This window comes from Rattus norvegicus, chromosome 8 (genome assembly GCF_021556685.1).
Source record: "Rattus norvegicus strain SHRSP/BbbUtx chromosome 8, alternate assembly SHRSP_T2T, whole genome shotgun sequence".
Classification (NCBI taxonomy): domain Eukaryota; kingdom Metazoa; phylum Chordata; class Mammalia; order Rodentia; family Muridae; genus Rattus; species Rattus norvegicus.
Genome location: NC_141541.1, coordinates 36,316,367 through 36,460,545, shown reverse-complemented (window position 1 = coordinate 36,460,545; position 144,179 = coordinate 36,316,367). Strand labels below are relative to the sequence as shown.

General features: G+C 44.4%; 3 long non-coding RNA genes across 6 annotated transcripts; 1 reads left to right on the top strand and 2 right to left on the bottom strand.

Annotated features, from left to right (window-relative positions):
- Positions 1 to 76,081: 76,081 nt before the first annotated feature.
- On the bottom strand, positions 76,082 to 92,598 carry LOC148004014 (uncharacterized). 2 transcript variants are annotated; one of them, XR_015627125.1, is made up of 4 exons: positions 92,516 to 92,598; positions 86,044 to 86,123; positions 85,165 to 85,401; positions 76,082 to 77,580 (listed from the first exon to the last, which is right to left on the bottom strand). It is a non-coding gene; the product is annotated as an uncharacterized LOC148004014 (long non-coding RNA). The 2 variants fall into 2 exon arrangements; XR_015627126.1 differs by lacking the exons at positions 76,082 to 77,580; positions 85,165 to 85,401; positions 86,044 to 86,123 and adding an exon at positions 86,556 to 88,786.
- On the top strand, positions 85,570 to 89,553 carry LOC148004015 (uncharacterized). The gene is made up of 2 exons (XR_015627124.1): positions 85,570 to 85,991; positions 88,598 to 89,553. It is a non-coding gene; the product is annotated as an uncharacterized LOC148004015 (long non-coding RNA).
- Positions 92,599 to 118,271: 25,673 nt separating the features above from the next.
- On the bottom strand, positions 118,272 to 135,969 carry LOC148004013 (uncharacterized). Of its 3 annotated transcripts, XR_015627122.1 has the most exons (4): positions 135,885 to 135,969; positions 127,140 to 127,224; positions 120,950 to 121,027; positions 118,272 to 118,455 (listed from the first exon to the last, which is right to left on the bottom strand). It is a non-coding gene; the product is annotated as an uncharacterized LOC148004013 (long non-coding RNA). The 3 variants fall into 3 exon arrangements; XR_015627121.1 differs by lacking the exon at positions 120,950 to 121,027 and having other exon boundaries at positions 135,885 to 135,965; XR_015627123.1 differs by lacking the exons at positions 120,950 to 121,027; positions 135,885 to 135,969 and adding an exon at positions 130,423 to 130,494 and having other exon boundaries at positions 118,288 to 118,455.
- Between the last annotated feature and the right edge of the window lie 8,210 nt (positions 135,970 to 144,179).

Below are 144,179 nucleotides of genomic sequence, written 5' to 3'. Positions count from 1 at the left end.
TGGTTTTTCTGGCAAAGGAAATTTCAAAGCAGCATGGCATTCAGGCAGTGGTGTGGATGTTGCTTGATACATTTCACTATGTTTGCATTGAGAATAGGAGGCAGAAGCAAGGCAGAAAGAGCTGAAAAGCTTGAAATTCAGCAGAAAGGAAACATATGCAGTCGTGAAAGAGATGTATATAGCCTTATGCCCAGACACACACAGACAGCACTAACAGGAGCCAGTAAGTTATGAAAAGAGGACATGGGGGACATGGTATAGAGATACTGGGAGAAGTTGGGGGGGTGGGTTGGGTCTGACTGGAATACATGGTATACATGTATGAAATTCTAAATGAGTAAGAGAAGGCAACCGCTTTGCATAGAATAATAGGAAATAATTCTAGGACATCTGAGGAATTCCAAGATAGCGATCGCTCAAGACTCAGGGCCTTTTGTTTGCAACCTGAGCATGGTGATTGCACAGGGTTGCCTGGGAAGTTGTTCCTCTGAGATTTGCTTCCCCAATGTTTAGCCATCCAGGCACTGAGAGACTATACCACAGCCATGGCCTAAGCAGTCTTGGTTACTGTTTGAGCCAGTGGTAGACCTAAGCGATGTCCAGATGATGTTGGCTTTATACACATGCACAATACAAGGATGCACAATACAAGACACAAGAGTGGCTTCCAAGATCCTGGAAGGTTGGACAGATAGGTTCAGGGTTAGAGTTCTTGCAAACAACTTCTGAGAGGACAAAGTGTGCTCCTGTGAGACTGAAGCCGAAGCCATGGTGGAAACCCAGCTGGAGACCAGGAATGTGCAATGTCTGCTGAGGGAAGCTGCTGACCATGAGCAGAGCCAGCCTATGAGAAAGGCCATGTGATCCAAAGCCGGTTAAACTGTAGTGGCAGACCTTGAGATACCTTTGTGAGTTCACATCCAGACACCTTGTGCTTAGGATCCCAGACCCAGAGCTGCAGGACTTATACAGGTTTGCCCTGTGTAAGTTCTAGCCTTGTTTTAGTCCAAGCCTTCTTTTTCTCTCTCCCTATTTCTCCCATTTGGAATGGAAACATCCCATTTGCCAATGTGTGTGGGAAGCATGTGATTCTTTTGGTTTCTAAAAAGCTGAATTTACCTTGTGTTACGTGACTTTTCCTAGGGAGACATGGAAAAAATATCTATTCACCCAAACAGGACACAGTTGACAGACTGAAGAAGTGATTTTGCCCAAGTCTAGCTTAATGTTTGGCTGAATTTTTTTAGGATTTCTTACAGGAGTATGGGTGAGGAGCATGAGTGAACCAAAGCAGCTAACTCACTGAAAAGCCCGATCCAGCATGAGTTGCTGGGTCCCTGGCTTCCTTTGGATGACTTGCAGGCACCTCTACTTGTCCAACAGTCTTCTCTTCCCAGGAATTGTTACTGTTTATATAACTTGGGGAAGGGCTTTTGATGAATCTTTTAAGTCTCAGGAGGTTCCTGAGCCTTGTAAGTTTCCCCCTTCCCTCTAGGAAGGGATGTTAAATTCAGAGGAAAGAGGTACATAGATCCTTGAGTTCCAGAACAGGCTAGAGACATTGAAGCAACGCTGGAACTATTAAGACTTTGAGGATTCTTGGAAATGTACTAAATATATTTTATATTATGGGATGGCCATGAGCTTTTGTGAACCAGGTGAATAATGTTATGGCATAGATCTTAAATATCTCCCACAAGCCATGTGCTGAAGGATAAGCCACCAGTCTACTGTATTATGACTGGACCATGAGGATAGGATTGGTGCCATTATGAAAGAGTGAAGTTAGCTCCTTCCTGCTGTCTTATCCTACTCAATGCCCTTTAATCCTTGAACCGACTAGGCTCCAGAACAATGAACTTCCAACCCCTCTTTATTCTAAGTTACTCAGTGCTAGAGAAGTACAAAATGGACCAGAATAGGACTCGTAAAGCCAGAGAATAAATTAATATAAAAAATGCTGAAAAACTGAAGCAATGCTTTCACTGACCGTAAGTGGTCTGATCCCTATGGCTCTGCTGCCTGCAGCCCAGTTGGTCCCAACCTGCATTTCATGTGTGGGATGTATCTCATGAGTACTCCTGACCTCACTAGGACCACTAGAAGTCTGCATACCAGGAATGGGAGTAAACCAGCAGCAGCGTTGCATACAGATTGCCAACATGCCTCAGCTCAATTCTTCTTGGATGACCTCAATGTCTTTGTCTATCAGAGAATAGGATGAATGTTCTCCTGTGTGAGAAAACATCATTCAGAGATTCTATGACCTCATATACCATTATTCACCAGCCAATAAACATCAGCCAGACACAAGAAGAAACAGAACACGAGGAAAAAGCAGACAATGAAAGTATACACCTAAGTGATAGACATGGCGTCTTAGTTTGCCTTTACTGCTGTGACAGAAATAATGGCAAAAAGGAACATGAGGGAGGAGAGGGTTTTCTCACCACATAGGTTATAGTTCATCATTCTGGGAAGTGACGTAGAAACTCAAGGCTGGGAGACAGAAACTGAAACCGCAACCACGGAGAAATATAGGTTACTGGCCTGCTTTTCTGTACAACTTGAGACTACCTTCCAGGAGTGATACTGTTCCCAGTGAGCTGGGATCTCAAGAAAATATCCCTAGAGGCTTGCCTATGGGTAAACTGATAGAGGCATTTTGTCATGTGAACTTCCTTCTTCCCAGAATAACTCTATTTTATTTATTCAAGGGGGGAACACACACACACACACACACACACACACACACACACACACATGTAACCAGCACATGTAGAAATTATCTGTTGTAGGCTTAGGCATTAATGATAGAAGTTGTGTCCAAGGTAAGACACATGCAAGTAAAATTCATATTTTCAAAATGTATTCAATAAAATTTAAGACTTCCTGAACATAATATGAAAGGGGAAAAAAAGGCAGAATAGGCAGAGTCAATATTTTAAGATATAATGGTCAAGAATAATCTTTAATTGTCCAAAGCATTAGAATATAGAAGCCAAATTTTAAAAGGAAAAGGAAACCCAAGAAGCACAAACACAAAACTAATCATCCACACACCAGTGTATATAGAATCTCAGAAAAGTAAAGATGAGAAAATCCCTTCCAAGGAGCCATGAGCACGGCCGAACTGGAGTAGAGAAAGTCTGAGACAGCAGTGCAACATGGGAAATATAAGAAAATACCGATTGGTCTGAAGTTGACGCGTTGAGGGTCCTGTTAGGGTCAGGAAGCAGGTTCTCGTGTGGGCTGTTAAACACTCGGCTTGCTTTGGCTTCAGTCTCTTTACCTGTGAAATGCCCAGGCTAGTGTCAGTTCTGGCTTATGATTTTATCACAAATATTTGGGCGAAAAGTAGGAACATTGTGGTCTCTATATGCACATGTTTGTTATTAGTTTTTGTAATATTGCCCTCCAAAAAGAACTTTGCCGTCTACTGGTACCTCACTTTCCACCTATCCTCGGATTGCAGGATATCGTGAACTCCTTGGAAGCCCTCTTGTGTGTTTCCCAAGTCTTCTTCTCACTTTAAGGCCACCCTGACTCTTTATCATGGTCATTCAGCTTTGCTTCCCCATCGGCTTACTTGTGTGTGTGTGTGTGTGTGTGTGTGTGTGTGTGTGTGTGTGTGTGTGTGTGTGTGAGAGAGAGAGAGAGAGACAGAGACAGAGACAGAGAGAGACAGAGACAGAGACAGAGAGAGACAGAGAGACAGAGAGACAGAGACAGAGACAGAGACACAGACAGACAGACAAAGAGAGACATTGACATTCTCCCCCTAAGAGTACTATACATTCTCTTTCCTTTCTTGTTGGAGACAGGTACCCATGTTGGGGGGGGGGCGTCTCACCTGCATTGGATACAGGACATGAGTAGGGTTGATGGGCATATGCATGGGAGAGAAGGCAACTGGAAGCAGCTGACACTCGGAGGGACTGCCCAAGCAAGCATATCAGGAATGGTAACAGGAGACTAGTCTTATACTATTGAAGAAAGCACCTACAAATACGGTAAAGAGGAAAATCAGAAGGTACCCCGCGGTGTTGGCTTGAAGATGTATGGTGTCAATTCATGGTTCTCAGTATGTTGAAATAACTGTGTATGCAGGTGTGTGCATGTGCTTCTGTGCGAGCTCACATTTACCTGTGTGTCATGGCTCTGCCTACTGAAAGGGTAATAAATGGTGACACCTAAAATCAATGTTGTGTACATTTAGGGTCCAGATCTTGATTCCAAATACAGTCATCAGTAAAACAAACCAGAGCTCCCAAGAGAAGTGCATGACTCCTGGTGTAGGGCCAGAAAGGTAGAAAGAAAACTAGGGTACAAAATAGGGAGGAACTCAGGACACAGCCAGGATGTAGGGGCTCCTACTAGTCAAATCTGAGATAACCAGAGCACAGAATAAATAGCAGCAGCCTCAGATTTTAACCTGGTGGGGAAAAATAGGACATGGCATATTCAAAGTGAATGCATTTGTAATTAATTGCCATCCACGTAGCATTTAAATTACTTGTTAACTGAATAAATTTGTAGTTTGGCGAAAATGAGAAATTTACAGCCTCACCACCACCCCTGGATACCTATCCTACCCTCTCACTGCAGAGCAGAGCAAAGGGGCTGACCTTAAGCAAATGATTGAACAGGGTGTGGTCAGTGATGAGACATTGTTACCATCTGAGAGGGCACAGTGGGGGGAATCCAACATCCTTCTGAGGCATTCCTGCCACAGGTGCACAAAGAAGTCAGACAAGCCCAGGAGTTATTCTACACAAGAAATGGTTTGTAATCTTCCTAGTCCTTCATAGGGCTCAAAAGTCAAGGACCAGCCAAGGACTTGATCTAGAATAAAGAGAAGTGGAGACACAGATAGGCACTGTGGAACCTTGACTGGTTCCTTATAAAGGACATTTTCAGGATGGTTGTTGAGCCTGGCTTGGCATCTGAAGAATAGATGTTTTCTCTTATAACATGGTACTGTTAACTTCCTGATGTTGATTTTGTGGTTTTGTGGGAAACACTAAGGAATTTGAGAGCAGTGGGGTCTCAGGTTCATATAGTCTTAGGTGAGTTAGGACAAAAGAGTTCTTTGTATCACACTTGGACTCTGCTGTAAGTCTGAACAAGTAGGCTGCTTCTCATGCTCCTTGTGTTCGGATACGCTTGTTGAACACTTGCTAAGTACTGGGCATCAGGGATGGAGGGACCTGTTTGTTTTAACGGATTCTGGGAGTCTGAACAGAAGCTTGTTCAATCATGGATTCACCTTTAGCTGATGGGGTAGCTCTACAAGTTCAAGGTCAGATCAGGACATAGCACACAACAGTGCTGGGCCAACCAACCCTCCTATCTTTCTTCAAACTGACCAACTCTAAAGTAGGGGAGAAAAACTCTGCAGAGGCTTTAAAAGCCCAGCCCTGAAGAAGAGACTGGATGTTCAACTTTCCTAGTGCCCCGACCCGCTGCTTTGTATCGGTCTTTTGTTCTGTGTCCTGCTGCATGTGTGTGTTTCTTTGCCTTCAATAAACATTGATTCTGTCTGTGCTTGAGATTTCTCTATTGCTATGTTGTGATCCAGATTTTTCCTGCCTTTTAATTCTCTAACTGGCAGAGAAAATGAACCTGATCAAGAGCCCTAGGCACTATCATTTCAACATATCAAGTCTGTATCAGGACCTTGGGATTCTTCACCTGCCTGAGTCCCCCTCACATAAAGTCGGGAGTACCTATTTCACTGAATTATGGGGAGGATGGACTGATTAAATTGCACATGGAGGCTTTCCTCTTGGTACAAACTTGGTGTTTAACTGCATCTCCTTGGTTGAGGTTAAGAGAGCAGAAGATCTATTTCAATCATATTTTCTCTCTTCTAAACTTCCCAGATCCACTCTATTCCTCAATCACTCAACTTCATGCTTTCTCGCTCTCTCTTTCTGTCTTTCTCTCAAAAAAGAAAAGAGAATCAAGACAAATTAACCTAAAAAGAAGCAAACAAAAAAAATAAACCAATAAGACAAAAACTACAAAAACAAAACAAATAGCACCAAACCAAAGCAAGCCAAACAAAACGAACCAACCATGGAGCCTATTTTGTAATCCTGGGCATGGGGCTTGCCTGGAAGAGTGGTTGGTATATAGGAATTAACAGAGACCCACAACTGGACAGTGTGCAGAGAATGAAAGACTTTGAAGCACTCTGCCCTAAATGGGATTTCTTTACCAAACCCTGCCCCAAGGCTCAGACCTCTATGCTGAGGTTGAGGCACGGTGACTATGGGAGGTATTTTAGTCAACACACCACAGCTTTGTCTGCCTTTCAGAAGTTAAGCTGGGAAATGGGAAATCAGAACTGAAGGACACATGCTCTTCCCTCAGAGAGCTGGCTGGAAACAAGCAGTAGTAAATGAAGGTATCAGTTGGAAATAGCTCCTTTAGAATTGGGACTTTGTGTTACTCCCCCTTACCAGTGCTGGGTGTTTGTCTGGTTAGAACCCGTCGGGTCTGGAAGGTGCAGCTTCCTTGGAGTTATCTGCCACTACTGGCTCTTATTTTTTTTTTCTACCTCCTCTTAAGCATAGAGACCTGAGCATTGGCAGGGGTGGGGGTGGGGTTGATAAAGACACTCATTTGAGGCAGAGCATTCCAAAGTCTCTCACTCTGTGCACATTGTCCAGCGGCAGGTCTCCATGAATTCCTATGTACTGCAAGAAGAAACTTCTCTAATGAAGGCTGAGTGATGCCTTGATCTATGGGTTTAGCAATATGTCCATTAGGTGTCATTTTGTCGCCATGTTTCTTCAGCAGAACAAGAGTGCTAGGCTTTCCCCTAGGGTCCATGACCTACCTCATCTCAGGTTCTCGATTACTTCGGCAGTGTTAATAGGTATAGGTTTCATCTCTCGGCGTGGGCCTTAAGTCCGATTGAGAAGTGGTTGTTTACTCCTGTTAACAATAACGTTTGTGCCGTTATTGTGCAAGTCTCTTTCAGGAGAGTCTCTGTAGTCCTGGGGTTTGTCCTGAAATTCAGAAGTCTGAAATGGGTCTCCTTGGACTGAAGTCACAGTATCAGCAGAACAGTATTCTCTCTGGAAGTTCTAGGAAGAACTGCTCTCCTCTCCTGGGTTCTCTGCCCCTTTCTCCACCTTCAGAGCTGGCAGCAAAGCAGCTTCTATTCCCTTGTAACTGTGGCTGTTTTCCTTCCATGTTCATCTGTGATGATCTCCAGGTGATCTTCGGCCCCATCAAGACAATCCAAGGCTATCAGTGCTCCACTGCTGGCTTCATCGGTGGATCTTATCTTTAAAGTCCCCAGTGGCAAACTCACAAGTTGTGGGGATCGTGTGGTATCTACTCTGGGAGTAGGGGGAGCGCTATCCTGATCACTCGACATTGCTCTTATGAGATCTCTGCTATGCAAGTTCACACACTCCTTTGGAGTCAGGAAGTTCTGCATCTTCCATGCCCTGCCTGGGCTTGATAGTCTTTGTAGAGACTATCACACTCTCTGTTCTGTCATCAATACGCGACCCAACACTGAGCAGCAATGGACATGGTGCATCCTGGATGGTTGAATGGAATCTCATAAGAGCAATGTTTCCCTGGTGTAACTCCAAACCATTGGAGTTGATTTCCTATGGTATAACCCTGGCCCTATTGCATTCCCATGGAGAATTAAGGCTTGGGAGCAGAACATTATTGTCCTGTGAATAAATAAAAACTCTCCGCTCTGATTCAGAAATCTTACGTCAAACTAGAAGAATAAATGCCTTTGAGTTACCAACTTCAGACCTCTTTACTGTCTGCCTTTACAGTTAGGTGCACAAATGGTTTGATGATGATGGTGGTGGTGATGATGATGATGATGATGAGTTACTAATTTTATCATATTTGCTGAGTATTAGCTCAGTTCCAGGCACAGGAATAAAGGCTGCTGTGTCCTAGGTGGCACACCTGGGTGGTGATGGGACAGGGATTATAGATGCCTCTGCCTGAGTGGTAATATGTTCTCTCAGCTACTTTGCCATGGAACAAGCTATAGGGCTGCTTCAGACAGAGGGCAGAAGGGAACAGGCTACTCAGTCATGGACAAGAGTGCTAGTTGGAGAAAGTCTTTCTGTGAGGCACAAGTCCCCACTATCTAAGCGAAGGGTCTTGTTCTTTTTCTTGGAGTCTCCTGTAATAGACTAAGGACTCCATCAGTTCATTTCCAGTCGTGTGGCAATTACCAGCCTGTCAAATGGTCACTGTGCCTGCTGCTCCAGGCTTGTCCAAGTCTAAAGTCCCATTAGCCCACATTCTAAACTGGACTCCAGATCCTGGGCCACAGTGGTCCTCAGACTGGCCTAGAGGTGGGCTAGTGTCATGTGACAGAAGACAAGACTGTTGAAACCCCCCTACACACACACACACACACACACACACACACACACACGCTTTCTCCTTCTTGCCCTTCATCCTTCCACAGCATCATGGGTGCCTCTTGGGAGTGAACTCTACACATGCATTCACCCTACAGCCCTGTGCCAGGAAGTTTCTGTTCTCAGTCACTGCTCTCTCTACTGTCAGGTCCTCAGTCCCATGCTCTCTCCTCTCTACCATTCCATATTGTACAGAACCCTCCCAAGTCTCAGTCACTCTGGGAAGACCTGCCCTGGATTCTCAAGCCAAGAGCTTGTGGCACAAAGTCCAAGAGAGGTTCAAGTTCACGAGCTAGATGCCATTCAACCACCCAGGATGCGCCATGTCCACTAGCTGTTCAGTGTTAGGTTGGGTATTGATGACAGAGCAAAGAGTGCCAGTCCCAGCTCAAGGAGCTTGTGATCTAGAAATGACACTCGGCTGTCATTGTATCAAATGCTGAAGACAGCCAACTTCCAGTGAGGAAATGGTTATTTTTGGCTCATTATTTGGAGGTTTCCATCCGTGATCAAACAAGACCTATTGTTTTTATTCCTCCAGTGGCAGGACTGGGGCCCTGAAGCTTCTCATGACAGCAATATGTGATGAAACAAACCATTCATTTTATGGGTAGAAAGCAACAAGGAGTAGAATAGGGGTCTCAGGTTCCATTATACCCTATGAAGACAGAACACACAGACCTTTAGAGTTCAATCCATTTTTAACTATAGCATCAGGGAAAACGAGGCATTGACAGTGTGGTACTTACAAGGATGAGGAGTACAGATGACCTTGGTGCAGAGAGCATAGGAAAGTTAATTCTTTCACAAGGACTCCAGGTTATGAATAGTCTTCCCTTCAATTTATGCTCACGAGTACAGCATCTTGCCTTTTCTACAAACTACATCTATAAGACCAAGACCAAGACCAAGACTCACTTAGCTGTGGTGGCCTTCATGATTCCCAACCATTGAACATGTATTAGAAACCTCTTACGTTTTAGCAGGAGGAATAGGGTATTGTGACCACCACTCCCTAGCCAGTATGTCTTTCCCCAAATACTCCTTGCTGATTGTTTTAAAAACGGGACTTAGGGATCTCCTGAGGCTTGACAAGAACCCACATTCTTAATGAATTTGTTCTGCTCCAATTCTTTTGCTGTGGGCGCTATATACACATTCCCTTGCTGAGCTGCCCAGGATATGCCTGGTCAGGGATCCTAACCCCAAATAAAAACAGGTGGGGATTTAATTCCTGTACAACCCTAAGTTGAGGTCACCTAGCAGAGAAGTATCAGGACCCCCAACTGACCTACCTGAGCAGAAGGTTAATGGTGCCTTCTTCCTGATAAAATATCCATCATTAATTCACCTTAATAAGACAAATCTGGGGCTAGAGATAGATGGCTCACCAGTTCAAAGCACTGGTTGCTTTTGCAAAGGACTGGGGTTCAGTTTGTAGCACTCGCAGGGCTGCTAATAGTCATCTCTAGTTTCAATCATAGAGGATACAATGTCCTCTTCTGATATGTATTTGTACTGCATGCATCTGGTACACAGACACATATGCGCGCACACACACACACACACACACACACACACACACACACACACACAATGGATCTCAATATACACTTAGTAAATCAAGTTCTGGGTAGAGTGTGGGTGCTGGGTGATGTGCTGGTGGCTGGCATATGGTAAGGCCTTGAGAGTTGATAGGAAAGTAAGGAAGCAATCTGACTTGGATAAGGCATCCATCTTCCACACAGAGGATGAGAAAATGGATACTGAAATTTCCACTTGTCCAAAGTTGTAGCAGTTCTGATAGGCTTGATGGTAAGACCCTCCCACAGTTCATTGGAAGAAATCCAAGCTCAACCTGATGGTAGGAGATTGAATCTTTAGGATGTGTTTGATTTGAAATAGCAGATTCCTAGTGAATGGGGTCAGTGTGTGTATAGAAAGGAGATTTGAAAGGCAGATTCTTGCCCCTTCTATCATGTGAGGACACAGGGAGAAGTCGCCATCCATGAATCAAGAAGCAAACATTCATCACTGGAACTGTGAAAAATTAAGTTTCTATTGTTTGTAAGCCACCTGGACTTTCACATTTTGTTGCAGCAGCCTGAACTGACTGAGACATCGGGCTAGGGGCAGACCCAGGGGATGAATCCACAGGTGTTGTTTAGTTCTCCACCTGGATTGCTTTCGCCTCTGTTTGTTTCTTCCTTCCCAGGACATCACACTGGAGTGACATCAGTGTACTAGGGGACATGGATAAACTGTCATAGGCCTGCAGAAGGGATTAGGATGGTCTAAGAGCCAAGACACTAGGAAGACTATCTATGAAGGCAGAAAATTTAAACAATAATGTTTTTAAAATTGTATTGGATCCGTAAAGATCCTTAAAGATTAATAATTCCAGCATAGTGTGTGTGTGTGTGTGTGTGTGTGTGTGTGTGTGTGTGTAAATGCCCTAGAAAGGTTGTGTATCGTTTTAAAGGCTCTGAGAAGTACCATGGTGAGGAAACCTATTTAATTCAATGTTTTACTTCATTTCTACTAAACCTATTTTAATTCAATTTTACTTCATTGTGTCCCCTCAGTTTGAAAACATCTCCAGGAACCCTGAACATCTTTTGATTGAATTGATTTGATTTTGATTGATTGAATTGTTTCTCAGATTGTGCTGGAAACTGTCATTTTCAAGAAAAAGAAGCAAAGACCAGAAACTGTCGGCACTGGGTCCATGGTCTTACACAGACAGGAGCTGGCACTGGTCTGTGATATCGGCTGGATGAGCAGGGTCATTAAGGACAGATAGCTTGGGAAAGCCATGGGGCTGAGGGTTAGACAGGTGGATAAAATAGCCATAGGTCTATCATCTGGGGAGAAAATCACTGGGCTATGGATAGATGTAGGGACAGAACAGCTGGATAGGTCCATGGGAAGACAGTCAATGGGCTGGGTGTGTAGACGCATGGGAGCGCAGTCATGAGGCTGTGGATAGAATCATGATCAGAGAGGTAGTTCTTACTTGGAGATAGAAAAATGGTCCAACCCAGTGGAGAGATGGCATTGGGGGTTAAAATACAGTGACAAGAAAAGGACCCTAAGACAGAGAGCCGAAGTCACGCACCCAGAGTCGCAGTCAGCTTCAACCAAGCCCAAAACTATTTCATTAATAACAATCTAGCTTTATGTCTGTGTAATAATTTGACATTGCGGGGCTTTAGTTGACTTATGGATGAGAGTCACATAGCATAAAATTCACCTACTTCAAATTTTCAGTTCAGTGGATAGATTATATTTACATATCTGTGTATAATTACCTCAGGGAAAAAACACTGTGTGCTTGGCTATCAACCTTTCTGTCTCTCTTACCCATTGTCCCTGAGAAACCACATATCTCTCTTCTATGTCTGTAGATTTTTCCGTACTGAGCATTTGATATGCTATATTTACATATCTGTGTATAATCACCTCAGGAATAAACACTGTGTACTTGGCTATCATTTATCCTGTCTCTCTACCCATTGTCCCTGAGACACCTCCGTGCTGTGTCTGCAGACGTTTCTGTATTGAGCGTTTCATAGGACTGCACTTGCGGAATGCATTGTCCTCTGGGGCTGGCTTCTTTCACTCAGCACAGTGTGCTCAAATTCTCCCATCTTGTGTCATCCTTCCAGTTAGCCCCTTATAATCTTCCATGGTACAGATACACCACATTTCATTTACCTATTCACAGATCGTCTGAATTATTTTTACCTTTTAGATATTATAAATAACGTTCCTGCGAACATGCATCTCTAAGTTGTAGTGTGAACAGGCATCCTCATTTCCCAGGGCCATATACCTAAGGTTGGAGATGCTGGGGCAGGATAGTATTCAGAACAGCTAAAAATGCTGGAGACTTGGGAATGACAGGCTCTATCATCTACATCCCAGCGGGAGTACTCTCTTAATTGAGACTGTATTTATTTTTATTCTACGTGTTTATGTGTCAGAGTGTGCCTATGTCTATGCACCATGATTGTGCGATGCCTATGAGGCCAGCAGAAGGCATCAGGTTCCCTGGGATCGGAGTTAGAATCAGTGTAAACCACTAGTGTGGGTACTAGGAATCCAACCTGGGCCCTGCGGAAGAGCAGCCAGTGCTCTTAACCTCCGTGCCATCTCTCTAGCCCTGATTCTGACCTTTGAAGAGTGCTTCCAAGTGATTTCTACGATCACTTCCTGCTGGGAAGTAGGTATCTGAGAAATGTGACTTGCTGTATTGAAGGGATCTGGTGCCACAAAATTATCCCGGGAAGAATGGTTCTCAGAATCCGGACCAACAGAGAAGCCATTTCAACCCAGAGCATACATTTCCCCAAGCACGGAAAGCTTGACTACAGCACACCTGTGCTCACAGGCTAAGGGCAATTAATTAGCAGGGTGCCCCGGGCACTCCAGCTTCTCATGCCAATAGAAGGAGTTGGTGGGAAGGACAGAGTGAGAGGCAGCAGGGGAGATAAGAGCTTACTCTCCTGCAGTGTCAATGCAGAGTCAACATCCATGGTTCCTATGAGTCACTCACAGTTGGAACTGGCAGACCCAGTGGGAAGAGCTCACACAGTAGTCTGTAACTTGCACTTACCACCTCCCTATCATTGCCCTGTTCCTCTCTTCCTGGACCTTAGTGCACACACCTATTGGTCCCAGTTATCTTCATCCTTCTATGTCAAATGCCCACAGTTCACCTCCCCTTAACCTGAGTTAGCCATACCACTGAAAAACCACCTCCTTCCCTTGTTGCTGAATGACGTTCAGAACCTATGGCTAGGGGCCACACGAAAATATCACTGAAACTTTAAAGCCAAGTTGAATACCAACAGATCCACGGCTACCTCGTAACTCTGCCCACAGAAACTCACTAGACCTGCTGAGAAGTACAAATCAACAGAGATTAGCAGACTTCTACCAGTGGACAACCTGGCTGAAGAAGCCCAGAGGAGGCGAGGGCAGGGGGGCGGGGAGTCAGTTCTTTCTTTATTGTGGTGAAGTGCACAAGGCATCAAATGCGCTACTTAAAATCGTCCAATTCTCAGCATTCAGCACCATCACAGGTGACCATTGCATCTCCAGAATACCTTTACTTTCTAGCTGAAGCTTTGAGTAGGTCCTCTCATCATCTCCCCAACATGGGAACTCCCCTTCTATATTCTCTATGAATTTGATGCCTTGAGTACCCCATGGGAATGATATCTAGTAATGTTTGTCCCTTGTGACCTGCTTAAGTACTTAGCATGTCTTCAAGATTCACCTCCATGGAAGCATGGGTTCCACCTCCCTTCTGGTTTCTGCTCACTTCTTGACACGCTGACAGACAACAAAGACTCCTTTACATAGACATAGGCGCTCTACCCGGTGGGGGAAGCCTACAGGGAGGCGCATGCCCTGCTTCTGCCTCATTGACAATAGCACTCATCACCAATAAAGGATCATGGAGGAGAACATTGGTCCATGAGTGGAAATCCAACATGTCGGAAGGAAAAACAGAAAGATGATAGAATCAAAGACCAGAAGTGTGTGGACACAAAGTGTGTGTTAATTCTTCTAACGCTAGCTGACCTTTCTGCATCCTCTCCCAAACATCTTAAAATCTGAGGAATACTCAAGGCCTTCTGGTGTGTTTTCACTCTCTTGGGACTGGATTAGCCAGATTATTATAAAGAAAGCCCACCCCTTGTGTTTTGTACAACCCTTACCTGAAGTGGAACAGATGCTAACCTTATATTTTTGAACTTCTCCTTATAAATTATTCATCATTGGGTATTCTGTTATAACGATGGAAAACAGGGATGCTTTCTGAAATTAGTCATGCTGCATATGAGGCCTGTAGGGTGTGGTCTTGAGTAGCACTGTTTGTTCTAGAAGTTTGTAGAATGTCTCCTATCACTCCATGCTGTTCTGGGCTTTCCCATGGGCTCTTGTAGACGTGTTTGCAGCTAGGTCATTGCCCACTCTAGCTATCTAAAGTGCAGCTCAGCTCCAGCTCCAGCCCGAGTTTCACGGAGTTCTTACAGCAGGACAAGATCATCACATCACACATCTTAGAAAAGGGTTTGAAGCCTGAAGGAGCCCGAGGAGGGTCACACTCATTTTTTTCTGAGGAAACAGGCTCAAAGGTTGGGAGACTGGCCCAGGGCACTAGGGGTAAGCATCTGAGTTGCTGCCCTTTCTGCAAGCATTGTTTTGTAGGTGAAAGGTCACTTTGTAGCCGGCCTTTGATTGGCCATCAGGGGACCGATACCCATTGATCCCCCCTTGAAGTCTCCTCTGACATCACTTCCTATTGGTCCTGCTTTCTACATGAAATTCCCAGTTATCCACTCTCTCCTGCTTCTAGAGGCTTTTGTATCTCGTTTTGTTTTATCTGTTTTCTTTTATTTATCTGTATGTGCTGTGCGTATGCCTATCTTGCCTCGTGCCTGCTTCAGGCAGAGGAGGGCATTGGATCCTCTGGAGTTACAGGAAGGTATGATCTGCCTGATATGGGTGCTGAGAGCTGAGTCCTCTGCAAGCAGAACAAACCTCTAAGCCTTCGGACATCTCTCCAGTCCTGCATTTCATTACAAGTCCTCCCCTTCCTACCCAAGACTTTTGTGAGATTCCAAACAAGCCATCTGTGAAAGAAAATTCTAACTAAAAGAAGAAACCATTCACAGGAATGAATGTTACCCCACAGGACCTGAGTAACCTTTGTACCTCGGAAACGAGCCTTGTCAGGCCTACCCTAGACACTTCCTTATATATCTTTTGGGACCACTCAAATGCCCTCTTGTTTCCATAATGTCACTAAAATGCCCCGAACTCCAAGATTTGAAGTTACTAGCTTATCAATTCAGGTGGGTCTTATGGTAAGAATTTTGGACAGATCTATGAAAAAAAAAGAAAAGAAAGTTCCAACTTTAATCTCATTAGAGCAGATTCTGCTGACAGGCTATGAGCAACCCTGGGGGTGAGGGCCTGAGATGTGCAGACACTTACACAGGGCAATTTCCTCCGCACCTGGAGATGAGAAATCACAGTTGTCAGCCCTGGCTTTGAAAGACAGGAGATCAGTGATAAGCCCTGAACAGGCCTAGGAGGGAGGAAGGACGCATTCCAGTGCTCCCTGGGAGGGAGGGGCAGCCATGGAAGCTTCTGGAAGAGGAGAGAAACACAAAGAAGAGGGTGGGCATACCTGGGGTAGCTTAGAACTCTCACTGGAGAGAATAGAGGGTGGAAACCATCAAATCAAATCACTGCCTCCCTCAGGGTATCCCTGATGGCTCTGGCCAAATCTGCTGCCCCCAGCCATAGATGGGGTCACAATTACAATTGCAGTTACTTAGTCATTCTGTCCCCAGAAGAGTGGCTCCAGTAGATCCCTTTATCCACAGGGATGCATTCTGAGACTCTCAGCGGGTGTGTGACCCGTCTTATAGTTCAGAACCTTACAGATACAAGGTCTGTTCCCATCCTTACAAACCTACAATGGATATTGATGTAAATTAGCACAGTGAGATGCCAGGGCAAAGGTGATGATGAAATGGAAAAACTTGAGCCATGTCCTACAGGGGACATTAAGACTTACTAATTGTGCATTTCCAGAATTTTCTACTTAATGCTCTTAGACACCAGTTGACCATGGGTAGGGTGGGACCACAAGTAATGAGGGAGGGGGAAATGCTCAATATCAGTAGAGAGCTAACACTACCTCTGAGAATCTGGGCCTTCACGTCGAGCTGGATCTTCATTTTATTAAGTAAAGATGTTTAAAAAAAAAACATAATCAAATGAACTTAAAAGAGCACACAAACCAATTACACTTTTTAAAAATTACATTTTAACAAAGAAGGCTCTGTTTTACTTCAGTTCCTCATTTCCACATGGGATAAAGGCCTGTTGCCACTCCACCCCACCCTCTTCCCACCCTCACTGCCAGGACATTTCCTTCCCCTAAGACATCAGCGAGTGAGTGTGTCTTCAGAGAACTTGTCCGTCAGTCCACACTGCCTCTTCTTGCCCTGCCCCCGCCCACTCTGTTCCATGCTGGCACCCTTGAACTCCCTGAAGCAGTGTTCCCCATTTTCCAGGCAGGAGACCCTACCTCAGTGCCTCTGAGACAGAACTCACTTCACGCAGAAATGCCCAGGTCATTTTACATAACTGGCTCTCTCTTTCCCCTGAGAAAACCATGGGAGCTGACTTGATGAAGAACCCCGTTCCCTAGTCCTGAGAATCCTATGGAGAGGATCTTGTATAAGGGAGCTCAACCATCAGAATGGAGGGAATGACCAAGTGTGTATGAAGGACCTGGCTGGCATCCCTGCCGCTACCTAGGAACGAGAAACAAGGTCCTCGCCCTTGATGAGTAAACTTTTAGGGAAGTGAGTGAGTCAAAGAGACTTCCAGGAGATGGTGGAAGCCATTTGGAGGCTCTGGGACACAAGGTGGGCTTAATTCCTGGGGGAAATTATACGAAGGAGAGTTAGCCCCGGGCGAGGCTGCCAGTGTGGTTTAATGGAAGATCTGAGGTTCCACCTGCTCTCGAGAGAAGTGCCAAGTTCAAACTGGCAGAGGGAAGCGAAGGAAGGATTGATTATATAGTGCAGAGACAAACCTGGGCCCAGGGTACAGCCATGGTGTTACAAAGTAGGGAACCCACGGAGGAGCCCCAGCTAGGGTCAGGAGGACAAACTTGAACTAAATGTCAGCAGACCAGGCATCATGCTGGAAAGATTAGGTATCGTGCAGTTCAATACTCATTTCACGGGTGAAGAAACTGCGGCACAAGACGGGACGGTAGGGAAAAGCGAAGGTTTCTTCCTTTTTTCAGAACTTAGACAATGGGTTCCGTATGTACACTTTACTAAAGCCATAGGCACCCTATCTCCGACACTATATCTCCATATGCACCCTAGGACTCTGAAAAGTTGAGCAGTTACTCAGCCTCACCAGGCGACCCGCACAAGAGACAGAGCCCGCACTTCGGAGTTGATCTCATAGGCTACTAGTGCTCACAGAAAAGACCGTAGGTTTAGGACTCAAAAGACAAGCATTTCAATTCTGGCCCCATCTCAGGAGTCACATGACCCCGGGGAAGTTACCTAACCTTGCTGACCCTCGGTTTCCTCATAGGCACAAAAGGGATAATAATTCCTACCTCATAGGATTTCTGTGAGGATTAAATAAGATTACAGCTGTCAAGTTCTTGGCAGATAGTATGTGCTCAGTAAACACTAATTCCCTCCCTCACCATTATCTCCTCACTTCCATTAGCCTGGACACCAACTCCGTGGGCCTGTGGCTGCTCCCCCCAGCCTCTCACCTCCGTCACTGCAGACGCCCCCTGTCACTGGACACCGGTGCTCCAGGCTAAGGGGCGGATATGGAAGTGGGAAAGAAAGACTGGTGTTTCCGGATTGTCAGGGTCCACACTTGGCTCGATCCCCCTGCTTAGAGTGAGGGTGGGAAGCCCCGCAGTGAACCAGCAGGACAGGCGCGAGCTGCCATTCCCACAGAGGAAATTCATCCCGGCCCAAGTCCATGGCTTCCGGGCTTCTTGGGTTCCTTATTCCCTTTCTACCTTTCCGACTCCAACTCCCCCCTGTAGTGAGTCCTGTTGCTTAACAGGTGGGTTGTAGGTCTCTCGATAGATACAGGGAGACCAGTGGGTTGGGGCAAGCAGCCATCACACAGAACTGTGGTTGCCCAGAATGGTGACAGAATGTAGAATCTTAATAATCGGCTATGAGGGGGGGAAAAAACGGGGCCAATATTCCTCCCTGTTCAGTTCGGTGTGCTCAGAAGGTCTCACAGCTCCTGGGCATCTTGAGTGACGTGAGCATCTTGAGTGACGATCTGCTTGGCAAGTATGAGGACATCCAGAAGTAAATGTTTGAGGGGTCTACTGGTGTGAGTGAAGCTGATGTTCAAATCCCTGTCAAATAAAAGTAGTTTGGGGTAATTGAAAATACAACAAACCGGCGCGGAGTAAGATCTGGGCCATGGGATTTAGGGCAGTGGATGGAGCACTCGGGGTAGACATCAGGGGTTAGGACCTGGCTTTACAAAGCACCCCGTGTGGGCAAAGGAACTTCCTGTGTACTCTCTGTCTCTCCAATAGCCCACGAAGTTGATGATACCAAACCTCCCACTCAGCAGGGCCTAGGCTTAATCTCAGTCTCCCTTCCAGCTGTGTAATTGGGGCACATTATTTGACTTAATTTCCACATCAAATAGCAGAGATAATAACACCTACCTCATTAGGGGGTTTGAGAGGTTCCAAGAAGCTATGTTAGAAAGCATACTAGTCCCACCAGTGCAGAGTTGGTGGCCCTAATGGATTGTCTAATACAAGGAGCTGAAAGGCTAGAGGGGACTTCAGGAGGCAGGACTCAAGACCTGGTTGACTGTGGTGCCAAAGCATTTGGTTCTTTGGAGTAGAATGTACGTTTTAGTGTCTGAAAGTGGGGGCGGGGGGGATGGATTATTTGCCTAGAGTGTTTGGGGAAGTGACAGGGAGCCTAGTCTGCCTCTAGCTGGACTGTCACTGTCCTGTGTAGGTCACCAACTTCAGATCCCGCAGCTACAAGATGTCACCTGTCAACACGGTGGATCTGTAAACTTCCTCCTTTTCTGAATCTACGGCACTCAGACCTGCTGTTCCAAAGCACACATCCATTTGTGTAATCTTAATAGTTCCATTCCGTCTTCCCAAGTGTGACAGGTGGCTTAGGAGGTACAAGGAAAATAACTCTTAAATAATTTCAAAGCAAAACAAAGCAAGCTACGCTCGCTGGGTTGGGTACTCGTTCCATTGCTTGCCCATCCACCCACACAGGGAGCAAAAGTGAGCTTTGTCTTCCCTCTCATTTAGTCAAATGGCATACACATTGTCTGTGCGCCTACCTGTTTTTTTTTTTTCCTCGTGGGCCTACTGCCAGCAATGTGGATACGATCTCTCAGGAACGTTTACAATGTCACATACTTATGCAAATGGATGTGTTTATAGCAACAGGCACCACAACAGGATTCCATTAGTGAGAAGCCAGGCAACCAAAACAGCTTTGAGCACCAAGAACGCAAGGCTCTGGAGCTGGCAGAGGGGTAAATTCATTGCAAGAGCAACTCCTGGCCTGTTCCAAACTTCTCAGGGCTGCTTCCTGGCGGAGCCATGGTGGTTCGGGTCTCTCCGTCTCTTACATAGTCTGTGCAGAAAGAAACGGTATAGCTAGACTATTTTATGGGCTGCTGTTAGCCACATTCTGGATGGCTGCCCACCAACCCAATTATTAACCCTCCCATACAGAGATGAACCGCTCCAGTCTGAGCCTCTGAGTGATGTCACGATACAGGCTCATATGTGCAGAGATTAGGAAAGACCCTTTAAAGTGAGATTATATGCACAATCCTGTTTTACAGACCAGTTCCGCACATACTAACTATGGCACTTTGGGTGAAATACTCTTTGGTCAATCTCATTGTTGGGCTCTGCCATCTATCTCATCGGATTGCTTGGGAATTAAATGTCTATGCCTGACACGAAAAGAGGATTTAATTAATAGACATCATCACCATGTCCTCTCCCTCCTCTTCCTCCTCCTCCTCACCATCATCCTCTACGACATTTTCTAAGCTGCATTTGAGGTTATTAATAAGTAATATCTGAAAAGAAAAGGCTTGTGCAATCAAGCTAGTTATGGAAATCCAAAGGGACAGAGGATCACAGTACCATCAGCTTCGCTACCTCAAGGCTTCCCCACTCCAAGGACACCCATGACTTTCTGGAAGGGAACTTGGTGCTCATTTCTCCCCTGATTTGCTCTCAGAACTTCTTTCTGCCGTTGGCCTTTCTGGATATTGGTGAGCCAAGATCGTCTTTGGGAAGTCTTCATAAAGGTCTAGAATCAGAGCATGTAATTTCAAAAGAAACTACAAGCCAACCCCAGTGCCCAGGCATACAATCCAAGGGAGTCTGTCTGAGGTGCTGGTCAAGAAGATCCCAAGTTCAAGGCCACTCACGACGGGTTAACTTAATGAAACGGGGTCCCGTTTGTTTAAAACAGAAAAAGCAAAAAGAGACTGAGGTGAGAGAGCACTTGCCTGGTCTAAGTGAGGCCCTGGGTTTGATTGCCAGCCCTGCAAAACAATCAACCAAATGAACAAAGCAACCCAAGACGACAAGATTGGTAAAGAGCAAGACATTCAGTCCTGAGCTGAGTGAGGAGAACAGAGGGTGGGTATGGACAGCCATGTGCTGGGAAGTCCCACGGACACCTACCCTCCTCAGCACCCGACACAGCTAGACTATGTAACTCTTGTTTTTCAGACAGCTGTGCACATCAAGTCTCCAAACGAGTCTGTGGATGGCCAGGGCTGGCCTCGCTCTCCCCGGGTGACAGTGGCCCATACTTAGAGTGGTGGACTTAGATGGTGTTCTACCGAAGACAGAATTCACTGCCTTTTTTTGGCGAGTGAGAAGGTTGATTCACATTTGCCCTTACAAAGCATTCAGACTTCCCTTAGCCTGAGGTACTTAAATAATTAAGATCATTTTGAGCTTATTTTAGGCTTTAGGTATCACTAGACTGTTTTCATTTGGTTTCTCTTTCCAACTTTTACATTTAGAGCATTGTAAAAAAAAAAAAAGTCCTTTTGAGAAGCATAATTGGAGCCTTACCAAAATATATTTTAAATGAGGTTTAGACTTAGATGAACTGAATTTCCATTTCCTGTTCCTCCTTCCCTTGAACCCCATCCTCCTCCTTGAGGCCCAGTAGCTTTTGGGAGGGGCTAGTCTTCTCAGGATTCACTCTTGCAAATGCTCTATGACCACAACACAGAAATGGCTGAGATCAGCCTGTTCCTTTCATGGTCCTCTGAGATGAGGAGAAATCCACAGACCTGTGAACAGTGCAAAGAGTGGCACCCCATCCGCTCTGTTTAGCTTGGGTGAAGACTTTTTGCAGGAAGACTACAAAGTACCTTGGGCAGGTTAGACCTGTGGTGATTCCTGGACCTCATCAGTGATGGGGATGCAAGGAAAGCAGCATCATCCTGGGATTGGCTACTGTCATAGCACTGTAGGGGCTGTTGTTCTTTCTCTCACTCCTGATGTTTACACTGTACTCCTAGGGACCCCTTCCTGCCAAGAGGAGTCATGAAAAAAGCAGTAAATACTCAGACTAAGTGACTGTGAACCATTAGAGACAAGAATAGGTGCTTCTCTCACTGGAGCACCTCAAAAGCACCTGGAACAACATGCAGAAAAGGCCTTTCTCCCTTCTCCACTTTGAAGTCTGACTTTTGGTCTTTGATTTCGTTTTACTAGAGGTACAAACGCAAAGTCGATTGAAGGCTTGCATTTAAGTCCCTTAAGAAGAGACTTCTTCCCTAACCTGGTGAAAAGTCACTGAATCTCACATACAGAGCACTGCATGAGAAAAATTCCTGGAAGAGGCTGAGGAAACCAGGAGGGGCTAATAGGCCAGCTGGAGAGGCAAGGCCGTCAAACCACACTCAAGAGAAAAGGCTGTAATGTTCTAGGAAGGCTGTGTTGGACATCTGACTTCTATTCAGCTCTTTGGAGAAGCTGCCCTCCAACAGCTCAGAGGTCCCGGTAGGATCAGTTACCACACTCTTCAGTTGTCTCTCTTCTGTGAGCACACAGCCTTCATGCTTCTGTTTACCTTCCAGGCTATTCTTATGCGTGAAGAAACCAATATTGATACTTTAACAGTATTAAGCAAAGAGCTAAGGGCTTGGAGCTGGAAGTCCTGATGCTTTATTAAAACCCCAGCCCTGTCACATGCCAGCAGTGTGACCTCAACTAGGACAAGCCATTCTTTGAGCCCAAGCGACAGAGCGTGGAATAAAAATTCTGGAGCGGGCTGGAGAGATGGCTCAGCGGTTAAGAGCACCCGACTACTCTTCCAGAGGTCCTGAGTTCAATTCCCAGCAACCACATGGTGGCTCACAACCATCTGTAAAGAGATCTGATGCCCTCTTCTGGTGTATCTGAAGACAGCTACAGTGTACTTATATTTAATAAATGAATAAATCTTTAAAAAAAAAGAAAAAAAATTCTGGAGCATCTCCTTCAAGATGCTAGGATATAATGGATCGGAAAGTGCCTGGTGCGAGTACAAACTGTGATTCTTAGTGACATATATGCAAGGTGTGAAAACAAGGAATAGATGTGTGTGCGAATCAGAAATCAAATGAGAAGCAAATCCCTCGAGAAGCAAAATGGAGGTTGAGTAGCTGGAGAAATCTCTAGGGACACATGGAGCTTCTTAATTAAGCGCATCAGAGTGGCCCTGCCTATTGTCTGGGTTTAGGGGAAAAGGAGGAAGGGCCACTCAACAAAGAACTCACAAAATTACGAGGTTCAGGCTACACGTTCTGTCTTCAGTGACAGGTCTGGTGGCACCTCATATTGAAGCTCGGGGGATAAAACTGCTGCGTTCATCTGAAACAGTTACTGCTGAGCACTGGTGTGCTAAACCAATTTGGGAGATCAAGAAGGGCTGTGGCGAGACAGTCTAAACTAGCCAGAAACAGAAATAAAACAGCAGGCAGAGAGGAGTGGGAGACAGTGGCATGTGCAGTCTAACTTGGACATTTGCTGATGAGGGACGGCGTCAGGACAGACAAATGTGCCGTCTGTTTGTCTGTTTGCTTGTTTGTCTTCATTGGTCTTAGCTTTCTATCGCTGTGATAAAACACCAAAAGCAACCTGGGAAGGAAAGAGTCGTCTCATTTCCACATCAGAGCTCATCACTGAAGGAAGTCAGGGTAGGAACTCAAGGCAGAAACGTGGGGGCAGGAGCTTAGGTAGGAGCTGGGGAAGGGTGCTGCTTACTGGCTTTCTCTTCCTGCCTTGCTCAGTTTGCTTTCATATACCATTCCAGGGTCTTCTCACCAGGAGTGGCACCATTCACAATGGGCTGGGCCCTCTCTTATCAATTACTAATTAAGAACATTGCCTCCACAGACTTGCCCATAGGTCAGTCTAGTGAGGACATTTTCTCAATTGAGGTTCCCTTTCCCCAAATGACCCTAGCATATGACAACTTGACATAAAAACTGACCAGGAAGAGTGGCTCATTGTCAACTTGGCAGATAAACAAAGACTGTTAAACTATAACTTTTCCTTGTTGTAATTCCCAAATATCTCACGTTAATATCAGTATCACAATATAAGATATTCAACTTTCAAAGGTCCCATAGTCCTTAAAATGTTAAGCTATTTAAAAGTTTATTCTCTTAAAATATTCAAAGTCTCTCTAAAACTCCAAAGTCTATTCAGAAGTTCAAAGTCTCTCAACGCCAGGCTCCTGTAAAAATAAAAATTAAGTTATAAAAATTAAGTTACATACTTCCTTATTCCAAAATGAAAGAACCAGGGCACAATCATAATGAAAGAAAAGCAAAACTCAAATCCAACATCCCAAAGTTCAGTGTCAGATTTCTGGACTGTTGTTCCAGGACTTGCCACACATAGCTTGTCTCTCAGGCTCAGATTAGCTCTGTTCCACAGGAGCTGCTGGCTTTGAAGTCATCCCATGGTACTAGCATCTTCAAAATACTGATGTCTGCACTGCAACTGACTGCACCTTCACCAACAGTCTCCCTTGGGTTCTGTGCAAGAACTCTAATCCTGTCACGTGGCCCCAAGCCTTCTCTCTATGATTCCCTCAATCCTGGAACTTGTATTTCAAACTGAGGCTGGGCATTCATCAATGGATTTCCCCAGCCTCTCATAGGGCCAAGCACCAACTACTCTTGCTGTCCCCTTCATGCCCTCTAAACCAGGGCATCTTTCATATACACCAAGTCTGACTGCCAGCATGAGATGCAACTTTAGCCCCCTCTGGATCAAAGCTTGTATGTGCTGATCCAGAGGAAACACTTCCCAAACGATCTCACTTCAGTGGTGCTGGTCTTTTCTTATTCATCACCGATTTCTCACCAGCTGACCAATACCAATCATCCTTGCAAAACAATTGTTTTACTTTCATGGTCTTCTTGGTCTCTTGCGAATCACAGCAATTATTCTGCTCCAGAAAACCGGAGCCACAGTTTCTCAACTCAAAACATCAACCAGCCTTGATGAGGAACACTCATCTGAGGGACTCTCAAACTTCCTTCTGTAACATCACAAGCTGTGCTATACAGTACTGTTCTAAGGGTTATCTTCTCAGTTCCCGGGGTTGGCTAGCTTTATGTCAACATAACATAAGCGTGGGAAGAAGAAGCTACAATTGAGAAAAGTCTCCCACCAGACTGGCCTATAGTACATTTTATTGCTTGATGATTGATGTGGGAGAGCGCTTCCCCCTCACTGTGGTAGGTACCCCCTCTGGGATGGTTGTCCTGGTGCTATAAGAAAGCAGTCAGCCAGTAAACAGCATCCCTCCATGGCCTCTGCATCACTTCCTGACTCTAGGTTCCTACCTTGAATTCACATTCCAACTTCCAACAGTAATGGATTGTTACCTGAAAGTGTAAAGTGAAATAAACTCTTTCTCTCCTAAAGTTACTTTGGGTCTTGGTGTTTTATCACAGCAACAGAAGTCCTATGACAGAAATTGGTTCCAGGAGTAGGGTGTTGCTGTGGCAGGACTGGCCATGTATTTAGGGGGTGGCGGGGGAGGGGGGATTTGTGGTAGCTTTTAAACTTTGGGCTGGAAAAGGCGTTGAATTCTCAGAGCTCATTGGTGTGTTCTGTGGGAGCTTGAAAGGATAGTGAATTAAGAATTCGTAGTACAGATCAGCTGGCATTTAAGAACCAGTTGTGATTAAGAAGAGACCTGCATTACTGAGGATCATAAGTGCGGAAGTATTTCTTCAGAAGCTGTGTCCACTGGGGACAAAGACTGCATCCCATGCTGGCATTTGCATTTGGTAATGTAAGAGCCATCCAGGTGGTGCTGGGTTTGAAGACAGGAAAGAGACCATAGAGAGCACCCAAGGCTTGGCACTGTGTGGGCGGATTGGAGTCCCTGGAGGGAAGTCAGTGAAGGTCAAAGGTGAATTGTGGCCTCAGTTGTGGTAAAAGGCCTGGGATTGAAGGGGTCATGGAGAGAATGGGAGGCTTGGTACCATGTGGCAAATCCCTACACAGAGCCCAGCTGCAATGGAGACCTTAATATTTTTGAGATCCCAGTACCATGGGATGACCACCAAGAAGAGCAGCAGCGGCAGAGTGCCAGCAGTTGGAGTTCGGTTTAGTTTGAGCTGATTGAAACTGCTTTGGATCATCTTTTTTGAAACAATAAAGTATGTGATTTAGGGCTGGAGAGATGGCTCAGCCGTTAAAGGCTAGGCTCACAACCAAAAAATAAGAGTATGTGATTTAATTTTTATTTTATAGAAGCTCACAGCCAAGGAACTTCAGGATTATAGAGAGACTTTGGGATTTTAGGGGAAATTAGGAGTTTGAGAGAGAAATTGAAGTTTTAAAGAGACTTCAGAGATTTATTTTAAAGATTTATTTATTTTATGTATATGAGTACACTGTAGCTGTCTTCAGACACACCAGAAGAGGGCATTGGATCCCATTACAGATGGTTGTGAGCCACCATGTGGGTGCTGGGAATTGAACTCAGGACCTCTGGAAGAGCAGTCAGTGCTCTTAACCGCTGAGCCATTTCTCCAGCTCAACTTTGGAGATTTTTAAAGAGACTAAACTTTTAAGATATTTGAATTCTAAAGACTGTATTCACTTTTAAAAGGTGGGAATTTTCCTAGTAAGAGCACCAGTGGAAGGGGAAGCCCTGGGTCCTGCTAAGACTGAACCCCCAGTGAACTAGACTGTTGGGGGGAGGGCGGCAATGGGGGGAGGGTTGGGAGGGGAACACCCATAAGGAAGGAGATGGGGGAGGGGGATGTTTGCCCGGAAACCAGGAAAGGGAATAACACTCGAAATGTATATAAGAAATACTCAAGTTAATAAAAAAAAAAAGGTGGGGATTTTTATATTGTGGAATTGATATTAACATACCATTCTGGGGACAAATAAGAAAGGAAATGTTCTAGTTCAGTAGTGATATGTTTGTGTATCAAGTTGACAAAGGGTCCATTGTGATGGCTAGGTTTTTGTCAGCTTAACACAAGCTAGGGCCATTTGGAAAGAATGAACTTTAACTGAGAAAATGATCCTGTTGCATTAGGCTGTGGCAAGCCTGTGGTGTGTTTCCTTTATTGATGACTGATGGGGGAGGGCCAAGGCTGAGTAGTGCCATCCTTGGCTGGTTGTCCTGTGTGCTCTAAGAAAGCAGGCTGAGCAAGCCAAGGAAGCAAGCCAAGAGAAGCAAGCCAACAAGCAACACTCCACCATAGCCTCTGATCAGGTCCTGCCTCCAGGTTCCTGCCCTGAGTTCATGTCCAGATGTCCATCCGTGATGGACTGTTTCCTAGAAGTATACGATGAAATAAAGCCTTTCTCTCCTCAAGTTGCTTTCAGTCATGCCGCTGCTTTTTTTCGTGGCACCAGAAACTCTCACTAAGGCAATTCCTACAAGCTCTGAAAACTCACTGGCTTTTATAGCCCAAATCTCCAAAGTCCCTTCTACACCCCTCCTCCCAAATGGCCAGGTCTGTCCCAGCAATTGTCACCTCTCTGGTACCAATTTACATTTTAGTTTGCTTTCCATTGCTGTTATAAAACGCCAGGACCAAAAGTAACTTGGGGAGGAAGAGATTTATTTTGCTTAAACTTGGAGGTAATAACTGAAGCACTGGCCATGGTGGAGTGCTCCTTTCTGCAGTGAGCGTCCATGGTGGAGTGCTCCGTACTGGATTGTTCCTCCTGAGTTTGGTTTCTTATACCACCCCAGGAACATCTGCCCAGGGGTGGGCTCTCCTCAGGCAATTACTAATGAAGAATGTGACCCCACGGGCCGATCTGGTGGAAACATTTTCTCATCTGAGGTTCCTTCTTTTCCAAATGACTCTAGCCTGTCTCAGGTTGACATAAAACCTATCCATCACCTTACCTTTATTTCCTTTACACGTTTTAATTAAATTTTTTTCTGTGCGGTGTATTTTAGTTGTATTCTTTCCCCTCCCACAACTCCCTAACCTGCCACATTGTCATAGTCTTTTTCTCTTGAAAGAATAAACCAAGAGAGAGAGAGAGAGAGAGAGAGAGAGAGAGAGAGAGGCATCAAAAATAAGAAGGAACCAAGAGCCAACCAGACAAACCACACCATTTTGCTTTCTGTCATTCCTTAGTGTGAAGCCTGCCCTAGGGTGGGTTTGATATACCCACTGTCTTTGATTTCCTCTCTCTTAGCAGTTATCAAATGCAAATAGCTTCTGCATTACAGGATAGAAGTTTGTGCCCACTTTCCGTTCTCTGTGCTGGAATTTGGTTTGGTTTGAACTTGCGTAGGTCTTGTTCATGCTGTTAGTTTCTGCAAGTTGACATGCCCATCAGTCCTGTTGTGTCTAGAAAGTGCTGTTTCCTTGGAGTCACATGGACCTCACAATCTTTCTGTCTCCTCTTTCAACATAAATCCCGAGGCCCTGAGGGGAGGGGTTTGTCTTTATTTTTTTGACATGGAATTCTGTCACTTAGACTGGCTTAGAACTCACTGTGAGGTCTATGCTTGCTTTAATCCCATACTAATCCTTCTGCCTCAGTCTCCCAAGTGCTGAGATTATAGATGTGAGCTATTACACCTCACTGAGGGTAATGTATTTTATGATTATCTCCTCTGTCTCCCCTTATGTGTAATCCCAACCCCCAACCCCCAGCAACTCTGTAAAGTAAACATCATTAGCACCATCTTAAAATGACCTAAAATTCAGAAAGGATTGAGTTTCACTGAGAGGATGCTGTGTGGTAGATCTGAGACTTTGAGCCAGTCCATCTGGTACCTCCAGATTGTCTTAGGAACTCCTCTGTGAAGCTGTCAGTGTTAAAGGATAACCCAGCCCGTACTTTCATGAAATTTTGAATGAGGGATCCAATCTGGCCCTTGGCTCCTGCTAACGGACAATGGCTATATACGGAAAACATGCCTTCCTTTCTGTCTGCTCCATGATGCTTGATAGGATTGGAATAGGGATCGGGGGAAGGAAAGACAGATAAATATATCCCAAGTGTGCAAGTGCCCACAGAGGCCAGAGCCGTTATCTAAGCCTCTGGAGTTGCAGGTGGTTGTGGATGCCTGACTTGAGTGCTAGGAACTAAACGAAAGTCCCATGGAAAAGCAGGACAAGCTCTTAGAATCAGGTCCACCTCTCTGACCTGTTGTTAAAGTTTTAACAATTTAATCCCATGCCATAATTTCTCCAAATTAGCATGGAAATTATGCATATGAAATCTCATGTTGGATAGCTCTTGATTCCAGTCCTGCCTTCCTTATAAAACTTAACTTTTTGTACAGAAAACAAATTCCTATCTCACATCATTAAATTCAATTCAAAATGGATAGAGTATTCAAAGGTCAGGAAAACATTGAAACCCTCAGACAATGGTGTTGGCAGCATCAGACTGGGATCTGTACCTGTGGAGAAGGGAAGGGCAGGCCTCAGTGATGGGTAGAGTTTGCAGTGGGAGTCTAGAATTACATAACTTTGGGCTAGGGATAGACATTTGCTTCTTTGGCGTATGTGTGCATGCACGTGTGTATTCATGGTTGCACATGTGTGGGTATATGTTCCTGTGTGTACCTGTGTGTGGAGGCCAAAGGTTGACATCAGGTATCCTCCTCCCATTACTGTCTTCATCATATACTGAGGCAGAGTCTCTCATTAGAACCTAGACTAGCCATCCAGCTCAGGGAGCCCTGTCTCTGGTGTCCACGTGTTATAATTACACCTGGCCACCCATCTACCCAGTATTCACATATGTATGGAGCACTTCTAGGATGGGTGGCTTTCACCTGCTGAGCCATCTCCACCACCCTAGAAATAGGCCTTTTAGTCAAGTACAACAATTTAGTATAAATTGTTGTCAAAGAAAAGATACATAAGTTGGCTATTAAAACTCAATTTTCTTCATAAAAGAAAACAGACACATAAGCTACAAACTTTTGGAACTATTTCAAATAAATATAGCTATACAATATTATATATATATATACATATGTGTGTGTATATATATATATATATATATATATATATAATATGGGGGCTGGAGAGATGGCTCTGCAGTTAAGAGCACTTACAGCTCTTACAGAGGACATGGCTTCAATTCCCAGGACTCACATAGTGGCTCATAACCACCTGTAAGTCAAATTTTAGGAGATCCAAATGGACCCCAGGACATCAATAACACATGTGGTACACATACATACATGTAAAATGTGCATGAACATAAAATATATATTAAAAACAACTTAGACACATAAAATAAAAATTGTGTGTGTATGTGTTTTTGTGCATAAGAAAACCAATCACCTTGCTAGAAAACGGGAAAAACTATAAAGAAACATCCATAGAACAAGAAACACTTTGGCCATTAAATATAAAGCAATGTGCACCTCACTAGTTATCAGAAAGGTCCCCTTTCACCACGCAGTGCCAGTGTATGCACACTAATGGACAAGCCTTAGAAGTCTGATAATACCAAATGTTGGAAACTGACAGGATCTTGTTCCTAAGTTGGCAAGAAAATGAGAAGCAGGCTGTCATTGTCTTGTAAGACTGATTACGTTCATGCTCAGTGAATCTAACGGGTACCCTCAAAATACACACTCCAGGAAAAGGTAAGCCCCCATACAAGGAGACTGATAAACACCATCATAAATGAGTTTTCCTAGATAGAAAGCAAGCCCTTCTGGAACTGGAGAAAGGAGGATGCACCGAGAAATCCAGGTACAGGCAGCAGAAGGAGTAGGCTGCCCTCTGGAAACAAAAGGCTGCAGTCACACTCCTTCATGGATGAAGCCAAACTGCATCTAAATCAAATTCGACGAAGGGAGGCGTGTTCCCGAAGACTTTGTGAAAAGCACAGTACACTTTTCTTAAAACTTCAAAACAGTGCAAAATTAAAATTGAACTAAGTAAAGCTAAATAATATTCAATTTAGGCACATGTACTGTGTAAAATAAAACTCTGTTCAGCATGGTATTAGAGAAGTGGCTGTCTCTGGGAGAATATGACATAATGCAAAGGAAAGCACGTGGGGTGGTGTTAGTTATTGTAATACTCTAGTTTCAGTCTTGACAATGGGATAGAAGTGTTATGGTATTTGGTATATACATAATATAATGTAAAATATGGTGGATTACTTTCACAGTGCTAAAACAAAATGCCCGACAAAAGCAGCTTAAGTAGAGAAAGGTTTCTTTTGTCCCAGAGTCTGAGGGTGCAGTGGGTCCGCCGTGGTGAGAACATGATGGTAACAGGAACTTGAGGCAGTCGCTTACACTGTATCGGCAGCAGGAAGCAGAGGGCTGGATGCTGGTCCCCTGGTTGCTTTCTCCTTCTGTTCAGTCCAATAATGCTGGCCATGTTTGGGGCTGGTCTTTCCACTTCTGTCAACCTAATTTAGAGACTTTCAACAGGCGTGCCCAGTGGTTTATCTTCTAGATGATAAGGAGTAGTCCTATCAAGTTGTGTCAATATTAACTATCACAGATGGCTTCCAATGGGTCAGTAAGGATAGTATGTCATGTCGCAGTGGTTACTAGTTCAGTTCCTAAGATCCAACTAGTCAATTCAAGAAATAAGGAACCTGGCTGCCTCACGTACTAAGCTTTATGAGTTGTGATTAGTTGTAAAATGTATCTTTAGTTTTCTTGACTATGGAAAAACAAAAACCGTGGGCTATTATAAAAGTCAACTGGGAAATGAATGAAGGTGAACTACTGAATGATGCACTGTAGTGAATGAGCTGTGTGGGGTAAAAAAATGAACTACAATAACTTTATTGAGATACGACTGGTGTCCCCGATGATTTACCCATTTGAAGTGAATAACTCAGTATGTCATTGGATACTCAACATTAAACAGTTACCACTGAAATCCATTGTAAAATATTTCCATTACTCCTGTTCCCACGCCCAGCCATTTCTATTCCCTTCTTCCTCTCACTATGATCTACTTTCTGCCTCTATGGATTTGCCCAATCTGGACATGTCAGTGGAATCCTACAATACTTTCATCTTTCCTAGATCACAAATTCTTAACAGTAAGCATAGCAGTGTGAGTCTGCACTGGTGTTAATGTTCTGCAGCTTAGCAGCCCTGGTTAACATTTGCAAAGATGACCGAGGGGCGATAGGAACTAGTTAAAGAGGCAGCCAGCTAGGAAAAGATGTCCTGGATTGGGACGGGCTGATCTGGAATCACTTTCACTTTTATCCAAGCTGACCTGCTTCTCCATTCTGGTCCAAAAAGAAATGTTCTTTTGGTGGGCCTATTCCAGTCAACCAGCTTTTCTCCATGAGAATTTCAGATTCCCTTCACTTGCCTCATCTGTCAAGTCCAACCAGAAAAGTGCATCTTGCAGGTCCAATCCAAGAAGGAAAAAACAGACCTAATCCTGTCACTTCCTCTACATAAGATAAAAGCTCAGACAGTTTGTACTCTAGCTCTCGCTACTACGAGAGTCTATCTGTGTGTCCGGCACAACTGCATGGTTTTCAAAAGAGGAATTGTGAGTGGACAATAATTTTTTGGGGGGAGTGGAGCTTCAACATCCTTGCCTATTGGGGAAAAGCAAATGGAAAACCATTGAGATTTCACCTCGCCCCAATCATAATAGCCATCATCAAATTCAAAAACAACGCCACATGCTGTTAAGCATGCGGAGAGAACCAGTTAAGAATCCACTATAAAAATCAGTGTGGAGGGTCCTCCAATAAAATCTAAAACACAACACTGTGTAAGCCATCTGTAATCCTCCAGGAGTACAGCTGTGTGAGCCATCCATGGTCCTCCCAGAGGTACAGATGTGTGAGGTATCTATGGTCCTCCTAGGGATGCAGCTGTGTGAGCTATCTATAGTCATCCCAGGGGGACAGGTTTAAGAGCCACTCATGGTCCTCCCAGGGGTACAACTGTGTGAGCCATCCATGGTTCGCTCAGGGGTGCAGCTGAAGTAATCTTAAGGCAGGGTCCCGTAGGGTTTTTTCATGTTCATATTTACCACTACAGTATTCATAATGGCTTGGATATGAATCCAGCCTTGGTGTTCATAGTTGGATGATTTGATAAGCAAAATGTGATATATAAATACAACTGAGTTTTATTCAGGCAGAAAGAAAAATAAAATCATTCTATTTGCTGGGAAAATAGATTGAACTGAAGATCATAATATTAAAGAAAATAAGTCAGGCACAAAAATCAAATATCATTTTCTCTCATATGTGTAACACATACATGACATACATGTATATATATACATATGTGTAATATATGTATATATATTCCATATATGTATATATATGACATGAAAGTAGAAAGGGAAGGAAGACAAAATATGTTTTCTCTCATATATGGAGTCTAGATATAAATGTGTCTAGGTTATCTGTCTGTCTGTCTGTCTGTCTTTGACTCTAAAGTAGAAAGGACTATTTAGAGGGAGGGAGCAGGCTTCCTAGTTGGATAAGCAAAATACAGTGATATGTATGTGTGAAAATTTTATAATAAAACTAGTTGTTTTAGAGTCAGACTAAATAAATTTTAAAACAAGAAAGAAAGAAAAAATCAACGTAACAAGCTAAACTATAATAACGAACGGAACACACATCCAGGGTCTGTCTGATTCGGAGCCCGGCATCTTAGTCATTACTCAGTAATGCCTCCAAGCATAAGAAAATGCTACTACCCCCCCAACCAATTACCTTAATTTTGTATAGTATCTTTTTTGTTATTCTAAGGAGGTTAATTTGCTATTTCCTTGAGAATCAAGTGGGGTTAAAGGCTTGATGAATTCTTTGACTGGCTAAAGCTGTTCAATATTGAATCATTTATTTCTTCTTTTTTTTTTTTTTTTTGGTTCTTTTTTTCGGAGCTGGGGACCGAACCCAGGGCCTTGCGCTTCCTAGGTAAGCGCTCTACCACTGAGCTAAATCCCCAGCCCCGAATCATTTATTTCTTAAAAAAAAAAAAAAAAAAAAAACTTACCTGTGGGGAGAGTAGCAATTACCCGTTCAGAGACGATGTGCCAGGGAATGAGTAGCAAACTGTTGACTTAAGAGTTAGTAAAACATAAAGAACTCACTAAGTCTCTAATTATTAGTGTTCAGCTAAAGGCACGCCTGCCTGCTCCAACAGCTGTGGGTGTCGGGAGACAGAAATGAGGCTGCTCCTTCGTGGCCGGTGGGACAGACTTATTCTGAACATCAAGGCAGATCCCGACGCATACTGGGAATAAATGTCAGATAGCGAAGAAGTGGTTTGACTTAGTTTAACACATGCATGCAAATCTACCAGATCTTCTTTGGTGGTGGCTGAATGTCTAAATTGGTGGGATTAATGTTTGACAAAGCAGAGAAACTTTTACCCTTGATTGTACATTTACTTAGAGGATGGGCTGTTGCTCTGGGAAATTCATCTGTTGCCACAGAGAGACATAAATGACCGGCCCTTTCTTCCTCAGTTAGCCTCAAGGGAGCTTACTGGGGCCTGATTGAGCAAGGGAAGCATCGAGCTTTCTTCGACAGCTCAGAAATCCCTGGGGTTGAGTTGAGTTTTAGGTGAAGGGTTCACATTAGTGCCAAACTGGTTTGCGCCATCCCATCACTGTCCGTACATGACAAGACCAGCGTTTGTAGCCTGCTCACACTGACAGCCCGGGAACGAACACTCAGAGACCTGAAGGAGGAAACACCTGGCTGGAGCTGGCTGCAAGCACAGGGCTTGTTATTCAATAGCTCCATGACCTAGTTCCAGGAGCAGGAGCTTCAAAAGGGAGCCCACATTCCAAGTTTACGTCTTTATCTTTGTCCCCTGGCTGCCTTACACCAATTTCAGGAGCCTGAGATCTTAGGCTTCCTGTACCCATCTAGGTAGAAAGGCAAAGCTAGGCACGGAGTCCAGTGGTACTTTTGCTCCAAGATTGCACAATGACTACAAAGGAATGCAGTGGTTTCCAGTCCTCTCAGAATTAAAGCACAGAGAAGAGAGGTAGTTCTTCTTAACGTACTTAATAAAGAAACATCCCCTTCCAGAGAAAAAGCTTCATAGGCTTGGGGAAGGAAGACTCATGCACACTGCAAAAGAGCTGTGCTACATCTGCCAAAACCCGGGTTGTTTCTACAACTCAACTGAACACAGGCACCATAGAACAGGACTCTTGTAGCTTGAAACTTCTGAGCCTTCCTGTAAAGTATTAATTGAATGTCATCAGTCCGATATAGCTAAGAGACAAGGGTCTCTGATGTCCTGTTTCCAATTGCAGATACCACAGCTGTCCCATCATGCCCCTCATGTCCCATCCCTCGAAACAGAAGCCCGTCACTACCAGCACCAACACTCTTTCCGTCACTATAGTCCCGCTCATCATTCTCATTGCTGTCATTAGTTGTTTTCTGGTACATCACTAACACTCATGTCTAAATAGAATTCCCCGCTGACTTCAATAACCCTTTGAAGCTAGGGGCTACCACTCCCATTTTATACACTAGAACACTACAGCATCTAGCAGAAGTAACTTGCTCAGAGCCTTAAAAAAAAGCAAAGCAGGAGTTGTAATGTAGATCTGACTGATCTCTGAGCCCACTGTCCTTTTTTAATAGCACTCCTAAAATATAAAAGGGAGCATGAGGTCTACCCACGGGGAAGGATCCAAAGGGAAACAAAATGCATCGTATTTCCCTGGAGAACACCATCCCTCACCAGCCTCACCCTGAGCCAAGCTTCGCATTTTAATGATGTCACTTCTTGCACTGAGGCTGTTGGTTACTACCGTGCTTGATTAGAACTCATCTGAAGTTAATAACCCATGACCACCTTTGATTAGGTTCTCGCTCCTTATGTGTCAGATGCGAAACTCTTTATTTTCCCCGTAGTAGGATCTAAGTTTTCCTCGATAGGTTGAGTCATACTTAAGTGTGTTAAAAGAGAAATTACTGAAATATTTAAGGGAACCCAATAACTTAGAATTAGTCTCCAGAAACTTAAAGACTGTACAGAGTTCCTGATGCTGCGTCCTTATTGGTTTATTATTATAAATATAGGAACTTGATTGTGCCTGTGGTGAACGTGATGACACTTCACCATATAATGGTTACAAGTCCACATTATGACCCATGAATCAGGCTTTCCTGATGATTTATAATAGTCAAATGCCTTCTAGAAAAGACGGTCATAGCACGCTAGATGGGCATATGGTATGAAGCCTCCTTGGTCTTTTAAGTACTGGAAGGATGGGTGGTGTGCAGCAGATAACAAAACAAGCAAAACAGTAACCATAATCTTTTACAACTGAGTGAACAAATAGTTCCACTGGGATGTGTGGGACAAGGCATGATGGGAAAAGAGGAAAACAACCTTCTCCCAACAAATTATTAACTACATTGATTATTTAATTACATTTCTCCCTTCCCCTTCCTCCCTCTAAACTCTCCCATATATCCACCCCCAATCTCCTTCAAATTCAGGCCTCTTAGATGTTTTTTATTAAATTTATCTAGTGCATTTGTATGTGTGTGGCATGTGTGCACCATGGCTTTGAGTATGGAGATCAGAGGACAACATGCAGAAGTTGATTATTTCTTCCCTCTGTGAGTCTCGGGCACTTTATTCACAGAACCATCTCACCTCCCCATCATGAACCACACGTGATGTCTGTTGTGCTCTTAGAGGGTCTTCAGTTGCCTCCCAAAGCACCCCCACATCTCATTTGCTGATTCCTCTGTCTCTCCTCAGCCGTAGCCCAGTGCCCTTAATCTCTAAGTGCTCAAGATCTTCTTTGGAACGATCGATCTTGTTCTCTAAGTTGTCTTGTCCACTCCTTATTACTTAAAGACACCCTGTGGGAGGATTTCATTACGCAGGTGAAGGCAGGTACGAGTTAGAACGAGACCTGTCATTGGATGAGAAGGAAGGATGAGCAGGAGAAAAGTTTGATGGAAGAGGAGGAGGCTAGAATGAGAAGGCAGAGAAGCTGCAGAGAGAACATGGAGGCTGACATTAAGATTCTACTCTGTGTATTCACAGGTTGTTATGAATATTCTTAAGGGATGGATGTGTATAGGGCTTTGTATGTTTAAGTGGGAAATTATATCTTATCAATTGGGTCAGAGGTTATTGTGTTGTATGTTCTTTCGTGTATCGATTTAAGTTTAAGAGAATGTGTGGTGGCTGGAGACTCTGGGCCGCCACAGAATTGGGATGTATGTTTCCGGCAAGTTATCTACCAGATATCTTGGGACACTGTGGTGCCGGACATAGCTGGGGATAAAAGGAAGCATTATATAATTTTACAACAACAACACCCTGCCTACCAACAGCCCCATATCTGCTCTCCAGGTCTGACCCTGAGGGCCAGCCAGCCTGGCTTTCTTACTGCCCCACTCTAGAGATTCACCTAGCCTGTCCAAACCACAATTCATGGTCTTTCCAAGCCCAGAATCCATTTCACTTCAATTTCTTTATCTCTGGTAACTCAGACCTTTGTTGTCTCCATTTCTCCTGTAGCTCATAGGAGGTCCTGTTAGCTCTAATTTCAAATATTGTGAAAAATTTAAAAATAATATTTTATTTATTCCTTGAAGACTCCATACATATTTTGATCATATCCATCCCCTACTACCTCCAGCTCTCCCAAGGAATCTCAAATATACCTTCTTCCCAACTTCATCTCCTTAAAAAAACCCACTAAGTCCAATTAATGTTCTCCATATGTGCAGGAGTGTGAAGCCATTCACTGTAGCATAGGCAAGCTATCAACAGCCATACTCATAAGAAAAGTGACTTCCCTTCAGCAGCCATCAACTGCTATTCCCTTTAGGAGTAGGGCCTCAGGATTCCTCCCCCCATCCCTGATGAGATTTCGAATGGCTCCATTCTGTGCAAGTCTTATTTGTGTAGAAAACTGGAAATGTTCATGAGTTCATGTGTACCATGGCCATGTCATGTGCAGAAGATAGCACTTCTGGCCATCTTCTCTAGCCTCTGAGTTTTCCATTCTTTCCATGCCCAAAATGTTCCCAGAGCCTTGAGCTGGGGAAGAAATATGCTATGCAGGCATTTGGGGAGAAAAGATTTAATCTAGACATGGCCCCTGCATGCTACAATACTTACCTGCTGGACAGGATATGCCTGCCGATGCAATAGTGGCAAGATAACCACCTGCTTTCTGACTGAATCTTAAGCTTCTTCCACAGGAGGTAGTTCATATCTGATACAATAAACCTGGTCAAAAGCCCACATCTGGAGAAGTGGGACATAGAATACTGTTGTTTGTTAAATGGTCATGTCAGATGGCTTCTAAATATTTATGTTTATATTCACATATTTATGGCCCTCTCAATCATGGCCAAAGAAGCTTTTTTTAGGATCGGGTAATGGTTAGTGCAGAGATCAATACATGGCTAAAGAACTGAGAATAAGTGACTGGGGGGCTTAGCCATATATAGGTCATCACTACTTACACATAGGCCAACTCTTCACTTCTAAGCTCCTGCCCTAGTTCAAGACATCATGTTCTTCAGTCTGACTAACGGACTGGCTAAGTGATGACTGGCTGGCTGGCAGACTAAAGAAAGGAAGCTGCCTCCTCACCAACCTCTTGCCTCCACTCTTATATCCTACAGTCTCTTCTTTGTACAGCAACAGTAGTGATGCCATTGAAACTCGAGTGTAGTTAGGTTACTCCTCTGTTTGAAAATACTCAGTGGCTTCCCAGGGAAAGTCCCACTCTTTACAGGGGCCCATGAAGCCCTGTGTGATCTTGACGCTGTCACTTCCAGTACTTTTTTCTTTTACTTGTTCACCTCCATTTCTGGTCATCTCCTTGATTGTCCTAAATACATCAAATCCATTTCTAGAGCTTAGCTATCCAGGAGACTTACTCTCTGACTTTATTCAGGCCTCTGCATGGGCCTTGCTATCGGATCTTCCTTGACCCAAACTCTTACCTTTCACTCTCTGTTCTCTCATTGGATTTATTTTTGTCATTCATGTATGGCTGTGTAACTTCAGACACATTTAGGTATTTTTGTATTCTGTCTACCCAGCTTTATAATCTCTTTGGAAGCTGTGACTTCGGGTTCTTTTGTTTTGTACTAACAAGAATTGTGCCCATTGTGAAGTAGATGTTTCCTTAATACTCACTGGATAAATGCCTCATTTCCTGAAAGAAGGTGTCTTTGCTGTCATGTGGACTAGATTAGAATCACCAAGGAAACACACTTCTGTCTAGAAAGGAAAGCTGACTGTGAATGTGGGTGGTGACATTCCATGGGGGTCCTGGATTTTAAAGAGAGAGAGAGAGAGAGAGAGAGAGAGAGAGAGAGAGAGAGAGAGAGATCAAAGTGAACAATACTATTCATCTCTCTCTAAGCTCTGATGGCTATGCAAGGTGACCAACTGCTTCAGATTCCCACTGCATGACTTCTCTTCCACAATAGACCGTGCCCTCAGACTGAATCAAAACGAACCCTCCCCTCCCCTATGATATTTTATCACAGTAATGAGAAAAGTAACCAAGAAAGAGATGATTCTTAAAAAAGAGATAAAATCTAACCAGTCACGTTGTCTTACTTAGGGTTTCTATTCCTGCACAAACATCATGACCAAGAAGCAAGTTGGGGAGGAAAGGTTTATTCAGCTTACACTGTCCATGTTGCTGTTCATCACCAAAGGAAATCAAGACTGGAACTCAAGCAGGTCAGGAAGCAGGAGCTGATGCAGAGGCCATGGAGGGATGTTACTTACTGGCTTGCTTCCCCTGGCTTGCTCAGCTTGCTCTCTTATAGAACTTAAGACCACAAGCCCAGGGACGGCACCACCCACAATGGGCTGGGTCCTCCCACCTTGATCACTAGTTGAGAAAATGCCTTAGAGCTGGGTCTCATGAAGGCATTTCCACAACCAAGGCTCTTTTTCTATGATAACTCCAGCTTGTGTCAAATTGACACACAAAATCAGCCAGTACAATTGACCCCTTGTTAACTTGACACACAAACACATCACTATTAAGCCTCAACCCTTACTTTCTTATTCATCCCCAAGATCTAAATAACTTTGAGAGTTCCACAGTCTCTACATATTAAAAGTTCAATCCCTTTAAAATAGCCAATATCTTTTAAAATTCAAAGTCGTTTTAAAACTCAAAGTCTCTTAACTATGGACTCCACTAAAATACTTTCTTCCCTCAAGAGGGAAAAATATCAGGGCAGTCACAATCAAAAGTGAAATCGAACTCCAATTGTCCAATATCTGGGATCCACTCATGATCTTCTAGGCTCCTCCAAGAGCTTGGATCACTTCTCCAGCTCTGCCCTCTGTAGCACTCTAAGCTCAAGTTGATCCATTATCGTTATAGTTCTTGGTGACTATACCATGATACTGGCATTTCCAGTATACTGCAGTCTTCCACTGCAACTAGGCTTCACCAATAGCCTCTCACAGGCTCTCTTCATGGTGCCAAGCCTCAACTCCTTTGCATGACCCCTTCAGTCCTGGGCCATCAATTGCAGCTGAGGGTGCACCTTCACCAATGGCCTTGGGCTGGTGGTACTGGATTCTATAAGAAAGCAAACTGAGCAAGCTAGGGGAAGCAAGCCAGTAAGAAACATCCCTCCATGGCCTCTGCATCAGCTCCTGCTTCCTGACCTGCTTGAGTTCCAGTCTTGACTTCCTTTGGTGATGAACAGCAATGTGGACAGTGTAAGCTGAATAAACCCTTTCCTCCCCAACTTGCTCCTTGGTCATGATGTTTGTGCAGGGATAGAAACCCTGACTAAGACACATGTGAAGATGGAAGATTATTTTCTTTAAGTTTTTTATTTACTCTTTGAAAGCATAATACAAATATTTCTTTATCCTAGTTTTTCTCTCTCCCAACTCCTCCCAGATCCTTTGCCCTCCCTAATTACCCAACTTTGTTATTTTTTTCTCTCTCTTAAAGAGAGAGGGGGAAGGAGAAAAGAAAAATAAAAATGCCACTAAAAGTCTATGGAGTCCACTTTGTGTTGACCATCTACTCACTCCTGGGCCTGGGGCCTTCACTGGAGTGTGGTTGATAGACTCAATGTCAGCCCACTGAAGAAAACTGATTGCCCCTCTCCTGGAAGCTATCATTTGCAAAGAATTTGTTGGCTTTGGGTAGGACTTGCTGCCCACTTTCCTTCTCCATGCTGGGAGTTTTGACTAGCTTGAGTTTGTGCAAGTCTTAGGCTTATGTGGGCTGTTACGGCCTCTGAGAATTCCTATGTGTGCCTTCCCTGTTGTCTTTGGAAAATACCACTTCCTTAAACTTGTATACCACCTCTTGTTCTCATAAGATTTCTACTCCCTCTTCTGCCTAGATCCCTGAGTCTTGAAAGAAAGCATCAGATGAAGTCATGTCATTCAGTAATGAACACTCCAAAGTCTCTCGCCCTCTGCGTGTGGCTGAGTTGTGGGTCGCTGTGTTAATTACCATCTACTACAAGAAGGTTTTCTGCCGATGGTTAAGTGATACTTGAATCAGTCTGTACAGAAGTGGGTCATTGGGAGCTGTTTTATCCATATGTCTCTTTAGAAGAGTACTAGTAGTAAGATTTCCCCTAGGCCCATGACTTATCTAGTCTCAGACTACTGACCTCATTAACAGTATCCCGTATGGGTTTCATTTCATAGAGTGAGCCTTCAATATAGTTTTTAAACAATCATGCTGCTACTTCATCAGTGGGCACGACTTGTAGTCAGATAGTTATTACAGGATTGGGAGTTAGGTAAGGTTGATTCTGACCAGAGGAAACAGGACCTCCGAGCCATAAAAGCCTAAGAGAGTATGGTAGATTCGGGAGTGTACAAGAAGCTCTTACAGTTCTCCACGATCCTCTCTATTGATTCCCATGCCCCTTTGCATATGTTTTGTATTTGTTTTAGGGCAGCGGTTGGAGACCCCTGGGTCATGACCCCTTTGGGGTCACATATCAGATATCCTGCATGTCAGATATTTAGATTACAATTCATAACAGCAGCAGCACAATTACAGTTATGAAGTAGGTATGAGATAATTTTATGGTTGGGGATCACCACAACAAGAAAAACTGTATTAAAGGGTCATAGTATTGGGAAGATTGAGAACACCGTTCTTGGGGAAAAGGCTTGGAAGCTAAAAAGTCTAATGCCAGGTCCTTCCCTTTAGCTCAAGAGCTCCTATCTAAAGAGGAAATTTTCCAGGTGAGGGAAACATAGAGGAAAGACAGTGTATGTGAATGGAGGATGAAGGAGGGGTGCTCAGATTAATCCTATGGGGTTTATCACACCGGAAAGGCAGGGCCAGGAAAGCCTTGTTTGGCAGCTAACGGGCTTCTACCTTTGTGACTCAGCAGCCTGCAACTCAGTATCCTAGCAGAGTCCCCAAGGCCTGATGAGTGAGGTTGTAAAAACCTCTCTGAAGCGCATTGCAAAACAAGTCTCCGTCCCAGCCAGCTGCTTTAAAACCGGGCTCAGAACTAATCCAAAAAGAAGAGCGTCTTGATCCAAGGTCACAATGCGTGTGAGTAAGTCACCAGCATCTGCCAGAAGGCCCTGCCTCTATGTAAACTGGAAAACCACCGCAATTCCGTTGGGTGCAGCCCATTAGTAAAGGGCCACTGACTTCCAAAGACCCAGGGATTTAGACACACAACCTCCACCGTGAAACTGCTTCGTGCTTTTCTTCGTCTCATTTATTCACTGAAGCATCTCGAGATGCATTCCCAGGGTGGAATATTTACCCTATTGGGTGTATGAGGCTGAGAGAAGTTAAGTCTTCATTGCATCCACCCGGCAAGTCAATTCCTGAGACCGGAATGGAGACCCAGATCTCCCAGCCCTATTATGGCCATTGGACAACACCTTCTGTGTGACTCTGAGAAGAGTTTGTACAGAAACCGTAACGGGCAGAGACGAGCAGACAAAGAGGCGGAGCATTTAGAATCTCTCGACCCAACAAAAAAAGGCAAAACAACTCAAAGTATTAGTTCTCCACAAGGCGTGTTGGTACTTCAGTTTTTTCTTCTCTCTCCTTTTGTAAGTAAAGGAGAGAAGTATTGAGGTTAGTCCGGAGTGATCGGGGAGATTAGATACATATAAGAAATTGCAGAGCGTAAGTAATTTCTAAGAACCATTGGATTTCCCCCCTTTTCGGATGAGGAAGCAGAGATCTAGAAAGACAAAACCAAGCTCCTAGGTCAAACCGTTGTCTCACGGCAAAGCAAGATGGAGCGCCCCTATCTTAAGAACCGACCCTCGGTTCCCTGCTTTGCCACAGTCTCGAAGTAGAGTTATCACCCCTTTAAACACAAGGTCACTCCTCCTCTCAGCTTTCCTGCCCTCAGCCCTGACATAGCCTCTAGATGCCATGGAGAGACGGTGAGAAGTGTCCCATACAGACCTGTCACCAAAGGTCTTAAAATTGGAATCTTTTTAACATGGTCATAAAAAGAAATGCTGGGAAAACCAAGGGATTCTTCAAGAGGCATTTGCTGGGAGCAAGGAATCTGACTGAGCTGTTACGGCCCAGCCTACTTGGGGCAAGTGTCTGAGGAAAACATGTTGGGAACTGCGCTCTCAGGCTTTTGGCCTTCTATCCTATTGAGTGATGGTCATGGCTCTCGGCAGAGGAGCCGCTGCCAATGGGAGGCTCTCCCAGCCCTCACCCACCAGGTGTTCTTCCCATCAGCCACATCGGCTGGGCAGGGAGTGGCTCAGCCAGGGCATTGGGATGGGCAAGGAGGCGCAGCTCTCTTCCCTGCGGTCCAGGTGTCAACAGACGGGATATGGATCTGCCCCTCCCTTAGCAAATAAATAGAACTTTTATAGTCTGAGTAATCCCACATGGGATAAGCCAGACTACTAGTTACATCAGGTCGTCCGGCCAGGGTCAGACTTAGTTGGTCCTGTCACAGATTCTGACATAATTCTTGTGAGAGGTGACATTTCCCAGATTCTGTCTCCCCACCAGGCAGCAGCCAGTCTGGTTCCCCCTGCCCGTGGGTGTCTTGGGAAGCTCTGTGTTTCTGAAGTCTTCTTTGGCAAATGTCCCACCTCCAGGTCCTAGAGCATTTAAGCTCGTGGGTCTGTGCAGGTGTAACTGTGTGCATTTGATCCGTCTCATTCGTCCCCAGGACACAGCGGAAGTGCTGCTGAGGTGGCCTTTTGAAGGAGTTTGCTTCAAATTAAAATTGAATCTGCCCAGGACCTTCTCATCTCCTAAATTCCTCTTGACCTCAGTCTGATGTAGAGAGAGAAAGTCTTGGTCAGCTTCAACTTTCACTTATCTTCCTTCACTATCAGGTCTCTGGGAAGAGGTGTCCTGGCAAGAGTAAAGGGTGGGTTGATCAGGTAGACCAGTTGTAGCCTCATCTTCGACAGCTGCCTATGACAGCGTACAGGACCAGTCTAAGAAGAGTGACAGACAGAAAGCAAACATGCTGGCTTCGAAATGCTATTTAGGTGCCATCGGACCCTTCCAAAGCTCAATTCTCCATCGTAAAGTAGGGGATGAAAAGACCCTCTCAGTTTGCCCCGTTGTTAAAAGTTGGCATAAACAAAAATTGTCACAGGCTCATGGGTACTGGTCAAAAAAAAAGTGGTCACTTTGCTCTGATGAGCAATCACGCTGTTTAGACAACTGGACTGGCTCAGTCACTCGTGCTTGGATGCTATCTGCTGAAGTGGGCTCACTTATCATTGAGCATTGTTGGAAAAAGAATGGAATAGAGTCCCGCCAAGGCCAGCCGGTGCTGGCCCCACTCTAAGATGGTGGTCATACGATCTAGGAAGAAAAAACTCTGGGACAACACAAATTCTCATTTCAGGCATGTACCTGGTTGATAAACCCTGGGTTAAGATCCTTCTGGGCCCTTCAGCATGAGTAGACTGAACACCCCCGCTGAGAAGCCTTGGATCTGACAATCTACCCCCTGTCTGACTACACACCTTCCCTGAGATCTTCCTGTATCAGGAGGGCTGAAGTGTTTGATTTACACAAAAGCTGTTTCTCTACACAAGGTCACCAAGGGGTCAGTCTCAACTCGTAAGCTGCAGAAATTTACCTCTGATTTCAGTTTCCAGGTGTTTTATCTACCACACAATGAATTGGCACTTTTCGCTGAGCAACGACTCCCGGGCCCTTTAGAGCTTGCATTAAGCTCCCTGACTTAATGACGCTCCCGTCTAATGGAAGCAAAAGCCGTTTAAGTGGCCACAGCTGCCAGGAACTTCAGCTCAAAGAGCGAAACTTTCCGAGCTGGTCCGGCAGTAGCAGCACTAATCTTTGGCCCCGCCACCTCCCCCGCGTGAGTCTCAGGCTTGTTTTGACAGCGCCGGAGCTGGGTCCCATGAGAATAGCTGCAAGTACCTTTCCCTTTCCACGCCTGCGCAGCTCCAGCCCGTGGCTCGCCGCAGGGGGAAGGAAGAAACAATCAAGCATTGTCTTGTTCTGAGCTGGTGTGTCAGAGCCTCTTGGAATAAATATTATTTGCCTGGGAGGGGAATTGGCTGCAAAGACAGTGAAATAAGTGAGGGCTAGGGGGAGGTAAGGGAGGGCCATGATGTTTGGGTTTGGTTTTATTATCAGTTTACTCTTTTTCTCCCTCAGCTCTCCTGGTTGTTTTCCTTCCCAACAGGCCATTAGGCACAAAGTCTATGCTGTGCAGGGCCTCTGCCAAGGAGAAACACAAAGAGATTTTCTGAAGTATGTGCCCTTGGGTTCTTGAAGGCCCTTGGTCACTCCTTGGCCAACTCTGGGCTCTGAGAAGAGGGTGAGCAGCAATCTAGTGAGTTACCCAAGATGGAAAAAGATATTCTGGAATCTTCCACTTACCACACAGCCCTGCCTCAGCAACACAAGCACATCACCTGACGTGACCAACAGTTCTGTCCTTTTATTCCTCTCGTGAATTTTGGAAGGACAGCAGTTATGACAGCCTCTGGTGTGGTCTGGGGAACCAGAGTGGAAGGGACCCCAAGCAGCCAGACTTACTTCATCCTACTGCTCTGCTATATAGGCTGTTCCCCCCCCCCCCAGCCCCTTTTCTGAAGAGAGGGCCGAATCTCTCTAGATTCTAGAGTCTAGAATGAAGAATTAAGGATAAATAGTCAATCGGCAGACACTCGGTGTTATGCTGCACCAACGCCAAGCCCTTGATGTCTTGGGCACAGTAACAGGTTATAAGCACAGATGTCTGATTCTTCATACAGCACAGCATGGGCTGGGCGTGGGTGTCAAGGAAACACCTCTGCTGTGTGCAATTCAAAGTCCTCTTCCCAATATGACTCAAGCAAAATCCCTACATTCATCTATGAAGCGGGTGTGCAGGGGGAAACAGGCTTCCTAATTACCAGCTGTAGTAGCCATTAATAATAGAGACCTTATCACCTGCTGGTCACTGTGCTAAGCATAGTGCCTGCGTCCGTTTACCAAACAAATTTGATTAGCCCCTGAGAACTGCGACCCTATTGGTCCATTCTGTACACAGGAAGCTAAAGGCTGACAGCTAAACTACTGTGAAGATCACACAGGTCCTATGAGAAGCCTTCCAGTGCGTTATCTGCATGTGGACTGACCTCCTTTGAAGCCTTCCTAGAAGTGGGAATAGACTTGAAAGACACTAGCACTCCAGCACACACAGGCCATGTCATTGGTAATAAAGGGACCCCAGTCTGTGGTTGTGACAGCCTTGGTAAAATGGCACCGAGACTCTGGCTTTGTGGTTGTACTGCTTGGGTCAACCTTCGATGTTCCAGGGATATCATGTTCCCAGAGGTCAGAGACCCTGTCTATGTACTTAGCTTAATTATTTCTGTATACAAAATAATTCCATGCCATGCTCAACGCCATGCACAATTAGGGATTTAATACACGCTTTTCTGAGGAAGATAAAGATCTCATCATCTGAGCCAGCAAAATAAACATTGCCTCCCTTCTCCCAAAGAGGAACAAAAAGCCATGGGAGGCCATGACACCCCAGGCAGCTGGCACAGTTGTGCAGACAGCATGTGTAGGTGAGTCCTTCACACCTGGCTTTGAATCCTGGCTCAGCTACATACTAGTTGGCCCCTGGGGAGAGTCCACTGACTCAGGTACCCCTGAATGTGGGGCAAGGTCACACAGCATCCACCTTATATAGGTTATTATAAGAATGAGATGAGAAACTTCAGGGAAGCATCTCATGGAGGGCAAGCATTTCACAACAGTTTCCTTCTTAGTACCCTCCTTAACCCAAGATCACCTCCTCAACTCAAGAACACCTTTGATAGATCATGGGACACAATGATTTGCTGTCGCCAGAGTCTGAGCAAGAAGTAAGGACCTCCACATGTGTCTGTTGCCTTTGTCCGTTCTTCTCTGCACTGGGGACATTCCCACCAGCATATGTTCCTGACAGCCCATCACGTTGACTGACATGCCATTGCTACTCTTGCTTCCAGTCATGGGTCCCCAGTGGCTTGGGCTGAAAGAAGTCTGCAGCTTTTAAGATGTAGGGATAACACAAGTGTGGTGGTGTAATGGTACCAGAGAAAATAATATGGTGTCTCATAGAGTTGCTTCTTTATTATGTGGTGAACATCAAGAGAGCTCTCTGTCCAGCCCTATCTGTTCCAAAAAGGATCTGTGCAGGGTCCTCGAGGTTCAGGCCAGAGGGGAAGAGGTCAGGAGGCTAAAGTTTCTCCTCGTCCCCTGAAACATCTATTTTCTGAGTTCCTATATACAACCAAGCCTTTGCCCAGACAGTCAATGCTTCCTGCACACAAGAACAGTAGAAGAGAGACAGAAGGAAGAGAGCTTTGCCGTAAGTGTTTCTTATCTATACTGGCTCGCTGGGTCCCCATGATCGCCATCACGTAGGACTACCATTTCCTAGTCCGCAGATGAAATATTGTCTTGGAGGAGGTAACTTCAGTGGCTGTCCAGCAAGCAGCAGAGGAAGTAGCCATGGTGTAAGGACAGTTCTCTGTCTCCCTGCCTTTGAGTCCAGGGACTGACTTCTATTCCCAGTCCTTCTCAGGAGCCAATAGGGCTTCCTGCAGGCAGCAGGAGGGAGGTTTGGCCAAAGCACCTGGTTAAGGGAGTACTGGTAGAGTCACAGGCATGAGGCAATGGCAAGGTTATAGGGGGTGGGGAGGCCTGCATTCAAATCCAGATGCTGTCATCTGGATTACTGTATTGTCTGAAATTAATGCTCTCATTACCTCAGTTTCCAGTTCTGTGGAATGGAAAAAGAATAAGCCATTTAGCGTGTACACATTTTTCTAGCACAGTGCGTGCAGGCTCTGCGTGAGAAACAGGCGCTGCAAAGGGCTTTGTCCATTGTTCTGTGGGAGACAGAAGAGACGGCATGGGTGCAAACAGGCTGCAGCTTGCAAAGGTGAGGGTGGGCATTCACGTGCTGAGAAGGTGACTTGAAAAACACTTGGCTCGGCTGGTTTTGTTTTTCATTTCTTTTAAAAAAATACTTGTTTTTTGTTTTTTAGAATTTCATTCACATATGAGGTAGTTATGCCTCCCCAACTCTTCTTGAATCCCCATTCTGCTGCCTCTTGGAAACGCGCCATCACAGCTGGTGCTGCCTGTGCACACACGGGTGTGGGGCCACGCACAGAAGCGTGGTAACCTGTCTGGTGGTACATACCTGAAGAAAACTGACTGTCAAAGCTTTGGTAGAGAGCTCGGAAATGCTTCCCCCAGAGGAACCGTTTGTCATTTGTTTTATTTCGCTTTACAGCCAACCTTTTATGTAGGTAGCTGTTTGCATTCGCTTGTGTGTCCTCATTTACCACCTACCACTGTCTCACCCGAGTAGCTCCCGAGTGTCTTAGAACACGGAGCACAATTAAGCTCTGTCTCCCCTTCCAGGCTAACCCCGGTGCAAGCCTCCTCTCAGGCCTGGAAGAAGCAGGCCAGCAAACAACCCACTGCAAGGAGGTGCTGAGAGCCCATTAGTGCCTGCTAGTCAGGCATGTCACCGCTCCAAACCTGCCTTCTGACGGACCACCTCTCACTGAGTTTAGGATGGGGCCTGGCCAGATTGTCAGATATGAAGGACCAAGCGCCACTCGGTGTTGTGTCACGCTGGACACAGTCTGTAAGGGGAAAGATCTTAGCACAACCCGGCCTTATTAAGCCCACGGCTGATGGGACAAAATGGACGAAGGAGGAACAAGGAGGGACCCTTGAAAGGTTGTAATATAGTCAAGGGTGGGTGTAGATGCTAACACAGAGTAGCGAAGGCGGGTGACAGTTAGCAGAGTGAGGCAGGCAGAGGTTGACTAGTAGGGCCTTGGCAGCTGTGAAGGGAATGCACTGAGAGAAGGGAGACAGGCAGAGACTCTGAGAGCATCCAGGAGACACAAAATCACTAGGGCAGTTTATAGGGTCAGACAGAAAGACCCTGGCTGTGAGAGGAAGAGGCTTCCTGCCTGTTCTCTGCTCTGCAAGAGCTTTGTCAGGGCCCAGGCAAAGAACTCCTAGCACTGACCTAGATCATTTGAAGATTGTGGCCTCATCTTACTCTCTGCCTCTCACACGCATAGCTTTATGGGAACTCGGGTGACTCCCCCAACTCATTCTCCTCAGCAGTAAAGAGGGGTGGGGGTGGTAACTCCTGACCAGCAGACTGGACTAGAGGAGATCATCTGTCAGACTCCTCCTGGAGCAACCGCTGGCAGACGGAGGAGGGGTGATGTTCCTTTCCAAGCAGCCCAGGTTCTAGTGTAGGCTCACACAGAGGATCCCTGTCTCCCATCCCTTCTTCCAAAACGTTGCTTTATCCACCACTCCTCCGGCTGCATTTTGGACAGAGGATAAGCAGAGGGCCTTGTGTCAGTCTCCTGCTCTTGGCATTGACCTACATAACAGCTGGTGCCTTCAGGCCCACCTTCCCAGAAAGCTCCAAGCTCCCCAATCATGGCTGAACCTAGTAAGTACCTCTGACACTCAGGGGATCTGGACAGGGCTTTCTGAATGGAGTAACTCTCCAGTGTGGGAGGGTGAGGTGGGGGTGGGGTCTTTGATCCTGCTGTGCCCCTATTGTGCTCTCCTGAGAGGACAAAAGGGAGGGTGTGGTCAAGGGAACCTTGAAAGTGCTGGATGACCCAGAAGATAAGGGTGGCCTGCTAGGGAGATGCCCAAAATTGATGTGCAAGAAGTTAAACCAAGAAAGAAATGAGCCTGCTGACCTCTGCAGCCTAGCATTAGGGAACGCATTTGTAAGCAGAACAGCGGTAGGCGGTTGCTAGGATCGGAGATAAACAAACAACCCACTGAAAATGATTTGGGAGGAAGGAACATCTAATCAATCAGCCCCGAGGGACAGCAGCACTGTCTTACAGTGCTCCTTTGCCTGGTTTCAGGCCACTGAGTCCAAGTTTCTGCCACAGACTCGGGTTTCCAAAGAGCTCAGTAATTGTTTTCCACCCGTGCCTTGCCCAAACCACTGCCAGGAGCACAGGGCGCTTCTCTCTTCAGACCCAGCCCAGAAATAGAGAAGGCAGAGAGGGGAGGACCGGCAGGGAGCATGGGAGGGTCGCATGCATTGTCAGCAGGTATGCAGAGAGCTCTTCCTGGAGCAAGAGCGAAGGAGTGTAGCCACCCGGGGCTCTGCAGCCTCTACATTCGCTGGGGTGGGGAGTTAGGCGAGGGACATCCAGGCAGCTGCAGGGCCTGGTCACCTCGTGGGGCTCTGGGCTTGAGATGAGTGTGACACAGTGGGGCAGTGCATGCGCTTGCATGCCTTGAGCTAGGTGTGAGTAGGCCTCAACGACCTTGGAGTGTACAGCACCAGGAGGGGCAGAGTTTACGTGAAGGTGCATTCAGAGGAACAGAGGCACCCTACTAGAGAATTCTAAGCAGCAGACACAGGACTCCCTGAAGCTGTTGGATAGAAGCTCCCCTAAGATGAGAATTCCTGGAGTTTTATTTGATACGTGGTGCCCAGGGAGAGCCTAATAAATAGTTGTTGAGTAACAGTGAGGCGAGAGACAATGTGGGGAGAAGCCTGATCGCCCCCCAGTGTCAAACCTTTGCCTGGCTCACATTGGTCCGCTGCCCAGTCCTCCCTGCATTGAGAGTAGAAGACAGGAAACTCCCGGCAAAAGCAAGTGAAGATGGAGGGCTAGCCAGGTGACCCCACCATGCCTGGAAGCGTGAGAGGATGCAGCCTGGCACCCTTCCTCCACTTTAAGACAGTAGCGCTGCCCTCCCTGACCCCCACCCCGTGACCCTGCCCCTGCCGCGCCCCAGGTTTGTTGTGAAGGTTAAGAAAGGAGGAGAAAAAAATGATCTGAAACTCACAGACAGGCCCTACAGTCTGAATGCCCCCTGTGTGGGAGGGATGGGTAGGATTTAAGAATCTATCAAAACACCTTCACACCCCCACCACCTCCCTAACAAATACCTAGAAGGGAATTTAAAGGTTGCCAAAAGTGCAGGCAAACTTCATTTGAAAATATTCAGAAGGTCTGCCAGGACTTCTCTACACTCTGGTCAGGATTCTCCCAAGTGATTAGTAGAAGGCTGTGACCAAGCTCAGCTCAACAGGCCTTGCCCTGTCCCTGGGAGACAAGCTTCAAGGCCTCTGTGGGGATCAGATAGACCCTCCTCAGCTGCAGAGGGAGATGTTGAAAACCTACACTGTTGCCAATGTTCCCCAGTCCGGTCTTCCCCTCAACCCCCACCACACCCCCTGTCATGAAAGAAAAAACATCAGATTTCACCTTCCCAAATCTGGCCGAAGGACCCACTAGGAAGAACGGGCATCACGGGGCAATTAAGAAATTATTCCCGGACAAATGAGAAGATGTCTCCTTTCTTTTCTTTGGAGGTGATTGAAAGGACTTTTTTTTTTTTTTTTTACTGAAGCCCACAAAGCTGCTGAAGGTGACCGCATGCACCAGAGCCATTGTTCGAAGTGGGTAAGCTGATAGCTTGCTGTTCTAGGCCGGTTCTCTCCAGATTCCGGCTCCCTCCAGATTCCCGCACTACAGCCCTGCAGCTGAAGCCAAATCCCAACCCTAAGAAGTGAAAGCAGCTCTCTGGTTTTGGTCTATCAATCTCTCTGAGGTGGAGAGCTACGCCGGCTTAGGAAAAGGTTCCCAGGAGTAGCTAGACGTAGGCTTGTTTAAAGGAAGGAGATGTGTTCTGTCCGAGCCTGGTCAACACTGTCTGTTTATGTACTTACAGAAAATAACACAAATACAGACAACTCAGAAAAACAAAATCCCTCAGAACCTGGAGAACATTTTTACCTTGATAGCAAGGGGAAGTTTCTGAAATTTAGAAGCCTGGATCTGTTCTAACAAAAATCTTTCGAAAAGTTATTGAGAATAAGACCAAAAGCCCAACCCCCACATTGGGATCAGCGCAGGCATTGTTCATCCACCCTGATATGTTTCTTCTCCTACTCACTAAGTTCCACCCCTAGGTAGCAGCATCCTCACGGGGCGGACAAACTTTTGGATCCATTCGGAATCTTCTGGAGTTTTCGCTATGCTAAGTGGAGTTCTAGAAGGTGAGCATGTTTGTATCTAGTAATATGTTTTGGCTCTTCTGCTTAGCCCTTGATAGACATCCACATTCTCTTGCACAGCGCAATCCTTAAAATAACACATGGTGACAGAGGGTGTTATTATCCCCAGTTTCACCAAAGAGGAAACTAAGCTGGAGAAGGTGAAGAAACTTGGGTAACATCATGCCATCAGGGTGTGGAGCCCGAGGATTGAGTCTACCCTCCCAGGTCATTAAAAAATGACTGTCGTCTCCTGGGGCTCTTTATGAAAATGATCTCATAATTACATTAACACCCTACTATAAAACACCGAGAGCACAGTATCGGCAGGCTACCCCTTCCAGGTCCATTCGCTTTTCAACAGGAAACAATCCATAATCCAGACAAAGAAATCTCAAATGGTAAGAAGACAGGCACCGGTATCAAGGAAAAAGAAGCAAACGTAACGGCTGAAGGTGGACTGACGTCTTAAGTCACGAGAGCATTGGCAGGAGTTTCCTCTCTGGTCACTTCTACAGGCTGTGTGGATGCCTCTGTGCCTCTAGCCAGTCTCCCCTCCAATCTGCTCTGGGTGCTGCTGACTGTTGGCCTCAGAAAGAACACTTTAGTCCAGGGGTTCCCTAAACAGATCCAGCACCGGCAGCAGAGATGAGAATCCAAAGGCCCTGTTAAGTCAGAATGCCCGGAAAAGCACCCGATGGTCACCTGTGCCCTACCAATGTTTTCCCGTTTGGATCTCACGTTCGCCCCTAAAGGTCTTTGTGTGTCTAAGACTTAGTTGTTGTCAAACCGTGGTGCTATTTAGAAGTTGTGGAGTTTTTGGGAGGTGAAACCTAATGGAAGTTAAATCACTGGGAATGTGTCCTGGGAGGGATATCGGGAGCCTGGTCTTCTCCGTTCTCCATCATTGCATCCTGGGCACCCTGGCACGAACAGGCCTGCTCTTCTCTGTCCTCCCACCATGATATATGGTCTCACTACAGCCTTTAAAGCAGTCAGGAGGCCAAGTAGCCGTGGACTGAAAGTTTTAAAACATTAACAAAGGTAGACTTTTTATCCTTTGTGTGGGGAGAAGTAGGGGTGTGTAAGTGTGCACCATTTACACCTCAAGGCCAGCAGTTAATATTTGGGTATCTCGTTCAGTCATTTTCCAGACTACTTCTTTCAGACAGAGTCTCTCACCAATCTGAAGCATGTTGATTCAGCTGGACTGACTGCTGAGCAGGTCCCAGGATCCTCCTAGCCCTACCTCCCCAGCACTGGGGTTACAGATGCAAGCTTCTTTTCTGCCCAGAAAATTACTATTTATCATTTAACCCCATAAGAAGAGCACAGTATCAACCAACCAGGATCCCCAGAGCTCCCAGGGATGAAACCATGGTCTCAAAAGAACACAGGGCTCCAACCACATATGTAGCAGAGAATGACCTTGTCGGGCATCAGTGGGAGGAGAGGCCCTTGGTCCTATCAAGGCTCAATGTCCCAGTGTAGGGGAGTGTCAGGGAGGAGAGGTAGGAGGGAGTGGGTGGGTGGGTGAGGGACCACCCTCATAGAAGCAGGGGGTGGGAGTGTGATAGAGGGTTTCTGGAGGGGAAACCAGGAGATGGGATAACATTTAAGATGTAAATTTTTAAAAAACGCCATTAAATAAAAATAATCGAAAAAATAAATAAAATAAAGCCCTTTCAGAGATTCCCTCTTCTAGAGTGTTCACCTGATTCTTCCCAGCTGAGTTCTGGCTACCGTTCCTCTCCTCTACTGTACCTAGATAAGTCTTAGCAGCTTTGCCTCAGGAAACTCTTCTGCCTGACCCTGACAGTTGACTCCAGTGAGCTGTCCTACTCCTCTTGAAGTGCATACATGGTGTCAGGAGAATGGTAGCTGCCTAATACATATGGATTAGGTGAATGGATAAGTAGGCGCGAGAGCCCAAATATTATATCATCCTTCCCTGAGTAACAGACGCAGACGGCTTAGCTTCCCTGTGGGCATGGAGCTGGCTGCTCTGGGGCCAGGTCTTGCTCCCAGCACCTTGATTCTTGCTCAGGGTATTCAGGAATCGTAGGGTTTGTTTCGCCCAGAGTCCTTCTCTTTCGGTGATAGAATTGTTAAACTGGAGTCTCTTTTTTTGGCTACTCTCTGACAGATAATGGCGCCAAACACACAGACATGTAAAACTCTCCCCTTTGGGCCATGAAGCTGTGACTTGGTGAGGTCACAGCCTGGTCTCAGTTATCTCTGCATCTCCAAGTTCTCATTTATATATGGCACCAACCTATCGCAACAGTATCTAGACCAACTATTAAACCATTTATAATACCCAGGAACCAATTTGTGGCAGCCGGCAATTAGCTCTAGTCATGTTTTTAATTTTTCTCCCTTTGAAGTTTTAATAGACGGTTATTATGAAGTAGTCTGCACAGCCTCCAAGGCTGCAGGCTGCTTGCAGTCTGGCAGCACCTAGAGAAAATTTCGACTCCAGAGGGAACCTGTAAGTAACCTAACGTGACTTCTGATTCCCTTTCTGAGTCTTCTGGGCCATCTTTCTCCAGGCAGGGCTGGCATGAAAGTCATCTAGAATACATCCACTGCTCCCTCCTGCCCACACAGTCTAGGAGCATTGCTATGGCTGAGGTACAGGGGGCATACAGGGGAAACATGGCGTCTCCCACCTCAGAGCTTTTAGACTCTTGGGGGATGGGAAGGTTGTAGCTGGGGTAGTGAGCCTGTGACAGAGGGGGATAGGGGATGTATGGATGTCTACAGAACACTCAAGGCAAGGGGTGCTTGGCCAGCCAGAGGAGGGAAGACTGGCATAGACAAGGCATACCGATGAGACAAGGCATACTTCTGTAGACTCCTATTGCTGGATCCACGGGGTTGTCCTTGTGACTGTGTCTGGGAGAGTGCCTTAGAGTCTCACTGTCCTAGCAAGCTCATGATTTATCCCCTGACTTCCTTTGATGGCCCAGGAGTTCCTCAGAAAAAGAGTCTCCCTTAGCTTTCCATTCACTCTTTCTCCATACACCGCTGTCAGGCTTGTGTGTGCAGCCACCATGATGGAGGCTCCCAGTGCCCTCGGTCACCATATTCAATGGGCCCATCCATGCAACAAGTCTTAGTACGTCTCCTCACTGAACCGGCAGTTTCTAAGAACAGGGATTTAATGGGGTGGGAGTGTGTGTGTGTGTGTGGGGGGTCTCAGAACCCACATTTGCGTGGACTTCTTTTAGTTTTTAAACCTCCACCACATTCGCTAGCATGGATCTTCATGTTCTAGAAATGCTATGCACCCCGCGATACCATGTGCCATGATCCTTTCTATGTTTCAAGATTCTTCCTTTACTGTCTTCTTTGTAGACTTGTCTTCCTTTATTATTTCTCTAAAACCTGATAGTACACACACACACACACACACACACACACACACACACACACACGCCGCTTAGTATCCATGTAAGCAGCTACTTCTTGTCTTTGCTCATGTGCATCTCTAAACATGGGCAGAGCCAAAGGGGAGCTTCATGCGTTGTACCCCTACGTGGTGTGTTAGCCTAATGCTGCTTATATTCTAATGCTACTTTGGGTCCCCCAGAACTGCCCCAAAGATGAGAGAGTCCACATGTAAGACCATGGGGAACCTTGCCCTCAACTAATTCTGATTGGTAAATAAAGATGCCAGCAGTCAATACCCGGGGACAAAAGATATAGGAGGGGTTTAGGTTTCCCAGGCTTGGGACCACAAGGAGAAGAGAGAGAGAGAGAGAGAGAGAGAGAGAGAGAGAGAGAGAGAGAGAGAGAGAGAGAGAGAGAGAGAAAGGAACTTGTTGGGAATTGGTTCCAATGCTTTGTCTTATTTCAGGCTCCAAAAAGCCATGCTTCCAGACCTGAGGGTCCCTTGTCCCCAGCTGGCTTCGATTGATAATAAAGAACGGCCATACAGCCAATGACTGGGCAGAAAGACAGAGGCAGGACTTTTAGACTGCGCAGGCTAGGGGCCGGGAGAGACAGGAGAGACAGGAGAGACAGGAAAGACAGGAGAGACAGGAGAGACAGAATGGTCATATCGGAGAAGGAAAAGGATGGAGCTTAAAGGCCTGCCGGCACGTAAGAATCCAGGAAAGTGGCCCTGGAGGGTCTGACGTAGCAGAGGTACCAGAGGGGGGGTGTTTGTTAGCCAGGGGCGGGGGAGGGGGTAATAGAAAAGTCCAGCCATTGAGCTAGTCAAGGTATATCAAAATTAGCTGGTGTGTGTGCGCCTTCCATTCCCGAATCCAGAGGGCTCTGGCAGGTGGCTGGAAGAACAGCCCGACAAGAGCCAAAATGGTTTAATTCACTGCTACAAGGAGTGGCCATGGAAGAGGAAGAATTGTAGGGGGGAGAAGGAGGGCCACAATGGGATAACTGAGCCCTGAAAACGTGGCCATGTGGGCTAGCCAACAAGAGTTAAGAACAGCCCAGATGAAACGTAGACAGAAGTAAACAGTGACTCAGAGTTATCAGTAAGAAAGTGGATTCTAACAACATGGAGGGTAGGCAATTACCCAGCTATTGTGCTGCTTAAGGCATATTTAAAAATATAAAGGTTGTGTGTGTGTGTGTGTGTGTGTGTGTGTGTGTGTGTGTGTGTGTGCATGTGCGAGCTCGTGTGTGTGTGTGTGTGTGTGTTCATCCCAGAACATAAAACGGTCTAAGATGGGATGAAACACCACGCCAGGATTTTTTAAATATTTTTTACTATACTCCTAGGCTGTTCATTCTGAGTTCTCCGTCTTCCTGAATTCTGTCACGTGGTGGTTGGTAGAAGCTGGGAGTCATCTTGTCCTCATCCTTTTCTACACACACACACACACACACACACACACACACACACACAAACACACACACATGAGCGCACACATGCACACACACACACACACACACAGAACCTTTATATTTTTAAATATGCCTTAAGCAGTACAATAGCTGGGTAATTGCCTACCCTCCATGATTGATTTGGGGAAGACTAAACTGTACATCTGTACAAATGACCTATCGGGTATGTTTTAATGCCACAGACTCTGAAGTCTTCAGGAGCGTGGTATTAGGTTCACATTGCAGCTAACCTTGAAGAAAATACCACTGAGGACAGACTGACATGTGTAATCACGGCATTCCTGGGTAATCTCCAGGCCTCACCTGGACACATCTTGAATGATGGATAAATGGATTATACCTGGCTTATTGCTGTCACCAACACGTTCACCTTGCACAGGCACGCACAGGTAGCGCACTTGTGCACACAGTTGTGAAGGGAAAATTCCTTGAAGGAATATTAGGTCACAGGGTTTAGTACCTTCATTGTTACTAAGTGTTGCTGTGTTACCTTTTAAAGTGATGGCCAGGATGTATCTATAAAGAGCAACAAGTCAGACCTGGTCTCCTCTCATTCATGCCAGCACTAATATCACACTGATTACTTGCACTAAATTGATAGATAGCCTTTAAGTTTTAATTATTATTTTCCTAATAATAAAGGTAAACCTCTTTCAACCACTTATTGATGTTTCCTTTCCTTGGCTTGTCCTTTGTGAATTCTTCTTTACTGTTTTTACTTGCCCTCTCTTTCCCCACTTTAGCCTCTAATTCCCTCTAAGTTCTGTATGTTAAGCCTGACCCTCTTCTGCATTTTCGCAAATATCTTTCTGCATCTTTAAATACAATCTATGGTCTTTTTCCTTGTATGGGGTCATAAACTTTAATGCAGTTGAATCTAACAGTCCTTTTGTGTAAGCTTTTTACACATTATTTAACAAATCTTGGTTCATTTTTTTTCAGCCCTTTACTTTGACAACTGTGTACACAAATTTCCAAGGAGATCCATTCATGAGCTGCTGCATATAGTTTTATCTAAAACAGTGAGTTTTAATTTCTAAAACTTCAATTCTGCTGAATGCAATTTAGATGTAATATATATAAAGCATATATAATATACTTTGTAGCAAGATATAAAGAAGACCTACCTTTCTCTCTTCCCATTTGTGGCACAAATATACTAAGTATTCCATCCTTGATTTGACGTGTCATTTCTGGGAGTATAGTCTTTGACATTTTTCTGATCCTTTATTTCATTGATTTATGTTAAGGGTTGACAAACATTATTTATATTGGGAGCTGGATAGTCATTTTATATTCCATGAACCCTAGAATCTGAGACAGCCACTTCATTTATTACAATGCAAAACAAACCAAAACAAAAATAAAAACAACACACACAGGAAGAGAGAAGCTGTGTGCAGATAAAACTTTACTTCTAAAACAGGTATGATATGACATATATGGAGAAAGAGAAATCAGAAAAAAGTACCTCTCACAATAGTCTCAAAAAAGTCTTAGTATAACCCAACCAACCAAGTGAAATTCTTATGTAATAAAAAAATTGAAGACATTGAAGAAATCAGGGAGGACAGCAAAATCTCCCATGCTCATGAATCTGTATGATTAATATTGAGAAAATGTGCATCCTACAAAAAAAAAACCCTACAGATTCAGTGCAGTCCTATCAAAATTCCAACACAGTTCTTCATAGAAATTGAAAAAGCAACAGCCTTCCTTCGACTTCATCTGGAGACACAGGATAGTTAAGACAATCCTGAATAATAAAAGAACTGCTGAAAATATCACTAGCTGATATTTCAATTGTACTACAGAGTATAATAACAAGAACAGCATGGAATTGACATAAAAACAGATATGTTGGTCCATGGAATCAATTTGAAGACCCAGATGTAACTCCATACACCTGTGGTCACCTGAGTGCTTGTTTGTTTGTTTGTTCGTTTTTGTTTTTACAAGGGAACCAAAAATCCACACTGGAAAAAAGACAGTGCTGTCAAAAATGGAAAATGGTAGTACTCACTCTGGGCAACTTTATGTAGAAGGATATAAATAGATCCATATTTATCACCCTGCACAAAACTGACCTACAAAGGAATCAAGGACCTCAACCTAAGAACAGATACCATGAGTCTGTTAGAAGAGAAGTTGGGGCATAGCCCTTGAGCTCCCTGGCACCAGAAAGGACCCCAATAGCACAGGCACTAAGTCCAGCAATTGATAAATGGGACCTCACAAAACTGAAAAGCTTCTGCACAACAAAGGGCACATCGTTCAACAAAGAGGCAGCCTCCAGGGTGGCGAGAGATACTTACCTATTATACATCTAATAAAGGGTAACATCTCAAATATATGAAAAATCTTAAAGCCTGAACATCAGTAAGAGAAACCTGATTGAAAATGTGGTACAGAACTAAGCAGAGAGTTGTCGATAAATGAAGCCCAAGCTGCTCCCAACACTTTAAAATTGTTCAACATCCTTAGCCAGTAGGGAGGTGCAAATTAAAACCTTTAGTCTTGCCAACCTCCCCGCCCCCCGCCTCTGGGTCCCTCTCTTTCCATCCATCCTCCCTTTCCTCTCTCCTCCATCCCTTATTTTCCTCCCCACCTCTTCATTGCTTGCACACATGCTGCTCCCTGCCTCCTTTGAGACATGGTCTCTCTCTGTAGCCCTGGCTGTCCTAGAACTTGCTATGTAACCACTCCGGCCTCACAATCACAGCGATCTGTCTCCCTCTCTGCCTCCCTAGGGCTGGGATTAGGGGTCTATACCACCAGGCCCGGCTCACACTTCACTACCCTTTTGGAACCTCCTCTGAAAATTGTCTACACAAGCTGGAAAGAACCCAGATGCCCTTCAACAGAGGAATGGATACAGAAAATGTGGTACATCTACACAATGGAATATTACTCAGCTATCAAAAACAATGACTTTATGAAATTCATAGGCAAATGGTCGGAACTGGAAAATATCATCCTGAGTGAGGTTACCCAATCACAGAAAAACACACATGGTATGCACTCATTGATAAGTGGCTATTAGCCCAAATGCTTGAATTACCCTAGATGCCGAGAACAAATGAAACTCAAGATGGATGATCAAAATGTGAATGCTTCACTCCTTCTTTAAAAGGGGAACAAGAATACCCTTGGCAGGGAAGAGAGAGGCAAAGATTAAAACAGACACAGAAGGAACACCCATTCAGAGCCTGCCCCAGATGTGGCCCATACATATATAGCCACCAAACTAGATAAGATGGATGAAGCAAAGAAGTACAGGCCGACAGGAACCGGATGTAGATCTCTCCTGAGAGACACAGCCAGAATACAGCAAACACAGAGGCGAATGCCAGCAGCAAACCACTGAACTGAGAATAGGAAGGAATCAGAGAAAGAACTGGAAGAGCTTGAAGGGGCTCGAGACCCCATATGTACAACAATGCCAAGCAACCAGAGCTTCCAGGGACTAAGCCACTACCTAAAGACTATACATGGACTGACCCTGGACTCTGACCTCATAGATAGCAATGAATATCCTAGTAAGAGCACCAGTGGAAGGGGAAGCCCTGGGTCCTGCTAAGACTGAACCCCCAGTGAACTAGATTGTTGGGGGGAGGGCGGCAAGAGGGGGAGGATGGGGAGGGGAACACCCATAAAGAAGGGGAGGGGGGAGGGGGATGTTTGCCTGGAAGCCGGGAAAGGGAATAACACTCGAAATGTATATAAGAAATACTCAAGTTAATTAAAAAAAAAAAAAGAAAATTGTCTACACACTTTGCCCTTGAATGTCTCAACACACATCTCGAGAAAACAGCAACACCTTCTGTATATCCCTATCCCTATCACCGTGCCTTGGAAGGGCAGCATTATCCACTTTCTTGTGACATCCTATGTGCATTCACATTTTCCAGACACATGTGTTCCATGTTTTCCTCTTCCCTGTAGGACCCATGCACAGCCTAAGCATTCCAGATGGACACTGTGTCCTTGATCCCCTACCCTAGAGATGTTCTTTGGTTCTCCTCCATTTCACGGAATGCTCTACAGAGAAGAGACCTGCTCTCCTGCAGCACAGCGCACTTTCTGGATGTGTTTGATTCACCTGGTGGTGAGCATTGGGCTTGTTTTTTGGTTTGAGGCGATTAGACGTTATGAGTATTCTTGTATGAGCCATTGTCTTCATGGATGCTTTTTGTGTTTTTCTTGGGATGAAGCCACGGGGTGGGATGACTGGGTCATACCCTTGGTATGTTTATTTTTAAGAATCTCCACACTTTCCTAATGTGCATGTATCATTTTACATCACTTAATTGCCTCCTGTGCATGCCAATACTTGGTGTGGTCGGTCGGCCTTGTTAAGGGTAGACATGTTAATGGGTATAAGTGATATATAATTGTGGTTTTACTTTATATTTCATGATGAGTAATAGGTTTGAGAATCTTTTATGTGATTAGCCATAATATATCTTCATTGGTAATGTGTCTGCTCAAATCTTTCACCTGCTTTTTGTTAACTTGTGTCCATTATTCATTCACTTTTGAAATTTCTATCCATATTACCACATCATGTATTCAAGTAAATCCATTGTCATATATATTTATATATATATGTGTGTGTGTGTGTGTGTGTGTGTGTGTGTATATGAGAAATTATATATATATATATGAGAAACTTACCCTATATATATATATGATATATATATATATATATCATATATATATATGAGAAACTTACCCTAGCTTCTAGCTTCTATTCTTATTGGTTCAACTTTATCTTTCACAATGGGAAAGTTTATTTTTATAAAATCAATTAGTTAATCTTTTCTTTCATCGATTGTACCTTTAGTGGCGTAAGAAATAATTGAATGATCTGCAAGTACAGAGATTTTTCATCTGATTGTTTGCTTGCTTGTTATTTATTTTATTTTATTTTATTTTATTTTATTTTAGACATGATCTCACTATGTAGCCATGGCTGGCCTGAACTCACTATGGACGCAGGCTGGCCTTGAACTCTCAGAGATGTGTCTGCCTTTGCCTCCTGAGTGCTGGAGTTAAAGGCATTAACCACCACGCCCAGCTCCTGTGTTTTGTTTATGGAGACAGGCTGGTTCCTTTTTGTCAACTTGACACAAAAGCTAGATATAACTGGAAAGAGAATTTTAGTTGAAGACTTGCCTCCATCAGATTGCACGGTAGGCAGGCCTTGGGCATTTTTTATCTTAATAATTGATATGGGTGAGCCCAGATTACTGTGGGCAGTGATAACACTGGATAGATGGTCCCGGGTCATGTAAGAAAGCAGGCAGAGCAAGTAATGGTGTACAAACCATGGAGAGCAAGCTAATAAATAACATTCTTTCATGGTCTCTGCCTCAGTTCCTGACTCAAGTTTCTACCCTGACTTCCTTATTGATGGACTGACTCAGCTCTGTGCCACCATGAACCCTTTCTTCCCTAAATTGCTTTTGATCGTGGTATTAGCACAATAGAAAGCAAAGCTTAGATTCTACGTTTAGATATATGATGAATTTCAAAGTTATTTTTTGTACAATATGAGGTAAAGGTTGGCATTTATTTGGTCCACAATGGATTTCTAGTTATTATAGCACTGTGTTTTCAAAAGATATTTCTTTCCCTCACTGAAATGACTTTGTTCAAAATATTTGTTCAAGAATATTAATCAACTTGATAGCATAGATAGGTATTTCAGACATGGGCTTACAATCCTTTCCAGTAACATTGTCTCAGCATCATCATTATAAGTGTAACAAAAACATTGGTTCATGTTTGATTTCATTGACCTGTCACTGGATCGGCTGCTGTCACTGGATCATGGCACTACTCAGAGGTCCCACTGTTGGTAGGTATCATTCTGAGTAGAGATGACCATGGCACTAATAGTGACGGGAAGCACATGTTGTCCCCATTAATCTGACCCTGAATCCACAAGGTGACTGATGAAGGAGTGATGTGTCACTCAAAAGGGTGAGTGATACTGTCAGGATGGGTGGGTCACCATGGTTTGAATAGGAATGGCCCCCATAGGCTCACAGATTTGAATGTAGTCACCAGAGAGTGGCACTATTTGGGAAGGATTAGGAAGAGTGGCTTTATTGGAAGAAATATATCACTTGGGGTGGGCTTTGATATTTCAAAAGTCTAATAGTCAAAAAGTCAGATATCAAAAAATCTGATACAGACACAGAACCCCCCCCCCGTTTCTCTGTCTCTCCTCTGTCTCTCTGTCTGTCTCTATCTATTTCTATCTCTACCTCTATCTCTTTCTATCTCTCTCAGTCCAGAGATCAGGATGTAGCTCTCAGCTACAGCTCCAGTGTCATGCATGCCACCAAGCTAATGAACTTAGCCTCTTATACTATAAGCAATCCCCCAAGTAAATGTTTCTTTCCTAAGAGTTGCTGTGGTTGTCATGTCTCTTCACAGCAACAGAAGAGTGACTAAGACAGTCACCTTCTACTCTGTTACTGAATGCCCCTTCCATAGCGGGATGCCCTCTAACTCCACATTTTTGCAAGAAAAGGGAGATCCATCATCTTCATCTCTCGATTATCTCTTTGTGATCAGTCCTCTAATCCTTTCCTGTCCAAGTCTCTGGTCAGCTGGCCAACCTGTTAGTAACTGCCCCATCCCCACCCCCAATCCAGTTCTACATTCATTCCTCAAGCCCTCTCTCTTCCACACAGATAAGAAAAACATGTGCACTTCCAGACATCGTTGATTGGAGTGAGTTCTCTTCACCACAGTCTCCCAGGACATCCTGAGTGTGATTGCCATGTAGGTGCCTTAGCCTTCTACCACTGCCCAGGTACCTCACAGATAGGCTTTAATGATGGGCCCGTGAGTAGTCCTTCTTCACTAGTAAATCATAAAAATGTTCCACAAGGTCCTAGCTGTGCATTGAGAGTATGGTGTTAAAGGAACCAGCAAAGATACCGTAGGAGATAGCCCAAGTCACCTCATGTTACTCAGTTTCTTGTCTGTGCTGGCCCTATCTATGTATCATGCTCTGCATATCCAATAGAGGACCAGAGGAAAATCCTTTTTATACTATACTGGATGTTTCCAATCACAGTTATTTTTGCCAAACACTCTGCTTCCACCAGATGTGACAGCAGCCAGAACTGCCTCTTGTACTTATTAGCAGAAGATGGATGACATTGCATCACATCCCTGGGGGGCTCTTCTGTGATCTTCATTGGTTCTTCCTAAAAGACTCTTAAAACCTGTCTGTGAAAGATGTTTCCGTTACCAGTGGGACCGGAAAGTCACAAGGCCAAGTGGCAGGGTAGTTTACACTGTGAGGTGGATAAACATTAGAGTCCTTTGCTCCAAGACTCTTTAAAAACTGACACATTTATAAATTACCTGGTAGATAGATCCTGGCACATTTAAATGAAGCATATGTTGACCTTTGAAATCTCAAGTGGCTTCTCAAGTACTATGCCTTTATTTCCATGGTGAGTGGTACAAAGTATCTCCTCACTTTATACATGCTCATAGCCTTTTCAATGTATTCTTCTGTTCCATGAAGTTTCATGGCGCATATCTCCTATCTCCTGGCACGTATGTGTGTATTATTCGGGTACTTATGCTCTGTGATACTTCCTGCTTACCAGATGTAATTAGTATACTGTCATCATTGTAATGTTGCAGAATTGGGCGTTGTGGAATATCAAGTTTCTCAAGATCCCTCAGTATAAATTATGACCAACAATGAGAGATTGACATGCCTCTGAGGAATGACAGTGAAGGTGACCTGCTGACCCTGCTCTATAAAAGCAAACTGTTTCTGGTCTACATTTGAGTGTCTTTGTTGTCATTGTAAATACAGTAGAAAACGTCTGTTACAACCATTCAGTTAATACATGGACAGTTCTCAAGAGAAGACATACAAATGACTAATAGATACATGAAAGATGTTTAAAATCTTTAGGTGCAAGGAAAATGTGAATTAAAACATTTCAGCTCTCTCTTGGGCATATACCCAAAAGATGCCCCAACATATAACAAAGACACGTGCTCCACTATGTTCATAGCAGCCTTATTTATAATAGCCAGAAGCTGGAAAGAACCCAGATGCCCTTCAACAGAGGAATGGATACAGAAAATGTGGTACATCTACACAATGGAATATTACTCAGCTATCAAAAACAATGACTTTATGAAATTCGTAGGCAAATGGGTGGAACTAGAAGACATCATCCTGAGTGAGGTAACCCAATCACACAAAAACACACGTGGTATGCACTCATTGATAAGTGGCTATTAGCCCAAATGCTTGAATTACCCTAGATGCACAGAACACATGAAACTCAAGACGGATGACCAAAATGCAAATGCTTCACTCCTTCTTTAAAAGGGGAACAAGAATACCCTTTGGGGGGGGATAGGGAGGCAAAGTTTAGAACACAGGCAGAAGGAACACCCATTCAGAGCCTGCCCCAGATGTGGCCCATACATATACAGCCACCAAACTAGATAAGATGGATGAAGCAAAGAAGTACAGGCCGACAGGAACCGGATGTAGATCTCTCCTGAGAGACACAGCCAGAATACAGCAAATACAGAGGCGAATGCCAGCAGCAAACCACAACTGAGAATAGGACCCTCGTTGAAGGAATCAGAGAAAGAACTGGAAGAGCTCGAAGGGGCTTGAGACCCCATATGAACAACAATGCCAACCAACCAGAGCTTCCGGGGACTAAGCCACTACCCAAAGACTATACATGGATTGACCCTGCGCTCCAACCTCATAGGTAGCAATGAATAGCCTAGTAAGAGCACCAGTGGAAGGGGAAGCCCTTGGTCCTGCCAAGACTGAAGCCCCAGTGAATGTGATTGTTGCGGGGAGGGAGGTAATGGGGGGAGGATTGGGAGGGGAACACCCATAGAGAAGGGGAGGGGAAGGGGTTAGGGCCTGGAAAACGGGAAAGGGAATAACAATCGAAATGTAAATAAGATAACCAAGTTAATAAAGATAAAAAAATAATGCTAACCATTGGCAAAAACTAAAAAAAAAAAAAATTCAGCTCATTTCATTTAGAATGACTACTCTCAGGTTGGGGATTTAGCTCAGTGGTAGAGCACTTGCCTAGCAAGCACAAAGCCCTGGTTTGGTCCCCAGCTCCGGAAAAAAAAAAAAAAAAAAAAAAAAAGAATGGCTATGCTCAAGAAAAAACGTGGAAGAAAATGCTAACGAAGACACTGGGAGAAGATCCCAATACCTGCCCACGCACGACAGCTTTTGTGCCTCCCAGGAGGTCTGCAGTAACCAAAGACACAGGTGAGAATTTCACCCAAATACCCACACCAGTTGGGACAACCACAGAGCCAGGGTGATCAGGACTTAACCCCTCTGCCCCAGCTTCACCTCCTTCCAGTTTGCTTCCTATTTGGCCCATATGAGCAGCCTTATACCCACCTATATGCTACAGCCTATATGCCTCTCTGGGGGTCCACAGTAACTAAGGACTCAGAAAGTCTGCAGTAACCAGGGGCACAGGAGGTCTGCGGTAACCAGGGACACAGAAGACCTGTTTTAACCAGAGACACAAGAAGCCCACCCTAACCAGAGACAACACTGCCTTCCTCAAAGGCACGACCAGCTTAACCATGTCATAGAGCTCTACCTGCCTCCAAGAAGGTAGGCTCTAGACAGAGACACCCAGGCCACTTAATACCATAGATAACCGGATGAACAGAGGCAAGCTCAAGCAATTCAGCACCACCAGAACCCAGTTCTCCCACCACAGCAAGCCCTGGATACCCTAACATGCTTAAAAGCAAGATAATGACCTAAAATCCCATCTCATGTAAATGACATATGCCTTTAAGGAGGATATAAAGACTCCCTTAAAGAAACACAGGAAAACAGGTAGAAGTTCTTAAAGAGGAAACAAATAAATCCCTTAGAGAAATATAGAAAAACACAACCAAATAAGTGAATTAATTGAACAAAACAGTCCAAGAACTTAAAATGGAAATAGAAACAAAACAAAACAAAAAAAAAAAAAAAACATAAAAGGAGGCAACCCTGGAGATGGAAAACTTAGGAAAAAGATCAGGAGCAACAGATGTGAGCATCACCAACAGAATACAAAAGATAGAAGAGATAATCTCAGGCATAGAAGATACCATAGAAAATATTGGCACACCAGTCAAAGAAAGAACAAAGAGTAAAGAGATCCTAACCCAAAATATCTAAGAAATTCAAGACACAATGAAAAGATGAAACCTAAGACAAATATGAATAGAAGAGAGTGATGATTCCCAGCTCAAAGAGCAAGAAAATACTTTCGACAAAATAATAGAAGAAAATTTTCCTAACCTAAAGAAACAGATGGCTATAAATGTTCAAGAAGCCCACAGAACGGGGCTGGGGATTTAGCTCAGTGGTAGAGCGCTTACCTAGGAAGCGCAAGGCCCTGGGTTCGGTCCCCAGCTCCGAAAAAAAGAAGCCCACAGAACAACAAATAGATTGGACCAGAAGAGAAAATCCTCTCGTCACATAATAATCAAAACACTGAATGCACAGAAAAAAAAGAAAAGGAATATTAAAAGCTGTAAGGGGAAAAAACCAAGTAATATATAAAGGAAGATCTGTCAGAATTACACCAGATTTCTCAACAGAGTCTAAAAGCCAGAAGAACCTGGACAGATATAATCCAGAGCCTAGAAGAACACAAATGCCAGCCCGGGATACTATGCCCAGCAACACTATCAATCACCACAGATGGAGAAACCAAGATGTTCCATGACAAAGCAGTAAACAGTAAACAAAAAATTTAAACAGTGTCTTTCTACTAATCCAGCCCTGCAGAGGATACTGAAAGGAAATCTCTAACACAAGGTGGGGAACTACACCCAAGAAAACACAAAAAAATTTAACATTTCACAACACCCAAAAGAAGAGAATCATATACACATAATACCACTTCCAGCAACAAAAATAACAGGAACTAACAACCATCTGTCTTTAATCTCTCAACAGCAATGGGATCAATTCCCCAATAAAAAGAAACAGACTAACAGACTGGATACAGAAGATGTTCATGGGAATACAAATTGCAAAGGAAGAAGTCAAAATATCACTATTTGCAGATGATATGATAGCAACCCCCAATAATTCCACCAGAGAACCCCTACAAATGGTAAACAACTTCAGCAAAGTGGCAGGTTATAAAATTAACTCAAACAAAGCAATACCCTTCCTTTATTCAAATGATAAATGGGATGAGAAAGAATTAGGGAAATAAGACCTTTCACAATAGCCATAAATATTATAAAAAAAAAATCTTGGTGTAACTCTAACCAAGCAAGTGAAAGATTTGTTTGATAAGAACTTCAAATCCCTGGAAAAAGAAATCGAAGAAGACCTCAGAAGATTGGAAGATCTCCCACAGTCATAAATAGGTAGGACTAACATACTGAAATTGGCCACCGTATCAAAAGCAATCTACAGATTCAACGCAATCCCCATCAAAATTCTAACATAATTCTTCAGAGACATGGAAAGAGCAATTTTCAACTGCATATGGAAAAAAAACCCAGGACAGCCAAAACAATTCTCAATAATAAAAGAACTTCTAAAGGAATCACTATCCCTGACCTCCAGCTATATTACAAAGCAAGAGTGACAAAAACCACATAGTCTTGGTACAGAAACAGACATCAACCAAGAAAATAGAATTGAAGACCTAGAAATAAATTCGCACACCTACAGGCACTTGATGTTTGACAAAGAAGGCAGGCAGTAAATCAAAACGACCCTGAGATTCTACCTCACACCGGTCAGAATGACAGTAGATGCTGGTGAGGCTGTAGAGAAACACTCCTCCATTGCTGGTGGGACTGCAAGCTGGTGAAACCACTTTGGAACTCAATCTAGTGGTTCCCAAGAAAATTGGAAATAGTTCTACCTTAAGACCCAGCTATACCACTCTTGGGCATGTACCCAAAAGACACCCCGCCAACAAGGACACATACTCCACCATGTTCAGAGCAGCCTTGTTTGTAATAGAAAATGGAAACAACCCAAATGTCCTTCAATGGAAGACGGGATACAGAAACTGTGGTTCATTTATACAATGGAATACGACTCAGCTATTAAGAACGAGGATATCCTGAGTTTTGCAGGCAAATGGGTGGAATTATAAAATATCATCCCGAACGAGGTAACTCAGACCCAAAAGGACATGCATGGTATGTACTTAGCCAAAAAGTACAGAATACCTAGGATACAACACACAGACCATAAGAAGTGTAACAAGTAGAAAGGCCCAAGTGAGGATACTTCGATCCCACTTGGAAGGGAAAAGGAAATGATCACTAGAGGCAGAGGGAGGATGGGACCTGGATGGGAGAGGGGAGGGGGAGGGGAAAGGGGGAACAGAATCAGGTATGGGAGAGGGGAAAAGAGAGGAGCCCAGAGGGCCAGGAGAATGAATGGAAACAGCCAGCCTTAGGGAATGGGTGATGGGGGGGACCCTCTGGAAAGTACCAGAGATTCAGGAGGAGAGAGACTCTCAGGACTCATTGGGGGTGACCTTAGCCAAAATGCACAACACTGGGGAGAGGGAACTCGAAAAGTCCACCTCCAGTAGATAGATAGGGCCTCAAGTGGAGGGACAGGGTTACTAACTCACAGTCAAAATGTCTGACCCAGAATTGTTCCTATCGAAAAGAACTGCAGGGACAAAACTGGAGAGGAGACTGAGGGAAGGGCATTCCAATGACCAGCCCAAATTGGGATCCATTTCATGGGGTGGAAGGACCAAGGCCCGACACTATTACTGATGCTACGATGTTCTTACAGAAGGGAGCCGAGCATGGCTGTCCTCTGAGAGGCTCTACCAGCAGCTCACTGAGACAGACACAGATACTTGTAGCCAACAATTAGACTAAAGTCCGAGGACCCCTGTGATTGAATTGGGGGAAGGATTGAAGAAACTGAAAGGCAGAGCAACCCCATGGGAAGACCAGCAGTCTCAACTAACTCAGACCCCAGGGAGCTCCCAGAGACCGCCACCAACCAGGAGCAGACACAGGCTGGTCCGAGGCCCCTGGCACATACACAGCAGAGGGCTGCCTGGTCTGACCTCAATGGAAGAAGAGGTGCCTAATCCTTGAGAGACTCGAGGCCCCAGGGAAGGGGGAGGCCTGTGGGGGGGGGGGAGTACCTTCCTGGAGACAAGGAGGAGGAAGAAGGGGATGAGGAACTGTGAAAGGGGGACTGAGCAGGGGGAGGGGGGCAATGACTACATTGGAAATAAATAAAATAATCATATAAAATGTGGAGAGAAAATTGTAGCAAGAATGTAAATTATTTCAGACACTATGCAAATTAGTGTGGATGTTCCTCAAAAAACAAAACAAAACAAAACAAAAATGCTGATAATTGAACTAGCATATCTTCTACACCGGAAGGAACTAGAGATTATCACATCACAGAGATGCTGGCATATCCACGGTTATTGCTGCACACATCACAATGGCCCAGCTATGGAACCTGCCTATCACCCTTGACGATGTAGCTCAGCGGTAGAGCCACTGCCTTGCGTGGAACCTGCCTATCCACAGAATAATGGATAAAGAAACACATATGCACAAAATGGAATTTTATTCAGGAGTAAAGAAGAATTAACATGTCACGAACACGACTATAGATGGACCTAGAGACCACCATGCTAAATAGCCCGAGCCCAGAAAAGCAACTATTACCTGCTTACCTCTCACTCGCCTGAGGGATCTGGATTTTAATATTTGTATATGTATGGCATGAGAGTCGAGGGGGAGCTCTGGTGGAAACGGGAGGAGAAGGAAGCAAGAAAGGGCAGGGAGAGAAGACAGACAGTACAGTATGAAAGCATTTACACGTGGGATCCACATCGTACACACGGCGATGACATGAACACAGAGGGTGACCGTTGATAGGAGTGCATGAGAAGAATACATGCATATAAAAAATAAAATTAAAACTAAGAGAAAACACCTGCTAGGGCTATAGATGCTTCTTAGATTCCAGGCGCTTGCCAGGAAATTCACCACATTGGGGATAGCAGTTCAGACTGGAGTTTCTCCCTGATTAACTCTGAGATAACCCACAGTTCCTTCCATGGACCCACAAATCTTTTTTCTCAACTGTTGAGGTTTGGTCTGCTGCTATGGGTTGCAATGCTAAACACTGGCCTTGGTTGCCCCCCATGGACGGGGAGATTCTCATGTAGACCCAAGTGATGCTATGTAACCTTGACCCTCCTCCCCAAGTGTATTGATTGGAGACTAAAGATATCTTCAGCCTAGAGCTGGGCAGGAAAGAGATAGGCAGAGTTTTGGTTCCTGGGCTTGGGGTCTGGGCAAAGGACCAGAGAGAGAGGATGGGGGTGGAAGAATATACCTCAGTGAGTCATGAAAGCACAGCCATGACGACTGGCCAATTAGAGCTAAGAGCAGCCCAGATGAAAGATGGCAAGTTATAACTCAGGGTTATTGATGGAGAAATAGAGTCTAACAGCTTAGAGGGTAGACATCTGCCCAGCTCTAGTGCCGATTAAAGTTGTGTGTCTTTTATCTGGGAACCGAATGATCAAGGTGGGGTAGAAACCCCAGACTGAGACTAAATATTTACTACAGCAATCAACAAAATGTGATTTAAAGTAAAACGCCCTGTGAATCACCATCCCCTGCCTTTAAAAGTTCTTGATGGAAGAAATGCATGTTAAATGTCCTTATGAAGTCAACACTAAGGACTTCTTTTTGGCCCACCCTAACCTAATAAGCTCACATCCCTTGGATCAGGGAGCCAACACCCATGTAATGGAGCATGCCTCGGTTCCACTATACATTCCTTGGAAGGGCAGTGATGACTGGTCAGTTTCTGTCACTCACAAGCCCACAGTGAGACGAGCTTGCACCATGAGTACATCCATTACCCAACACTGGTTTCCCTCCACTCAGAACTTTGGGTTCTGAAACATTTTACAACTTTAAAAATAACAAAGAGGACAATACAAAGAATTAAAAAAAAAAGAAAGAAAGAAAGAAAAGAAAAGAAACCAAAAAGCTAAAAACTGGTTCTTTGAGAGAATCAACAAGACAGATAAACCCCTAGCCAAAGTAATAAAGGACCCAGCGGCAGTATCCAAATTAACAAAATCAGAAGTAAAAAGGGAGACAAAAACAGAAACAGAGGAAATTCAAAAAACTCATCAGATCCTATTATAAAAGCCTATACTCAAGAAAATTGGAAAATCTAAATGAAATGGTTGGTTTTCTAGACAGATACCACATACCAAAATTAAATCAAGAGCAGATAGACTAACTAAACTGGCCCATATCACATAAGGAAATAGAAGAACTCATTAAAAACCTCCCAACCGAATATTATTTGTGGCTATCGTGAAGAAAGAAATCTTCATTGCAGGAATGCAAGTTTGGTTCAAAATATGAAAATCCATTAACATAATCCACTATATAAACAAACTCCAGGAAAAAAATCACACGATCAACTCCTTAGATGCAGAAAAGCATTTGACAAAATACAACACCCCTTCATGTTAAAAGTATTAGAGAGATCAGGAATTCAGGGTCCAGACCTAAACATAATAAAATCAATTTGCTCCAAACCAACAACCAATATCAAATTAAGTGGAGAGATTCTTGAAGCAACCCCACTATGATCAGAGACAAGACAAAGATGCCCACTCTCCCCATATCTATTCTATTCAATATCGTACTCAAAGTGCTAGATAAAACAATAAGACAACAAAAAAGATCAAGAGAATACCAATTAGCAAAGAAGAAATAAATGCATTACTATTTGCAGATGATATGATAGTATACATAAGCAACCTCAAAAATTCTACCACAGAACTTCTCCCGCTGATAAACAGCTTCAGCAAAGTGGCAGGATATAAAATTAACTCAAATAAATGAATAGCCTTCCTTTATACAAATGATAAACAGGCTGAGAAAAAAATATAGGGAAACAACTTCCTTCACAAAAGCCACAAATAATATATCTTGGGGTAACTCTAACCAAACAAGTGGAAGATTCATATGACAATAACTTCAAGTCTCTCAAGAAAGAAATTGGCTTTAGGAAGGGGAGAGCTTGGGGGACAACATGTAGTGAACAAGAGGCCCCCGTTCCGATTTGCCACTGGAGGATTTAACTTAGAGTGGAAAAAAGAGAGAAAGAGAGAAAGAGAGAAAGAAAGAAAGAAAGGAAGGAAGGAAGGAAGACAGAAAGGAGGAAAGAAAGGAAGGAAGGAAGAAAGAAAGAAAGAAAGAAAGAAAGAAAGAAAGAAAGAAAGAAGTTGAAATAGACTCAGAAAATGGAGAGATTCCCCCATGCTCATGGATTGGCAGAATTAGCATAGTAAAAATGGCCATCCTACCACAGGTAACCTACAGATTCAATGCAATTCCCATCAAAATCCCAACACAATTCCTCAAAGACATGGAAAAGGCAATTCTCAAATTCACCTGGAAAGGCAAAAGATCCAGAATAGCAAAAACAATTCTTATTAATAAAATAATGGCTGGTGGAATCACCATCCCTGACCTCAAGCTCTACTACAGAGCAACAATGATAAAAACTGCATGGTATTAGTATAGAGACAGACATGTTGATCAATGGAATAGAATTGAAGTCCTAGCAATAAAACTACATACTTACATACACTTGATCTTTGACAAAGTCAAAAATACACAATAGAAAAAAGAAAGCATCTTCAATAAATGGTGCTGGTATAACTGACTGTATGTAGAAAAATGAAAAATTTACCATATTTGGCACTTTGCACAAAGCTCAAGTTCAAGTGGATCAAGGACCTCAGCATAAAACTAATACACTCAATCGGATAGAAGAGAAAGTGGGGAAGAGACTTGAACTCATTGGCACAGGGGGAAATTTCCTAAACAGATCTCCAATGGCACATGCTCTAAGATCAAGAGTATATAAATGGGACCTTATGAAATGCTTCTATAAGGCAAAGGACATGGTCAATAAGACAAATCAGCAACCTACAGATTGGGAAAAAATCTTCACTAACCCCACATCTGACAGAGGGCTAATATCTAAAATATATAAAGAACCCAAGAAGCTAACCACCAAAAAAACAAACAACCCAATCAAATAATGGGGTATAGAACTAAACCGAGAATTCACAAAAGAGGACTCTCAAATGGCTGAGAAGCACCTAAAGAAATGTTCAAAGTCCTTAGATCAGAGAAATTGCAAATCAAAATGACCCTGGGATTCCACCTTACAGCAGTCAGAATGGCTAAAATCAAAACCCCAGGCCACAGCACATGCTGGTGAGGATGTGGAGAAAGAGGAACACTCATCCATTGCTGGTGGGATTGCAAACTGGTACAACCATTCTGGCAATAGTAGGTTCCTCGGAAAATTGGAAATAGATTTACCTGAAGAACCAGCAATACCACTCTTGGGCATATACCCAAAAGGTGCCCCACCATGCCACAGGGGCACATGTTCCACTATGTTCATAACGGTCTTGTTTGTGATAGCCAGAAGCTAGAAACATCCCAAATGTCCCTCAATGGAAGAATAGATACAGAAAATGTGATTCATTTACACAATGGAATACTACTCAGCTATTAAGAACAAAGACATTCTGAGTTTTGCAGGCAAATGGATGGAACTAGAAAATATCATCCTGAGTGAGGTTACTCAGATCCAAAAGGACATACACAGTATGTACTCACTAATAAATGGATATTAGCCTAAAAAAAGTACAGAATACCCAAGATATAATTCACAAAACTCAGAAAGGTCAATAAACTGAAGGACCCAAGTAAGGATGTTTCAATCCCACTTGGGAGAGAGAACAAAGCAACCACAAGGAGGGAGGGAGACACATGAGTGAAAAAGCAGATGGGAGAGGGGAACATGATCTGGTATTGTGTGGGGGGAAAGGACTGAAGCCCTGAGGGCCAGCAGAAAGAATGGAAACTGAAAACCTTGAGAGGTAGGAGGAGGTTGGGTGAATCTTCCAAAATGTTCCAGAGACCTGGGCATCTCAGGACTCAAAGGGAAGGAACTTAGATAAAATGCCCTACAGTGAGGAGAGGGAACTTGTAGAGCCCACCCCCAGAAAAAAAGACAGCGCATCAAGTGAGGAATGGGGTTGCCATCCCATAGTCAAAACTCTGACCCATACTTGCTCCTGTCTGAAAGAACTGCAGGGATGGAAATGGAGTGGAGCCCAAGGGAAAGAGGTCCAGCAACAGACCCAAAGTGGGATCCAGCTTTGAGGCTATGGAGTGCTAACAAAAAAGGACCTAACATGATTGCCCTCCGACAGACCCAACGAAAGAGTCAGATGCAGATACTTGCACCCAACCAGTGGACAGAAGCTGCTGACCCCTCTGGTTGAATTAGGGAAAAGACGAAAGACACTGAGGAGGAGGGCAACCCTGTAGGAGGACCAGCGGTCTCAATTAACCAGCTATTATCAACTGCCAACAGCTCATCAGCTGGGACGGGGACTTCGTAAGCCCTTCCCCAGTCCGTGCCATAATTTGGTGACTTGACCTTACGCAGGTCTTGTGCATGCAGTCAGGGCAGCTTGAGGTCACGTGCGCAACAACCCTGTTGAGCGCGGAAAACACTGTTTCGCTGCCGTGGTCTACTGTTTCTTACAGTCTTTCCACCTCCTCTTTCTGAGATGATCCCTGAGCCTTGGGAAGACATAGTGTAACACGATGTCCCATTTAGGGCTTCGTGCTCCACAATCTCTTGTTCTCTGCATCTTGACCAGCTAAAAAACCTTTCTGAATTGATTACAAAGTACTGTAAAAAAAGAAGGCGCTCCAGTCAGAACGGCTAAGATCAGAAACGAGCAATGTGGGCGTGGATGTGGAGAAAGGAAAACACATTCACTGCAAACTGGTGCAGGCCCTGTGCAAATCCATGGGGCTGGTTCCTTAAAAACACAGAAATGTAATCCAGTGATCCCACTCTGGGGCATGTACCCAAGCGACTCTATATCTTATTACAGAAATATTTGCTCAGCGTGTTCATCGCTGCTCTGTTCACAATGACCAGGAAATGGAAGCAACCTAGATGCCCATCATCTGACGAGTGGATAATGAAACATACACAGCAGAGCTCTTAAAATGTTTGTACTTAGTTATAATAATTTGATAGGGCTTTGTTACGTAAACAACTCAACTTACAATGCATTGCAAAATAGTTGTATACGAGTTGAAATAATTTGTTATGCGTGTAACTCTGCAGCCCATTAACATGGGAACAATATGAACTGCCTTACCCCGGCGGTTTCCCACAGCCACCATTGGTGAATGCTAGTTACACCAATGCTCACAGACTTGGCTTCATTCTTCAGGCTGTCAGTTGCTCTCCCGGAATGCATTACCACACATTATTCACGTGACCTCAAGTGCAAGTTTACCCAGGGTATCTGAGGTATGGGTTTTCTTATCATGTTAAATTTATCATTCGGAATTCAATAGCTTAAATGTACGTAAGATAGCATTTCTTTCAGTCATGCACTGAACTTGTTAGACCTTACTAACTGCAGCCGGAACTGGTGGTTTCCTGCTGTGTTGGGTACAGCCCTGCCCTTCACACAGCAGCAGTGGAAAGCGGAAGAGCGGAAAGCCTATGGGAGAGATGGTGTTCCATTTGTTGCTGGAAATCTCGCCCTCGGTGAGCCTGGTTTAAGACTTGGCCCGCTGCAACAAGAGAACATTCTAGCTAAATCCTCGACAGGATCCAGTTTTGAGCATGTAGCAGAAGCCAGAGGCCTCAAAATAGTATAGGACTAAGGCTAGACTAAGGGACGGGGAGATGAGTGGGATTGGCGTGCATGATGTGAAATTCACAAAGAAGCAATAATAAAGGGCTGAATGAATGAATGTATGAGTTAGTGAAGGAGTGAGTGAGTGAATAAAAGATTGACCGGTTGAGCACATCCTTGTGGACACCTTTTTTACCTCTTGCATGGTCACAGCAAGCTTGGCTTAACCCCTGGTCCCTCGCTGTACCAGCCCCTGGTCCCTCGCTGTACCAGCCCCTGGTCCCTCGCTGTACCCAGCCCCTAGTCCCTCGCTATATCAGCTCCCACAATGCACCGCCATCCCGGCTGCACTCAGCCGCAGTGCTGGGGCAGCAAGCTTTTGGGGATTTTGTTCCTTTGTGTTGCCTGAAGATTTCCTTATGTATTCTTCTGAGCTCAGCTCTCTTTTAAAATTTTCCTAGCAATCCGTTATCTAGAGTTTCTAGGAATTTTCACTGGGAGAGCTTGTTGTTTCAGTCTATCCAGTGTCCTGGAAGCAGAAGGAAGGCCTCATTCACTGTCTGTTTCAGGTAAAAACAACTGCATTCGTGCCTGTTTATCTCTTCAGTGTGCCTATTAGGAGCTCTCAGCGCCTGTTTGTAAGAAACACGAAGTGAAGTTGGAGAGATGGTCACTCGTAAAAGTTTGATTCAAGGGCTGCAGAGATACCTCAGAGGTTAAGAGCATCCGCTCAGAATCCAGAGATCCTGAGTTCAATTTCCAGCATCCACATGGTGGCTCGCAACCATCTATAATGTGATCTGATGCCCTCTTCTGACAAGCAGGTGTACTTGCAGGTAGAGCACTCCTAAGATAAACAAAACTTTAAATTAGGAAAAAAAAAAAAGGCGTAATTCAATTTGTCAGAGACCAGGAAAGCGATTGACTGAACTTGACTAAGACCCGTGGAGCCACTGAGTCAGGAAATGGGTTGTACTAGTACTCTCAGGAGAGATGTCCCACGTTTATAGAGAAGCGTACTTGTTTTTCTAAGCGCATCTTAAAATACAATTGAATTGTTTTAATGAGACAAGAATTAGCTTAATAATGAACACAGAGGCACTGCTTGCCCAAGAGAATTCGAAGTCACTAAGACAAAGGTAAAAGCAGGGGCTCCGAGCTGCAGAGGTGAATAAGACCAGAATGTAGGGCCAAATTGCAAAAGGAAGGAGCAGCTATGAGCTAACCAGTCTTTGCTTAGGGCTATTTCCATGGTGTGAAAGGTATTCTGTGTCCCTGTCTGCTATTAATAAGTCATTCTTGTAAATGAAATAAATATCAGCAATTCTGTATGAAGTATACATTCTACAAGTCCCAAGAGTGCTTGCCAAGAAAGAATGAGTTTTGGAAGCAAACCGAACCCCCAAATGGGCAATTTTGTCACCCATACCCAATGGGTGTCAACGACCTTGTTAGACGACCTGAACATTATGTTGCTCGAGCATTGCCCAATATTCGTTGGCATTTTCTAGTATCTAAATCTGCATTAGGCACTGGGTTTCTTTGCAAATATTTGATGGGAGGATACAACGTTCTAGTTAAAAAAAAACAGAAAATTATCTAAAATGTGAATTAATCAAAGTAGCATCTACTTCACTAGCCATATGATCATGAAGGTAAACAGACAAGATAGTTTTATTGATTAAAGAAAGGAACTTAGGCTTCCTGGTTGCTGCCACCGCAGAGAGCCCGTGGACAGCACCCTGCGAGCAAACTTGAGCCTCGGGACCACAGGTAAGACCAACTTGTCTGTTGCAAGAAGGCTGCCTGGTGAAATCGGGACACACAGAGGCAGAACTCCTCTAGGACCGGGCACGTCCTGTGTTTACCGGAAGTCCCACACCCGAGGATCCCGGCCCGCAGCAGCGCTCTGCTCCCAGACCCCGTGGGAAAGAGACCTCACCGCCTGGTCAGGTGGGCACTCCTGAGGCTGCATAAGCTCCCGGAAGGGGCGGCACAGGTCTTCCTGGTTGCTGCCGCCGCAAAGAGCCCGTGGGCAGCACCCCGCGAGCGAACTTGAGCCTCGGGACCACAGGTAAGACCAACTTTTCTGCTGCAAGAAAGCTGCCTGGTGAACTCAAGACACAGGCCCACAGGAACAGCTGAAGACCTGTAGAGAGGAAAAACTACACGCCCGAAAGCAGAAAACTCTGTCCCCATAACTGACTGAAAGAGAGGAAAACAGGTCTACAGCACTCCTGACACACAGGCTTATAGGACAGTCTAGCCACTGTCAGAAATAGCAGAACAAAGTAACAATAGAGATAATCTGATGGCGAGAGGCAAGCGCAGGAATCCAAGCAACAGAAACCAAGACTACATGGCATCATCGGAGCCCAATTCTCCCACCAAAACAAACATGGAATATCCAAACACACCAGAAAAGCAAGATCTAGTTTCAAATCATATTTGATCATGATGCTGGAGGACTTCAAGAAAGACGTGAAGAACTCCCTTAGAGAAACACAGGAAAACATTAATAAACAAGTAGAAGCCTACAGAGAGGAATCGCAAAAATCCCTGAAAGAATCGCAAAAATCCCTGAAAGAATTCCAGGAAAACACAATCAAACAGTTGAAGGAATTAAAAATGGAAATAGAAGCAATCAAGAAAGAACACATGGAAACAACCCTGGATATAGAAAACCAAAAGAAAAGACAAGGAGCTGTAGATACAAGCTTCACCAACAGAATACAAGAGATGGAAGAGAGAATCTCAGGAGCAGAAGATTCCATAGAAATCATTGACTCAACTGTCAAAGATAATGTAAGCGGAAAAAGCTACTGGTCCAAAACATACAGGAAATCCAGGACTCAATGAGAAGATCTAACCTAAGGATAATAGGTATAGAAGAGAGTGAAGACTCCCAGCTCAAAGGACCAGTAAACATCTTCAACAAAATCATAGAAGAAAACTTCCCTAACCTAAAAAAAGAGATACCCATAGACATACAAGAAGCCTACAGAACTCCAAATAGATTGGACCAGAAAAGAAACACCTCCCGTCACATAATTGTCAAAACACCAAACGCACAAAATAAAGAAAGAATATTAAAAGCAGTAAGGGAAAAAGGTCAAGTAACATATAAAGGCAGACCTATCAGAATCACACCAGACTTCTCGCCAGAAACTATGAAGGCCAGAAGATCCTGGACTGATGTCATACAGACCCTAAGAGAACACAAATGCCAGCCCAGGTTACTGTATCCTGCAAAACTCTCAATTAACATAGATGGAGAAACCAAGATATTCCATGACAAAACCAAATTTACACAATATCTTTCTACAAATCCAGCACTACAAAGGATAATAAATGGTAAAGCCCAACATAAGGAGGCAAGCTATACCCTAGAAGAAGCAAGAAACTAATCGTCTTGGCAACAAAACAAAGAGAGTGAAAGCATACAAACATAACCTCACATCCAAATATGAATATAATGGGAAGCAATAATCACTATTCCTTAATATCTCTCAATATCAATGGCCTCAACTCCCCAATAAAAAGAAATAGATTAACAAACTGGATACGCAACGAGGACCCTGCATTCTGCTGCCTACAGGAAACACACCTCAGGGACAAAGACAGACACTACCTCAGAGTGAAAGGCTGGAAAACAACTTTCCAAGCAAATGGTCAGAAGAAGCAAGCTGGAGTAGCCATTCTAATATCAAATAAAATCAATTTCCAACTAAAAGTCATCAAAAAAGATAAGGAAGGACACTTCATATTCATCAAAGGAAAAATCCACCAAGATGAACTCTCAATCCTAAATATCTATGCCCCAAATACAAGGGCACCTACATACGTAAAAGAAACCTTACTAAAGCTCAAAATACACATTGCACCTCACACAATAATAGTGGGAGATTTCAACACCCCACTCTCATCAATGGACAGATCATGGAAACAGAAATTAAACAGTGATGTTGACAGACTAAGAGAAGTCATGAGCCAAATGGACTTAACGGATATTTATAGAACATTCTATCCTAAAGCAAAAGGATATACCTTCTTCTCAGCTCCTCATGGTACTTTCTCCAAAATTGACCATATAATTGGTCAAAAAACAGGCCTCAACAGGTACAGAAAGATAGAAATAATCCCATGCGTGCTATTGGACCACCACGGCCTAAAACTGGTCTTCAATAACAATAAGGGAAGAATGCCCACATATACGTGGAAATTGAACAATGCTCTACTCAATGATAACCTGGTCAAGGAAGAAATAAAGAAAGAAATTAAAAACTTTTTAGAATTTAATGAAAATGAAGGTACAACATACCCAAACTTATGGGACACAATGAAAGCTGTGCTAAGAGGAAAACTCATAGCGCTGAGTGCCTGCAGAAAGAAACAGGAAAGAGCATATGTCAGCAGCTTGACAGCACACCTAAAAGCTCTAGAACAAAAAGAAGCAAATACACCCAGGAGGAGTAGAAGGCAGGAAATAATCAAACTCAGAGCTGAAATCAACCAAGTAGAAACAAAAAGGACCATAGAAAGAATCAACAGAACCAAAAGTTGGTTCTTTGAGAAAATCAACAAGATAGATAAACCCTTAGCCAGACTAATGAGAGGACACAGAGAGTGCATCCAAATTAACAAAATCAGAAATGAAAAGGGAGACATAACTACAGATTCAGAGGAAATTCAAAAAATCATCAGATCTTACTATAAATGCCTATATTCAACAAAACTTGAAAATCTGCAGGAAATGGACAATGTCCTAGACAGATACCAGGTACCGAAGTTAAATCAGGAACAGATAAACCAGTTAAACAACCCCATAACTCCTAAGGAAATAGAAGCAGTCATTAAAGGTCTCCCAACCAAAAAGAGCCCAGGTCCAGACGGGTTTAGTGCAGAATTCTATCAAACCTTCATAGAAGACCTCATACCAATATTATCCAAACTATTCCACAAAATTGAAACAGATGGATCACTACCGAATACCTTCTACGAAGCCACAATTACTCTTATACCTAAACCACACAAAGACCCAACAAAGAAAGATGACTTCAGACCAATTTCCCTTATGAATATCGACGCAAAAATACTCAACAAAATTCTGGCAAACCGAATTCAAGAGCACATCAAAACAATCATCCACCATGATCAAGTAGGCTTCATCCCAGGCATGCAGGGATGGTTTAATATACGGAAAACCATCAACGTGATCCATTATATAAACAAACTGAAAGAACAGAACCACATGATCATTTCATTAGATGCTGAGAAAGCATTTGACAAAATTCAACACCCCTTCATGATAAAAGTCCTGGAAAGAATAGGAATTCAAGGCCCATACCTAAACATAGTAAAAGCCATATACAGCAAACCAGTTGCTAACATTAAACTAAATGGAGAGAAACTTGAAGCAATCCCACTAAAATCAGGGACTAGACAAGGCTGCCCACTCTCTCCCTACTTATTCAATGTAGTTCTTGAAGTTCTAGCCAGAGCAATCAGACAACAAAAGGAGATCAAGGGGATACAGATCGGAAAAGAAGAGGTCAAAATATCACTATTTGCAGATGATATGATAGTATATTTACGTGATCCCAAAAGTTCCACCAGAGAACTACTAAAGCTGATAAACAACTTCAGCAAAGTGGCTGGGTATAAAATTAACTCAAATAAATCAGTTGCCTTCCTCTATACAAAAGAGAAACAAGCCGAGAAAGAAATTAGGGAAACGACACCCTTCATAATAGACCCAAATAATATAAAGTACCTCGGTGTGACTTTAACCAAGCAAGTAAAAGATCTGTACAATAAGAACTTCAAGACACTGAGGAAAGAAATTGAAGAAGACCTCAGAAGATGGAAAGATCTCCCATGCTCATGGATTGGCAGGATTAATATAGTAAAAATGGCCATTTTACCAAAAGCAATCTACAGATTCAATGCAATCCCCATCAAAATACCAATCCAATTCTTCAAAGAGTTAGACAGAACAATTTGCAAATTCATCTGGAATAACAAAAAACCCAGGATAGCTAAAGCTATCCTCAACAATAAAAGGACTTCAGGGGGAATCACTATCCCTGAACTCAAGCAGTATTCCAGAGCAATAGTGATAAAAACTGCATGGTATTGATACAGAGACAGACAGATAGACCAATGGAATAGAATTGAAGACCCAGAAATGAACCCACACACGTATGGTCACTTGATTTTTGACAAAGGAGCCAAAACCATCCAATGGAAAAAAGATAGCATTTTCAGCAAATGGTGCTGGTTCAACTGGAGGTCAACATGTAGAAGAATGCAGATCGATCCATGCTTATCACCCTGTACAAAGCTTAAGTCCAAGTGGATCAAGGACCTCCACATCAAACCAGACCCACTCAAACTAATAGAAGAAAAACTAGGGAAGCATCTGGAACACATGGGCACTGGAAAAAATTTCCTGAACAAAACACCAATGGCTTACGCTCTAAGATCAAGAATCGACAAATGGGATCTCATAAAACTGCAAAGCTTCTGTAAGGCAAAGGACACTGTGGTTAGGACAAAACGGCAACCAACAGATTGGGAAAAGATCTTTACCAATCCTACAACAGATAGAGGCCTTATATCCAAAATATACAAAGAACTCAAGAAGTTAGACCGCAGGGAAACAAATAACCCTATTAAAAAATGGGGTTCAGAGCTAAACAAAGAATTCACAGCTGAGGAATGCCGAATGGCTGAGAAACACCTAAAGAAATGTTCAACATCTTTAGTCATAAGGGAAATGCAAATCAAAACAACGCTGAGATTTCATGTCACACCAGTGAGAATGGCTAAGATCAAAAACTCAGGTGACAGCAGATGCTGGCGAGGATGTGGAGAAAGAGGAACACTCCTCCATTGTTGGTGGGATTGCAGACTGGTACAACCATTCTGGAAATCAGTCTGGAGGTTCCTCAGAAAATTGGACATTGAACTGCCTGAGGATCCAGCTATACCTCTCTTGGGCATATACCCAAAAGATGCCTCAACATATAAAAGAGACACGTGCTCCACTATGTTCATTGCAGCCTTATTTATAATAGCCAGAAGCTGGAAAGAACCCAGATGCCCTTCAACAGAGGAATGGATACCGAAAATGTGGTACATCTACACAATGGAATATTACTCAGCTATCAAAAACAACGAGTTTATGATTTTCATAGGCAAATGGTTGGAACTGGAAAACATCATCCTGAGTGAGCTAACCCAATCACAGAAAGACATACATGGTATGCACTCATTGATAAGTGGCTATTAGCCCAAATGCTTGAATTACCCTAGATGCCTAGAACAAATGAAACTCAAGACGGATGATCAAAATGTGAATGCTTCACTCCTTCTTTAAATGAGGAAAAAGAATACCCTTGGCAGGGAAGGGAGAGGCAAAGATTAAAACAGACACAGAAGGAACACCCATTCAGAGCCTGCCCCACATGTGGCCCATACATATACAGCCACCCAATTAGACAAGATGGATGAAGCAAAGAAGTGCAGACCGACAGGAGCCGGATGTAGATCGCTCCTGAGAGACACAGCCAGAATACAGCAAATACAGAGGCGAATGCCAGCAGCAAACCACTGAACTGAGAATAGGTCCCCCGTTGAAGGAATCAGAGAAAGAACTGGAAGAGCTTGAAGGGGCTCGAGACCCCATATGTACAACAATGCCAAGCAACCAGAGCTTCCAGGGACTAAGCCACTACCTAAAGACTATACATGGACTGACCCTGGACTCTGACCTCATAGGTAGCAATGAATATCCTAGTAAGAGCACCAGTGGAAGGAGAAGCCCTGGGTCCTGCTAAGACTGAACCCCCAGTGAACTAGACTGGTGGGGGGGAGGGCGGCAATGGGGGGAGGGTTGGGAGGGGATCACCCATAAGGAAGGGGAGGGGGGAGGGGGATGTTTGCCCGGAAACCGGGAAAGGGAATAACACTCGAAATGTATATAAGAAATACTCAAGTTAATAAAAAAAAAAAAAAAGAAAGGAACTTAGTTGAAGCAATACATTGCCTAAAATCCAACTCTTAAAGATGGTTTTGAACACATGTTTGCCCAACCAACTCAACCAATACCAAGACATGAAAGACACTTTTCTATAACTAAAATGTAGGCCCCTTCCAAAGATCAAGCCTCTTCAACAATGACATTCATGCATATATGCTTTTATGTATTATTTATTCCTTTACATCTCAATGTCTTTATAAATTTCATTTTGAATGCTCTTTACATAGTAAATACTTGTAATATTTTCTTTTTAAGAGAAGTCCTGAGATAAAGTCTCACAATGTTGCCCAAACTGCTCTCAAACTTATAGTCTCAAACAATGCCCCTGCCTCAGCCTCCTGAGTATCTGGAATTACAGACAACACAAGCACCTCACGTGCAGCTTACCTCTCCGTTTTAAAATTAGCTCTGTTTGCCATTTTCTGTGAGGTAGTGTCCCATTCTGATGCTTTCTTTTTATAAAATTATATTTCCGGTAACGGCCATTAAATCGTTATTGAAATATATATCGTAATGGGGATATATGGTTGAGATGTATGATTTTACCACAATATTCTGGTTTACTTCATTTGCTATCATGTCTCTTTCTTGCTCTATGGGAAAACCCCAATCTTCAGTAGAGCCCTGTTAAGAAAAATAATTATTTGCTATCTATTATTATGACCAACAATTATGATTGAGATGCACTCGAGTAAAGTGCTTTGGAAAATATTGAGTACCTACGAGTTTGGGAGTCCAGAGTTTTGCTTTTCCATCGTGAGAGTTGTAGGGATCTGTGAGGAGTTTGGAAGCGCTACTGAGCTCTGTGGTGCTGTCTGCAGTGAAAGAATGTCAAAGGAAGTCGAGCCTGGAGAGGCTTTTAGAAGGCAGTGCTGTCGGAATGGCTGATTAGATGTAAGTAACAGGAAAGAAAGAAGACGCTAGAATGCTTCTTGCATGTGGACCTGTGGGATTGATTGAGAAAGGCTGTGGTGGGGACGCTGCGTGGGCACAGGGATGAAGCAATGTGGAGCCTCACTGAGTGGAGCTGCGGAGAGCACAGAAATCACCAGGAACTGAAGTTGTGAGCTCCCCAAGTGTCTGGAGCTGGCAGAGCAGTTCTGTCTGGGGAAGGAGGGCTAAGAAGTACCAGCAACCATGAGAGTTACAACCACCGGCCGTGTCGGCGGTTCCAGCGATTTGAGACGTGTGTGATCTCAAGTACAGCAGAAGAGGTAAGTTGTGAGGAATACGGGCTTCTACAGCTTTCTCGGCCTTACATATTACCTTAGTCATGTTGGCAAACAAAATGTGACAGCTCGTTGTGGCTTTTCGCCTCAGAGGTACCAGAGTGACAGATTTATATTCTGTAAAAAGTAAAGGAGAAACGTCATTTTAAAAGTGTTTTTTTTTAAATGGGTATGGGTGTTCTGGCTACATGTATGTCTGTACACTACATGTATGCCTGGTGCCTCCGAGACACCAGAAGAGGGCATTGGATTCCCTATTATAACTGGAATAACAGATAATAACAGATAACTGCCAACAGTGCAGTAAGAACCACTGGGCCAGCTCTCCAACTCGGTCGTTTGGCTTTACTTTAAATTTAAACCAAACTTCTAGTGAAGAGTAGATACTAGTCATTTTTCTTTTCCTTCATTTTCTTCAATCACATACATAAAAGTAGTGGGAGCATCTGTGGAAATAAGTTTACCAAGCCACGAAAGACACTTTTCTTTAAGTAAAATGTAGGCCCCTTTCAAAGACCAAATTCTTCAACAATGACATTCATACACATATGCTTTTCAATTTTTTTTATTTATTCACTTTATATCTTGATGTCTCTATAAATTTTATTTTGAATGCTCTTTACATATTAAATATTTGTCGTATTTCCTTTTTAAGAAAAGTCTTGAGATAAAACTTGGGGAAATAACACGGCACTGGGGAGACAAAGGCTGACCTGTCAGTACAAAGCAGAGAAGGTCTGCGGTACAGGGACCTCATCTAGTTTACTTTTCAAGTGTTGGAAGTCAGAGGCCATATTGTGATGTGTGTATCATAGAGTCAAGGCCAAAAACTGCAGAGTCAGATACACGGACGTTTGCCTCTTGATCCCGCTCCTTTGCAGCTCTGTGACCTTGGGTGAGCCGTGAAATCCATCTAAGCTTCAGTTTCCGCAGGTAAAGGATGAGTCACCTTCGACTTCTCCCATCCCCTAACCTCCTCCAGCGACACACTAGGCATTTTCGTTTTCTGTAGCTCTTAACTCCTCTGCGTCGCGAACACAAGGGTGTGGCCATTGCTTATGCAGACCACTCTGGCAATCTCCCCTCTGTCGTCCATTAGTCCGTGGAGCGGCTTGAAGTCACGGACCAGATTATGTCTCTCTGCTGTTTAAGCCATCAGAGTTCACTGTGACGACTACCATCCCATAGAGGAGACGAATCTCTAGGCCTTCTCTGGCGCCTGGTCCGCTTCCGAGGTGACGATATCTTCCGCCTCCTCTGCTCCGTGCACTCTGGACTGCCTCTTTTGGGCTTTCATCTCCGAGCTTTCTCAAGAAGCCGCCTCATCCCTGGACCCCTGTTCCCAAATTCCTTGTAGGTGCTCATGTAACAGTACACCCCCATTATCCCGAAGTGTCTCACTCCCGGTTGTATCTGTCTGCTTCCTTGTCTGTATCTCTAACTGAACGTTTAAGCACTTTGGGAGCAGTCACCAAGTCCCCTCTGTCCACGTCTGCATCCTTCACACTAACACGGTACTGGGAAGACAGTTAAGTGCTCGCCAAATGTTCTGCGTGGACAAGTACCTGAATCAAACTTCTGCTAGCCTGGCCTTCCAAACTCGGTGTGGTGTCTCGAGCAGGCTTGGCTTCCTGCTTAACATGCCTGGTTCATGCCAGGCGCTGATCACGTGTGAGTGAATTCAAACTTAACAACAGACAACGCTAGAATATAAAGCCTGAATATTTCCTAACTATGGTTCCTAGGCAAAGTAGAATCTTATGCCAAATTATGCAATAGCATCACAGTATTTGTTTATATAAATATAATCAATACTATAACCTCGTCTATTTAATAATTATATCTATCAAGGACATATATGTGTATTTGAGAGCTTTGCCTATTTAATATCTATATACTTACATAAATAGTTATGCCCTTAATTGTTTTATAGTTAATTAAATAACTGGTGTATTTTTAAAGGGAACGAGATGTTTATTGAGTATGACCTGTACACGAATTCATTATCCCACGTTCCATGTTCTAGCCTAATAATCATTTCATAAAAGCCTTCATAGTATCCGAACAAAGAAAATCATAAATCATTACTCTTTTCAAATACATCGGTGAAAACATCAGGTAGGCTGGTTACAACAGAATGGAGAAATCTCAGCTCTAGGCCACAGCCACTATCTGATGGCATTCTTAGCCTTTTGGTTGGCGGAGGCTCATGATCTGTTTATACATTCCACAGGATTTACCCAACAGCCACGGAGACATTGGGTCACATACAGATATGAGTAATAAATGGTTATTAAAGGGTCAAGATAATTTGCAATTAGGTCCTGATCCTGCAACATTCCAACCTCCCCACAGTCAAAGTGCTAATGGCCTATGGCCAGGCAGGTATGTCCTCTCTCCAGACGTTTTCGGCCACACAGTTCCTCCTGTTGGCTGAGGATCATGTTTTGTCTCCTGGGGGAATTTATATCCTTTATTCTTCCACTTGAATATCTTATTTTTATAGCGAATGATGTTGGCAGCTGATTTTAATCAGTTATTTACATGTCGTTTCTAACGTTACATTAACGCTTTAATAATTACTGTGTCAGGTTGGATTTAAACAGGAAAATAAAAATCACTCTGTCTTCGAGGCATGAAGGATTTTAAGGCAGGACATTAAAACTTCAGCAGAAAACGGCAGCAAAGGTAGAGGAAGCCATCGCTGACAGCACGTGACTCAGGATCTCACGGGGAAATGGAAAAGTTCATGAATCCCGAAGCTGCAGCCGCCTGTCAGCCTGTAACACGGAATAGAAAAATCTCAAGGAGTTCTCCTGAAAGCCACTCTAACCCCACGTCTCTGAGGCCTTCTGCCTGTGCAGCTGCCTCTGGAGAATGCTGGTCTCGCCTCTTCTTTCCGCTCGCAGAGACCTGGACACTGACGGAGAAGAGGATTCTGGGAAAGACGGTGACTGGCTTCCCCTCTACAAACAGAGCTGCTTTTGAAGGGGTGTCGATGATGTTCAAGACTAACAGCCTGCACTCACTCACCACGAATAACAGCAATAAACTAGATCCCTCATCCACTCGCTTCTGTATAAAACCACAGAAGCTCAGGCGCCTTTAGTGCAGACCGTAAACGGAGCGTTCCCGTCACAGATGAGCGGCTCTCATTACACACTGTGACTTTTTACTGGATGCGTGAGTCACGCGCTTATGTCCTACGCATACCCATTAAAAGCAACGGGCCTCCGCAGACCTCCAAAAAAAAAAAAAAAATAGGGCTGTCTTGTACTGTTAGATCTCCTCCTACCCAGCAAAGGTGCTATAAATCAAAAGATGCCAACGGAATCCGATTTTTTCCAGGAGCAACTGAGCCATCTTCAAACAGTCCAAAGACCAACTTCCTATTTGAAATGACCGCACCCCACCAGCAGCTAAAAGCAAAATGTTGTCTCTGCACAAGTGCACGTCAAGCTTCAGAAAGCATACAGCTTCCACGCAGGCAACATGAACGCCAAAGCCAGGGCTTGATAGCTAATTAAACTAATAATATGTTTTTCGATGATTTGTTTATCTTTATTTTATGTCTATGAATGCTTTGCCTTCGTGTGAGTATGGTACCATGCGTGTGCCTGGTACCCTTGGAGGCCAGAAGGGGTTGGATTTCGTGGAATTGAAGTTACAGATGGCTGTGAACTGCTGCGTAGGGAGGGGCTGAGAGCCTGGGCCTCTACAAGAACAGGAAGTGCTCTTAGCCACTGGACCATCTCTCTATCACTAAGGGCTAATGTCTTTCGATGTGCTTTTGGTTCAGTTTACCACAATGAATGTAACGTGGGTACATTCTGACCGTAGAAACTTAGGAAGTTGTAATATGGTTTGGCTAATGTTATACTAATAACCATGTTTGTCAGTATGAGACTGCTGCTCATAGCCGGCCCATCTGGGAGGCGTCAAATAGGCGGCTACTTCAATTCTTGGTTTTACTTTATGAACTACTATCTCCAATATAATAGCCACTACCTTATGCCCAGCCCAGAGTTCTTCCTGGCGAACTGTCTTTTGAGTCAGTATGATTCAGGTAATGGATGCTGCTTGCTTTATGGTCTAAATTTTCCTTTGTCTGTTGTCTTCTCCCTCTGTCTTCCCTCTTTCCCCCTTGCCTGTTGACAGGAGTTGTCTTCCACTGAGCTGCCCTCTTTTCGGAACCAAGTGGGAAGGTCCTTGTAGGTACTGCCGGTGAGTCCCAAGGAGGAAGTCTGGTGTGGTAGCACCAGACTGAGGCTACCAGATGGAGGGAGCACAAATAGAGCATGTCGGGGAGGTGCAGAGGATGCCAAGGAGGCAAAACTCCATGTCTTGTGCTGACAGCACTATGCTGAGAAGCATGGCCTCTCTGTTCCAGGGGTTGTCGAATATGTAGGTTTTAAGCAAGTGTCTGGGAACTTTGGTGTTGCTGTCTGTGAAGTGAATTCACGGGGTTAGCTTATTTTCTCTGTCCTCTTGTTGTCTACATAGTAAGAGGAATACTCTGCTTGCGTAAGGGACACGGTTGGTGTCACTCGCTAAACTGCAAAGCTGGAACTGGGTGTGGGAGGGCAATGGGAATTTAGGTGGAGCAAACCAACTTCAGGCATCCACTTGGATTCTTATACCTCCAGAAGACAGGGAGGCGGGCACTTGGGTCTGATGAGATGTAAAGCAATTCTCATGGAGGAGGTGGAAGCTCCAGAGACAGCTGAACAACGTGAGGAAGAGGCACGACTCGGTGGGGTCTCGATACAACTGACCAAATAAATCGAGGCCCTGAAAAATACTGGCCCTGGTTACGGGAGCGCCTCCACCCTGCCTGGGACCTCCTCCCTAGTCATCCCTGTCTCTCTGTTGGCTTCTGGAACCTTTTCTAACAACTGGTGAAGAATGTGAGTTTCTTCGTGCCTGGGGTTTCACCTACAGCCAGGATTTAATTCAATTCTTCTGAAAGCTGCCCAGGATTTGATTCCCTTGGTCGAGTTTGTGCTATTCAACGTAGATTATAAGCATTTAGAAGGAGGGAATTACATAAGTGTATATTATATACAATTTTGCTCCCAACTGGTGGGTTTAACACTGGCTTAACAGCTGAAGGAACCAGACTGCCTTGGGTATACTAAAAGCTGACAACATTCCATACAGCCTCCAGCATTATGGTTGTCAAGGCGATCTCTATAAACTTTCCACGTTTAACACTGTAAGGGTAAGAGGACGGAGGAGAAGGTGTTGCAGGATCTCGCTACCCCGGGCTGTGTCAATGAAACTAATCTCCTGGTTTTCTTTATTGTCACCTTCCTGAGATAAGGCTTGTCCCCTTCGGTGGAAGGATGTCCTTTCTAGACATTGTTACACTCAGACCTCAGACCCTTCAAAGGAAGGATTGACCCACCTTTGCCAACTGTGTGGCTGACTCAGATAGAAAAGGGGCCAATGTCCCTCCCACGCAACTGGAAGTCACGAGGCCAGGGGTGTACAAAATAACTCACTGTTAGGTTATAGTAACTAGTTGGGAGAGCCAAAGGTAACTTGAAATACTAGACCCTGAGCCCTAACCTGCTGGAGATGGACAGAACAAACCAGCAGAAATGGATGGAGCACGCCACAGCCATGCAGGCTAACCCCTTCTTTACTGCAAACTGAAATTTAGAGAAAAGCGGTAACTCGCTCTGTTATGCCACAGTCACGGTTCTGGTTCAGTTTGACCCCTTATGCTTCTACCAAGCATATGGCCAGGTTAATTCTCAGCAACGGCTTTCGTTCAGGAATTCTAAAAGCCAAGGGACAGCAGGCGAGGCTCGTGTCCCCTGCTCCACACTCAGCTATACCAGCCCCATATCCAGGGTCCCAACAAGGATGCTAGCAAAGAGCATGAGGCCTGTGTTTCCCATTCGAAGGCTGATTAGTGCACAGGGCAACCTAAGAGCATTGCTGCACTGTGCAAACAGAATAATGGATTGATCGCACGGGAGGAAACCCTAGAACCCTGGATTCTGAATTCTCAGTCCTCGAAGCTCAGATAAGTATGTCCATTGATAGCAAGATACCCAAAATATGTCCCTTTTCACTAGGCATGCTCCTGTTTACTTCCCTTTTAGTCAGCTGAGGACACGTTTCACGGAAGCCCAGATTTAAGGCATGTTCTGAGTGTCTGTTTCTCACACTGGTAGCAGTAGGGTCTCTTCTATAGGAAGCCTTGAGTATCACTGTCAGAAGCATGTAGTAAGCTCCAAGGTTCTAGAAAATACCCATTGGGCAGCCCATCCAGAAGCTTAAGAGCTGGAACATCTCTCCCTCCTCGAGCCATCAAGCAGGGCAGCCCCTGGTGCTCATGGGTCTCTCTCTCTCTCTCTCTCTCTCTCTCTCTCTCTCTCTCTCTCTCTCTCTCTCTCTGAAGCCTGGTGACAGAGCAGGAAGTACACACAAGCTTTCCAGTGATCACAAGATGCCTGGCTAGGAAAAGCAGCCACTGCCGAGTTCTTCCTGTGACTCACCTCACCCCATGTGCACGCAACCCTTTTTCGTCTTGCCTCTGAGAAGGGTACACTGCCTGATGGAAAGTTACTCCCACTGGGGCAAGAGGCAAGGCCTGCTCAGATGGTTTATAAGCACTCTAGAGCCTAGGCCATCCCCTGGTGATTTACAATGTTTGATTTCTCCCTGGGACAGAGGAGTGCTCTGTAAATCAAACCTGTCTTGGTTTGTCAACCTGTGTCAGTGTTTGCTGAGTCCTCAAGTCGAAGGCAAGTTGGAACAGCGTGGAGACCTTGGCATGAGACTTGTTCCCCCCTCTGCTGCTTCCCATTTTGATGAAACAATTCTAGGGTGAGGTTGGCCCTAGGAGTTATTTCTGTGACTCACAGTCCCCTTGCTCTTTTCACACACTCTAAATGCAGCTACTCTGAGTCCCTCACAGCCCTGGGCCGAGAAAGAGGCCAGGGTTGGAGCAAAGCCTCCTAGGGTCCACTCCCAAGGCTGAGAAGACAAACAGGGAGGTGTCTCTCCCAGGTTGATTTCTTTCATCACCTCAAGCCATTTGGGGACACCATTGCCACACACTTTATGAAGCGGCCTCAAACTGGTTCTAGCACTCAGAGATGTGAACAAGCCTACATGCAAAGTTTGCAGAGAATTAAGCCAAGCATAGAGGAAAGTGGCTGGTTCTTTTCAGCGAGATGAGGCATTAGGAGGACCCTACACCTTCAGAGACTCGAGAAACAGATCTTACTTCAGGAAAAATGTTTGTCCATCCTTCACATTTCACACTTTCTTTTTGACCATCTGATCCAGCAGCCATTTACTCTGTTGGCACTGAGAATGCAAAATGGGAGCCATAGGTCTCACAACCTATGAACCTCACAACACATAAATAACAGACACATAAATAACTGATATACTCCATAGGCGCTAACGCAGAACTGCGTGTAAGGCATCATCTTTCCCTCCCCAGGACGCAGACAACTAGTAGGCACACATGCTTACTCTAGAATACAGGTTCAGTATTGTATGAGATCTCCGTGCACGGCTGGGGTCACCAAACTATTTGAAGTGAAGAAAGGAGAGCTCAAACACCTAAGTGGCAACCTTTGCAGAAGGGCTCTTTGCCCGGCCACTTTCAAGGAGGGGGCTTTCCCTCTTCAAGCTTCGCAAGCCCTGACTCATTCAGCATGAAAGAGAAAGCGAGTGTTGAAAAGCCTTTGAAAGACACAGCATTTGGCCTCCACATGGGAGCTGGTCACTGCCACATTGTCTGAGGAACAGAAAAAAATGTCAACTATTCACATCTCAGGAATCCCACGTTCTCTGTCCAGCATCTTGGCTGGCCTTCTATGACTTCGAACACGCCTCTGACTTTGTGTACCTCAGGAATTCTTTGAATGAGATATGGAAACTTGATCTATCGGAAAGTGATTTGGGGAAGTATTAGGAAGCTGCATCTGGGTGGTGTTAATTCACTAATTTATTCATTCATCCTGCCCGCATTTCACAATTACATTCGGATTTTGCTATCTATGGTTTAGATCTGGTATGGCCCCTGAAAGGTTTACGAGTTAAAGACTTGGTTCCTTGCCTGTGGCACTATTGGGAAGTAGTGAGAACATTAAGAGGTGATGCCTTCTGGTGAGTCTTAGGTGGTTTGGCTAGAATGTGGGACCACAGTTTCTCACTCTTTCTCTTTTGTGCTCCAGCCATGAGAAGAAGTTGTGTTCTGACTTAGATTGTCACGGTCATGTGCTGTCTGTGGTTACAGGAACAAGGGCACTGAGGCTGGTAACCTCCAAAGCTAGTCATTTATTTGTGCCAGCGTTTGTGACAGTAATAAAAAGTTGGCTAATCTAGGGTCCATTGTTAATAAACTGGTGCAAAAATTATGTATGTGCCAAAGACAAAGAGGAAATGCATTCAGTCTGAGGAATTTGCCTTAGTATAAGAGCCCCACGTCATGTAATTAACAAAAACCATGAAAGATGGATACTAATATTCCAATAAAGTATGGCAGGATTTTTTAATATTGGTTTTGCACCTGAGGGGACTTCAGAAGTAGTCCTTCTGTTCTAGCAACAAGCAATGAGAAAAAGAAATTTAAAAAAAAAAAAGGAAGGAAAGAAATTGGCTCTTTTAAAATTTGTAAGAGAAGTGAGTCACCACACTGAACAGACAAACCAAAACCTGTCGCACAGTACAGAGCATCACAACCTAACAGAGCCGAAAGCTCCCCTGGGAGCCAGCAGCAGGCTACCAGCTACACAGACTGTAGCTGTGAGTAGCTAGAGGCTTAGGGACATCCAAGAGTAAGAACGGGGGTTGGGGATTTAGCTCAGTGGTAGAGCGCTTGCCTAGCAAGCGCAAGGCCCTGGGTTCGGTCCCCAGCTCCGAAAAAAGAAAAAAAAAAGAAAAAAAAAGTAAGAACGGCAGGCACCTGGAGGCACGACCAGTTTCCCCTGGTAAATTTCAAAGGAAGTAGTCTTCTCCCGCTTCCATAAGGCAGGTACCAAAAAAGAACCATTTCTGAAATACAAGGTTGATCCTCAATGAGAAACAAGTTAGTAAACCTGCAGAGATGTGGTCAGAATCCACCTGACCAGCGAGGAAGCCAAACCTTGGTATTTGCTCACCTGGCTGCATCACCTAGGCAGAGAGGGATGGAGAGGTGCTTTGAGATCCCGGTACAGAAGACAGAATCATCAAACTACTGAACTAGGAAAAGAAAACATCTTAGGGGAAATGAAAAACTCTTTCAACCAAGTAAAAATGAAAATGAGACTTACCAAAGTCAGACGTGCTGGAATTAATCCATGGAGAGAAGTTTACAGCAATTCCAAAATAAGAAAGATTTAAGGTTTTTGGGACTTTTTAAAAAAAATATCTAATTGTACTCTTGGGAACTAGGGAAAAAAAAGGAATGGATGAATTCTAAACAAGTATATGACGATACACAGTAAAAGGTAGAGCATTTTAAATTTAAAAAAAAAAGAGTAGAAAATTGCAAAACAACAAGAAATAAAACCTTAGTCAAAGTACCTAAGGAAAAACAGGGGACATAAGTTATTCATTTGTAAATAAAAGAAGAGATAACAAAGGTTTGTTACAAACTACAAGAACTTGATTGCCTAATTGAAATGGATCAATTCCTAAAACAAACAAACAAAAAAGGTGCAAACTCAAAGTGGAAGAAACAAACGGGCCTAGCTGATGGGGCATGAGTACAGGTAAGTAAAACAGAGCCTGCAAAATAGAAAACACCAAGCCATGTGAGCCAGGTGAGCCAGGTGAGCCAGGTGAGCCAGGTGAGCCAGGTGAGCCAGGTGAGCCAGGTGAGCCAGGTGAGCCACTGCTGAATTCTACAAAACACCTACAGAACAGGGAGTCCAGTTCTTTTACAACCTCTTTCAGAACATGGAAGTGAGGAAAGCCTCTCTAACCCATTCTTTGAGGCCAGCATCACCCTCATGCCCACATCAGATAAAGGTTATGATGAACAGTGCAGTCTAATCCCGCTTGCTAATGAAGTTGCAAAACTTCTCAACAAAGTAAAGTATCAGGTTGAACTCAGCGATATATAACAAGATGCATACCCGATATTGAAGAGGGATTTAGCTCAAATATAAAAGTCTGGTTCAAATGAAATTACATGACCATGGCAATGGAATCCAGAAAAAAGTATTGGACAGAATTCTACACTCGTTCGTAAGGACGAGTCTCTGTGAATTAGGAACCGAAAAGAATTTCCCAACTAAAGGACTATGCATATACACACATTCACAAAGTTCCACACCTTATACATGGGAAGCTACAAAATCAGAAGATTTCGTCTGCAGATTAGGAACAAAACAAAGATATCTCAGTTCACTGTTCTTTCTCCAACCTTGCAAATGTCTTAGCTAATGCAATAAGATAAGAAAATTGCACCTAGATTTTCTCAATTCCCATGATTTACTATGGAGAAGTCCTAACCAGCTCACAAAAGCCCCTGTAACTCATAGGCAGTTACGATTGCCTATGTTACATACAGCAAAATTGAGTATAATTTAATAGTTGTCACAATAATATATGATTATCTCCATATATATTATATACATCCACATATACACACACTAATTAAAAGACACTAGTCATATCACCATACATAATAATGAAGTGCTTTGGCATGTGTCTGACAAACTTGTGCTATTTAAAGAAAGTTATAAAACCTGAACAAAAGAAATAGCAAAATTAAATAAATAGGTGCACAGTCATAGTCACAGATGGTAGGACTTGCTACTGTCAAGACATCAGTTCTTTCCAACTTAATCAACAGAGCCAATGTCATTGAGATCAAAATCCCACCAGGTTATGGTTGATATCAACAAATTAACTCTAAAGGTCATGTTGGGCCATAAAAGACCTATAAAAATCGACAAATTTGTTAATGAAACCACGAAGGTGAAGGACTGACACCATATGGCTCAAGGATCATAGAACTGTTAAAATCAAGACACTGCGATGCTGGCAGAAGATCAGACAGGTGGGGACCAAGCACAGAGCTCACAAATGGGCCAACACAAAGGCAGTCAACTGATCTCTAACAAAGGAATAAATGCTAGCCATTGAGAAGATATAGACTTTCCAACAAAATGGTGGTGAAATAACTGGACATCCAGGTACAACAAAGAATATGGATATAAATTTTATACCTCACAAAGTCAATACAAAAGAGAGTGAAGATAAAAATATGAACTATGAAACTATAAGACTCCTAGAAGATAGAACAAAAACCTAGGTGACCTTGAGTTTGGCAGTGATGTGTTAGTTTTAAACCAAATAAACAGTTACCTGGGCTTCATTAAAATTGAATTTTCATATACTGCAAAATAACTTAAGAAAATGAAAATAAAAGACAGACAAACGAAGCATAGACAGGGAGAAAATATTGTCACAATACAATATATATCTGATAAATGGAAACTATTAAAAATGTCACCTAAAAACTTGACAATAAGGAAACAAGCAACCCAACTTAAAAGTGGGACAGCCATGACAGGCGCAGCACCAAAGAAAATATACAATGGTAGATAGCGCATGAAAGCTGTCCTGCATCTTATGTCATTACTGAACTGAAAACTGGAACCACCAGGAGATGAAACCACACCTGTTAGAACAGCCCAAATCCAGAACTAACACCACAGAAGCTAGCAGAGACCCAAAGCAATGGAGACTCTCATCCACTGCTGCTGAGAGGAAATGACAGAAACACTGTGGAAGACAGCTTTGAGTTTTATTGGTTTTCCCTAAATTAAACACACTCAGACTGTACAATCCAGCAATTATGCTCTTTAGCAATTACCCGGTGGAGCTGAAAAATGTTATGTCCACACCTTAGGGGCAGATATTTGTAGCGTCTTTATATATAATTGCCCCAACTGGGAAGAAACCAAGATGTTCCTCAGTATGTGCGCAGATAAGTAAATTAGTGCCAAAATATGCAGAATCACCAGGTGGGAAAAGGGACAAACCTGTGAACTGTCTGAAGAGATATCTGTGGGGTGAAGGAGTAGGTCATGAAAGGCAAGAAGCAGACATAAACCTGGAAAACCGGAGCTGGCGATTAGAAGAACTCTGACTCAAGTGGATTAAACAAATGTACAAAGGGTTGGGAGACAAGATCACAACAGGAGTCATTTGGGGAAAGTGAAAGCAAGTTAGACACAAAACTTAGAACTCTGATAGCAAAGTCGCTGGGCATAATAAAACTAGCAGTGGTATTCTGAGAAGCTGATCCTTCCTGTAGCCTGTCTCAACATTTGTGCTTCTTGGCCCAAAACCAAGAGAAACAATGTGGCACTGATATGTTTACAGTGGCTGTCAGGAAGCAAACACTTGGAAGCGAGCCAAGTCCCCATTGACAGGCGAGTGGAGAAATCAGACAAACTGTGACCCAGTCCCGTGGTGACACAAAAGAACATTATAGTCCAGTCAAGACAAACCAGTTACCAACCCAGATCTCGATTAGAGGGAAACCTGGCATCACTGTGACTGGAACGGAAACAAGCCCAAGAGGGTAAAAGGGTAATTACACTGTTTTCACAATGCAACAAAGTGTTGCAAAGTTAAAACGCTAGAACTAAGCAAGGTTCTTTTTAGGAATCCACACATTTTAGGAACATAAACATTCTTTAAAGCTAAGATAATAAACACAAAGTTCGGAGTGCTTATCAGGAAAGTCAAGGATATGGGTAGATAGAAGTCACTCAGAATGTTCTCATTCTGACGTTTTGTGTGTTACTATTGAATGGACAAACACAGGAGGACTATGTATAAGGAAATGTAAAAGCATATTTACACGTTTAATTTTCTGTCCCTATGGCAAAATATGTAAGTTAAGCAAAAAGTGTCCCAAGGCAACTTCATTGGAGGATAGCAAAACCCTACATGTGACCAACCACATTTAGGGAATTACCCAGCTCACGGTCCTGAACGAGAGAGAAGAGTCTGTGGAAGACCTGTCGACAGGCATCCTGCATCTTGAATTGGGTGTGTAGGATGACGGCCTAAGTGAGCAGCTCCACAAAGTGAACCTTAAGTGTCTGTCATCTTCAGTGAGGTGAGAGAAAAATCGAAGATCCGAATGTTTGCTTTGATCCCTCTAGGATTAAAGTCTTTGGGAATCAATAACCATCCCTTATTGGATACTGATGAACACTGTCTTCTTACTGTACTCTCTCCCCAGTGCGTTTAGAAGTGCGTCCTTTAACGAAGCAGGGAAAGAAACATTCGCTTATGTTTGGCTCCTATGGTCCCCAAAGAGCTGTGTACAACAATGGCAATGCCATGCTGTTGGCAAGGTTTCAAGTGCTTTGGATGGATGCTGTATGAGTTACACTCAACCTGGTTGGTGATTGGATTGTACTATAGTCCTGATTTATTCAAGATGAGCTGCAGGTGCCTACCATTAAAATTAGGAGTTTCACCAAGCCAACATCTTTGCAATCTTCCAGGGCTTTGTCAGTACTGCACATATTCAAGTCATGATGTAACCATTTGTCATTTTCGTCTCCAAGATCAAATTTCTTCCTAGCTGAAAGGCCATGGGTATCTCACTGATGTAAACATCTCTATAACCTAGCTTGAGGGTCACCAATATCCTCTGCAGGAATGGGCAGACCATCTCCAGGACATGATTTGTAGCTCACATCTCGACTCAGTAGAAAATCTCTTCCCTCCTTACCTTCCCTTCTCCTATCATCTCTCTGATGTCCTCACTAACTTCATGTTCATTGTGGTGGAAGCCATCCCTACTGGGGTGTCAATACCTGGTGTCAATGACCACTTTCACAGAGGTAGAAGGCCTCTGTAGGAATAGGTTTACGATCTGAGTAGGTGTCACGCCCAATGACTAGAAAGCTGTTTCTAGCATTCTAGAGGTATTTGGTGGTTCTCGGCACTGAGGTTAATCTTGGAGAAGGGATTTGAAGCTCCCAATTTCTAGAAGTGATTCTGGCAAGGTCCTACTGAGTGTTGTTGCCGGCCAGTCATCCCCCTTTTCCTCTTCCAAAAGATGAAATCTCTAGGTTTCAAGTACTTGAAATGTTGCCTGCATGGCAGCTCAGGACAGCATTACAGTTGAAGAAAGGGCATCCCCCTCTGGCTTCCCTGTGTCCATAGTCTCATACAGAGTACTGCCTACCTCTGGGTCTCACAAAGCTCTTGGTCGTCTCGTGGGTCTCCGAGATCTGCGAGATGAATCTCAGAGGATGCCAGAAATGAACCTGCTTTCTCCTCACATTTCCAGAGAGTGCTAGCCCAATCTGCACTGAGAGCCGAGTCTTCTCTTCTGAAATATCCTGATCCCTGGAAGTCCTAGAGAACATCAGCTGCAGGTTTCTCTAGCTGAATGCATCCATCTTGTGCAGATGCCAGCCTGGAACTCTCAAGACTTAGAAAGACCCCTCTGGGCACCCTAAAACATTGCCCAGGAAACTCTAGAGCTGCATTCTCCTGCATGGCAGCCATACAGGAGTCACATGGTTCCAGAACTGTCCTCACTGAGGTGTGCCCTAAGCTGTAAGGCAAAGTGTGAGAAATACAAAGTGAAAACATTAATGATTGAATGGTTTTTATGTTGAGACATATTGAGATGATAATTTTAATGCATTTGGGTTGAACAAAATACAGAATTAAATTCGCTTTGATTTTTTTTTTTTTACTTCTTCAATGGGACTATTTATTAGACAATAGAAAGTTCTGGATGTGACTCACTGTGTGTTTCTGTTCTCTAGAGTCATATAAGTTCATACCTTTTGGTGATAGTAGCCAACCCACACACCAAGGAGCAACCCACTGTGTTCTTGTGCTCAACACCCATTATTATGTCACTTTAGACAGCCTATTGGGCCCTCTTCCCAGGAGGTTTTAAACCACTTAAGACAAAACTAGTATTTTTGTGGGTCTCTCTCTCTCTCTCTCTCTCTCTCTCTCTCTCTCTCTCTCTCTCTCTCTCTCTCTCTCTCTCCCTTTCCAAATCATCGGGAATCTTTAGGGAAAGTGATAATTGGACACAGGTTAGAGAGTGTATTTAGGTACTGGGTTTGTTTGTTTGTTTTCCATGACAGGGAAACAGCCATGAGTCAGTTGTTTATTTAGACAATGAATTGCAAGACACCTGTGCAAAGCTTTCCCACCTTTGTGTACACACACACACACACACACACACACACACACACAACTGTCTGGTATATATCATTGTTGTGCAATCTCCCTTCTGGCTGGACTTCTGTATAATTATTACCAATAATCCCCTTCACTTTCTGTCTCCTAAGGACTTTGTGAACCAGACTCTCATTTCCCTCGCACAGTAGCTGCTTCATCCATAACCAGAAATTCGTGAGCTATGTCAGCCCCATGAAGTGTTAGGAGCACTGAGTGTGTGCGTGATCGGGGCGAGGGGGTTCGCTAAGGGCGTTTGAGTAGGAAGAACAGCTTCTGGAGGGAAAGGATGAGGTCTGTGTCCACAGGGAACTTTTGCATCAGAAATGTCATCTGTCTCTCATTCATCCAGGCCCTGGCTTTGGGGTTGTGTATAACCCCAGTAGTCAGAAATGTCAGTAATGCATAGTTAGCTTACCCCGTTCCCTCCTCAGAGCCCTGCAAGATTCACTCGCTCCTCTATCGCACTTGGCAAGTGGCAAGCGTGGGCTTCCAAGTCTGGGAGAAGAAAGGAAAGAACAGGTTTCCACCTCATACCACTGAGAATCCTGTCAGGGATTTCCACAGAAACTAGGCCACGGGTGGGAGAAATCGCTGTGCGTTGGTACGAATCAGAGGGTAATGTGAGGAAATTGGTTTTCCCCCTCCACCATGTGGGTTTGGGGAACCGGACTTAGGTTGTCAGGCTTGGCCACAGTCACCTTTGCTCACTGAGCCATCTTATCAAGTGCCATAGAGGTAATTTTTAGAGATATATTTTCTTTATTGATTTACTACCTGTAGCTTATCTCACCATTACGTATTCAAATTTCCTTATCTCTTTTACTCTTTTTTATTACTTCCTTGATCTTGAGGCCCAGTGTCAATCTGCAAAGCATTTTGGACTAACACCATCAAGCACGCCGGCTAGTCTAAATGCCATTATCATTTTTTTTTTTTTAAACTAAGGCCTGTTTGATAAGAGGCAGTGTTGCTAAGACTGAGGTCAAGTTCCTTGTCCCGTAGTATATTGGTGCTGGATAAACGGTATGGAAACAAGGGAATAATTTGGTCTTGCCACACACAGACAAGCGTGCTGTAACATTTTAGCTGGGGCTTCAAAGATAACTAGCTGTTCACCAGGCACAGAGGGCAGGGACAGACAGTCTAGGATTTAAGAGTTCTTCAACTCACCAGCTTTTGACTTCATCTAGGCAGCCTCAGAACACATCAGAGGTAAGTTTAGGACTGAAATGGGAATACTGGAGATGTCACACAGTAAAGGCCAAGGTAAAAGACCCAGGTGTCTGTTCAGAGCTGCAAATGTTGGAGTGGAAAATGATGTTGGAAGAATGTGGAAGAATCAGGCGGGGAGGGCTTTGCAGGACATGCCAAGTGTTTTAAACGCCTTCCTAACATTATGAGGGAGGGGGTGTTGAAGACTTTTGAGATGGATGGATAGATAGATAGATAGATAGATAGATAGATAGATAGATAGATAGATAGATAGATAGAAAGAAAGAAAGAAGTGTAATTTTTAAAATGTTTTAGATCATCCATAGAAGTCAGAACATAATGGAAGACTAGAGAAAACAAACTTGGAAGTGGGTCAACAAGGAACCAACATCGATATCACAGACTTAAACCCAAGCAGACCAGTTAGTACACCAAATGTCAAGCAGGCTGGATGACCCACCTAGTCGACAGATGCCATCTGACTGGGTATAAAAAATAAAGATGCAGTGGTAGCCTGCCCACAAGAACCAACTTTAAACATAAAGACATAAATTAGTCAGTGGAAAGCTGGACCTGATGCCGGTAATCCCAGCACTCTCAAGAGGCTAAGACAGGAGGATTGCCATGAGTTTGGAGGCAGCCTATGCTGCATTATGAAATTCGGTCATAAATAACTGATCAAAACATAAGCTGTGCTAACCTTACCCCAAATGAACTTGAAGTAGCTATATTACTATCAGACAAGAGAGGGATATTATCAGGGATAAGAAGGGTCACTTCCCAGTGGTAAAGTGGTTTGTTCATAAGAATGACATAGAACCTATTGCCCTAAGAACAGATGTTCAGAGAAATTGCAAGACAGCTAAGTGAATCCACCACTGAACTTGAAGATTCCAGTGCCTGTCAACAGTTGATAGGGCAAGCATGCATCAAACAAGAACATCAAAACAGAGGATGTGGGAGATGTGAAGGAGTATCCGCTGATTTGAGCTGCAGAGCTCTCCTAGAATATACCCCCCACAACAATAAACATGTCTTTTAAACAATGTTTGTCATGATGTTCTTGGCCATGAATACATTTGAATATTTTAAGTTTATAAACATAGGTTCTCAGTCCTAAATGGGATGTCCTCATCAAAAACTCTCCCTTCAGGGATCAGGGAAGCTTGTGGAAGAGGAGGTGGACAGATCGTAGGAGCCCGAGGGGATGGGAGACCCTGCGGAAATAGTGGCCTCCAGACAGAGTGGACTGATACACACATGAACTCAGAGACTGTAGCAGCTGTACTGCTCCTATACGGGTCTAAGCCAGTCGAGGTCCCAGCACTGAGAAGGTAAGGGAACACATGCCCCACCCCTAACTCAGAAGTTATCTTCAGCTGATAACTGCTCAGGAAAGAAAAAAAGAGTCTCACCGGTCTCACAAACCACACTTACGGACAGGTCCCATGCCCAACAGCAGACGGCGAACACAAAATGAACTCAATGGTATTTTGGGAAATGTTTTGTCTCATAATGCTTTCTTGGGACATTTTTCTTTATTCTTTTTTATTAATATTTTTTATTTTTACACTCAAGATTTTATTGTAGGAGGGTGGACCAGGAAGGGGGTGGGGCATTTTTTAAGACCTTCATGTCTTTTGTTTATACATTATGGCTTCCAATTTTGTGTTTTTATGGGATTTCTGTGAATGTGCATGTGTGTGTCTCTGAGTCTAATTATTACTTGTGCTTTTTTAAAAAAAAATAGTTTTCTTCTGTTTGTTTGTTTTTTCCTATTTGGGTTTGTTTTTATTTTATCTTATTTTATTTTATTTAGTTGCCCATTTGTTTTATTTTTTATAATTTATTATTTATTTTTATTTTGTGTGCTTTGGTGTTTTGTCTGCATGTATACATGTGTGGGGATGTTGAATCCCCTGGAGCTGGAGTTAACAGACAGTTCTAAGCTGTCGTGTGGGTGCTGGGAATTGAACTCAGGTCCTCTGGAAGAGCAGCCAGTGCTCTTAACCGCTGAGCCACCTCTCCTGACCTTGCCCATTTGTATTCTAATGAGAAAGAGGAAAGAAATGGTTTTGATTTGAATGGAAGGGAAGGATCTTGGAGGAATTGGGAGAAGGGAAACTAATCAGTATGTATCATACGAAAAAAAAAACTATTTTCAATAACACAACGAGATGGAGTAAGAAAAGTATGTTCTCTAACCAGAATGGAACTAGTTAGAAATTAATAACAGAAAATTTCCACGACATTCCCCCAAATATCTAAAAACTAAACTTAGCTATGGACTAAGACAGACCAAAGGGCAATACAGATTATTTTTAACAGAATGGAGAGTTCTAAAAAGAACCAACATGTTTAAAGAATATGAAAAGCCAGGAGAGAAAATTGCAATTAGTAGCTTTAGCCAGAACCTTAGCAAGCCAGATGAGGAGAAGAAAATTAACCCTGACATAAGGAGAAGAAGTAAGTAATAAACATCAAAGCACAAATGAATGGAGTAAAACACAAAAGGCAAGGTGCAATGAAGCAGGAACTTGGCTCTTTGAGAAAATGAACAAGATGGATACACTTCAAACTGAAGTCATCAGGGGGGGAAATCATAGATCACCAACATCAGCAATAGAGAACTGACTGTACCATATATCCTTGAGACTGAAAAAATGTAAGAAGATAATACTAAAATAACTAAATATCAATTTGCAATTTTAACAAGTTAAGCAGATTTCGTGAAAGAAAGAAATCATCATGAAAAAATAGAGAACACAGACAGAAGACACACTCATGGAAGAAAAAATTTTGTAAAATATATTTTTAATCTACCCATAGCAATTGTGCACATCTGTGTGCAAGGTTGGCATTCTAATGTATATACATAGGTACGATAGTTAGATGAGGGTGATTAGCAAGTCTGCTACTTCAGACATACTTCAGCTCCTATAGCAGGAACATTCACAAATCCTTTCTACTAGCTATCTGAAACATCCAGTTAATTATGGTCAGGCTCAGTTATACATCCTAATGAATTGATATATACATTATAGAGTAGAGAATATGGTGTCTCAGTGGGGAGAAGGCTTACTGAACAAGCATAAAGACCGGGTTCAGATTTCCATCACAGCCGTTCCTGTAACAGCAGCACTGGGAGTGGAGATGGGAGGCTCATGGGACTCAGTAGACTGACCCTGGAGCTTACATGGTGACCTTCAGGTTCAGTTTGAGACCTTGTCTCAAACACCAAGATGGAAAGCAATCTAGGAACACAACAGCTGGTGTTGACTTCCGGTGGTCTATACATGTACACATGGGTGCACACACCCATACACACGCTACACATACCACATGGATAACTCCAGAAGCAAACGAAATAGCAAGTTGTCGTTCCCAGAAGGGCAATGCCCGAGTTGTCACAATGCTCAGTCTTCAATCATACTGCAGAACTATAGTAACACAAACAGCACGGTACTGACAGGAAAGCACACACCCATGCCAGTGAAATAGAAGAGAGGTTCGATACATGTCTGCTGAAAGAAGAAAATAAAGTATGTTATATATTTTCCCTGCTACACAGTAACTGTGCATATTCACCGTACAACCATCCCTTTGACAGCGTGCCAAAAACAAATGTAGGGGGAAAGGTGGGCTCTTGATCAAATGCCAAAGGAGAGGAGGACCACCACATGCCAAACAAAGGAGGTAGACCCTGTCTCCCATCCTCTAGAACAGTTCAAAAGGGATCTGACTTTAAGTATAAGGCCCAAAACACTGAAACTGTTGCAGGAAAACATAGGGGGATAAAAACACTCTGAGACACAGGAATAGGCAAGGGCTTTGTGATATGTTTTCTGACAGCTCAACAAGTAAAATAAAGAATTGAATGAGTGGGAATTGCATATAATTAGAAAAAGTGGGCAGAGTGAAGGGATAAGCTACAGGATGGGAGAGGCTCTTTGTTATCTATATATCAAACAAAATACTCATTTTTAAAATATATATTGAACTCAACCTGGGTCTGAAACCGTGCACCACCAACTCTAGCGCTCAGGAGACAGAGGCAGAACTCTGTGAGTTTGAAGCCAGCCTGGTCTGCATAATGAGACTTTGCCTCAAAAGTGAATACAGTTTATAAAGAACTTAAAAACAAAGACAGAAACGCCAGACAACCGAGGTAGTAAGTAAGCTAATGAAATGAATAGACCACTCTCAGAAGACGACACAAAGATGGCCAATGTGTACCTTTAAAAGCCAACTTACAGAGGACCAGGGTTTGATTCCCAGCACCCACCTGTGCCAGCTGCCAATCAGCAGCAACTACAGTCCTAGGGGATCTAGTGCCCTCTTCTGGCCTCCTCTGGTACTACACTTACACAAATTATTTAAACAAACTCTGTGCGTGCGTGCGCGTGTGCGTGCATGTGGTGTGTGTGTGATGAGAGACTAGTGAAGGGGGAGGAGTAAAGTGAAGTGGGAGCGATGATGAATGGTCAGGTACATTATATACCTGAAGGAAATTGTTTCTCTGAAGCACAATACTGTGTAACAATAAATGCACCAAGGGAAACATTCAGAAAAATGTTATTGCTCCTATCCAACTGAGTCATCTTCTGGCTTCTAGGAGTACTGCATGCAAGTGGTGCACGCACATATATACAGGCAAGGCATCCACACGCATAAAGTAAGATGAAATAAATGGAAACAATCAGCAGTCTCTATTGGGGAAAAAGAATAGTTTTGACCTTGTTTCTGATAAACAAAACACAACTCTTAAGACCTTTGTAACTGTTTTTGAGTAAATATAGGTGCTACTGAGGAATCTTTTGTTCAATGTGTGGCCTATGACTCTGATTCCCCGACACCGAGCTCTGAATCCTTTGAAATATCCTGAGTTACAGAACTATCAGGTATTCTAATGAGGTGACTTTTGATGGCATCCTTGGGGGGGGGGGTCATCAAAAAGACCAAGTCACGATTAGATGCTTGAGATTGTTGGCTGGACCCGTCTTCTGTGAGTTAGTAACTGGTCGTTCCTGTTTGATGGAATAACTCAACCAACCCTCAGAGCGCCACGTTCAGTTTCTTGGTTGGCAGACACCCACGTGCTGGGTCAGGGCTGCCATCTTCTTTTTTCTTTTTTTTTTTCGGAGCTGGGGACCAAACCCAGGGCCTTGCGCTTGCTAGGCAAGCACTCTACCACTGAGCTAAATCCCCAACCCTGCCATCTTCTATATTTAAGGTTCTTCTAGACTTTCCCTGTATCTAACTCTCCATATGTATCCTTTTCTATGTCATCTATTAGGTAACGATTAGGAATTTTGTTACCTGAGTTCTGTGAGCCACGTCTGCAAGTTACACGCCCTGAGAAGGGGCTCATGGGAACCCCAGCTTGCAGCTTGTCACTCAGAAATATAGGCAACCTTAGAACTGGTGATTGCTACCTGAAGCCGGGGTATAGAACATTCTTACAGCATTGTGTCCCTAATCTCTGTGGTCCACATCAGCACTGGTTAGTGTGGGAACTGATCTCAACCACAGGACACCTGGTGCTGCTAAAGAACTGTCTGGTGTGGCAGGAAAAAACCACATGTTTATTCCGAACCCAGAGGTGTCGTGTGTTCAGATGAGGGAAAACAGGTAGGTGTGCATGAGACAGTGTGGTGGAAAGGCAGAGTAGACAATTGGGTGACAGGAGTACAGAGGTGACATAATAACAGCAGGGCAATGGATGAGGTCACCAAAGAAGTCTGAGCGCATGTACACACACACACACACAAGTCTGAGGCCTGAGTCCCCAGGCAGCCGGCACTCCAAGTTGCAGAGTCAAGAGCGTCAGACTGGTCAGGACGTACAAGCACTTAACCCCATGGCTCACTCAGTGCTGAACCTGCGTGTGCACCGTAAGTTTAAGGGGTTTGCTAAGAGTAACATGCAGAATGCACTTGCACACACACCAACACAAAAATAATGAAAACTTAAAATATTCAAAGATACTGAGAGGAAGACAAAGTAAAATTGATTCTCGTTTACTTTTAGGCAAAACAGAAGTGGCTCCACCATGCACTAACAATTTCGTAAAGCATAAAACAAAGTCTCTCCGCACTGGGTTACAGGCCTGCAGCGGCCGCACCCAGCGTTTTATGTAGATACTAGGATCCAAGTTCAGGTCTTCATGTTTGAACAGCGGGCGTTCTCATCCACTGGGCTATATATAACCCCAGATTTATTCATTTAGTTTTGATCTACTCATCTGAGTTCCACACCCAGAATTCTTTTTATTTTAATTTAAATTTTTGAGAATTACACACATGATACTGCATTTACATAATTTCTACACATCCTGCCAGCCCCTCCCTTACCCCTCCCCATTCCCTCTCCAATCGTAATGCTTACTCCTTTAACCATGGCTGCTGTCCATACAGGAAAAGAAGCCCTACTGGGTCCACGTCGTGCTGCTCATATGTATGTGTGTTTAGGACTAATCACCTGGGGTTAGGTAGCCTAACAGGCCTTGTCCCTAGAGAAGACTGGAATTCCCCTCATCCACAGTGGCGTTATCGGGGACTGTCATTATTTAGGTCCGCAGCCACCGTCCTGTTGCAGTTCCATGGGGGCAGCTCCCCTGTCATGTCTACAAGACATTATTTTGAAGCAGGTGTCCAGATCCTCTGACTCTTCAACTATTCACTCCCTCTTCTATGATGTTTCTTGAACCTTCCATGTAGGGGTCCCATTGCTGATGTAGTGGCTGGGTTAGAAACCCAAACCTCCAGTCACTTGCTCTCTGCATTTTCATGAATTGTGGATCTCTGCAAATCTCTGATTCAAAAAAAAAAAAATTAAGGAGCGAAGGCTTCACTAATCTGTGGATATAAGGATAATCATTTAAAATGCAGGTGAAATTGTATTAGTTTAGGGAAAATAGTAGTAGTGCTGATGTAGTCTGTGGGTATTGAAATGGTACAGCCTAGGGGTCTTGATTGGGTTTGTTTTTTCTGCCAGTTAAAGAATTAAAAGGCAGGAGAATTCTGAGGTACAATACATAGTGTAGCATCAGAGAAACCTCAAACAGCACAGACAAACAACAGTTGAAGAAGGGTGCTTATTCGGGCTGGGGAAATAACACATGCAACAGACACAGAGAAAAAGACCCAAAGTGGGGGAGGAGCAGTGGGGAGTGGATGAAATCCGGTCTCTTCTTGAGGACTGAGAGCTTTAGAAACCCTGAAGCGTTTTCCTCTCCTACTTTAGGATTGGCCAGTTTGAAGACAGATATCATATTTGAATGGTTGTGTGACATGTTCTGATCAAGTCCTGAACTCTGACCCAATCAATCAGCAGAGGCTCTGTCAGGTTTTTGTCTCAAGTTAGGAGGTTCGGGAAGAAGCTGGTCATCTTGGTAATTGGCAAACTTCATTACCTAGTCATGACCTATCATCTACTCATTACCTAGTCATTACCTGGTCATTACCTAGTCATCTCCCTACCTCTCTGCCCAGCAGGCAGTCTGTCTACCTTCCACTCTCTCAGTAGGTCCTCCTCTAGTGTCTATGACCTCTCTACCCACTGGTAGTTGGATAAATTTATAGTACCAGGCATGGATTCCCACCTGCTGAGAAGGCCTAAAGGCAAGTTAGACAGTTGTTGATTACTGTTGCTCCATTGGGGACACCTCGTCAGACTTGCCTTGGTATGGCTTATAGGTTTTACCACTGGGTTGAACTATTGATCGCTTGTCTCCTGTGGCAGCTTCAGATCCTATGAGAGCTAGGCATCAGATAGGAGTCTTCTGGTCCATTCCAGATCAATTTCTCCAAGTTCTGTGTCCCGTGTGTAGTCAAGCAGCTGGAGGAATATTCATATGACATCTAGCATTTTCTCACCTCCTTTATCAAAGAGAGCACAGTTTGTAGCCTTGGCTGTTGGAAAGGAAGCTGGCAACACTATCTGACTAGTAATTAATTAATCAAATATGCTTAATGTTATTAATGGACCTTCCCTTAGGAAATACACCTTGACCAGCTTTTAGGAATAGAAATCCCATTCTCCCACCCCCACCCCTTGTAGACTTGTGCATCCTTCTCTCTCTCTCTCTCTCTCTCTCTCTCTCTCTCTCTCTCTCTCTCTCTCCCCCCCCCTCTCTCTCTCCCTCTCTCTCTGTCTCTCTCTCCCCCCTGTGTGTGAATCTACTTGCTTATTATTTATCTTTTAAAATAACTTATCTTTTGACTTGTGTTTATTTACTTTACAAAGAATGTTGTTGCAGTAAGCCTAATTAGCTCTGGTAATGATAGTGTACCGCGTGATTTGATTTAGCCATGACTGAGCCAGTCCTAACACTGCTTTTGATCTCTTACTTGAGTGATACAGGCTGAATAATTGGGTCCGTTCCAGATTCAAAATTGAAATCTTGACACCCAAGCACAGTGCTGGGAGGTGAGGCCCTTGGAAGGCGATTTGTTTGTGAAGGAAAATCCCTCACAAATAGGTTAGTGCCCTCATAAATGTCTCTAGGGATGTTCAAAGCCCCCTTGACCTTCCAGCATGTGATGTCCAGTGAGAAGAAGGAGTTGGGACCTTCCCTGACACAAAACACGCCAGAGCTCGGCCCTAAGACTCACAGCCTCCAGAACTGTGAAGGATTAGTGTCTATTGTTTCTTAGCTGCCCAGGCTGTCGTAGCTGTTATGGCTGCTCAGATGTGAGGTGGGGGAGAACAGAGGGAAGGTGAGGTTGTGAACACAGCAAATGAGAAATGATCCTTCAAGGAACAATGAAAGGAGCAGTTTTGCTCTTTCCCCTGGGCAGCCGCCGTACGAAAGGACGAACTGTGGTTCCCTGAGCCTTCTGTAAGAAGTTTCCACACACTCCATGCCTTTGAACATCAAAAATGGAGTCTCTCTCAGACCCAAAGTCAGAAGTTCAAGTCTTGAGTGTTGTCGGAGCTATGCCCTCCCTCATCTCCAAGGCCGTGTGGGATGATGCTCCCATGACTCTTTCCAGCTGCGGGTGTCCTGTGGTGTGTATGTGTGGCCTTCTGCTTCTTCCAAGGTTCTCCTGTGGTGCCATCCACTTCCTCCTAAATCTGAGCCCACTCTAACTCTAGACGATTCGTCTGAAGAGCATTGACTTTGTTTTGTCTACAGAGAAACTTCTTCCCAGTAAGGTCACACTCCTAGTTTCTACCAGGTCTGGAACCTGCTCACATCCTCCAAGGAGGCCATGCTTAACCCAGTATAAGACAAGAGGACAGGTGAACAATTAACATAGCAACTTGTCAGGATGAAATCCCCTAATCAATAAAAGTATTAAATGTATGAGTAGCAAATATGCCTTTTGAAATTATTTAGATTTCTGTAATAGGAAGTCTTGGATTTCCCCATAAATCTTATGTCAGATTATTTCTAACACATGCCCACATAGACTATTCCTTGCTTGCAAAAGTTATGCTTGTCAACTTGATGGGACTAAGAGATATTTAGGGTAGGTGAAATGCACCTCTACCCTTGGGTGTGTTTGGAGTGTGGGGAAGGTCTGTTCCAGAGAAGGCAGACATGTGACTAGTAAAGAAAGATCTGCACTAAATGTGGGTAGCACCTTCCAATGGCGGGTTGCCTGAACAAGAAATTCGAAAGAAAAATCAATGCATTCCTGTAAGCCTTTCCTCTTTCTGAGTGTATCTATCCAGATGCTAGCATCAGACTCCAGCTTTCTCAGCCTTTAAACATGGGTATCTGCTTGTAGATGACCCAGATCTTCTCGTGTGTGTGTGTGTGTGTGTGTGTGTGTGTGTGTGTGTGTGTGTGTACATACATATTATATTGGTTCTATACCTTGAGCACAGTTGTTCTCAACCTGTGAGTCATACCCCCTTTGGGAGATCACATATCAGATTTCCTGCATCTCAGATATTTATATTATAATCCCTAACAGTAGCAAAATTACATTTATGATATAGCAATGAAATAATTTTATGATTGGGAGTCACCACAACGTGAGGAACTGTATTAGAAGGGTTGCAGCATTAGGAAGACTATGAACCACTGCTCTAGAGAACCCTGCCTAATGCACAAAGCAACTTCTTGTTCATGCACACATATTCACGTACTTGCGTGTCCATTTTTACCCCAAGTGTCTAGGAGAAACTAGTCTTCTTCCTTTCAGGAAGTGCTCTCTGCAAGACTTCTGTCTGACTCCATTTTTATTCAACATTTTAAATACCTAGCTACATTATTATATTTTATCCTTCAAAATTCTAGTCAATAAATTTTCATTGTTTGTACACACACACACACACACACACACACACACACATATTCACCACTACATTTCCTAGGATAAGCTCCTAAGACACCTCCATTTCTTTGATACCACCACAGTCAACATGATAAATAAATATTCATGATGCCTTCTTGTTTGCTGTGAGAACTTTTCTGCTATGGAATTGTCTGGTCATAATGTATTTTATACAGGATACAATAAATCTAGCTTTCAAAACTATCTGTATCGACACATACTTGTAGTCAGAGGGGGCAGAGGGTAAGGGTTCCTCCCCTCATCTTCACATGACTTTTCCTAATCTTTATCTAGACACTTGGAGTCAAACAGACATACATGCTTGCATCCGCAAGTACGTAGATATGTATACATGAACGGAAAGAAGTGCACTGTGCACTAGAAAGGGTTTTCTTCTTATGTTTGGTTTTTCTGACAATTGATAGTAGTAAGTGCTTTCCCACGTACCTATTAACTGCTCCTAATTCCTCTCTATGTATTGCCTCCTCATGTGCTTTTTACCGATTTTCAATTAGGAATTCACATATTTATTGCTTATGTGCTAGATGGTATTAGATGAAGCCTCTGGGTTTTTTTCCTGCCCATTGTAAATCCATTCTATTTTCTCAGCTTTCCGTCAACATTTTATAGCACACACTATTAAACACAGGTATTTCACCTTAATGTATTCAGATAAACCAAGTTTTCCCTTTATGCACTGTTCAGTTCTTAATACACTCAAGTGTCCAAAATATATTCTTCCAAATGTCTTCATATTATCTCTTTATTTCTACTTTAGTATTTAGATGTTTATCTCACAGGAATTTTTTACTTTCCTAGGCGACATAAAATATTAACTTAATTTAATCCATCTAAAGAAACTTTGCTCTTTTTTTAGTAAAACTATTATCTACTTATAAATGGCTAAAAGATTAAAAAAAAAAAAAACAGAAACCCCCAAATCGTCCAAAGACACAAGCGACACCACCACCAAAGGAATTCCAAATGCAGAAGGACATGGACAAACTCACTGATAGAGAAGTAATAAACCTGAAGCGAAACCATTTTAATATTTCAAATTTGCAAAGATTGAAAGGTTAAAATTCGATGTTGATGAGCAGCTGGAAAAACGGGTCTTCATCGTTTATTGGTGTTTACTAAGCCAGTGAAGATGTTTTAGAAGGAAATTTGCCAATAGCTAATGCATTTGAATTACGACTACATTGTTGACTCGCTCCTCCACATAAGCATAGTTTGTCTAAATAATCATGACAAATCCATATAATCGGCACAGTGACTGCTGGAGGGAGAGGTGGCTCAGTTTTGGCCCTTAGGGAAATCCCTGTCAGGATCAGCAACGATCATGGAACAATGATCACACTCAGGAAATGAAGAGATTGCCACTGTTTAGGAAAGGCCACCACTGGAATGTACAGTGGCACCTATAAATGCAATCCCAGAGAAGGGACCAGAATTATCATACTGTTGTGTACGAAATAGTCTCAAGAAAGCATGTGGATTTTTTTTTTTTACTATAGAATTGCCTAGTCATATACAAAACATAACAAGAAGTAGAGAAATATGGCCCATTCCTAGAAAACAGTATTTGACAGAATATTTCTCTAAGGAAATCCTCACATCTGACGTGAATGATGCAGAAAAGGCATTTGACAAAACTCAATATCTCCTTATCAGGAGAAAAACAAAAACGCTCAACAAACTAAGACTAGGAAAATACTCCGACATAACTCAGGATGCATATGAAAACCCGAAGTGAAGAAGCCACTCGGGGGCTGGAGAGATGGCTCAGCAGTTAAGAGCATGGACTGTTCAATTCCAGCAACCACATGGTGGCTCTCAACCATCTGTAATGCGATCTGTAATGTGCAACGCCCTCTTCTGGTGTGTCTGAAGACAGCTACAGTGTGCTCACATACATAAATAAACTTTTATTTTAAATGCCACTCAATGCTGAAACAGAATATTTTCCTTCTAAGATCTGGATGAAGCCTGAGACAATAAATCTCGCCATCTTTATTCGATACAGTGTTCAAAGCTCTGGACAGAACCGTTAGACAAGACAAATAAACGAAGAGGCAAACAAGTTTGAAAGGACTTTCTGACAGAAAAATTTTCCATTTTTTCCTATTCATAACTGACAGGATCACGTATTTAGAAAATTGTAGCTCTCAAACAAAAGAGAATAAATCCGATAAGCCAGTAAGTGTAGCACAGTTGTAGGTTACAAATATCAAAGCACAGAAGTAAGTTTAACGGTGTCTGTTACTGTGGCAATAGGACATGGTATCAAACTGTCTTCTAAATATCTACATTTTATAGCTGTAGAATAGCACTGCTCCCAGACGTGGTCGAAGAACATTCTGTTTGAGAGCAATGGTTTACAAAGGGACTTGTAACTAACCCAAGTGTCCAGAACAAATAACTGTCGATGTCCTGCCCCGAACAGGTCAGTATATCACCATCTCTACACTCACAAACTCACAACAGCTCTTGTAACCTGAACAAGATGGGGCTCACGGATGCTCCATCATGGATAGAGAGGCCCTCCTGAGACCCTACCCCTCCCCACCATTGCCAAGGGCAGGACAGCATTGTTTTCTTTGGTGTCGTTGCCACTGATAAGTTGCCCCGGATCCAGTAAATAACCTCTCCGTCAGCCATGTCCATGCAACTACTGTTAAACTCAGTGTGTCTCAGGAAAGCAGAGCAGGGAAGACGTGTAAGTTGAAGGTGTGCTGTTGGGGAAAAAAGAAAGTTTTCAGAGGAAGGGAAAAGACGAGAGAATACTGGGGGTAAGAAAGTGACCAAAACCATTATATACAATATGAAGCTGTCAAAAAAAAAATAAAGAGCTTTAAAACAAAATCTAATTTATATACATTATAAATAATCTGAAATGAGATTAGGGGATTTTTTTTTCCATTTGCAAGAGTAAATTTCTGAGCAGTAAGCCTAGCCAAGAAAGACTTGCTGTTTCCAAACCTAAAAAGCATTGCTGAAGGATTAGACATGGCCAAATAGGAGCCATCAGAGCAGAGGTTTACCTTGTCAGGTTGATTGGATTGAGGGATGCCTGAGAGATTAGGAAAGCACAACTCTGGGTGCGTCAGGAGGGAGTTTACAGAGAAGATTAACAAAGAAGAAAGGGCAGCAGAGCCTGAATGTGGGTAACATTGTTACATAGGCTGGAGGCCTGGGGAATGAAAGAGAAAGAGAAAAGGAAATCTCTCTCTCTCTCTCTCTCTCTCTCTCTCTCTCTCTCTCTGTTTCCTGGCTGCTGTGATGCATAAAATATGCCATAACTTTCCAACCACGACGAACCAAGCTCCCTGATGCTATGATGAGCTAAACATAAATAGTTCCTCTCTTAAGTTATTCTGATAGGTACTTCATCAAGGCAGTAAAAGGTCTGAGTAATGCATGCAGTGTTCACAGAACGGAATGTTCACATGCCTGTCCTACCCAAAGTGATGTAGAGTTATCAGGATTCCTACCCTAATGGCATATTCGCAGAAATACAAAATCCAGCCCAGGCACGTGATTTGTATCCGAAACCCCAGCATTACTAAGGTGATGGAGGAAAACCATAGCTTGAGGTTCTCCTGGACTATGTAGTAAGTACGAGGCTAGCCTGAGCTACCTAGCAAGCCTTGACTCAAAAAACAAAAAACAAAAAAACAACCTAATACATTAATTGAAATGTAATCTGAAAGGAGCTCTAATTGTCAATACCATCTGAAAAAGAAAGGAGGAGGGGGAAGAGGAAGAAGTTGTTTCAGTCCCATTTTTCTAACTTTGACTCAAAATTAGAACAAAAAACTATGATACTGACATAAAGTTATATATACATATAGAACAGTGGGGAACCAGAGCACCAAGGCCATTCAGTGAAGAAAACTAATTGTTTCAATAAATAATCTTGATTCTTAATTTTATGTACATTGATGTTTTGCCTGCATGTATGTCTATGTGAGGGTGTCAGATACCCTGGAACTGGAGTTACAGACAGGTGTGAGCTGCTATGTGGTTGCTGGGAATTGAACCCAGGTCCTCTGGAAGAGCAGTCAGTGCTCTTAACGACTGAGCCATCTCACCAGCTCTGAAAAAAAAAGCAACTCTTTGCAACAAATGGTGCTAGGAAAACGACATCACAAAATTAATGACATTGGAACTTTGCTGGCTGACAACACATACAAAGGAAGTTAAAATGAATAGAGCTAGCCAAAGGAGCTAAAACTAGAAAATGTTCAGGAGAAAAACTCTGTAACACTGGATTTTGCAAAAATGCACAGATGACACAAGAAAAAAATAGTGAAATGAACTCTCTCAAAATTAAAACATTTTGTGCATCAAAGGACATTAATAAATGAAAGAATAATCACTTCACTCCAAAACCTTATGTGATAAGGAATTAATATCCATAATATATAAAGAACTCCCACAACTCACTAACAGAACCTCACAAATGAGCAAATGACTTGAACAAACATGTTCCCAAATAAGATACAAGAAGAAAAGATGTTTGACATCATTAGTCATTATGATGTAATCAAAACCACACTAAGTCCTAAAGAACCTCAGCTCTACTTTACAAAAAAAAGAAAGAAAAGAAATGCTGTCAAGGACAGAAAGTAGAACTCGGGCATGGGTGCTGAGAGAGTGGGACATCCACTGCAGAAATCAGAATGACATTTCCTTCAAAGGTAAGCATAGGATTACTGTATGAACTGGCAATTCCTCTCCTGGACTTAAAATGACTGAAAGGATCCAAAGACTTATGCCAATGTTCATAGCAACATTATTAACAATACCAAACACCCATAACAATCTGAATGGCTACAAGGCAGTGACTGGGTAAATAAAGTCTGTTACATACAAACCAGGGAATATTATTCAGCCATGAAAAGCATGGAAATCTGACATACGCTCCAACATGATGGCTGGAGATGAGTGAGATAAGCCAGACACAAAAGAACGAGTCCTATATGATTTTATTTACATGAAAGTGTGTGAAAGGGGAGGAGAACAGATTAGTAGCAACCAGAGGCTGAGGACTGGGGAACTGCTGAGTACCAAGAACTGGGCTTCTCTTCAGAGTGGTGAACACTCTAGGAGGAGAGAGGAATGAGGATCACGCAACTCAATGCTTATCACGAAGCCCAGATTTCCAAACACAGAGTTAACCGTTAGTTCACATAAAACCACAGTGACTGATTTCTAAAAGGAAGCGATCTTCCATCGCAACAACAGAAGAGAAATTATAAAGACATAACATCCTGGGTGAGGCCCCAAACATGATGCCAATTGAAAGACAGACAAGAGGACACACAGAGAGAGGAGAGACTATTCCTGAAGAAAGCTACCCTGGAAGAAGTTGAGATGAAAGAGAATTGTATGCAGAAGACCCGCAGGCCACTGCCTGGGTGGGGGGGGGGGGGGCGGGGAGGGTGAAAATGGCTGGGTCTTGCTCCAGGGGTGTGTCCATCACCCAGCTATGCCCCCCAACCTGGTTGTGTGGGTCTCGCTCTTCGTGTTTGTCAAAATTCATTAATTCACACTTCTCTTTATATGAATGACTTTGATTCCTCAGAACTTTTAATTAAAAAACAAAAAACAAAAACAAAAAACACTTGCAGAAATCTCAACTTCTTCTGTTGCAGGAACTCTGGCTTCGGCAGTCTGGATGGCAGCATTGCAGGGGACGGTTCCAGCTCCAGAACCCTGGCGGATGAGGGCCCACTTGCTGGCTGGAGGAGGAGTGCAGTGGTTAGGGCAGTGCACCAAACTGATGGCAGCAATGGTTTGTTCGTGCTGGGCAAGAGAGAGCGTAGCCCAGCATGCCCTGTTTTCTCTTCTACTCTCTGTCCTGAGTCTCCTGGAAAAGGGGCAGCCATTCCTCCCTCCCTCAGGACACGCCAGCATGAAAAGACTGCAGTGTCCACTTGCACCCCTTCCATCGTGGAATTGCCTTCCCTGACACCTGCTAACAAACGGGTCAGTTCTGGAACTGTAAACCTTCCCCTCGGGGCCACCCTGATGCTGCTGCATCCGAGTCCTACCTTGCTGCTGTGCAAAAAGGACCGCCTGCTGCATCTTGCTTCCCTCCCTCCCACAGGGGACCAGTTCAGGCCTGTCACTTGTCTCCTTTCCTGATCCTAATCCTGCCAGCCCAGAAGGGGAGCTGGGGTAGGCCTTGGGCTCAGTCTGCCATGGGAAATTGCACTGCAAATTGTCCCAGACAGGAGAATTAATTTCCTTGGAAGGAGTTGCTCTCAGCTCCCTGTGGGTGTGGCCATCTCTCCTGGTGACAATGATTCCTGCCTCCAGATGCCTGTGGAGGCTTAGCTTTGCCTCTAGAAAACTAGAGGAAAGGGTAGGGGATAGGATGAGTTACCAGAGAACGGTGGTGCTCTCTGTGATAGACAGGGAACCTGGTGCCTACATAACACCATGGGGTTTAAAAGTTAAGCCGGTCATCTCATCTGGCCCCTGAGGTAAGAGCAGCTCAAGGAAGTGAACTGATTTGGTCCGAAGTGTCATAGTTGATGCCTAGCAGAGCCAATATGGAATGTATTCTCCTAAAACATCCTATCTGTCCTTCAAACACATTTAGTGGGTCCCCTTTGCTCCCAGAGGGAAAGCTCTAGTGTTTATGGTAGCCTCCAAAGACCCACACAATCTGCCTTCTACCCCAGAACCAGCTGACCTCCCTTCCTTCCTTCTCCTCTTGCCTCCTCCTCTCAGACCTCGGGCAGCAAGGAGTCCCTGAGCATGGGTCACCGAGTACACCAGGCAAACTCCATTTCTAGGCTTCGAATGAAGGTTTTCCTCCAGGTGTTTAAGTGTTAAAAGCTTGGTCCCCACTGGGGTGACACTAAGAGCTGGTGGCACCTGTAAGAAGTGAACCAGGAAGCAACAGAGGGGCTGCACTTGGAGGGAAGGACAGAGTTCTTAAAGGACCCTGAGTTAATTCTCCTCAGAACAATGGTACTAAGAAAGTAACTTTTAGGAATGTAGCGATGTGGCAGCTCCCAATTGTGTGGCTTCATCAGCCCTGAGGCCTTCCTTCACCAGAGTTGAGCAGCTGCCATGCCTTTGAGCCTCCAGAATGGTAAGCTAACTAAATCCCTCTGTTTTTTAAAGTGTTCCGCTTCCAAAACTTGATTGCACTAACAGAAACCTGACTAATACATCCATCTATTGGTTCTGACCTCAGCACCCTCTGCTGTCTCACCTCCTTCAAGTCTTGATTAAATGCCACTTCCAAGACATCAGCCCTCCCCTTTGGCAAGTCTATGCCCCTAACCATGACCCGTTTTTTTTCTCTGGCATTTCCTACTGGTTAATAGTCTCTACTTCTCTTATCTATGGTGTTTCTGGCTTATCTGTCTCTTGTGCTTTCTTGGCTCTGCAAGGTGGAGGATTCTGTTTATTCTTGACTGTGTCTGCAGCACTGAGAGACCAGGTGTTTGCTGAATTCAAGATTAAAGGATTGTCTTTGGGGGTTGGGGGACTGAGTTGTGGTTCTTTTGCGTTTTCTGACCATCACTATACAGCTCAGTGTGGCCTCAAACACTCATCCTCCTGCCTCAGCCTCTCAAGTGCTGGGATTACAGGTGTGCGCCTCCACACTCAGCAGAGGAGCCTCTTTAAAATGTTCATGGGCTGCATCTCTGCTTGTCCGTCTAGTTTCCCTCCAGAGATTTGATATCAAGCACATCTAATGACACATCTGCCTTCAGAATTGATCCCAGACAGCAAAAGTGTTTAAAATCTAACCCTCTCTCCAGGACCTCGGTTACTTAAGGGATGTGGTATTTTGCAGCCTCTAAGACTATCTTCCCTCTGTACCACAGGCTGAGTCCAGGTGGCCTTGCTGTACATCTTGGAATGCCTCTGTCTTGTTTCCTTTGATAGTTCAGTCATGAAGATCAAGAAACCAGTTCCAAGCCAGGATTTGTGGTGGCTCCCAGGATTAAAACAGTGTAGGCTGTTTTGTTGAGCAGGACATAAGTCCCTGTCAGCTCATTGCCCGTTGATATTTTGTGAGGTTATCTGGTTGGCAGCCAGCAGGCAGGGCAGAGAGTTAAATCTACCGAAGCCCAAGCCTTGGTTTTCGAGTCCATTACCGCCCCTTCATCATCCCAACAGCACTACAATGTGGGTGCCATATCCATAGGCTGTTGTAGGAAATAGAGGTCCAGAGAAGGCAAGGGACTGTCCTCAGGTTGAGTGACTCACCCAGCACACAACACAAAGATTCAACTTCACGTTCTTCCTACAACACCAGGCTTCCTCTTCAGGGCAGTCAACGGATGTCTATTGTAAGAATGAATAGCTGAAGGCACACTTGACAAGATGGAGGACTGCACCAGCAGCATACAAGTCTTAAGAGAGGAAGGAGTGAAACGAAGGTCACTGTGTATGGGGCAGGGATCGATTTAGGACACACAATGGCCGTGGGCTGAGGAGACTGGTAGGAGACACTAAGAATGAAGAGGTGGTAAGAGGTAAGAGGGAACATGTGGCGGGGCTGTGGTCCCCTCCCCACCCTGTTCCTTTTGCCTCTGCACTAAGCACATTGCTTGGCTCTCTGCAGTGTGGCCTTCCAGCTCCCGTAAGCACCATGGCTCTGAGAGGCTCCCGTGTATCTCATCCTTGTGGGTTCACAGCATTTCTTGAGGAATGTTGCTAACTTTCACACATCACAGATGGAGGAACTAAGTTTCCCCAAGGCCAAGGTCACATTCCGGATGTAACAGGAAACCTGAGGCCCCATCCAAATCCTTAAAAATCACCCCTCCCAACTGATACAGTGATGGACTGGGTGCTGAGTATATCATATGCTTTATAAATTGTAGAATGGTAATAATTGTACTCAATTTATATATAAGTGAAAAGGCTTTTTAACTGGACAAAAAGGAGAAAATGTTGTGGTTTGCCCTGGAGTTATCTGTATTTTGATGCTAATTCCACCGCCCCAAGGACAGCTGCCTAGTCACTACTCAGGAATCAGGTGACTTCACCAGAACCTTCTCCCCATTGAATTAAGTACAGGTGGAGACAGGTACAGGATAGGAGGAGGCCTGTCATTGGAGGAGAAGGAAGGATGGGCGGGAGAGAAGTTTGAAGGAAGAGGAGGAGAACTGGAACGGAAAGGAAGAGACAGGAGATAGGAGAGAGAGAAGCCGTGGCAGGACAATATGGCAGGTGACGTTAAGATTCTGCTCTGTGTATTTACAGGTTGTTATCAGTGTTCCTAAGGGATGGATGGTACTGGGCTTTGTATGTTTAAGTGGGCAATTATATCTTACCGATTGGGTCAAAAAAAAAAATCCCCCCCACACACACACCATGTGCCTGGTATTCTCACTTGCCCTTAAACTGAGGAAACCACAGCCTTGTTGCAAGGATAAATAGCAACAGCTTTCAGAAGGGCAGAGGAGTGGGGGTTAGGAATAGAAATAAGCCTCTTCACTGTTTCCAGCTTCCAGAGAACATGGTCCTGCAGGAGGCATTTGAGCCCCCGAGCCTGACTGACCATGCCTGGAGCTAATGTCTCTGCAGGGCAGCAGCTGTGGAACCTGGTACCTCAGACCTCTATTGTGAGAGTCACAGGCAGCTTCCTTTCCCTTGCCCTGCTTAGGGAGTTCCAGAAACCTCTTGCTGCTCAGTGGGGAGCCAGTTCCTGCCAGGAGCAACTCAGAAAGGAAGCACTTAGCTGAGGAAGAGAGAGCTGGGCTGGGCTGTTGAGCCTGGGGGGTCACCAGACCACCCCCTGAGTGATATTAAGCAACACTCTCATGCTTGTGAACTGCAGCCTGGGAAGCCAACTGAAATATGTCCACCCATTACCACGTCCAGAGAAGGATATGGCCCACCTGGCAAGGAGGGAAACCATGGTTTCCTTCCACTGGGGACCTTTCTATCTCCACTCCCTCAGCCCTCACCCTTTTCCCTAGCACCATCTTGGTTTCTGCTGCCTAGTGAGCTTTACTGTCACCACAGCCCTGTGATCTGGTGACTCCTTCCATTGGGCTGCCTAAGTGGTGACAACCTTAGTCCTCAGAAAGGATGCTGACGAAGGAGAAGGGGACGAATCATTGGGTGCTGATGACCTCAGCCCAGATTTCCAGCCCCTCTGGAGTAAGGTGAAAACTAACTCCTTGGTGATTCCCTCCTGTCACTTGACACACAGGACGGACACAGAGAGAGAGCAGAAGTCCTTTATAGCTACTCAGTAGCAAGGACATGCGAGCTGCTGTGGGTACTTTGCCAAGGGGCCTCAGAGAGAGGACATGGCCTACCCTCAACAGTGAATAGATCCCCGGAACCCCTGGAGAAAGATGGACTCTCAGAGTGAGGCACCCCGTGCCCTGCTGGGTCAGCTCACTATATCCTGGGCTTAGGATAGAGTGGATGCTCCACTAACAGGGAACAAGTCCACTTGGAGTGCTCGCTCCCCACCTCTTTTGGCTGCTCAAGACCCCAAGACAACCTATGCACTTGGAAATGCTGGTCCACGACCCTGTCAACCAGGCCCCCTTGTGGTTAGAGGGATTGCTGCAGGACAGTTGGGTTTGGGACTGGAATGGACCCCTGTAGGAAACTTGAACATGGACTTAGAAAGGACAGCAAGTCCCACCGATGCCATCCCCCCTGGAAAGCCTGCCCCAGCTTCCAGCTTCTGGGTTTTGTCGAGACCTATTTGCTAGACATCCCAGCACCTGCCCCAACTGTCACCAGTTACTGGAAGCTCACCTTGAAGAACTCTGAGGGTGCATTACTCCTCTGGTGTCATAAGGTCAATGACACTGGGCATTCTCAGAATGCTGTAGCTAGAGCCCAGGTCTCCCAGCCTCCCTGCACCAATACCTCTTGGCCTCAGGAGACTCAGTGTGGCCAAAAACACGAGCTCCTAGCATGACTAAGCCTCCAGCTCTTTCCCCTGCTGGCTGGGTGCATAAGGCTGTCACTGGGCCTGGCTCAGAGCTCTGCAGGTGTGCAGGGCAGTGCCAGCTCCCGCCCCTGCCTACACCCTCCCACACCTTTCCTGCTGCCTACCAGCCAGGCTCCCACCACACCCTCTTGAAGAGGCACATGGGATACTCTGGCATCCCTTGGTGGTTGAAAGAGGCTGGACATAAGAGTGAATAGCAAATAAGAAGGACATCGAAGAAGAACAAATGAATGAATCCCAGACCCCATTTAAGGGCTGGGGATACCAGACTGAACGAAATGTCATCTCTTGCCGTGTGGAATTCAAAGCCAACTTAGTGTAGCAATTATTACAAGACAATGAAATCTGCTGTAAAAGTGCTTCACTGGGGTATGGGATAAAACAGCCATTGGTATGTCTCAGCTGGTCAGGGAAGGCTCCTCCACAAGACAGTTTCCACACATAGGAAAAGACACACTGGGAAGAAACAAAGTTGATGCTCTAGAGGGCAAGGTACCGCAGTGTTGATATAGCTGGAGCTAGAGAAAAGGAGAGAATGGAAGGACCAGCTGACTGACTGGTTTAGAATATCAACCAAGGGTAAGACTTGGAATGACTGTGGGTCGGTGGCCTTTAAGTGGCATGCATGACCCCATGGCTGTTTTTCTAAGACTTTCTTCGTCAGCGTTGTAGAGCCGGTATTTAAGAGGAGATGTCTGGAGGCCGAGAGGATCCTGTAGGCAAAGCCAAAGTGATGGACAAGGGGGAGCCTCAGGAGGACCCCGCACTGGGGCTAGAGCAGGGAGAGACGGTTCAAGAAGCATTATGGGGAAAGGAGTTGGCACTTAGAGGGGAGATGGGGAAAACATTGACAGACAGGGACACTTGTGAGGAGATATTTCTGCCACCACCTTTTCCATAATCCTCTCACCCTTGGAGAACAGAGTCCTAGCACAGCACACAGTCAGGCTACCTATATCTCAGTGGTTCCTTCCCAAAGAAAGGGATTTGTGTACAGCCCAGTCAGGACAGGATGATCTCCTGTGAAATGGTGTTGGAGGGTCAGGGCCATGAATATTAATCAGGGAGTTAGGGGGTGTACGGATGAGGGAGAGCATGAACAGCTTCTCCTAGGCTGAGTTCTGACTGACAGGTCCAGAGAGGAGCCCCTCACATGCCTTCTCTACTGCTCTGAGCCCACCTACATGCCCAGGCTTTGCCAGGTGCCGGGCCTCCCCTGGAATGACTGCAAGCCTGGGACAGGTAGAGCTAAAAAACTTGAAGGACAGATGATGAAACCCTGTAGACTTCTCACCAGCTTGCTGGAAGAGACTGGAAAGTTATTCAGGGCTTGCTAAGTGATCTCACCCCTTCGCCTGGAGATGACGGACATGACCTCCAAGCGAAGGCTGATCACATCCCACAGCTGACATTGCCGAGGAGATTAAGTCCTCCATACAAAGCATCTTTTCTTCCTTTTTTTTTTAAAAAAAATTTTTTTGCACAGGCAGCAATTCAATAAATAATTAATGCTTGTTAATCTTTTAGCTATTTCTCCCACTGTAAAAAAAATTAATTGGTCTTCCATCATCTATTGCATTGTAACCTGGAGGCATTTGGCCTCAGTCCACCACTCTGCCATAACATGCCCCTCCTGTACTCTCTGGTGTATGTCAGTGACACTTGGCAAGCAAGGGGAACCTCCAGGTTCAGGGCATGAATAGGAATATGCAACCGTGGCGGGATCCTCAGAAGAACTTCACAAAAAAAAATGCCTCTTCCTTCAGGTCACCTGGGTAGTTTATGAACACTTGCTCTCTCCTTCTGGCCTTTAGAGCTCGTGCTGTAAAAATAAGACCGGACCAGATGAAGGAGAGGGGAGGCAGCATCTCTCTGCAGATCCTCAGCTGGAGAGAGCAAAGGTCTCCAGGCGTCTTCCTGAGTTTTGCCTTGTTTTGTGAAGCAAAGACTATCTGATTCGTAGGAAGCAGAATGGGGAGGGTCAGAATAAAAAGAAAGAAGGCCTCTTCACCATTCCTGCAGGCCAACTACTATGCCTTCACTGGGAATCACAAACCAGCTATAACACACTCTACAAGAAGGCCTCTTAGATAAACCCAAGACCCAACTTGCCCTTCAATCTCAGCGACAAAGTTCCATCAATGGTTGGTTGGTCTCTGTGGCTTCCTCATGCTAGAGTCAAAGCTCTGAGAAAGAGATTACTCCTATTTTTCCTGCTCAGGAAACCCAGGCAGCTATCCTACAGATCCAAGAGTCAAACATGTCTATGTCCGTTGCCCACAAGTTTTCTTGCTTCTAAGTCTTGTGTCATTTGGCTTTCTAGAGCCTCGGGGTCGCCTCTATGAAGATTCCTCTCTCCCTAGACTGCTGGGGGATCACATTCAAAGATGAGTGTTAGCCATTGCAAACTGCAGGGCACTGAGTAAACACCAGTGCTCTCCGTCCCATGGTCCGTGGACCCTCTTGCTCTGGAACCACCCACAGACAGTCTGTGTCCGTCTCAGGTGCAGTCTGAATTCCAGTTCTCTGACTGCTATCCCCTCTCTGACTTTCTCAGGAAGTCTGGTGATAGAAGACCACAAGACAGAGAGTCTGTCCCCTTCACAGGCAGCCGGCTCCCTTTACTTGTGGGACACACAGGTCTACACACTGATGCAAATGGCTGGGGTGAAGTGATCCATAGAGGGGGTTGCCTGTCAGAGGAGTGTTACAGCCCGAAATAGTGTGGAGGGTGTCCCTGTGGGAACCTCTCCATATGGCTTGAGCTGCACAAAGTCAGCATCCATACAGGGCAGGGCAGGGCAGGATGCTGGGGACAGTGAGAAGGGGGTTTTAACACAAAACTGAGGAGGGAACCTGTGTGTGTGTGTGTGTGTGTGTGTGTGTGTGTGTGTGTGTGTGTGTGTGTGATCGTCATACTTTCATAACCTCCGCTTTGTTTCCTGTGGTGCTCTGCTGGAAATGGAGCTTCAGCCTGAAAGAACAAGGCCACTGAGGCGGGCAGCCCTTTAGCACCTATGGGACCTATCACGTTCTCCCAACACTTGTCAATCCCACCATCCATGAGAGCAAGGGAGCTGACAACCAGCCTGGCTCTGTCACTTGTTTACTGTGAGGCTTTGGAAGAGCAGTTAACTTCTGTGAACCTTGAATTACTCTTCTGTGAACTGAAGATCCTAGCATCTGCCCTACTTAGCTCAGAGTCTTCAGTGGATGAGGCAATGTGTGGCGTGCTTTGTCAAGGAGAAGGCCCTGGTGAAACACAATGAGCTGTTGTTTTTCTTCTAGGTAAGCAAGCATAGGTCTCCTGTCTCCTTGCCTTTGCAGGCTGACTATCTCTCCCATTCATGGGCTCTCAATGGTCCCTCTCTCCCCTCTTCAGTGCTGGTTCTTTCCTAATTGTGAGTCAACCATTTGGAGACATCTCCGATTCTCATCTAGGTTCCCTGGCCCACAACACATGAGTCTCACCCTTTGGGCCTCCGCAGGTCATTCAGAAGAGTCCTTGGTCCTTCTTCCATATCTTCCTCTTGCCCCAATCGTTAGGGCCAACCAACTGTAAGGGAACACAATCCTGACTGGAAATTTTCATTCTGCTATATAGTCTATAGTGCTATTGTTTACCTAGCCTATTGAAGTTGTTTTCTGGAACGTACTTTCTTCATATGTTATCCAGAACTAACTTGCCCAGAGCCCAGGACTGCTAAAGTCAGCGGGGCCAAGCCACAGACCTCCTGGATCCAGGGAGAACCAACATTACATCCCACATGCCGAAAGGAGAACAGAGAGCCGGTTCTCATCCATCTTCCCTTGCAGGCCCCAGGCCTGAGTTTCCCTCTTTCTCCAAAGAGGAGATCACAGGTTGTGAAATACCATGATGGAAAAACAGCCATGGGGCACCAGCTTAGCGGGATTGGATCCAAAACCATTATGTCATGAAAAGTTTCTTTCCCAAGTACATGCAGGCTGTTTTCCAGCAATTATCCCAACTCACTTTTTATAGAGAGATGGGGAGGGGAGGTACAGCCCAGAAATGCACAATCCCTTATTTATGTCTCCTGGCTCCAAATTATCTAACATTAGTAAAGGGGTTCTTCCCCAGCCTGAGGCTCTGGGCTCTCCTCAATCTGTCCCCCTCACCAACACCCTTTTACTCACCAGGAAGGATTTTAACATGCAATTTACTAATAGGTGTTTATCCTATTTCGTAGAGCTTTGCTGGGAGTAAGCTCCCTCAAGGCGGGAACAAAAACAATGTATCTCTCTATAAGATAAGCAATCGGCCCTGGATACCCTGTTGAGGATCAATTCGACTAGGAGATGTGGGTGTGACGGAGAGGGAAGGATAACAGTCTGAGTTCCATCATGAAAAAGCAGATCGTGTACCCACTCTAGGCACGGTACTGGCATGGCACTTAAAGAATGAACTGAAAGGACTGAGCTGTCTGTCTGTCTGATTCAGCGAGACACAGTGCCTTTGAGGCAGGGGTGAAGAAGCTAAAACATGCTCCAGTCGTCAATCCACTGCTGCAGAACAGAACAAAGTAACTGTCAGGCTGCAGGAGGGGTAGAGGCGAAGGTGGGGAGAGGCAGGTGCCAAAGATGACCGCACCTGTGGTTGATCTGTGGTTGATTCGAGAGAGAACCAGCTCAATGGCTGGCTAACTAGTATAGGGACTGGTTGCCATGGCCTGGAATTAAGCATCTAGACACTTAAAGAAAGGGGTGAGTCTCAGAAATGAGGTCCCCACCATCTCTTCTGTGGCAGCAAGTTTCAGCGGAAGCCTGGCTTTGAGAAATCTGTGTGGATCGAGAGTGGCCATTGATATGCACAGCTAAACATGAGATGGGCAGAGAGAGCAGCTGGATCACCCCCCATGTCAAAGAATCTATAAACCACAAGAGCAGAGGGCACATTTTTATTCTGATTGGGTTTATAGCATGAGGCTGGTAGTGTGTTTTAAGACCCTTGTAGAGTTGGAGGGAGGAAAAAACAGGTTTTTTTTTTTATCCCTAAAAGAAGAACCAAAGCCTACCATTTGCAGCAATGTGGATAGAATGTGGAACAAAATTAATCAAAACCAGGTAGATGCCAAGAGACAAGGGTCACGAGTCCTTTTAAATCCTCAGAAACTACAATGGAAAAGTAAGACTTAAAAGCTAATGAAGGTCCAAGGCCAGCCTGGTCTACAGAGTAAGTTCTAGGACAGCAAGGACTATACAGAGAAACCCAGCCTCAAAAAACCAAGAGACAAAAACAGAGACAGAGACAGTCAGACAGAGACACAGAGATTACTTAGGATTGAGAAAGTGCGGCAAAGTCAGAATGATGGAGAGACTCGATCAATTCATGTAAACGTAAATAATCTGGACAATAATTGTGAAAGAGGCAAAAAGCCCTCAGAGAATAGAGTCACCCAGCTTCCAGGCTGGAGCTCTGGACAATTTCAACAACTAAAGGAGGAGCGCTGTCTCCCCTACCTGAAGACTGTCAGGTTACAGCAAACCACAGTTTTGTTTAAAAAAAATTTTTTTTAACTTATAAAGACAGTTTGATCAGACAAAATGTGAGAGGCAAGGTTCTGGCCAGGAGAAGCTATTTACGATATCGCTTTGCCAGTCATATTTTTCTGGGGACAGCGCCTATGGCAGGGGAAATTCCCACGCTGCTCCAAGCCTCCTCGGCAGACATTAATATTAATGCTTATGCTGATATGCTATAGATATCATTAGTAAGTTTCCTGGTTTCAACACTGCAGCAAAAACAGGGAAAGTCCCAGGCACAGAACAAAGTTCATCCGCACTACTTCCCCCTAGCACTATTGTCGATTATTTCTTGGCATCAACATCTAGAGAGCCTAGACCTTTTGCAGAGACCCCCTGGGGATACCTCATGTACAGTGGAAGGATGGGGCTTGGTGGCCCTCAGGACTGGAATCAAAGGGACTGAGTCAAACTCTTGGTTACTTCAGTTCCCAGATTAGCATAAATACTTGAATGTGTGTTTCCCATGCGCAAGGGTGTTCGTTAAGATTTTGTTACAGCATAAAACCCTAGGGAGTAAGGTCCATTCCTATCTTACCCACTAAGGCTGTGTTGACTGATTCAATGATGCTAGAAGACACACTGTGGGCGGTTGTGTTCCACAAAGCCTTTTTACATTTTGTATATGTGTAGGTGTTCTCTCTCTCTCTCTCTCTCTCTCTCTCTCTCTCTCTCTCTCTCTCTCGTGTGTGTGTGTGTGTGTGTGTGTGTGTGTGTGTGTGTGTGTGTACACCAAATGCAATCCTTTTGACCTACAGAGGCCAAAAGAGGCCAGTGGATCCAATGAATTTAGCGTTACAATGGCTGAGAGCAGCCATACAGGTTCTGGAAATCAAACCATGGTCTTCTGCAAGAGCAGCCAGTACTCTTGACTGCTGAGCCATCTCTCCAAACCTTCCCTGGCTTTCTCCCTCTGCTCCTGACTTTCATGATTGTGATACCTCTGAGACTGTGTGACAGATATTTCATAGACTGTTCCCTAGGACTGATTCGGGTAACGCTCTGGGGACCAGATGTCACACATGTGTTCTTACTGCATTCTCTTGGCTAACCTTATGTCAGCTGGCATGAACTTGAATCACCTCATTAGGGTGTTTTACACGTTCTCCACTAAAAACCTGCTCTTTTTCTCTAGCCAGGAGCTAAGAACATCCACCCTCATCTAACCATCACCACTCCTGCCCTTTCCCACCATCCCTGATATTGTTACCTGGGTGAATTAACTCCCACGAGGGCTGCCAACTGGTGGTGTCCATGCTTTACCATTCCTTCCAGTTGCACTGGTTGGAGGGGGGCTCTCTTTCCTCACTCACTCACTCATTCATTCATTCATTCATTCATTCATTCATATTTATCTGTCTGACTCATGGATTCTGTTTTAGCCATTTGTACAGAATAGATTACGAATGTTCCTTTTCATAGCACATAATAGCACAGTTAGTCATTGGGAATCCCCTCATGATAGCTCCTTTGTCCGTCCTCCGCACTCGATTATTCTTTAACTACTTCCTGACTTTCTAGTGCAACCGAATATCCCAGACACTTTCTGGACTTTGTCAGTCACAACCTGACCATTTCTTAAAGGAGCCCTGGCTTCCCTTAGTGGAGTAAGGGATTTAGAAGTTCAGATGCAAGCATTAAGCCTGCTTATCGCTGTTGGGATAGAGCCCCCCGTCCTCTCTGGGGTGAGAACACACACACACACACACACAGACACACACATGCACGCACACACACACACACACACACACACACACACACACACTACTGCTTAAAAGGAAAGTAGATTAATAGTTGCTGAAAGTACATAAGTCAAATGTTATCAAGTTACATTCTGAGTATGCAAATTATATATAAATCAGACCTCAATAAATCTGTAAAGGAAAATGGCTTTGTTCCTTATCTGACAAGAATAGATGGGTCTGGGAGGAGGTAGAGATTTCGAGCCACATGATAAGTTAATCTGTGACTTTTGCTGTGGTTGCTATTGGTGAAGGCCACCAGAAGATAAATGTTTGTCTCGACACTTGAGAGGGACACCTACCACGGAAGAGCCAGGGGACACAGCAATATAGAGCATTGGGAAGAAGGAGCTTATCTGAGTGGGGTTGGGACTAAGGAAGTAAGGGCTCACTTAACATTGGACTGTGGGCTACGAGTAACATATGGTCTCTACACCATGAGCAATAAAGGTTGGGTTTTCTATGAGGGATTATGTAATTCATCTTATCTGTAGAGAGTAGAGGTGGACAGGACAAAGCTATGTTTGGAAAGAGTAAGGAAGTGGCCATTATTCTTCCAGCCAAGCGGGGCAGATGTTCATCATTTTTCATGAAGCACAGCAATTTGTTTTTGCTCCATGATAGACAAAAATAAGAAATGGCTTGGCTTCGCCTCCTTTTATTGTGACCCTGGGTGGGGGAGGGGGGGTCTAAGGTTGGCTCTTTTTTATGTGCTTGTGTGTATCCAGTAGGTACAGTCGTAAATGCCAAGTTAGCTTTTGGATGTAGGGCTCTCCTCCCACTCCTGTCTGTCTCTCTCTGTCTCTTTGTCTCTCCCTGTCTTGGTCTCTCTCTGTCTCTCTCTGTCTTTGTCTCTGTGTCTCTGTGTGTCTCTGTCTCTCTCTCTCTGTTTCTCTCTCTCTCTGTCTCTCCCTCTCCCTCTCCCTATCTCTCTCTCCCTCTCTATCCTGTCTCTCATCTCTCTCTCATCTATGTGTCTCTCTGCCTTTCTCTGCCTTCTAGCTCTCTTATCTCTGTGTCTACTGAGGTCTACAGCTATGGAAAGAAAGGGATCAGTGACCCCTCATCCTAGAGAGACACGGAGCAAAATTTGCTAGGCTCCATCCAAGCACCCAACCACTCCAGGAATGTGAGCCATGAGCACCACTTAGGAGTTAAAGAATTCAGCAGGTACTGTGAGTTATGGTTCAGACTACTAGGAGCCAGAGTAAAGACCCTCCAAAGGGGACAGACATCTTTGATGGTCATTGCTTTGATTCTGTTAGTAAAATATATATGCCCTAATAAATAGAGTGTGCTATTAAGAGAGAAAATGGGGCTGGGGATTTAGCTCAGTGGTAGAGCGCTTACCTAGGAAGCGCAAGGCCCTGGGTTCGGTCCCCAGCTCCGAAAAAAAGAACCAAAAAAAAAAAAAAAGAGAGAGAAAATGACATCCTTTTTCTCCCCCCGAGCCCCACATCCTTGGACGGCTGTACTTAATCAATACATACAAATGCATAGGGTGTAGTGTGTTACCGCATAGCAAGACTGTAAGCTCCCCTGGCTCACAGGGTCTGTGAGCTTTCATGTTGCTGCTGTCTTCCCAGTCTTAGCAAAGCATTTTGTACAGGTGCACTTACCTGGAGCATCTTCAGTTACTCACACAGTGATGAGCATTCAGTTAGTAACAGGCAGAGCGTGTGGAAATGTATAAACACGGTCCAGATTAACTGACTGAAGGGCAAGCAATCAAACAACCTTATGATGTAGATTGTCGCTTATTTATTTACCTTTAGGTTTTTATTTTGATTTTGTGTTTATGGCGTTTTGCCTGCCTATACTTCTGTGCCCCGTGTGTGTGTGTGTGTGTGTGTGTGTGTGTGTGTGTGTGTGTGTGTGATACCCACAGAGGCCAAAAGAGGGCATTCTATGCTATGGGACTGAAAGTACAGACTGTTGTGAGCTACCATGTGGCTGCTGGAAATCAAACCCAGATCCTCTGGAAGAGCAGCCAGTACTCTCAACGGCTGTTTGGGGGTCTTTGTTTTGCAGTATAGTCCTATGTAACCCAGGTTGGCCTCCCAGTCACCACAGAGTTAAATATGACCTTGATTGAATCCCTGCTGATCACCTCCATCTTCTAAGTGCCGAGATTATAGACATGGCCACCACACCTAGTTTATATGGTGCTGGGAATAAGCCCAGGGCCACTGCATGTTGGGGCATGCACTGTACCAACTGAACTACATCCCTGGACTCTACAACTTAAATGTTTCAAGTGCACAGAATGCACTGACCTGAGCTCAGAGACTCAACATAAAAGCTGAACCGGGACAGGCACCCCTCTTAGGGAGCCACACCCCACCTGTCCCACTCCCCATGTCCAGAGCGGGATTTAAGTGCAGAAGGAAGAGTTTTGAGAAAGAAAGTCAGATTCCTTGTGCATGACAGTCTCCCAACCTGCTACGGGCCCCGCCTGGGGTCAGAGGTGTTTAAATCATTTAATGAATTGAGTATATAATAATCTAAAACTGTAAGATTATGAAATTTAATATTTATGGATACCAGGGAAGTTTCTGCCAGTGATTGCAATAAGAGCAGGAAAGAGTGTCAGGCAAACAGGCAGTTGCAGGCCAGCCTGGGCTACCGAGTCAGACACTGTCTTAAGGCTCAAATATTTTTAAAAAATGGAGTTTCTTTGTGTGTCAGCACACCTGTTGACTAAGCCATCTCATACACAATAATGACATGCTGGGTCTTTTTTTTAATTAATAGACTTTTGTTTGAGCAGTTTTAAGCACATAGGTGTATATATATATATATATATATATATATATATATATCCTCTATACATTCCCTCTGTCCCTCACCACTCACATTTTTTTCTTTTAATCAACATACTGTATTTTTTGAGACCCTACTAAGCCAATACGGATGCATCGTGTTTGTATTAGGGGGTCACTCTCTGTTTGCAGCCTCTGGGTTTTGACAACATACATGTCACACCTGCCCTTACAGGGTCATGTAGGATAGGGTCGTTAAACGTCCTAAAAATCCATGTGTTCTACCCACTCAAGCCTCCCCACCCCACCCACTACTAGAAATGACTGACACTTCTGGTTTCCACAAGTCTTGCTTTCCCCAGAATGTTGGACAGTTGGAAATCACACATTACGCAGCCTTTGAGGACTGGCTTTTATTACTCGGCAATATGCATTTCAACTTCTGTGCATCTTTTTGCAGCTTGAGATTTGTTTCTTTTTTTCCAGTGAATAATATTCCATTGGATGGATGAGCTATAGTTTATCCATCCATCTATTGCGAGACATTTTAGTTACATGCAGTAGGGCGGTAATAAACAAAGCTGTTATAAACATTCACTTATGTTTTGGGGTAAACATACGTTTTCAAGTCCTCTGAATGAATAGTGAGAAACGGACTGCTGGAGATTATGGCAGGAGTATGTTTAGTTTTTGCATGAAACTACCTTCCAAAGTAACCAAACCATTCTGCATTCCTGACAGCACTGAATGAGAGCCTTTGTTATTCTGTATTCTTGCCAGCACTTGATGTTGCTGGAACTGGATTTTAGCCATTCTCATAAATGGGCAGCGGTATCTCCTTTGTTGTTTGCACTTATGTATTTTAAACCAATTCTTCGGAAAAGAAGTTTGCTTTCTTTGTGAATTTTCCTGATGTAAATAGTCTCATCATGGAGATATAGACAGTATAGCCATTATGGGAAACTATGGAAGTTCTAGAGAAAACAAAAATAGAACTGGCACATGATCCAGTGTCTAGTTTGCTTTCTGGTGCTGTGATAAAACACTGACCAAAAGCATCTTAGGCAGGAAAGGGTTCGTTATAGCTTACAGATCACAGCCTATAGTAGAGGGAAGCCAGGTCAAGAGCTCAAGCAGAAACCTGAAGGGAAGAACTGAAGCAGAGGCCAAGGAGAAAGTCCTGGCTTCCCACAACCTCCTCAACCTGCTTGCTTATAACTTCCAGGACCACTACCTGGGGGTGGCACTGCCCCCAAGTAAGCTGGGTCCTCCCACATCAGTCATTAATCAAGAAAATGTCACACAGACTTGCCCACATGACAATCTGATGGAGGTTAATTATCTAATGGAGGTAATTTGAAATTCCCTCTTCCCAAGTGACTCTAGTTTGTGTCCGGTTAACAAAAACTGACCAGCATATCTGGCAGTACTATGTCTGGATATACATAAGGGAAACAAAGTTACTTTCTCAAAGAAATAACTTCAGTGTTCATTGCAGCTTTACTCACAACAGCCAAGAGAGGGAAGTCACCTAAGTGTCCATCCACAGGTAAGTAGATGAAGAAAATGTGATGTGCACTGTACAAAAGTGTCTTAGTCAGGTTTCTATTCCTGCACAAACATCATGACCAAGAAGCAAGTTGGAGAAGAAAGGGTTCATTCAGCTTACACTGTCCACATTGCTACTTCATCACCAAAGGAAGTCAGGACTGGAACTCAAGAAGGTCAGGAAGCAGGAGCTGATGCAGAGGCCATGGAGGGATATTACTTACTGGCTTGCTTCCCCTGGCTTGCTCAGCTTGCTCTCTTATAGAACTCAGGACTCCATCCCAGGGATGGCACCACCCACAATGGGCTGGCTCCTCCCCCCTGGATCGCTAATTGAGAAAATGTCTTACAGCTGGGTCTCATGAAGGCATTTTCACAACTGAAGCTCTTTTTTTTCTGTGATAACTTGTGTCAAGTTGGCACACAAAACTAGCCAGTACAATAAGGAAACACAAGTTGCAGGATTAAAAGGGCAACAGAAAAACACCCTGACCCTGACTTGCTCCCAAGACGAAGACCAGGGCCAAGAATGAGAATCCCACCAATCCCTGAGTTCACCCAATCCTCACCCTGAAAAATCTCACCGCCCCCCACCTTCCACCAAGAAATTCATTACAAACCCAGCTCGCTCTCATCTGAGCACAGGCAGCCACCCTTCTGGGTTTTCCCTTCTCAATAAATCTCTTGTATGAAGTTTGTTGTGCAGTGTGACGCTACAGTATTCCTTGGCTCCAGGTTGCTAGGATACCTCTTGGAGCAGAGCTTTTGCTGGGGAACCCTCCCCACTGCCTGCGCAGAACTTTGGCTAGGGAAAGCTCTCCTGCAGCAGCAACAGCAGCAGCGGCAGCAGCAGCGCAGCGGAGCTGTAACACTTCTGTGGGAGAAGCCTTTCCCTGGGGAGCTGCAACACTTACACACATCACACTGTATTTGCTACATAATGAAGCATCACTCAGCCTTTCAGGAGACAAAACTTCGGCCATCTGAGACGACCTTGTGCCAGAGAACATTATGCCAGGCAAATTAAGCCAGACACAGGAAGACAAATGCTGCCCGATCTCACAGGTAGAATCTTTAAAAATAAAAAATATAAATAAATAAAAAAATCAAACTCCTAGGAACAGAGAGTAGTGGGAGCTACATTACAGACATGGGGAGACATTATGATGTTGGCCAAAGGGTATTAGCTTTCAAAGCTCTAGAGATCTAACAAAGTATGGTAGTGATTGGTGTCGCTTACGGGAAGAGGAGACTTATCAGTATTCTCATAACGAAGGCGAAGTGAAGCTGTGCTAATGAATGTGTCAGCTTAGCTGAGGTCATCATCATACATTTGTTTATGAAAATACTGCATTGCACACCTGAATATATACATCGCCACTTATCAATTGTTGCTCATAATAACTGAAAATTCTAATTAAAAAAAAAAGCCTCCCACTACAGCCAATTTCAAACAGCTATGGTGATGTCCCTGAATGCAAAGCTATTCCCATGTGGGAATCACACCCCCACACACGACTCTCTACATTATTAACATTCTTCACAGGCCTCTTAATGTCGTGTATTAAAGGACTTCCTTGGGTATTGTGGACTGGACGGTTCTACTCGACAAAGGGTCCACATGCTTACTGTAGGCACTGTATAAGCAGTCCAATGTGTTGGTGCCACGGTGGATCTCCAGAACCCAGAAACGTTCCCACAAGTCACTTGAACTGGCCTATACCCTGAGAATAAATACTACCACTCATGCCTGCTCCATTATTATTCTCGCCGCAACCAGAGGGCACTGTTTCCTTTCCTCCCTTGCTTTTCCATGTTTCTCTTGTCCTAGGTAAAGAATTTAGTTGGTGACCATTTGGAAGTCCATTTATTTGTGACAAGGTCTCACCACGTAGTACATGCTGACCTCAAACTCGTGACGCTCCTGCCTTGCCTGCAGAGAGTGGAGAATGTGGACAAGTGCCACCACACTTGGCTATTACAAGTTTAATTGAGATAGAGAAATATTGAAGTAAGAGGCCCGGGACTGGGACAATCTTCATCCCCTTATAAAGTCTCTTCCTCTGGCTCCTAAATCTTTTGGCTCACCTCCACCCCAGCTATTCTAGGGTCTCCCCCTACATTCACAGTCAATGGGGCTTCTCTAGCTCGTACCAGGGCATTTAATACAGATGCTGAGCTTTCTGAATTAATAAGACAATTGGGCACACATAGGAATTTTTTTAAGACCTTCATGAGGCTCAGTTATATGGCTGATTGTCCTCTTCCTAGGGTCAGTTTTTTCTTAGTCACCAATAATTGGAGTTGGTAATGATTGCCTGGTGACTTGCTGCTCAGCAGTTCTGTGACCAACACTAAATTTAGCCTTTTTATGTGAGATTATGCTTTGAAGTGTGACCAAATGAAACTTGGAGCCACAAGAATCAAACAGGTGCAACCCTGAAGTCCAAGCAGGGATGTGAGGGCAAGACTCCTGGGTCCTGTGCCCAGTTCTGCCCCTGTAATCCTTAATCTGCCTTCACAGAAGGGACACTTTAGCATAATTAGTAACCAGGATTAGCAGGGGTGTTCGTGCCAGAGAAGTTATTTGTCTGAAAGGAGAAGCAGCTCTCCTCAGCCCTGAAGGCCTCGTCAGTGGCTGCCCCCTGTGAGTGCCGTGCATGAAGCCCGATCTGACCTCGGGCAGATTGCACAAGCCCTGTGAGATTAATTTTCCTCATCTGTTACCTGAGACCACAAGCTTTTCATGACGGACAGGTGGTCTGGCTCTGTGAGAACAGCCATGGGCTAGAAGCAGACAAGGAATTTAAAACCAGTCTTGTCTCCATTGATGCCATGTGACCTTGACTAAGCAAAGTACTTCACTTGAACCTGTTTCTCTCTCCCTGATTAATACGGATGCTAAAGGAAGAGGAGGAGGAGAAGGAGGAGGAGGGAGAGGAGGAAGAGGAAGAGGAGGAGGAAGAGAAGAAGGAAGAAGAGGAAGGGGGTGATTAGAACATTGCACCATGACCATTGAAGATCTCATGCTCTAAAAATTCCATGCACGATGAGTCAGCAGGTGAAGGTACTTGCTTCCCAACCTGAATGACCATATAATTAGACATCATTTGTCCTCTGATCTCCACTTGCACATCAAAGTATGCACAAGGATGTACACAGAGATAGATAGATAGATAGATAGATAGATAGATAGATACATACATACATACATACATACATAGATACATAGATATATACATAGATACATACATAGATACATAGATACATACACAGATAGATACATAGATACATACATAGATACATAGATACATACATAGATAGATACATAGATACATACATAGATACATAGATACATACATAGATACATAGATACATACATAGATACATAGATACATACATAGATACATAGATAGATAGATAGATAGATAGATAGATAGATAGATAGATAGATAGATAGATACATAGATAGATACATAGATAGATACATAGATAGATACATAGATAGATACATAGATAGATACATAGATACATAGGCAGACAGACAGATAGAAATGATCTCTTTTAAAAACGGTCATATCTGATTTGAGCACAGATATTGCACAGATATGTCTTTGAGAATCCAGGCTCCCAACAATCTCTGGTGGGGATGCCTCTTTTGTAGCTCATGTATAGGTGAGGCTTCTGTTCTGACTCACCCTTAGTCTCAATTACCACCACCAAAAAAAAAAAAAAAATCACTTCTCAAGAAATCTAATATGGGGAAAGTGCTGGGCAAGGAAGTCGCTTTCATGCACCTTGAAGACTTTTGCCTTTCTGCTAGCTCACCTATCCAACCTCCACAGCATAGCTCGTTTTTCTCGTTCGGTTTTGTTTGTGGTTCTGAGGACAGGACCTGTTGCCCGATCATGCTAGACAAATGCTCTGCTCTGACCTCCTTGGGGGAATGGGCAATCCTCTTCATAACAATCTGTCTCTGCCAAGGGCTCTCTCACACTTTGCCTTCTAATCTGAAGCACTGATCAAAAGCCTTCCTCCAACAAATCTTGCTCTCCCAAAGCAAACAATGGTGCACCACGATTCTCCACTGTTGATGGGGTGGCTTACAGGAATGTCTGTTCTCGGTCAGCCATTACTCTCAGCAACTCTGAGAAGTGCAATTTTACAGATAGGGGAAACTGAAGCCCAGAAATGTCACCAGCATTGTACACTGACCAGGCTGTCCCTCTGTTTGATTCTGACGAGCTCTTGGGGGCTGAGAAGCCTCTGCTCCCAGGACACCATTGCCTGCACTCCTGCCCCACAGCAAGACAGAAACCTGATCACCAAGGAATCAGCGTATCCTGCAGACAACTCTCTCTGGATGAGAAGAGCACTGCCGCTTAACAGAGTTGGTGTTAGGAATGATCCCTTATGTTTCTCCCTGCTGTATTTGTAACTCTATATCCAATCCCACCCCCGACTCCCTCCTCCTTCAACCCCACCAGTTCTAAGCATATACACCCCCTGGCTGGGAAGTAGACAAAAAGCAGGGGACAGGATGGGAAGCAGCAGAGAGTAGGTTATAAAAGTCAAACATAGGTCGGCCAACTGGGCTGGGTATGTGGCTCAGTGATAAAATACTTGCCTAGCATGTAGATGCTCACAACCATCTGTAATGGGATCTGATACCTTCTTCCAGTGTGTCTGAAGAAAGTTACAGTGTACTTGTCATATATAAAATAATAAATAAATAAATAAAATTTAAAAAAAGAAAATAATAAACAAACAAAAATGCAATTATAATGAGGGGAAAGAAGAGAGACCGTATCTCAGGAACAGAGACCTGCCAGGCTGTGATGACCGAGGTCTTTAATCCCAGCACTCAGGAGGCAGAGGCAGGTGATCACTGAGTTTTAGGGCAGCCTTGTCTACATAGAGAATAGAGTACACAGAGGAACCTCTTGAGCAGGGGGGGGGAGGGGGAGAAGGAGGAGGAGGGGAGGAGAGGGAGGAGGGGAAGGAGGGGGAGAAGGGGGAGGGGGTAAGACCTAAAGCTACTGACTTTGGGATTCAGCCTTTCTGTTACAGGACTTCCTATCTGTGGAGAGGCCCAGAAAAGTACAGTGGTGCCCACTTTTCCCAGCATAGAGTGGAGCGAGGGGCAGAGGATATGTTGGGGGTCCCAGGGGACCAGTCTCGGATTAGAGATTAGTTGCGGGTCATATACAGAATGAGCATGGACGAAACCCTGACAGTTGCCTTCTCTGTCTAAAATTAGAAAGCCCAAAGCTGGGAAAGGGGGCCTGGGGTCGTGAGACACAGATCAGGAGTGAAGTTCATGTTTGAGGTCAGGTGAACGGAGACACGCTCATTACAACACCTTGCACGCACAGCACATCCAGATGTACCCAGAGCTTCCGCATTTGCCATGCCTTGTGGGCATACGCTGATTAAGTGCCTCATTTGGTGGCCAGGACTACTTTCTGCTCTCCCGAGAACATATGAAATGGTAGCCACCCTAAGTCTCAGTGTTGCCCTCTGTACAATGGGGATACTGACAGAAGTCATCCTATAGGGGTGACATGAGGACTAATTAATACTCACCCATTCATTCAGCAGCACTGAGGGGTGGGGGGAGGGGCTTAGTGAGGGTTCTATTGCTGTGAAGAGACACCATAACCAAGGCAACTCTTACAAAGGAAAACATTTAATTAGGGCTGGTTGACAGCTCCAGATGTTTAGTCTATTTTCCTGATGGTGGGAAGCAAGGCATCATGCAGACAGACATGGTGCTGGAGGGGCTGACAGTTCTACATCTTGATCTGAAGGCAGCCAGGAGGAGACTGTCTTCTGTGCTGGGCAGATCCTGAGCATAGTAGATCTCAAAGTCCACCTACACAGTGACACACTTCTTCAACAAGGCCACACCTCCCAATAGTGCCACTCCCTATGGCCAAGCATTCAAACACATGAATCTACGAGAGCCAAACCTACTCAAACCACCACACACAGAAAATACCCCCTGTTGTATGTTACAGAGCCAAGGTACCCAGCCCTCCAGAAGCACCAAGCTCCAGCTGGTACTGTCTCTACCTCTTTAGCAACCTTTGAGGCACACGTGCGCCTAGCCTGCATTTCACCGTTGAGCGCCAGCAGCACATAAAGGGAAGGATCTGGTCAGGGACTCACTGGTGGCAGGAGCCAAGCCTCAGAACTAACTTCTGACTCCCTGTGAGTGCTTCCTGTGGGTTTCCCTCCCTCTGTGAGCTAGGAGAGACCAGCTGTCCTGGAGGAGGAGAAGCTGGGCCTCAGAGAAGGTGTGACTCTTCCAGGCTCAGTGAGCAGCTTCTTCCCAGGGGTCCACTGGGCGGCTGACAGCAGGACAGCAGGTCAGGAGGCTGTCTTGTCCTCCCGAGTCAAGCCAGTCTCACACTAAGGGTTCCCGTGGTGGGTGTCCTGTCCGTCAGGGTATAGAAGACAGAAACACTACCCTGCTTCTTGGACTGTCCACACAGCTTACTCCTCCAGACCTGGGGCTGGGGCAAAAATGAACAAGAGTAACAGAGCGGTAGGTCTGGATCCCTGCCTCATCCCAGCCTCAGCAGAGCCACAAGTGACCAGGGCTCAAGGCAGCAGGCAGGGCACCACCATTCAAGTCACAGGACACTAGCCAGGCCCTGCCCAGCCAACCATCCAAACACGGAAGGGACAGACCTCAGGTACACTCTGTTCTGCGCAGAGCCTCAACAGGAGAAACCAGTATGGGCATCTTTTCTATCCCAGGCCACAGTGGCCATCATAACAGGACTGTCAACTGCTGCTGTGTGGCTAAGGCTATCTGGATGCAAGTTTTCTTTAAAGCCTGAACTGCCCCCCAGAGTTAATTGAGTCACCCTGGATATAAGGACAATTATCTGCTATCTTCATTCCACATGTGCTCGGTCTCCTGGCTCTTTAGAACATGCTGATCCCGCTAAGGGATCTCCGTTTCCCGAAGGCTGACAGCTAGTCCTTTTCTTTCCAGATTTTTCTCCCACTTCTGCAATATCTGTGCATATGTGCAGGTGGGTTGTTGGGACTCCAGCTCAGTAGCAGAATACATGCTTTGCAATACAAGAGCCTAAGTCCTGCCATTGACACAATGTTACTAGAATAAGCAAGCATTGACACTAGGTATCAACCCTGTCCGTGGAACTGAAGAGTCTGGAACATCTTGGCAAGCTTCTATATGCTGACTGCCTGCCTGTCTAGGTCCTGCAATGAAGCTGCTTCCCCTGATGGCTCCCTGAGCTGCATCCTGCCCCACCCAAAGGTGATTGTGCAAAGGTCTCCCTGCTAAGGCCATGCTCTGTCCTGCTGGAGAGAAGTTCATCCCCAAACTATAAAACTATAAAACTATCCTCCTCCAGTCCCCCCCCCCCCGAACTCCCAAGAATTAAGCAGGTTCTGGCCTGCATTTTGTTCAACTGGTCATGGCCAACTGGTCCCTAACAGACCATGCCTGAAGACCATGTGAGTCAGGATTTCCTAGCTCTTGAGAGCAGAGTAGAAATGGAATCTTCTGCTTTGTAAATGCCTTGTTTCCTGTAAGTTTTACTACAGAATTCAAACAACGAAATATGTACGAAGTAGAAATTAATACTCCCTGATGTTTCTGTCTTAATCTCACTCCCCTGAAGAGTCCAGCCTTAACAGTTGAGAGTGTTACACACATACACGCACAAGCACACGCACGTGCACGCACACACTCCACATAGAATTCTTTCACTCACATGGAAACAAACAGATTGCTCTGCTTCTTGCTTTTCCTAATATAGCAAGGACATCTTGTTTCCTTTTCAAAAAATGTGAAGCTAAGTGTATAGGGTATACCTTAATTAATTATTCTCTTACTACTGCAATTTAAACTATTTCCAGCCACTCACCTCTGCAAACAACACTACAGTAAACAACTCTGGACAAATCCTGGTGTTTGCCCGTGAAGAGTTTCCTGGAATTTTTTGCTCTCCTGTTCTAATTTGTGTTTTGAAAATTAAAAGTGCTGTTGGGTATATTTCTATCGGTTGACCAGTTCTTTGCATTTTTTTTCCTCTGATTTGATTTAGACACGTGTGGCCCAGGCTAGATTCAAAATTCTTCGACCTCAATATCCCTAGTCGAAGGATTTCAGGCCCCCTTACCAGACCCACATTCTTCTTTGAATTTCTTGCTGCCTCCTCTGATGTCTGCCAATTTAGATGTGTGGTGAGACTGAACACTGCCTTCACTTCTAGAAACCTTTATCCACAGCCACCACAGTTCTGACCGCCCATTGGATCAGCTTAGCCCAGAAAAGAAAGAACTCGTATGGAGAGAACTATGTGAGTTCTCCAAGTCATCCAAGTAATGGTGCAACTGACACATCTGGAAAGTTCAAGAAGTATGTCGTAAGGGTCTCAGGAGGGGCCGTGGGGGAGCATCTCAGGGATTGGAGAGCCATCAGTGGCAGCCATTATGGAGGAGCCATGTTGGGGCATGATTTACAGATCCCTTCCGTTGTCCCTCCCCACACCAAGTGGTGAAGGGTGGTCTGTGAGCAGAGCAGCAACACTGCTCCTAACTCTCTGATGTCCTCTGCTTGGCAAAGCGTCTGTAAACTACTGGGAAATGACGCGCCTGATTAGGGAAAGATGCGGATGGTGCTATTGGGATACGGAAGCTCTACGGGACTGCACGCGAGCAAGCATCGCCCTTCCCCTGAGGCAGAGACAACTTGAAACTGATGCTCCATTCCCCTTCGCCTCCCTGCTTCATGAAAGACAACCTCCAGGACAGATAACTCTGCTCTTTAAGTTGTGTCATTATTGTTACATGAATTAAAAAACAAAAACAGAGTCATAAGGAAATGCCCTAGCCTCAGTCTGCAATATTTGAGAGCTTAGCCTGGTTCTTGT